Source organism: Musa acuminata, chromosome BXJ2-6 (assembly GCF_036884655.1).
Source record: "Musa acuminata AAA Group cultivar baxijiao chromosome BXJ2-6, Cavendish_Baxijiao_AAA, whole genome shotgun sequence".
Lineage (NCBI taxonomy): Eukaryota > Viridiplantae > Streptophyta > Magnoliopsida > Zingiberales > Musaceae > Musa > Musa acuminata.
The window spans coordinates 32,627,024-32,771,202 of NC_088343.1; the positions used below are offsets into that span (position 1 = coordinate 32,627,024).

General features: G+C 37.0%; 8 protein-coding genes and 1 pseudogene across 15 annotated transcripts in view; 3 read left to right on the forward strand and 6 right to left on the reverse strand.

The window, feature by feature from the left end:
• Nucleotides 1-421: 421 nt before the first annotated feature.
• LOC103988728 (phospholipase A I) lies at nt 422-9,232 on the forward strand. 4 transcript variants are annotated; one of them, XM_009407347.3, is made up of 18 exons: nt 422-1,212; nt 1,855-2,002; nt 2,169-2,247; nt 2,343-2,496; nt 2,580-2,789; nt 2,877-3,122; nt 3,247-3,409; nt 3,517-3,777; nt 3,863-3,984; nt 4,061-4,222; nt 4,857-5,049; nt 5,156-5,292; nt 5,573-5,711; nt 5,811-6,017; nt 6,125-6,593; nt 6,681-6,897; nt 6,981-7,070; nt 8,549-9,232. In XM_009407347.3, exons 1-18 carry the CDS (start codon nt 643-645, stop codon nt 8,993-8,995), a joined length of 4,014 nt encoding a protein of 1,337 aa, XP_009405622.2. In that variant the 5' UTR covers nt 422-642; the 3' UTR covers nt 8,996-9,232. The 4 variants fall into 4 exon arrangements, with proteins under 4 accessions (XP_009405622.2, XP_064969630.1, XP_064969632.1 ...); XM_065113558.1 differs by having other exon boundaries at nt 6,125-6,897; XM_065113560.1 differs by lacking the exons at nt 6,981-7,070; nt 8,549-9,232 and having other exon boundaries at nt 6,710-6,882.
• Nucleotides 9,233-20,171: 10,939 nt separating this feature from the next.
• LOC135584877 (uncharacterized) lies at nt 20,172-22,966 on the reverse strand. Of its 3 annotated transcripts, none has more exons than XM_065113561.1 (2): nt 22,823-22,966; nt 20,172-21,265 (listed from the first exon to the last, which is right to left on the reverse strand). In XM_065113561.1, exon 2 carries the CDS (start codon nt 21,257-21,259, stop codon nt 20,768-20,770), a length of 492 nt encoding a protein of 163 aa, XP_064969633.1. In that variant the 5' UTR covers nt 21,260-21,265; nt 22,823-22,966; the 3' UTR covers nt 20,172-20,767. The 3 variants fall into 3 exon arrangements, with proteins under 3 accessions (XP_064969633.1, XP_064969634.1, XP_064969635.1); XM_065113562.1 differs by lacking the exon at nt 22,823-22,966 and adding an exon at nt 22,546-22,731; XM_065113563.1 differs by lacking the exon at nt 22,823-22,966 and adding an exon at nt 22,263-22,500.
• A 946-nt stretch (nt 22,967-23,912) lies between these two features.
• On the reverse strand, nt 23,913-26,785 carry LOC135584873 (uncharacterized). Its single transcript, XM_065110610.1, has 5 exons — nt 26,340-26,785; nt 26,170-26,219; nt 25,025-25,151; nt 24,715-24,819; nt 23,913-24,625 (listed from the first exon to the last, which is right to left on the reverse strand). The coding sequence occupies exons 1-5, from the start codon at nt 26,437-26,439 to the stop codon at nt 24,003-24,005; spliced, it is 1,005 nt and encodes a 334-aa protein (XP_064966682.1). The 5' UTR covers nt 26,440-26,785; the 3' UTR covers nt 23,913-24,002.
• A 1,097-nt stretch (nt 26,786-27,882) lies between these two features.
• On the reverse strand, nt 27,883-31,857 carry LOC135615281 (putative disease resistance protein RGA1). The gene has a single exon (XM_065113564.1). The coding sequence runs from the start codon at nt 31,674-31,676 to the stop codon at nt 28,005-28,007; it is 3,672 nt and encodes a 1,223-aa protein (XP_064969636.1). The 5' UTR covers nt 31,677-31,857; the 3' UTR covers nt 27,883-28,004.
• A 1,197-nt stretch (nt 31,858-33,054) lies between these two features.
• Nucleotides 33,055-36,859, forward strand: LOC135584861 (CDP-diacylglycerol--glycerol-3-phosphate 3-phosphatidyltransferase 1, chloroplastic-like). The gene is made up of 8 exons (XM_065113565.1): nt 33,055-33,609; nt 34,948-35,014; nt 35,114-35,188; nt 35,295-35,346; nt 35,724-35,809; nt 35,888-35,962; nt 36,081-36,175; nt 36,382-36,859. The coding sequence occupies exons 1-8, from the start codon at nt 33,125-33,127 to the stop codon at nt 36,446-36,448; spliced, it is 1,002 nt and encodes a 333-aa protein (XP_064969637.1). The 5' UTR covers nt 33,055-33,124; the 3' UTR covers nt 36,449-36,859.
• Nucleotides 36,860-41,865: 5,006 nt separating this feature from the next.
• Nucleotides 41,866-44,608, reverse strand: LOC103988769 (uncharacterized). The gene has a single exon (XM_065110611.1). It carries the CDS (start codon nt 44,541-44,543, stop codon nt 42,069-42,071), a length of 2,475 nt encoding a protein of 824 aa, XP_064966683.1. The 5' UTR covers nt 44,544-44,608; the 3' UTR covers nt 41,866-42,068.
• A 1,623-nt stretch (nt 44,609-46,231) lies between these two features.
• LOC108953065 (uncharacterized) lies at nt 46,232-64,529 on the reverse strand (annotated as a pseudogene).
• A 22,985-nt stretch (nt 64,530-87,514) lies between these two features.
• On the reverse strand, nt 87,515-100,218 carry LOC135615282 (protein FATTY ACID EXPORT 5-like). Its single transcript, XM_065113566.1, has 3 exons — nt 99,891-100,218; nt 89,313-89,400; nt 87,515-87,763 (listed from the first exon to the last, which is right to left on the reverse strand). Exons 1-3 carry the CDS (start codon nt 100,087-100,089, stop codon nt 87,691-87,693), a joined length of 360 nt encoding a protein of 119 aa, XP_064969638.1. The 5' UTR covers nt 100,090-100,218; the 3' UTR covers nt 87,515-87,690.
• A 32,796-nt stretch (nt 100,219-133,014) lies between these two features.
• LOC135584847 (uncharacterized) overlaps nt 133,015-144,179 on the forward strand; it is a 28,875-nt gene continuing 17,710 nt past the window's right edge. For 2 of the 3 annotated variants that reach the window (XR_010487951.1, XM_065113567.1), the window contains exons 1-3: nt 133,017-133,474; nt 133,977-134,113; nt 134,202-134,375. Coding sequence is in view for 2 of the 3 variants with exons in the window: in XM_065113567.1 (XP_064969639.1) it covers nt 133,117-133,474; nt 133,977-134,113; nt 134,202-134,375 (669 nt within the window). In the remaining variant the exon portion in view is untranslated. Of the gene's footprint in view, nt 133,475-133,976; nt 134,114-134,201; nt 134,376-144,179 lie in introns of all 3 variants that reach the window. The other variant, XM_065113568.1, reaches the window with a different exon arrangement.

Sequence of the window (144,179 nt, forward strand, 5' to 3'; positions counted from 1 at the left end):
GTTATTTCCATCAGAGCTGATGACTGCCAATACGTAATAGAACATATGAGTTATTTGCCATTCATTCCATGCTTTGTCATAAGAATTGTTCTCTGTTCTAGCTACTGGTGGTTCAAACCATTAGCAGCCTTCAATGGATGAGACCTCCACATGCTTTGTCAAATCTCAATGTTTTAGAGGCTGTGAGGATGTCAACATGTTGTGTTGTGGCCCAAGTCGCTTTAGGCCATCCAGATCCGACACGAACTAGGCCACACCACAGCAGCCCAGTTCGACTACTCCAATGTCGTGTCGCGCCTAGACTCGCGATCTGATTCGGGTCCGTGCTGGGCCTATCGCCGCCCCATCGCGCCGCAGCCCATACGACCTTCCCGTCTTCTTATTTTCTCTAATATACGTATCTAAGCGTCTACAATTCTGACATAACTACTGCGTGTCCCGTGGAGGACACAGCAACGCCAACAACAACACGCACCAAGAAACCGGAAGGAAGAAAGAAAACGTAAAGCCGCCTCCCTTCGCCGATCTGTCGACCTCTTTTCCATCTCCAGGCTGCTGCTTCTTCCCCGTCTACCATCTCCTACCACAAACCCTAATCCCAAATCCCCTCGAAACCCTCCAAGAATTCCATCACGGGAGGTCATGCAGTCCTGGGGGTTGGGGTGGAAGCGCCCCTCCGAGATCTTCCACCTCTCCCTTGACTACGGCGAGCCCGGTGCCAATGCCGACGACGACGACGACTTCCCCTCCTCCTCCTCCTCTCCTCCCCCTCCTCCCCTTCCACCCCCGCCGCCGCCGCCGCCGCCACCTCAGCCGCCATCGCCCCGGCGCCCTTCCTCCGGGGAGCTGGGGTTCCGGATTGACCTTGACTGGACCGCTGGCGACGACGAGGAGCAGATCGCTCTCCGCCTCCAGTCCCAGCTTATGGTCGCGCTTCCCCCGCCGCAGGACGCCGTGGTGCTGGATCTGCGTGGGGACGAGGAGCGCGGCTGCGTCGAGGTGGAGATGAAGGTACTCAAGCGGCGGGAGCCGTTGAGATCGGTGCGGATGTCCAAGGCGGCTGGGTCCGGACAGCAGACCGACGGGCTCGGGGTCTTGACGCGGTTGATCCGGTCCAATTTAGCACCGTCCGGGCCGGCGAATGGCGTCCAGGGGTTGGCCGATCACTGGAAGAATGTGACGGTGTTGAGCCTGTGCGGCTGTGGCTTGTCTGTGAGTACTATGCTGTCCCATGCTTAAAAATCTTGATCTTTTCTGGGATCGACTTACTTTGTTTCGGTAGATCTTTGTCTTTGTCATTAGATCTTGATGCCTTGCTATCTGTGTGTAAATTCGAACACGATCGTGATGATCATCATTGTGCTTCACAGTTTTAAACTTGAGAGTTCTCCCATACAATATTTCAAGAATTGTTAAAAAACTTTTAACATATGACCATCTGTCCTTGATCCCGTGGCATTATAATTGAAACTTACTCCGTGTTTGAGTTGACACTCCTGGAAAACCTTCATCTTAACATTTGTTTGGTCTCTGCAGTAGTCTACCATAAGTTGTGCATTTGGGAAACTGAGTTGATGACATGCTTATGGGGCCACTGTTACTGCTTGTGCAGTTGCCTTCTACTCTGGAGCAACAAATTTGTCTTTGTCTACCACATTAAAACTAAACTTATTCTGCAAGTATATATTTCCAGTCCGACAGCTAGAAGTTGCAATTTAACACGATTTATGTCAGGTCACTGTGTGCTTTTGTCATCACACAAACTATTGCAATAAACCTTTTAGCTTTATACTAAAATCCTTGTGTGGCTTTTGAACATACTTCCATTGATACAAACTGTCTAAATTTTAACAGGTTTTTCCAGTGGAACTAACAAAGCTACCACTTCTGGAGAAGCTATATCTTGACAACAATAAGTTATTACTTTTGCCACCAGAGCTTGGTGAATTGAGAAGCATGAAGGTGCTAAGAGTCGACAACAATATGCTTAGTTCTGTTCCTGGTAAGCCTGAATGCTAACATGGTATACATCAAATGTTAAAGATTTTACCTAGGCAATTTGCTTAAGTTGTTAACTACTTTATACTCTATTGTGTAAGACCTTCTGAAACTTTTCTCACATGGCTTGCTAATTAAGATGGATCAACTTTTTTTTTTTTTTTGAACAGTTGAGTTGCGGCAATGTGTTATGCTGGTTGAACTGTCATTGGAACATAATAAACTTGTCAGACCACTTCTGGATTTCAGGTCATTTAATTGGCATTTCTTTTAATGCCTTTTATGTTGTTTTATGCCACTCAATATACTATTAGTCTTAACATTTCTCTTCAGCTCTATGGCAGGGCTATGGCTGAACTTCGTGTTCTAAGACTGTTCGGTAATCCTCTCGAGTTTCTTCCAGAAATTTTACCATTGCACAATCTTCGACATTTGTCACTTGCTAATATTAGAATTGAGGCCACTGAAAATCTGAAATCAGTGAATGTGCACATAGAGGTAACAGAGTTTTACAATTTTCACTAATCTTCTGCCACTCCTATTTATTTGTTCATGGTTGTAATCCTCGTCAGTGATTACAGACAGAAAACAGCTCCTATTTTATTGCATCAAGGCACAAGCTCAGTGCCTTTTTCTCTCTTATTTTCCGGTTCTCTTCATGTCATCATCCACTGTTGGCATCTGCATTAGCCAAAATCATGCAAGATCATAGCAATCGTGTGGCTATTAGTAAAGAAGAGAATGCTATACGACAGCTGATAAGTATGATAAGCAGTGATGACCGTCATGTGGTATGTGGTTTCTAAGATATGTATACAAATATATAGCATATCCATGGAATTTGAATGAAAAGTTCAAGCACCTATGATGTATTTCAGGTTGAACAAGCATGCTTTGCTCTCTCATCATTGGCAGCAGATGTTTCTTTGGCAATGCAGTTGATTAAGTCTGACATTATGCAACCCATCGAATCACTTTTGAGGTCAGTGGATCAAGAAGAACTGATCTCTGTATTGCAAGTTCTGGTCACATTAGCATTTGCATCTGATAGCGTTGCTCAAAAGATGCTGACCAAGGATGTCCTCAAGTCTCTTAAATCACTTTGTGCAAATAAAAACACAGAGGTAAGTCTTTTCTGTTATATGATGTATTTGTCTCTTTTTGGGGTCAAATTTGAATTTAAGATGTTGTATTGTTTTTGTATGGCAAGATGTTAGAACTACATTACTATAATTTTTCTTTCAACAGGTGCAGTGTCTGTCAATACTGGCTGTTGGCAATTTAGCTTTCTGTTCAGAAAATCGTCGCACTCTATCTCATTCTGAAAGCCTGCGGGAACTTCTATTGCGCCTCACAGTTATGCCTGTGCCACGTGTAAACAAGGCTGCAGCACGTGCTTTGGCAATTCTTGGTATATCATATTTGCTGTGTTTATCTGATGTTTACTTATAGTGTGAGTATATGATCTGTATACACCTGAGAAAATTTTTACTATTTCTTTGCTTGTGCTAACTAAAGGTGAAAATGAGAACCTGCGTCGAGCAATAAGAGGAAAGCCTGTTGGGAAGCAAGGATTGCGTATACTGTCAATGGATGGTGGTGGTATGAAGGGTCTAGCAACAGTTCAGATGCTTAAACAAATTGAGCAAGGAACCGGAAAGCGTATTCATGAAATGTTTGACCTGATATGTGGTACATCAACGGGTGGTATGCTTGCAGTAGCTCTTGGAATTAAACAAATGACCTTGGATCAATGTGAAGATATATACAAAGAGCTTGGTGAATAGTCTGGACTGTGGAATGCACTATTTCCCTTATGTTGATTTAGTGTAACATTTAATTTTCTGTCACTGCTCACTTTCAGGAAAACTTGTCTTTGCTGAACCTACTCCTAAGGATAATGAAGCTGCAACATGGAGGGAGAAGCTTGATCAGCTCTTCAAAAGTTCATCACAAAGTTTTAGAGTGGTTGTACATGGGTCAAAAGTATGGACATCTTTAATGTTTTCCTTCCAACGTTTTTCTATGCTGCAGCATAGCTTACACCAAATTTTACATGCAGCATAGTGCAGATCAATTTGAAAGACTGTTGAAAGAGATGTGTGCTGATGAAGATGGTGATCTTTTGATAGAATCTGCAGTGAAGGGCATTCCCAAAGTTTTCGTAGTGTCTACTCTAGTTAGTGTGACGCCAGCTCAACCATTTTTATTCCGGAATTATCAGGTTTGTCCGTTTGTAGTGTATTATTTGCTAGTGCGAATGCATGGTACTGTATTTATTTGAAGGTAATTATTAATTTATACATAGAAATATGGATTTTATTACTTAGGAGTTAAGAGTAAGTACCTCTTTCTTCAATTCAAGATGACATTTAGAATTTCATGTTATTTTTCTTTCCTTCTGGGCTTGCAATATAGTTTATCTTGCTTAATTGTCAAACCTACTTATGTGAAAGTTGAATGCCAAATGGATCATCTTCTAACCATGAGTTGTAAAGGGAGTCATTATTCATTGACTATTGCTATAACATGAACCCGTTGGTGTTTACCAATAAATACATTTTGGTTATGACTAGTGCTTTTATATTATTTAATCTATCTGTGAACCATTCACTTGGTCTTTAACTTGCTAAAAAGACTTCTCATGTATTGCTTAATAATAAGACATGCTGACACAATGAATCTTGTATGATATGTTTGCTACTCAGTTTGTCTAGTAAGCAAGGGTCCCATCAGGATTTCCAAAAGTTGATTGACATGTGCATGGTAGTCAGTATTTACCAAACAAACCACAGAGAATGCTTATCTACTGTGAAATATACTCAATTTGCCAAATAACATATTTTTTCCTTCTGTAGTATCCAGCTGGTACCCCAGAGTCGCCATTAGGAATGGCTGAAAGTCCAGCAGTTACTGCAATTGGAACAGCTATCCCTAGTGCACAAATCGCTAGTCGGCGTGGTGCTTCTATTGGAAGCTGCAAGCATCGGATATGGGAAGCTATAAGAGCATCATCTGCTGCTCCATATTACCTCGATGATTTCTCAGATGGTAATCATTTCTTATTCCCTGGTATTTTATTTTTTATTCTCACATTAGTACTTATATTCATGAGCTTTTTCGATATGTGGCTGTTATTTTATTATTTGAAATTCAGATGTGAATCGTTGGCAAGATGGAGCCATTGTAGCAAATAATCCAACCATATTTGCCATAAGAGAAGCACAGCTTTTATGGCCTGATACACGCATTGACTGTCTAATTTCAATAGGATGTGGTTCAGTTCCAACAAAGGTAATTTATTTTTTCTTTGCTTCTTCCTTTTGAGTAGACATGTTCCCTCTGGCTCCAGTATTACACTCTGGATATAGAACCATGAAATGTAGTTCAATGCTGCAGTGTTATCAGCTGACCCACAACAGGAGCAAAATCAAATCTTGGTGAAATAATTTAGTATATATACTCATGAATTTCCATATTGACATGGATGGATTGCTGGTATAATTGCTGTATGGATGATTTATGCTTAACCGATTGTTGATGTTATTGAATTAAACTGATTTTAATTCTGCAGGTACGAAAAGGTGGCTGGCGTTATTTGGATACTGGACAAGTGTTGATAGAGAGCGCATGCTCTGTAGATCGGGTGGAGGAAGCATTGGACACTCTGCTACCTATGATTCCTGAAGTGCAGTATTTTCGATTCAACCCAGGTTAGCAGTTGACTGTGAAAAATGTTCAGAAATTTTCTAGCTTGCTAAGAAACCCTTGTGGGCTTATGATATAGCTGCTACTTCTTGTTGTGCTGACAGTTGATGAGCGATGTGATATGGAGCTTGATGAGACTGATCCTGCTATCTGGCTTAAGTTGGAAGCTGCAACAGAGGAGTACGTTCAGAAAAATTGTGAGCTCTTCAAGAATGTCTGTGAGCGGCTAGTTCCACGAAATGAACATGAAGAAAGACTATCTGAGAAGTTGAATAGTCAACAATTTTCTAAATCAAAATCATTCAATTCAGGTACTTGTCAATTGTTATATAACAACTGCTGAGATTGACTCCTGATTCAGTCTGATTTTTCCTTTTTGAGTTCCATTAATAACAAATATCTTCTTTTGCTCCTCAAGGGCTTGATGAAACAAGCCCTTCATTAGGATGGAGGAGGATGGTTCTACTTGTAGAATCTTCACATAGTCCTGATATTGGAAATACTGATCATCATGCCCGAACACTTGAGAAGTTTTGTGCTAGTAATGGAATCAGGCTCTCCCTAACAAACTGTACTTCCGGATTCTCCAAGCCTGCAACTAGATTTCCTACACCTTTCACGTCACCATTATTTACTGGAAGCTTTCCATCAAGTCCACTTCTATATAGTCCTGAATGTGGACCTCAGAGAATTAATCGGATTGATCTAGTTCCACCTCTTAGCTTGGATGGTCATCCAACAGGGAAACCATCACCCCCAACATCTCCATTGGTCTCAAGGCAGGCTTCTTTACATGTTCGATCATTACATGATAAATTGCAGGATTTGCCTCAAGTAGGCATTATACATTTGGCTCTTCAGAATGATTCGACAGGTTCAATATTAAGGTTAAAATCTTCCTCCTTGCTATATTATTTAACTACAGTTTTGACCTTTTTCATTATTATGTCCTCATTCTGTAAACTTTCTGTCAGTTGGCAGAATGATGTATTTGTGGTTGCAGAACCTGGCGAGCTTGCAGATAGATTTCTTCAGAGTGTTAAACTGAGCCTGTCTCCATTGATGCGTGGAAGACAGAGAAAGGAAGCTTATTCCTTAGCTAAAGTTTCATCTGTAGCTGATCTGGTTACAAAATGGCGATGCTTTCAAGTTGGAGGTATCCTCCACCGTTATATAGGACGCCAAACACAAGTATGCATTTTCTTTACTTGGTATTGATTTTACATCTGTTAGGAAACTTCATTGTATATTTACTATTATGGTGGTCATTGAAGGTAATGGAAGATAACCAAGAAATTGGTGCATTTATGTTTCGGAGAACGGTTCCTGCTGTTCACTTGACATCCGAAGATGTTCGTTGGATGGTAAGTTGTAGGCAGAGTTGCTCTGATATTCTTTGCATCTTCAAGAAAGACATGCAGCTATTGTGCTTGATCCCATGTTGAATGAATATTGGGTGCTTTTGGTATTGTGGTTGGATAGTGCCCAGACTACTATGTCTTTTATTTTGCATATTATGTTTCTAGATTTAGTCAGTGCCTGTCTTAATAAATGTCATCAGTGAGCAAAAAGCTAGAAGCATTTGACTTATGCTGATCAGACAGGAACCACCAGCACAGCAGAGAAGAATTAAAGCATATCCTTGACATCATGTCCAGCATACTTTTTTTAATCAGATCTTCATCATACGTTCTTGCCTTTTGTTGATTGACTTGGTGCCCTTTTGATGAGTTATGTTATCTTTCTACTATTTTCTTAATTATTCTTTCCAAGTTTGACCTTTAAAATTCAATCGGAAACTTGCTTTAGCATTCTGATAAATATATGTTTGATGCAATTACCGGTTAATTTTCTAGTCCTGTCACATTCAGGGGATATGAAACTGTGTCCTTGAGGTCATCCAACATGACGTATAATAAATTCTTCATTCTGGCATTTATTAGACCTTGTGTTCTAAAATTCGACATCACATAGAGATACAGAGGGATACATGCTCCTATATTTTGAACTAGTTCTGATTTTCGGTTGAACCTTTTACTTGTCTTAAAAACTACCAATGAATGTTTCTCTCGATATGCTCTGGATTTAAATTTTGTGGTTGAGAAGGGGGAGGGTGTTAGTGTATTGCGATCAAGCGGCTTTGCAGTATCCAGCTTGTCAAGGTCAACACTTGGCTTGATTTTACATTGCTGAAAACAATTCATCTCTCCATCTTTTCCTCAGAAAATTACCATTTTGTAATATCTAATATTTATCTTATCAAACCATATGCAATGTTCAACTCGTATGCTGTAATCTTTATCTTCATATGGTGAAAACCACCGTTTCTTTTTATTATTATTTCCATGGTATGAGCAATGAAGTTACCTCGACATGTTTTTTTATGTCAAAAACAACTTTTAAGATTGTCTTGACATTTATAAAGTTGAGACTGGTGACTCTGTTTGATTTTACACAAGACCTTGGAAATTTGAATTTGTAGGTGTACAAAATGTGTGAACATTGGAGAATGGCCATGGTAGTGTCAAAATCTATTTTTCAATTGCTGGCTATTTCATGTAATTAGATACAGATGGTGCTCGATGGTCGGAGAATTGTAAGCAAGTGTCCTCTCATGGAGAAATGGGTATTTTGGGGCTCACATTCTATTTAAGAAATACACTTAAGTTGGGTTTAGCGCAAGATAGCTTATCTTCAATCTTTCTTCAATTCCAATTTGTTGTTATTTTGCAACAAGCTATTTCCAGTTCTTGTAAAATTATTGTCCAATTTCTGTCTGTAAATGTATCTTCATTTCAGTTGAGATTCCGTACTGCTTTAATCTTTGAATTCACATTGCTAGGTTGGAGCATGGAGAGATAGAATTATAATATGCACTGGAAAGTATGGGCTGGCTCCAAGCCTGGTGAAGGCTTTCCTAGATTCAGGCGCCAAAGCTGTTGTCTCATCGTCACTCGAACCTCCTGACGTGCAGTCCATACAGTTCAATGTGCTGGGCGATTACAATGGTTTTGAGAATGGAAGGTTTGAGATTGGAGATGAAGAGGCCGAGGATGACTACGTACTGGAACCAGCAAGTCCAGCAAGTGACTGGGAAGATAGTGATGCAGAGAAAGGTGGTGAGCCTGTGGTCATCTGGAATGGTGACGATGAAGATCTATCTGAGTTTGTATGCCTTTTATATGACTTGTTGTTCCACGAGGTATCAAGAGTAGATGTTGCTCTACAACATGCACTCCGCTCCCATCCGAAGTTGAGATACAGTTGCCATTTACCAAATATACACTAGTAACAGCTAAAACAATCACATTACATGATAGGATCAATAATATGAGTTACATGATGAAGAAGCGAGAATTTTGTTCCTTTTTTTATTTTTTATTTTTCATAATAGAGTATGTTAGAGAAAGATAAGAAGTGTGATACATTTGTACTTGTAAGTATGCTCATGCAGCATATATGTAACCTTACACAGTTTCAGTTAATAAAAAGCTTAGGGAGCTCTGCCCCCTAAAGTTTAGCTGAATTTTCTCTCATTTCTACATGTTTTGTCTTTTTTTTTATGACGACTGATTGCGTGGAAAGCTTTTGAGTGATGAGATTTTTATTTTATATAATATTACCATTTCCCTGGTTGTTTCCCGTACAAGGTTCTCACCGGAAGAAGAGGTATGAAACTGCATCGGGCAGCAGCACTCTGCCTGCCAGGTAGAGCTCTCTCTCTCTAGGAATGCTTTACATTCCTTTAGCTACCTCATCGGAGGGGTCTGTGGTAAGTAATCCAACATGATTTAACTAAATTACCCAGTCAGAAAACCATTAACGGCATGAAAAATTAGTAGCTACGAACAGGGAGAATGGTGTGTAATAAAGAATGGGAGGGCAGCAGAGTGGGGAATCGGAGGAACTAAGAAATCTTGGAATACGACTTCTCATAGAAGATTGGGAGCAAGGGCGAGGAGGCGATCGAGACACCTTGAAAGAACAAATAATACTTTAATCAATAGCTGATGCAAGTGATAGAAATTATGATAGAAACATATATATATATATATATATATATATATATATATATATATATATATATATATATATATATATATATGGAACGTTTCCTTATTTCCTCAATCAATCATAAATTTGAGGATCAATCATGGATTGAAAAAGCATTACATGATTGATTCTTAAATCTATAATTGATTAAAATATAAGAAAATAAGAATGTTGTTCCATATGTGCAAGGCCGATGAATTATATATATATATATATATACTTTTAAATGGGTTAGAGATAGTTTAATGAAAATCCCTATGTATTTTCTGCATACAAGGCTAAATTGTTTCACTAATAAACAAAATAAAAGTAGTTGAGAGTTGTTTTTTTTTTTTTGGACACATCCATAACAAATACAAAAAAATGATTAAAAAAAAAAAACTGGTGGCATCACCGATCTTAGTTATATCAAATCTTGGGTCTCGCTTCAAAGCCGGATATGATAAGACCATCCTTCCGATTCAATTTATCAATCTCATTGAAGTTCAATTTTATTTCTCCATCCCCTTCATCATTATAGAACTCACCAACCACAATCTTCATCCAACCATCATCACACATATATCTCCTCTCCTCTCTCCTCTTTCTCCTCTACTCTCTCCTTTTTTTTTTTTTTTCCTTCAGTTGTCTTTTGCTTATCATTCTCGTAGCCACTATCATCGTCATCATGATCATATCGATAATATATGTTTTTGTTTTATGCGGGTCAAAATTGAGGATCGTCTTTTGAGGATGATCCCCAAGTCCATATGCATCGGGAGGGTTTAACTAAAAGACCAAATAAGTCATACATGTTATTTTATATAAAAAACCTCACTATTCATAGAGACATGGATTTCTAACGTGCTGTAAACTCTATTTTGGTCCTTCAACCACGGACCAAAATGCTTAAACGGGAGTTAAACGTAATATTGTCACGACTAACCAAAATGCTTAGGTCAGCTTAAATATTAGGTCGGCTCTGATACCAAATGTCACGACCCGAGTCTGATGAGCCAATTGGCCAATAACTCCACTTTGGCCCTTTAATCACGGACCAAAATGTTTAAGCGAGAGTTAGTGTAATATACTCATCAGACCCTTATAAGCTGATCATACACATTGCTCACTTTCGATGTGGGACTAATGGGATGTTACAAATACTATCTTCAACTATTTTATATTCGGACATCCATAACATAATTAGGTTCCAAGGCATCATATATATATATATATATATATATATATATATATATATATATATATATATATATATATATATATATCATATTGTTTAGAAAGTAAAATACTAATCTTTGGTACAATAGATAGGTTAGATAGTAAAAGATGCTTACACCTCTTTGGTACAATAGATAGGTTAGAGTTTTAAAAATTAATGTCAATAGGCTCATGATAGATGATCCCAATGGACTTGACGTTTCATTGTTCTCGAAAAAAGGAACATTATCTTTTTTTAGTAATACCTAAAATATCATAAATTATGTCGTTTGTAATAGGTATATGATGTCCTAGAAAATAAGTTGATGTTCTATCATTTTTATCTAAATATAAATTATTATAAAATATTATAACTAGGGTAGAGTAGATATGTTCACTAATTTAAAGAATAGGAAGGACATTTAAGTTAATAAACTATTGGATTATTTCTTATTCACCCAAATCTTCTAGGTCTATTTACTTTCGTTTGCGAATAATCCTAGATTCAAAATTTAAAAATCTTAAGACATATTCATAAGAATCAAATACGATGGTGTCATATGTTTTATATATTCTCCTATTCATTTATCCTTTAAGGATCTTCTAGGTGCCATGAAGACTACAATATGTATTACGAAAATAAAAATAAGAACAAACTATAAATTGAGAATAAGAGTGAAGAGGAAGGAGAAATCTTGAGGAGAGATTAGAGGGAGGTTTAGAGGAGGAGAGAACTTGAGGAGGAAGAGGGTGAAAGAGTGTTGTGGGGGAGGTTTAAAGGGAGGAAGAAAAGGGTTAGAAGAGGGAGAGGTTGGCTAGGGAAAAGAGAGGGTTTCTAGAAGAGTTTAGGATAATTCTACCGCTAACCCTAATCTTAAAAAGGATTCCATCAGGTTGCTGGTTGTAGTATCGCCAACCTAGGTAGTGCTACTATCATTGGACAGAGAGCATTGATGGCAGTACTATCATACCAATGATGCTACTATTGGGTATATTTATTTTTTTAGACTTTTATAAAATGATATCAAAATTCATTGATTCAAGTTTAACATATCTAATTCCTTTCGAATAAAATTAATTTTTTATTTAGTAGTTTAGTAAAAATATTTGCTAGTTGATGTTTTGTGTCAATAAAATCTAAAGATATATCATGATTGTTTATATGATCCTTAATGAAATGATGTCTAATGTTAATGTATATAGTTCGAGAATGTTGAATAGAATTTTTTGACAAGTATATTAATATTATCACACTTTATAGAAATATTTTTTAAGTAAAGTTCATAATATTCTAAAATATTTTTTATCCAAATTACATATACATAGCATGCAACTAACTACCGCAGATAGTGCAATAGAGTTTTGCTTTTTGGATGACTAAGAAACAAGTATATTACCTAAGAACTAACAAGTTCCAAAGATACTTTTTCTATCAACTTTACATCCTGCAAAGTGCATAAACAAACAAATTAAAATTTTTAGATTTAGAATACCATAATCTCAGATTAGGTATCCTTTTTAATTATTTAAAAATTATTTTAACTACTTTATAGTGAGATTATTCAAGATTAGACTAAAATCTTATATAAAGCCTAACACTAAATATTATATCAAGTCTAGTTATAGTAAGATATAGTAAACTATCTATTATGCCTCTATACATTTTTTTGTTAAAGTATTCTCCTTCATTATCCAAGTATAATTTAGTAGAGATACTCATTGGTGTGTTGATAGTATTAATATTGTCCATGTAAAATCGTTTTAATAGATCAAGAGTAAATTTGGTTTGACTAATAAAAATCCCATCATTTAGTTGCTTAATTTATAATTCTAGAAAAAATATCAATTTACCAATTAAAGTTATTTTAAATTCTTGATTCATACTCTTAGCAAAGATCATTTAGTTGCTTAATTTATAATTCTAGAAAAAATATCAATTCATCAATTAAATTAAAGTCATTTAGTTGCTAAAGATCATAGAGACGCAAGAAGATTTTTTAACTCTCCTATGGATGGTTGTTACACTCATCCCTAAACAGACATAATATAAAAAATATATTCTTTTCAAAGATCATAAATAATATAATGTTTCATTAGTACATAAGAAATAGGCTTATTTGGATCTAAGAGCAATATCTCTTAATATAAATTTTTAATTTTAAAAAATATTAAAAAATTGAGAGATTATCTTGGATAGTATTTATCAAATTATTCTTCAAATATAAGCTAAGATTTTCTTGTGTTTTTTTTAACAATGCATCAAGAGTGATCTAAATATATGAGGTTAATTTATAACTAATAATGTGTTTAAAAATATCATGAAAAATAGATTCCCTTAATATAAATTTAGCTTTTATATTTAATATCCTCCATTTCTTCGTCAGTTTTATATTTAATTACATCACACGGATTTTCCCTATGTGATAGGATTTTAAATAAATCTTTGAGATTTTATAGTTAGGTTGATTAAGAAATTCAATGCTAAACCCAAAAACTTGACTTTTGTAATTCATAATCGAAAAATATTATATTCTTCACGAAGAGATTTTAAAATATAAAATATTATCTTATGGCTACTATAGTGTAATAAGACGTAATAGTAATAAAGTAATACTAGCGTAAGATCAAACCAAATAAAAAAAAATTGAGACTAAAGTAAAAAAAAAAAATGTTTTATTAAATCTATCAAAAAGAAAAAGTAGATCTTGAATTAATATTTAACTTGGGAGTTTTAGATGGATATTTATTTATTTATAGGTGTAGAATAATAATTTAAGTCAAGAGATTCTTGTCTCAAAAATTTTCTATAGGAAACTTATTTAAAAAATAAAAAATAATTATTTAAAATTTTTCAAAAGGAAGGTAGGAGGATTGGTTCAACAGATGACGTCCCTCCAACAGCTTGAATTCGTGAGCTGTCTCAATCTATAGAGATTTTCAGCCTCTTTGGAAATTGTTTCTTCGATCAACAAGTTAATCATCATCGGTAATTGTCCCAAGATCGATTCACTGCCGAGAATGGCCTGCCTATATCGATTAAAGAACTGCGTCTATATGGAGATGCCCATCACCGAATGACCTGACTGGCCCAAGATTTCTCATATTCCCTGTATAGGAGGAAAATATATATACGAAGGGGTACTGCCTTCGGTATGTTCTCTTTCTTTTTGACCGTCTATTTGCCTTTGTGCATACATAGTAATACTGTCAGAGTACATCTTTATTCCTATAATATATTATCATAATATCGAAGTCATTTACTTATGCATCAATCTAGTATTTCACTTACATGTAAAACACATAGTCATTGACTTTAACTTCATACGATAATAAGTTGTCAAACATTAATTACATATTTCTCACGTACATACGTCCGATCAACTAGTAGACTCATTCAAGAAGATCGACGTCGCTTCTTCATTTCATTCTTAACCGTTTCCCCCATAAACATTATATTAACTATTTCCTCGTAGACATTAGTCGAAGATCACATATCCTGACTATGATTACAGTCAATATCTGTTGTTAGGCTTAAGCCACGCATGCCGTTATCGGTAACGAGCAGGTACATAGTCCAAAGTATAATAGCCTAACCCACGCATGCCGTTATCGGTAACGAGCAGGTACGTAGTCCAAAGTACTTGGCTGTTATCTCTAACTTGAGGCAGAACAGCCAAGCGGCAAATTGTTTAAGTTGTTCATGCTAATGAGATATAAAGAGAAATAACTTTTGTATATGAACAAATACTAGCAGGCCATAACATGTAATGAAATTAAATGGAAGCACAATCAAATATAACACCAAGATATATGTGGAAAACCCCTCTAATGTAAAGGGTAAAAATCATGAGGCAAACTAGAGATAATCCACTATAATAATAATGAATATACAAATCTCAATCTCTCGCCCAAAACCCTAGCAACATTCACAAGAGAATAATTGGGATACAAGGAATATGTTACTGTGCATAATATCTAAATCTTTTCTTTAGAATCTCGTGGCTACCAAAAAAACTGCCTCCTTGCTATCTTTTTTTGCATCTTTTTATAGCCACCACATCTCCCTTAATATAAATTAGGGTTAGGTTAAGAGGGGGGTGAGCTTGGGCTGAATATGGGCTATTAGCCCAACAACCTCCCCCTTCAGCCCATAAGGGAGGCTGTCTCATGACTCTTCAATGTGAAGCCATGCCGATCAGCTGTCAGTATATCTTCTATCTTTCTTTGGGTAAGGTCTTTGTCAACATGTCTGCTCCGTTATCATCTGTGTGAATTTTCTGAAGCTGCAACTGCTTCTCTTCAAATACATTTCAAATCCAGTGATATCTGACATCTATATGCTTTGACTTGGAATGAAACATTGGGTTCTTACACAAATGGATGACACTCTGGCTGTCACAATGCATCACATAATTTTCTTGTAAGAATTCTTTCATCCATAATATTTCTTTGTATACCTCTATAGCAGCAATATATTCTACTTATGTGGTGGAGAGAGCAATACACTTTTACAATCTGGATTGTCATGACATAGCTCCCCCTATAAAAGTAAATACATAACCTGAAGTGGACTTCCTTATATCTAAATCTCTTATCATATTTGTATCTGTGTAACCTGTCAACACAAGTGATCCACCTCCAAAGCTTAAACAAACTTTAGAGCTCCCTTTGAGATATCTAAAAATCCATTTCACTGCTGCCCAATGCTCTTTGCTTGGATTTGCAAGAAATCTGCTAGTAACATCAACTGCATATGCGATGTCCGGCCTCGTACATACTATTGCATACATTAAACTTCCGGCTACTGAAATATAAGGAACCTTTTGCATTTTCTCCTTCTCCTCATCAATTGATGGACTCTGTTCGGAGCACAACTTAAAGTGACCTGCAAGTGGAGAACCAACTGGTTTTGCATTACTCATACTGAATTTTTCTAATACCTTCTCGATGTATTTCTCTTGTGATAACTAAATCTTCTTATTTTTTCTATCACGGGAAATCTGCATACCCAATATCTGTTTTGTTGGCCTCATGTCCTTCATTGCAAAAGACTCATTCACTTCCTTCTTTAACCTGTCAATTATAGACATATCTTTCCCAAGAATAAGCATGTCATCAACGTAAAGTAAGAGAATAATAAAATTCTCATCAAACCATTTGATATATACACAATGATCTGAAGCTGTTCTTTTATATCCATTTTCTGTTATAAATGAATCAAACTTTCTGTACCACTGTCTTGGAGCTTGCTTTAGCCCATACAAGCTCTTATTCAACTTACAAATAAAATTCTCTTTACCTTTGACTTTGAAGCCTTCTGGTTACTCCATATAAATTTTTCATCCAAATCATCATGAAAGAAAGCTGTCTTCATATCTAACTGCTCAACCTTCAAGTTCTGGCTAGCAGCAATACCATGAACAACATAAATAGAAGATATTTTAACAACAGGAGAAAAAATCTTTTCAAAGTCAATACATTTCTTTTGACCAAAGTCTTTCACAATTAATCTAGCTTTGTGCTTTAGTTGAGAACAATATTCTTGAGTCTTCAACTTAAAAACTCACTTGTTCTTCAAGGCCTTCATTCCATTTGGTAGTAGTACCAAATCATAAGTGTGGTTCTTCTGAAGAGCATTCATTTTTTCTTGTATAGCAACTAATCACTTCTCTTTCTGTTCACTTTCAACTGTTTCCTGGTAACTCTCTGGTTCACCTGTATCAGTAAACATTATATACTCATCTGTAGAGTATCTTCTGGAAGGTTGACATTGTCTAGAAGATCTTCTCTACTGAGGTTCTGTAGGAAGTTGCTCTCCAACTTCTTCTTACTCAACATGTCCTATAGGTAGATCAACATTAGGCTCTACACCATCTTCCTGCACATCTCTCCCATCACCCTGATATACTGGAGAAGTAACTGGGTTATAATCTGCTAATCCTTCTACAGAAGCCTTGGCCGGTGTCTTCTTCTTCAAATCTTCAAAGGTTTGATCCTCAAAGAAGACTACATCTCTGCTTCTGAACATCTTTTGCTTTTCTGGATCCCAAAGCCTGTAATTAAACTGATCATGTGAGTAACCAAGAAAAATACATTCTTTAGTCTTACCATCCAGCTTGGACCTCTCATTGTCTGGAACATGTGCAAATGCACGACAACTAAACATTATCAAATGCTTGTAGGAAACATCTTTCCCTGACCATACAAGCTCTGCAACATTACCATCTAGGGCTGTACATGGTGATGAGTTGATCACATCAACTACAGTCCTCAAAGCCTCATCCCAAAACCTTTTGGGTAGCTTGGCTTGTAAAAGCATACATCTGATCTTTTCCATGATGGTGCGGTTCATCCTCTCTACAATAGCATTATGTTGAGGTGTACCAGGAACTGTCATCTCATGTTGGATGTCCTGCGACCTACGATAATCATTAAATAATCCTGTGTACTCACCACCATTATCTGATCTTATGTATTTTAATTATCTTTTTGTCTCCCTTTCAACCCTAGCATGAAACTCTTTGAAGACATTAATAACCTGATCTTTGGTCTTCAAAGCATAGGCCCAAACTTTCCTGAAAAAATCATCTATAAAAGTGATAAAATAAAATGCACCACTTATACCAGGAACATCAACAGATCCACTAGGAGTTTTTGTCCTCAAAGGACCACATACATAATATAAACATGGTCTAAGGTATGTATTTTTCTAGACATAACAGGACTAGCAAATGAAACTCTGTGTTGTTTACCAGCTAAACAATCAATACAAGGGTTCAGATGTGTACATCTGAGGCCTGGCAATACTTATCTCTTGGAAAGAGCTTACAGCCCCTTCTTGTTCATATGTCCTAGTTGCCTATGCCACAACTCCATGCTGAAATCTTTCTCTGTAGTATTTAACTGCTCACCATAAGCTTTAGGCTGCAACCTGTACAAAGTATAACATTTCTTTCCACTAACTATAACAATAGAACCCTTACGGAGATTTCATTGCCCTTTATAAAATCTACTATCATAGTTTTCATCATCTAATCTTTTTAACTGAAATTAAATTCAGCCTCAAGTCAACCACATGCCTCACTTTCTTAAGCACCAATTTGCAGCCAAGGTTGGTCTTTAAATGGATATCACCTATGCCAATGATGTTTACTGTGCCATAGTTGCCCATCTTGACAACACCAAAATTTTCAGACCTATATATAGCAAAATCCTTCCTTCGTGGTGTAGCATGATAAGAAGCACCTGTGTCAATCACCCACTCAAGATCCTGACACGCACAAGAAAAAATATCATCAAAATGAGATAAAATCAAATAATCACCACCCTATAGTTGTGATATTATCTTTTGACTCTATAGACTCCACTTCTTTTCCCTTTTTTCTTGCTCTTCTTATATTGCTTACATTGGTTCTTGTAATGTCCTTTCTCACCATAATTATAGCAAATAGTATCTTTTCTTAATCTTGACTTGCTCCTACCCATGCGTGAACTGCTTCTAGACTTTGTTCTCTAAGATAAGTGCTTATGAATCATTCTGATATGTTGCTGAATTCTTTCTTCTCAACTCCTCATTCAATAAACTACTTGTTACTTGACTCATTGTGACAATATCATCTGACACAGTATTACTGAGGGAAACCACTAGTGTCTCCCAACTTTCTAGTAATGAACTGAGAAGTAACAATGCCTGTAACTCATCATCAAGAGACATTTTCATAGAGGATTACTGGTTAGTAATAGTCTGCATTTCATTCAAATGCTTAGCAATAGAAGTACCCTCTCTATATTTTAGGTTCACAAGTTTTTTGATCAAAAAAGCTTTGTTACTAGCTGTTTTTCTTTCATACGTGGAAAACCCCTCTAATATGAAGAGTAAAAATCACGGGACAAACTAGAGATAATCCACTATAATAATGAATATACAAATCTCAATCTCTTACCCAAAACCCTAGCAACAATCACAAGACAATATCTGGGATATAAGGATCATGTGCATAATATCTAAATCCTCCCTAATTCTCCCCAAGTAATCACAGTAAGAATCTACTATAGATCTGATCTAATTTGAGATGAAAGCACTGCTAGATGATTGAGAACAGACTTTCTGTGTTATTCTTGTCTTTTTTTTTTTTTTTTTTTCTGTCTTGTTCTCCTTCTTTTCTTTGGAATCCCATGATTTTTATCCCTCACATTAGAATATCTTATTGCGTTGTTGCCTTTCTTTATATTTTTGCCCTTCACATTTTTACCCTTCACATTAGAATATTTTTGGAATCCCATGATTTTTACCCTTCACATTTTACCCTTCACAGTAAAAAAAATTATCTTGTTGCCTTTCTTTATATTTTTGTATAGCTTCTACGCCTCTCAAATATAAATTAGGATTAGATTAAGAAGAGAATGAGCCGTGGGAATTATATTCGAATCGATTTTACACCCGGTCTTTCTGTGTGGTTAAGCTGAATACATTGGGTTTTCTGTCGGGAATGGATCGTATCATAGACAACAGGGGGTGTGTCGGATGACACAAATCCATAGCAACAGCAGGATTCATCTCGGGAGTCGTCAAGTTGGTTGAGCTACCGAGGGTCGGATGATAGCCAGCTGGGAATCGGAGTGTGTGATCGTGGAAGAGTTGGGAGCAGATAAGTGGAGTGAGAAAGGAAAGGCTGGGGCTCTCCTGATGCTGATGACCAATCCTCCAAGGGATCATCCAATCACCACCCAGGGGTGGACCAGCTTATCACCATTCCTTTCTTGTCTGTCCTTTCCTATCAGATATACCAAGTTGAAATTATCATATCTATTCACTAAGCTTTTAATAAAGTTCTAAGTTCTGATTTAAACTGCATCCTCTACTCTTTAACTTTCTGCAAAAGAAAAAAAAAAAAGGACTAATCAACTGTCCACTTTCATATGTAATGCGCAACAAACAAACAAATGATGATTATTTTCAGAAAACCTACACAATAAATAAAGCTCTCCTCTAAGTTTATAAAATCATAAAAAAAGAAATAATATCTTCCAAAGTTTTTTCTACTATATGAAATTGATTTTCCTCATCCTCTCTTTACTAGTATCCTTTCTAGTAATAATTTTTTAATTTTATTTTCGTTCTGCACAGAATGGATCAATAAGACAGCAAAAGTATCAGAATGGATCTTAAGACAGCAAAACAGGTGGAATGCCGAATCTAATAACATGCAAAAGTATCAGCATCTAATAACAGTAGAAAGATCAATTAAGCAGGCAAAGATTAGCCGAATCGTGCATTGCAGTAGAGGACACCATCATCATCCTCCAATTTCGTCTTGTGTTTGCTAAACATGCATTTATGTCAAAGGCAACCACCAACCGCCCCTCCAACCACAAAGCACAACAAAAGACTACTTTCAACAAGCCAGGACAGCATTCAAAGCTACTTTACCATCATCCTCCCATTTTGCCTTGAAGCAACAATGGCTGATGAGCGAGCTCCGGTGGAGGTGGGTGCTCAAGGAACAATAGGATGGCTGGTCTCACGAGAGATGGAATATCTCCAGCGGCTAGATCTGGACTGCCATCAAGTCTCCAACCAGAAACAGCATAAAGTGAGCATAGACGTAGCCTCCACCAGTGGAGGATCTAAGCAAAAGCCAGGCCCAAGTAGAGCAGTTGGAAAGAAGAAAAAGAAGGTGGCAGCCACTGGAGGATTTCTTCCCAGTATCTGTTCTGCCATGGATGTTGCTGATACAAGCCGAATTGAGAGAACTGCAGGAAGCGGCTACAGGAGGAACCTGAGGACCGATAGGAAGAAACTGCCCGAGGGCTAGGAGATGGATTCGGAGAGCTTGGAGAAGCTGAGCTTCTTGAGCCGGCTGCTCATGGGATTGCCGCACTTTAGATCTACTACTTTCACCATGTAAGTGTGAACTTTTTTTTCCACCTTGTCAGTGTCCAAATTTCGGTTTGTAGGGCTGTCATCTGATCTTAGAATTGGAGCATGGCGGTGTCCCTTTTTTCGTGGGGTATGTTGGGATTTTTGAGCATCTTCATGGTTTGAACAATGTGTATGTCCAGTTCCACTACTGCTACTGCCGGTGCTGCCATACTCATTAGTTTGGTTTCTCCTTTGCAATGCTTTCCTAGGATTAGCACCACAGGGTACGGAGACAGGACCAGTTTGTTGTTTTCTTTGAGCAGATGAAGATGCTTGTTTCATGGATTCTATTTCTCGAGTCATCAAGGAGCCAATTGTGCCGGTTGTGCCGATCTTGACAGAGCCTCCATCATCATTGGTGGCATCTTCTTTCTGAGGCATCTGATGCTGATATAAAAAAGGAACTTTGTCAGGTTGGTAAGTTTGGTTTTCAGAGTTGCATAGTTTTTACAACTGCTTTTGGTGAGAAATTCTCATAAAGTTTAATGGAAAGTTAGTCTATTCACTGCACATTTAGTTTAACCATTGCTCATAAAAAGACCGACTTCGTTTGACTCATAAAAGGTAACATAAAAAAGCATCTTAATTATTACAAAAGAAGCAAAAAGGATACAGATATTGGAATTCCACCGGTAACACCGGCCATCATGACGATCATCATTCACAATCAAAAACTAGCCACAGTATCTAATATGAAAAGAATTGAGGATTAGAATGCTAATACAAATATTATGCACATCATGAACTCAGCTCCAGTGTTCTCTCAAAGAAACATGAATAATATCTGTAGATAGCAATAAGATGGAAGAAAGCCCCGAAGGCCATCATGCTAAACGGCATAATATAAGTCATCACCAGAAATACCCTGAACATCACATAATAAGCATCAGATACACGTATAATCTTTTCTCGTTACAAGATTAAAATCACTATATGATAATTTAGCAGAACATATACATCTCGATGCATTAGTAAGATACAATGTGGACTCAACTCTTGTTGAACATACATCCACAGATAATAACACCAGAGAGAGGTGAAGTGAATGCTATATTAATATACGGAAAAAAAAGGAAAGATACTTCAATAAAAGCCTGTCAGATGAAAGATTGAAACTGAATTTGAGACTTGCTCCATTGGCGTTTAAAGAGGGGAAGAAAAAAAAGAAAAAAAAGAAAAAAGAAAAGAGAGAACAAGATCTTGGACACTCAGATGATTGTTTCTTGTCGACCCTAATGAAGTGACAAACATTGTAGGGTGTACACAATCATGCAAAGAATCAAGTCAAAGAAAACTAAAGGACAAACTTGAAAGGAACCTAATTGTGTCCTCCCTGCCTGTTGCATAAACATATTACTGCAACTCTCTTCTAACAACAACTTACCTCACAAGCATTCTCGGAATCTCCATAAACAATACTAATATATCTTTTATGTGCTTATCATCTTCCTCCGCATGCAATCGAAACTCTCAAAAGTTGTTTTTAATCAGAGGATAGAAGTTCAAAACTGCTTTTAACCAAACCTAGCATAAGGGAAACTTTGATCGCAGTTTCTATTGCTACAAAACTCTCTGAGATCTCTCGTTCACAAATACTCCAAAGAAAAATTGGAAGGTAATACTTTTTATAACAACAAGAGGAGTAAAGAATAACATGTATCATTAACCTGAGGACACTAGCAGACTGAAACCAAACAGAGGAAACTAGCTACGATCTTATATTCCCTATTTCTCCGGACATATTTTCTTTGGACAAGAAGACTGTGGAAGTCGATGAGAAAAAAAAGGATAGAAGCAGAACATCGAAAGCACAGAAGACAATGAAAAACAAAGAAATGAGTAAAAATGAAATAACATTGGCGCATTACTGAATCCATCATAGACATCATAAAATCCTACAAGAACACCTTTAAGAATGATGAGAAAAGAAAAAGTTAGGCATACCAATGAGGATTGGTGGCTGGGTCTTCTCTCCTCTCTCACCACTCCTGGCTCCAGGTACTAAAAGGAGCTGAATAAATCAACCAAAAAGATAAAGAGGAAGACAAAGAGGGGTATAAATTCTCTTCTTTTGGTGGAGCGGACCAAAGGGCGCAAACTCGGAGTGACTTAAAGCTGTAAAGCGTCGCCATCAATGGATCTTAGACTTTCCCCATGACTCCCTGTCGGACTGCCATCCGTTGTTCTCGAGAAGCTATTTTGTTAAATTGTTTTCGTGGCAAAGGCTAGCACATTTCGATTCAGAAAAGGTTTAGTTGTCTTGTCTTGTTGTGAACTTTAATGTGTTACTTCCGCTCCGCAGGAACAACTGACGTCGAGTCTTCACTTTTAGTCGTTCTTTTCTTCTCTTTCTTTCGTCAACGGTCAACAACGCCTCGTTCCCGCCGCTTATGCGAGGAGATAAACCGGACCGGAATCGGTCCGATCTTATCCGCCGACGAACCGGCTAAGCCCTGAAATGTGATGATTGGACCGGACAAACGGTAGCATGCATATTTTTGCATAATTCAGAAGCCAAATTCCGTTTCATTTGAATCAATAAGATTATGATCTTACTGATTTCAAATTATGTTAATAGTCTCTCTCTCTCTCTTGGTAGAATTCTTAGAGAAATAATATAAGAGACAAATATAACATATCATCGGTTGTCAATTATTCCTGTTTCCAATGTTCTAATCTAATCAAAACATCAAACTAAATCAAAATTAAACCAGAATCCAAACAATTCAATATTGGTTCGATGGGAATGAGTTCACCAATGACCGATTTTAAAGATCCTAAATAGTCTTGGCTTCAAATACTCTTTTTAGTTCAATTAATCGATTTGAATCAAATCAAATCGATTTTAATTTAATAAACATTAATCCAATTTAATTCACTATCATAAGCCATTCAAATCAATCCAAATGCCTAATTCACTATCATAAGCCATTCAAATCAATTCGATTTCTGTTTTCAGACTGCCACTCCAACACTGCATGCAGGAACATCCACAACAAAGTTAAAGGGACAAAATTAGCATCATTCTTATTCCTTAAAGTTATTTGCGCATGATACGACTGAGCTAAGATGGCCTGCCTTCGACCCCTCAGAAAGGGTTGACTAAAACAGTAGATTCACGAAATCAAACAGTGGAGAATTCAAACAACATGGTGTGCTTGTACTTCTCTCCAGGTTGAACGACAATAGATGGAAAGTTTGGTTGGTTAATGGCATTTGGAAATCCCTGTGTCTCCAAGCATAGGCCTGCATGCTTCTCATATACTGCGCCACCTTTACCCACAACACCGGTTACGAAGTTGCCAGTGTAGAACTGCAGACCAGGCGCATCAGTCCACAAGTTGAGAACCCTTGAGCTGGAAGGATCTTTTACTTTAGCTGCATGCTTTAAGCCACATCTCTTTTCTCCACAGTCAAGCACATAGTTGTGATCGTACCCAACTGGAACTTCATGGATTCTGCTGTCTATCTTTCTTTCTGAAGTAAAATCAAATGGGGTACCAGTGACTGGCATGATTTCGCCTGTCGGGATTAAATTTTCGTCGACAGGAGTCACATGAGATGCCCATATCTGAATCGAGTGATCGAGAATATGTCCGGAGTTATGCCCAGCTAGATTCCAGTAAGTGTGTTGAGCCAAACTGACCGGAGTGGCTTTGTTCGTTGGCACAGCTTCCATTTCGAGCTTCAATGATGTGCCGGAAGGGAGTGAATACTTTGCGATGACAGATAGATCCCCGGGGTAACCTGTTTTCTCAATGTTGGAGATTCCACCACTCAGATGATTCTCGCATCATTTCCTTTTATTTTTCTTTTCGATTCAAGTATGGTCTTACCTTCCTCTCCATCCTTGCTATGGTACTTGAAGGTTATTGATGGGAACTCGTCATTGTTATATTCCGCAACCTCCCAAAGTACCTTGTCAAATCCTATCTTCCCACCTGAAGAAAATAATTGAACAGATCAGTTATTGCAACTATTCCTATCCAACTTTAAAAAGTACGGAATAAAGAACTGCATTAATTTAAACAGTTAAAGTGGAATCAGGAACATATCAGATTGTTTGTTGATTTATAGTTGTTTAGAAACCAAAACAATCGATAGAAGAAGTAGAATCAGAATTCTGCAATCGGATTTCAGTTTTACCGTGAAGGCTGTTTGGTGGATTGTTGATGTGCAATGAATAATCCAACCCATTAAGTGTAAATTTTCCTTCTCTGATCCTATTGGCGACCCGTCCAACTATACATCCAAAGTATCGTCCCGCACCTTTCTGATCAGGACCACAACAAAAAAGCAGAAACATATCAGATTATCGACTATATGCTTCAAAATGAGATCAAATAAACAAAATCATTTTATGAAGCACACTACAGAACAAGCATTGATAAGATAAAAGGTAAGCATGACATAATTGTACTATAAAGATATTAGATTTCAGATGCTTAGTTTAGATCCGAATTTAAGTTCAATGGACAATAGATTTATTAGATATGCGCTGTTGTCTCGAATGGATATCCAACATCCTTATATCAAGTTTCAGAAGCATTACATTTCACCCACACTATTCTATGATATTTGTAGAGCTAATCTGCCATTCATAATGAATATGCATAATTATCTTCTTTCAGGAACTAAATGGATATGGTTTCCCTGACATCACTTGGTTCTCTACATGTCATTTTCTATTCTACAAACAAATGAGAATAGCCCAGAGACTTCTGGAATTCAAACACAAGGCACCTGATTTCGCACGCTTGAAAATTGTCGTCAATTATGTGAGGGTTGAATTAGGGAAGAATGTGTCAAGATATGACAAACATTCATAACCAAGGATGGTTATTACGTGAAATTAGGCAACACTACAAAGTCAGGTTCTCCTCCAGCATTTGCAGCATTAGCTACAGAATGAAGGCAAAAAGGAATTTTGTTCATCATTTCTGATAATTAAATCTCAATTTTACACTAAAAGGAATCGGAAATTGGCTTCTGTTTCTCCTGATACCTTGTAAAAAGTATAACCACAAACCTAATGGTTACTTAAATGATGACGAGAAGAGATGACCAAGAAAGAAGTGTAAGGGAAACGAGGGACTTACATGTTGGACAAAGTTCCAACAAAGTCAAGTTCAACCATCACCTCCAAGGGACAGAACAGCTTACGTCACAAGAAAGGAGAAATGTTGACGAATCGTTCCGACACTAAAAGAAGGATCTTAATACTTTCTTTTCTTTCTTTTACGACAAAATCCAAAACTAAAAAAATGATCATGTTCATTGGAATAGCTTACTTGATACGGTTCCACGGTATCGAAACCAAGTACCACATCAGCAAGATTACCTAAAACCCATCAGAACAGAACAAAAGAGTCAACTTCAGGTTATAGCAATGGAAAAGGAGACGAGCCTTTAGGGTTTGAAGAAGAATAAGAGTCGGGGAATCGGGTCAGGAACTCAGCACCGTTGGCATCGGGAACGAGGAGGGACGTGATGGTGGCTCCGAAATTGGTTATTTTGACGGTGATGGTGCCATTGCTGAGTTCGTAGAGCTCCGCCGCCATTGCTCCGCCGCGATTGGGTTCTTCACTAATTCGATTCTTCGCACCCGGTGGATCTTCCTTTACCTGGATCGATATCTGAAGGAGAAGAAATTGAGAGGATGCGGAAAACGATCACGAAAAATCCGATTTTTAACTGGATTTCCGCGTCGAAATGGATAACGGCGACAGCGATGCAGACGAACAGAGAACGCTGCGTAAGGATTCATCCACCTATAATTTTAAAGAAAACCGAAAAGTTTCGGTATCTCAGCCATCCATCACTGCATCCCCTGCCGTGAACCGTCTCATACAAATGGGATCGATACTTACATCCGGAGAGGATCCCAAACCATTCTCCCAAGATATCCGCATCACCTCTACACCCGCCCTCGGATACCTACCTGTAATATCCTCGTAATTAAATCCTAAACCCCAAACCGAATCGGATTCGGTTCTTCCCTTAATTGGATTCGCCAACCCTGGATCGGATCGAGATTGGTAGAAGAAGGAATTAACGAAGAGGATGCAAGAAAATGATGACAAAAATCCCGATTTATAACTGGATTTTGGCGATAGCCATGCACGAGCATAGAACGTTGCACATGTATTTTATCCAACTGTTAATTTAAATGAAAACCGTGAAATTTTCTGTATCTCAGCCGTCCATTGCCGTATCCCAAACGGTCAACCGTCCGACAAAACTCGGAAGCGTCCAATACGGCCAGAGAGAATCCCAAACCGTTCTCCCAAGACGTCGGCATTAATTTTTACGCGTCTGCCGATACCAGATTCTCATACCTTCAGCCTCCTGGTACTTATCTATCCAATGGCAGGGCGGGTAGGTCAAGATGGGTAAGCCCCCGAAGGGCAACGAAACTCACATCAAAAGCGTGCCAAATAAATGAAATCTTACTCGATCCGCTCCCCTTTTGTGACTAGATACGCAAATAGCGTCCCACTCTAAGCTCCAAGGCGAGGAGAGTAGACAAGGAGGTATCGTACGATCTGGTAGATACGTATCTTCCTCATGGCTTCGTACAGGAAAACGGAAACTTGGGCCGAAGCCCACTCAATGAATCGGACCACATCTAATGCCTCGTATGCTGCCTTGCGAATCTTTCAGCGTCGACATGTGTTTCTGTTATCTTTTAATTCAACCATGACAAGTTAAATCTCAGGAGAGTAATCTACTAACGAGTTAATGTGTAATGAAGAGTCAATATAGTCCTGATTCCTGAACCTAAAAAAGAAAATGAATTCTGAACTGAGGCAACACTAGAAAGAAAAACTTCATTCAGGAAAGCAGCTGAAATGCAACGAAAATTTTAAGCAAGTCGGATTATATTGGCTTTGTTTAATTCTGGATTAATTATATAAGTCAAGAAAAAATTAATTAATTTTGTTTAATTTCATAATATGTTTTTGTGTAGATAACAAATGAGTTGCTTACATAACTCTCCGATGCAGAACGAGTAAGGAAGTCGAAAATGACAGGAGGAAGAACAAGAGAGGAACACAAATGGAGCCGCAGCTGTGTGGGGAAGCGGTGGTACAACAGACCGATGTACCTCACGTCCCTTCCCCGTTTAATAATCTCCATTAAATCGACCTGAGATCTTCATTTTCACCAAGTGCTTTTCCAGCTGCTCCGTCAGCATCGGATGACAGCAGTCGAACTGTAAATTCTTGAGGGACGTCGGCAGGCCCATCTCCGGCAGCGACTGTATCTGTGGACAATAATATACATGCAAATCTTGTAGGGAGGGAAGCGCGTGCAACTCTGTCGGCAGCGATCGTAGATTCTTGCAACTGAAGAATTCTAGTAATTTCAGATCCGTGAAGCTTCGCAACAACTCTTGCTCCTCCCCGTCGAACATCACGGCTTGAGGAGAGGACGATATTGTGAGGTTTCGGATGGACGGAAGTGTATTTCTTAAAGGCGATAGTTTGAGCAGGGCAGTGTCGTCGATTTCCAAGTCAACAAGTGACAAGCCCTCCCCCTGCTCGTCCCCTGCTTCATTTACTAAAAGCTTGGGACATCCCGAGATCCTCAACCCTTGGAGCGATTTGAGAACTCCTAACCCCTCGATGGATATCAACTCGATGCAATGCATAACGGTGAGGATCTCAAGTTGTTCCAGACGAAGCAGAGCTTCCACTGGAAGAGACACTACGCAAGGACAATCGCGTATCAACAATTGAGTGAGTGAGGTGAGGTTGTGCAGGCAGCCGGGGAGCGATTTGCCGAGATTCCCACAGTCAGTCAACTCTAGTTGCTTGATTGAGGGTGGGAGGAGGGGGTCAATTATGTCCTCATCTCTCCTCGTGCTCATCAGCTTGGGGCAGCCAAGTATCGACAAGTCCTCAAGGGAGGTGAGATCTTTAAGCCTCTTCACAGGCAGCCACAGGAGTTCTCCGCATTCCGATATCTTAATGGAATTGATATGTGGTAGGTGATATGATAGCAATTCTTCCTCCGCGTCACTCGGGTTTACCGACGTCCTTCCACTTCCATTGATTCCTTCCCGTGATCCCGAGAGCTGCGCCAACCCAACCTGCCTTAACTCGAGTTCTGTAAATGGAGGAGGAAGGAGAGGTAAAATTAGAAGCTTGGGGCACTTTCTGACTTCGAGTTTACGCAAGGAAGGGAACAACATTCTGCCCTCGATCCATGACCACTCTTCCAATGCCGGCATGTCTCTGAGCACGACCTCTTCCAACCTGAGAAAACACCGACCCTGCGGGCCAAATAATTCATGGCCTATCTTTTTTACCGATGGCATGCCCATGATGTGAAGAACCTTGAGATTAGTTAGTTGTCCAATACATGAAAGATCCTCCCACGTTCTACAGTTTTCTAGTATCACGCTTTCCAAGTTCGATAGCACTTGAGCCTTTAACCAACCAGGGGATCTGGCGCTGTGGTACCCTGTGATCCTCAAACATTTGAGAGCATGATGTGGTTGGAGACCTTCGAGTATCTCGCCCTCCTCGACCGGTGTCTCATTGTCGTCCGAACTGGAGCCGTCGTCGTCAGATGCCCATTCCAACTCCAACGCATCGATGTACTCCTTGTTGCTCAGTTTAGCCTTGGCGGCTTCTTCTCGACTCTCGACATTCTCAAGGTTTGTAATTCGAAGTGTTCCATGAAGCTGTGTCAAGCCCTTTAGCTCTGCAAGTCTGTGCCCGTGATCCTTGAGCACTCTGAATGCAGATAATTCTTGAAGAGAAGTAAGCTTCCCAACTTCGTATATCTCAGAAACTATCTCATAGCTTGCAGAAAGATGCCTCAAGTTGATCAGGTTGCTCATGCCTTTGGGCAGACGCTGTAATTGACAGTCCCACAGCAACAGTGCTTGCAGATTGTAGAGGCCAAAAAGTGCATCGGGCAACCTCTGAATGCCGGCGTTGTAAGACACGTCAAGGTACCGGAGGTGTATCAGGTCACCGATCGTCTCTGGCAACTCCGGCAAGCCACAGTTCTGCAATACCAGCACGTGGATGCTTCTCAGTCTCTTCAACATGTCACGGGGCAACAAGCAGCTCTCCACTCTAGGCCAACACAGAAACCTACTTCTGTTACAGTTGATCATGAGGGTCCGCAGTTTCTCATAACCGGAGAACTCCATCAGCTTCGTTCCGTCAGTTAATTCTGCTGATAGATGTCGAATCATACTACGGATCCTTTTGGACTTGCCATCACTTATCCTGTAACACTCTTCCACTGAAATATATTGGGCAAGATCGTGTACGAGGTCATGCATCACATAATAATCCCCGTCCGCTGATGCTTGAAAGAAAGAATGGTTGACTAACTCGCAAACGTAGCTTCTTCCTACTTCTTCCACCGTCTTATTTTCTTCCGGCGTGATGTACCCTTCTGCCATCCATATCTGGATCAACTGATCTTGGTAAAATTCGTGGGCTTTGGGGAACAGAGAACAAAAAGTGAAGCACTGCTTGAGATGCCCAGGAAGATATCGATAGCTCAGCCGTAGGACAGACAGAACGCCATTCTCATCTTGTGGCAGCTCCCATACTTCACTCTCCATAGTAGTTCTCCAGTATCCCTTGTTCGCATTCGATCGCAACAAGCTTCCTATTGTTTTTGCCGCCAGTGGTGAGCCCTTCAACTTGCCAGCGATCTTTCTTCCGATAGCCTCCAGCTCTGGATGCTCCTCGGGATTCAAAGAACCGAATGCACACTTTTTGAACAATTCCCAGTAATCGTCATCTTCTAAACCGTCGAGCAAGATTTCCTTCATCGTGCCAACAATGCTAGCGATCCTCAAATCTCGAGTGGTCACCATGACCATGCTGCCCTGCGCTCCAAACCTCAACGGCGTGCACAGTTTTTGCCACTCGTCCAGACCGTGAGTGTCAACGCTCCACACATCATCGAGGACAAGCAGAAACCTCTTGGACGCAATCTTCACCTTTAGGATCACTTGAAGAGTGTCCAAGTTCATTAGATCAGATTGTTTCTCGTTGGTGACAGATTCTATAATCTCTTTGGTGAGTCTCTTCACGTCAAAACTGTCGGATACACAGACCCAAATCTTCAACTCAAAGTGCTTCCTGACCGTGGCATCGTTGTACACGAACTGAGCCAGCGTAGTCTTCCCGATTCCTCCGATGCCGAGGAGAGGTAGAACACACAAGTTATTGATATCGGGCCCTGATTTCTCGACTGAGGTCGACAACAATTCTACTACTTTCTCCAGTTCTCTGTCTCGGCCATACACTCTGGTTTCGGTCAAGAAAGAGCTTGTTTCTCTACAAGGCAACTTCATGTTTGATCGTCTCCCTGGATCATGCAAATTTAAGAGTTCCATCGTGTTCTTCATGTTAGCAGTAATTTCACTTAAATTCCCCTGGATCTCCCTCAGTTTAGTCCCGGCGTCATAACCAGACATATTGAAGGCTACAGAAAAGAGGTCACTTGCCTGTTCTCCTCCGTGCTGGATCTTCTGCTTCAGGGCTTGGCATTCGAGCTCATCTAGTAAGTCTTCCGCATCATAAGCAGCATCCTTGAGCTGCTTCATCAGTTTCCGCAGGTTGGGGTTCTTCTCATACCTCATGTCTGCAGTGTCGACCATGACACTGGTCGTGTACAGAATTGTTTGCAGCTTCCTCAGGTCGTCCTGCAGGCCCCCGCGCTTGGCAAGTTGTTGAACGGCGCTATCGCTGGCCTTGTCGAGCAAGGCCTGGATGAAGCCTTGTGCGAACCATCCTCCGATCGTCAGTGCGGTCGACATCTAAAAGGAGAGCCGATCTTTCTTCCTCGGTGCCCAAAAGACCTGCTAATGCAAGAGAGGACTTTTCTTCTTTCACCGGCGACAGCGGCCACACGGTGCGCCAAAGCATTCTCTATTGGTAGCTGCTTCCAACTGAAGAAAACCAACGTTTTGTATTGGCAGAGACCTCTCTTTCGTCTGAACCAAACACGATCGGTCCCATTATTCAGTGGTCACCGAGTACCGGTAGCTTCAATTATCGATTGGCATAGGATTCTCTTTGACACGTCTTCTCCGATGATTAGATTTTTAGGAGAGATAAAATAAATGTTTTTAGAAAGGATACATAGGAAGATTACATTCACTAATGGATAGCTGTGAATGTATAATAAATGATATTATAAAAATTGAAAAAGTAAATTTTATAATAGCAATGCCATGATATTTATTTTCCTTTCTATTCTGCTAAGGAGGGAGGGGCTAAACAAATTCTAAAACAGCTAATAATTTCAATATCCATGAGAAAACAATTCAAAGGCCATATTAGATTATGTATAAAAGTAGACTTGAAATTAATAGGGGTATATGAGAATAACTAGAAATATATATATATATTTTTCTAAAACTTTAAGAAAAAGCCTCCAAATCTAATTGTATTTACCATAAATTCTAAGGATCAATGTGACCTATGGTGACTTAAATAAAAATAATATTACTAATATATGTTTAGCATATAAAAGCAATTTTAATTAAGTAGATTTCATCAATACCCAAACCATCAATAATTTTCGGTACTGAAACCACCTCCTGAGATAATAAATGGAGACTACAAAAAGTGAATTACTTTGTCACAGAAAAAACTATCTAATAATAGGATTAATGCTTTGTCGAAGAATAGTCGATCAATAACAGCTCAAGTTTTGATCTAATTAAAATTAATGATCTATGTATGTATGAGCAAGACTGGACACGCGGTTTGTGGGGCCCCAACAACGTCATTTCCTGTCGATTGGTCAGCCTTTGCACGCTCGACGGACAAGTCCGATTCTGTCCTTGTGCATGGACGCAATCCAAGACGGATCCGAGAAAAGGAATTAGTCCACGTGTGATCTTAACCCTCCCAACACTAAAAAAAAATAAAATTAGCACAACAAACATTATCATCCCATACTTACAGCGTCGGTAAACATCAAAGTGATGATCTTTGAATAGAGTAAGATTCGGGCTTCACTCATGCCGATAAAAATATTTTGGATTAAGTGTTACATAATATATGATACATAATTGATTGTTTACAGTCAAACTGTGCATAATAATTTGATTTGAATCCTCGAGTTAATTACTTACTGTACCCAATGGATCGTAACTGCCAGAATCCACGACCATATCCGACGCGCCACCTACCACCGTCACAAAAACCCCGGAAAGACCCTAACCCGCTCTTCTTTTCCTCTTCATTGCGCTTGCCCATGGCGGTTCTCAGAACCCTAATAAGATCTCTCCGCGCCCCTGCTCCTCCCCTTCCCCTGGCCGCCTTCTCCTGTTCTCCTCTGTCTCCAGCTCTCGCCGCCGCTCCGAACCCCTTCTCCTTCGTCCTCCGGCTCACTTCTGTGCCCCCTCCGCTCTTCTGGCCGCCCTCCCGATGGGTGCCCTTCTCGGGACCCCTCTTCCTCTCCTCGCCCCCGTGGATGCTGTCGCAGTCGGCGACTCCCTTGTACCTGCGAGGAAAAGACGCGATCTTCCCCAAGGATCTGCTCCAAGTTCGGAGCTTTCCGATTCCGTCGGGGCTAAGGTCGCTGGGAGAGGTCGGAAGGGGGTTTGGGGACGTCGTTAACTGGAGTGGGAAGGGGAGTGTTGGAAGAGAGGTGAGCGAGGTTGTCATTCATGACAAGTTACTGAATCTGCCAAATTTGATCTCGATCAGCAGGATGGTGTCCGGTCCGCTGATTGGATGGTACGTTTTTCGTCTGTAAAATTTGTTCATTATAGTTAGTAACACAGATGCAAAAGAAAATTTTGATGTCGTGCTCTTGTTTGCTGGAATTGTTTGATCTTGTGCCTGGAAAGAGGGTTGTGATTTAGATGGTCTTCTCGCAAGTGCGAAATCGAGCGAAATAACCTTTTTCATCAACTCTAAACGACACCTTTGTTTAGCACCCCGGTCTATTGCCCATTTTCTTCTTCTTCCAAGAAGGGTTATCAAGAAGACCTTGGTGACCTAGTAAACCTGGATTTTCAGGTTCAGTTCCTGAAACCAGAATCATCAAGTAATTGGGTCATGTATGAAATTTCAATCGAGTTTGCTTATGAGATTGAGGTTTGGATGTCATCAGAGCTGTGTACCATCCCCCAGTAATTGATTACATAAGTATGCAATACGTTGATTTTTATCTTGTGTGTTAAAAATATGATATCATAATTATTTATGTTTGACTGATATGCAGTATATTGAATAAATTGATAATGTGGCTGCTGTTCTTTGTCTTGAACGAAAGAGCATACCTTCTCGGTGAGAGGTGTTAGAGTTTCAATACTCATCCTATGCAGGCTGCCATTAAGATAGGTGTGAGGGTCTAATTCAAACTTTGCAGTACGGTGACAACTTAAAAATGATTTGACTTGGATATAGGATATAGCCATAGTGCCAAGGTCAGTGGATAACTGCAAAATGTGCACTTGCATGTGCGTTCTATAACCTTCTCTATGTGAAATTAATCTGCTCCAATTCATTTGAAGGTGCAGGATGCACGTGTATGGAAAACACTCTAATTCAGTTGGTCAATTGAATTGGTCATGTTAGTTAATTTGCTTTAATTTAAATTCTACATACAGTACTGGTGCTTCCGTTTGCATTTTCATTAAGAAAAGGAAGTTGCTTCTTTTATATCAAAAGATGGCCTGTATAGTGAAGTCGGAAATTGCAAAACAGCCCTGCTCAGTATTAAATTGGCTGCTCAGGGTTTTGGCTAATGAGTACACTAGCTAAGGATTGTTACTTTTAGCTAGAAAAATTTGTTCGATCTCATGATTGTTGTTATTTATACTTTTGCATTATTCTACCTTCTATTTATCTTACGTTGGACATCCATGTTTTTGTATTAACTTTCCACGTTGTATGCTTCCTGACTCCCACTGTATTTATGTATGTATATTAGATCAATTTACCGATTCACATTCATGCCTTTACCAATGCCACTTTGAACATGATATGAATCTTGATACTATGCAATACATCAACAAATCAATGCTTGATCATATTGCCTTCACAATTTTAACAAAGTACTTGATGTAGGATGATTTTACACGATATGTATCTTCCGGCTTTTGGTGCATTGGTTGTCTCTGGAGCGACTGATTGGGTGGGTCATAAACTCCATGTTTACTATTGCCAACTTATTGTACACTCAACTTCCAGTTCGTAGTCATTACTCTTATTTTGTCTCTTTTTTTCCTTTTAGTTGGATGGGTTCCTTGCAAGAAAGATGGGTATTAATTCAGTGTTTGGGTCCTATCTTGATCCACTTGCTGACAAGGTTAAACTTTCTTGGATGAGGATTGTGACTTATGAAGTTCCTTGTCTGATACCCAGTGATCCTTTGGTTAATGTGCTTATCTTTACTCTTAATTATGCCAGTGCAGGTTCTGATTAGCTGTGTTGCCTTAGCTATGGTTGAGAAGGAGCTCTTAAATCGTGAGCAATCATCAAAACCTTACTACTGGATCTTCTTGCAACTTACTGAGGAACATTATGTTTAAATTTTCCCTTTTTTTGTTCCATTGCTCATTCAGTGAAATTGTTCAAATTATGTTTATTTATTTAATAGACAAAGCAATCAATTTAGCAAAACTTATACCTCTTTATCTAACAATTATATATACATATACCTCACAGCTGATGTTACCAGTGAAGAGCCAAGATTAATTGGCAATTAGAGAGGTTTTCCTTTTAAAGCATGTTTTTCCTTTTTATTTTTGATTTTAGATCGGGACACTAGTTTTAGTTTCCAAGAACCGTATTTGGAAAAAGCAACATGGGAAACCACCTGACTTTCTTTGTGGCTTCTGAAGCTGTGCTTGTTGGCTTGGTGGTTCTAAGAGATGTTGCTCTCGTCAGTGGTGCAGTTTATAAAAGAGCTTCTAGCCTGGGTTGGGAGGTAACATCTGCACAGGCTATAATAGAGGTTTCATTCTGATTAACTTACTAATGAATTCTTTGACAATTTCTGTTTTAGTGGAAGAGTTGGTCTGAATTTATCAATCTTGATGCGGCTCATAGGGAGAAGGTAGAACCTCTCCTCATAAGTAAGGTACGAATTTTATTCATCTAATCCAGCTTTTGTTACATGATGCTTTTTTGATGGAATATGTTCACATTGTTCTTGGGTAAGGAAATCTGTCTCAATTCTTTTAGAGTGGAAAATGCAGGTGAACACAGTGCTCCAGTTGCTTTTAGTTGCTGCTGCTCTTCTGCAACCTGACTTTGGCTCGGCAGAAACTCAGGAATATATAACCTTCTTGAGGTATTGCACACCATTTGTCATTCTTGTATGCGTATAATTCTTAGCTCATACACTCCAATAAGTCAACCTGCAACAATATTTATACCTATGATACCGAATATAATCTTTCTGGCTGCTCCGTCGGATGCATTCACCATGTTAATTATTATTGTTCATCTTTTCCATCAAGAAAGAATAACCAAATGTGCTTGTGTGTTTATTTGCAGCTGGTTGGTGGCTTCAACAACAGCTGCATCAGCTGTAGCCTATGGAGCTCAACATCTTTGTAGATGATCAACTTTCTGCCCCAGAAGAATCGTGGTCAACAAGGTTTCATGATTGCATTTGGACCTGCAGCGACAGTGGAATGAAATTTCATGATTGCATTTGGACCTGCAGCGACGGTGCAATGAAAACTCCAGGAGTATGTACATGTGAGGCATGGGTTCAAATCATCGTGCACTATGAGTTCTCGTCCCAATCATCGCCTTCGACCTGTCCTGCATGTGCATTTCTGAAGGTGCAATATGATAACTCACCTGTCTGGGCTGATGCATAATGTTTTCCTTTTAGCTAATGCACAATGTTAAGGGAAGGTGATGGAATAAAAAATTCAATCTTGTTGTAACTTGCTCCCTCTGTGCTTCAGATTGTAAAACAAAAATTTCTTGCATAAAGAGAGAGATTACCTTGTTCTCAATTCAACCTATCATTTCACATTTGATTTCTAGTGGTCTTTTTTTTTTTGTGGTCGTAGATCCATCATTTTGTAAGCTTCGCTAGATGATCATCATGGTGCTTCAATTTTTAGCCATTTTCCAGATCACTAGAAGAATGAACTTTTGGCAAAAAGCCTGTATTGGCCTAGAAACTTTCAGTCGTTGGATCAAACGAGGGTGGAATTGGCCAACAAAGGGAACATAATTTGATTCCCTTAGAAATCAACAAAATCAGACGCTGTAATCATGCTGTGAATGTTGGGCCTTTCGATTTTGGACGTGGAACTGGAGAGGTTTCCAAGAACATTTCCCTCTTGCAATCCCTCATACACAGTCCAGGATGGCGGCTTGAACGAGTCTTATCATAACACAACATATCTCGAGTGATCCCAACGCACAAGAAGATATCAATAAAAGTCGCAAGCATATGCACCTTCTAGGAAAAAGAGGGAATGTCGTCTACGTCAGTTTGTCTGTGTTAGATGAGAGCTGACAAACCAAGAACACGACACAAAACTAAAGAATGTTAATAGAAAATAATTAAAAAGAGTCATGATGATCTCATAGTAGTGCTTATGATGAACAGCTTTTCTTCTCATGGAAGATTCTGCCATTAGGACTTGATTAAGCTGATTGAACATGCCAACCATTCTACAATTAACCAGGACATAGGGGTTTGGGTGATGGAACTCAGAAAATGAGCAGGTGTGGCAATAATAACCTGACTACAGATATGCATACCATATGAACTAAGATTTTAGAAAAACCAATTTGCTGCTTCTACCACACACCTTAAAATTTAGAGCAGAATCAAGATTTTTGTACTAGCAAGTAAATCATCAAAGCAATTTGATTAGTCTAGTTATCGGTTGCTTAGATGACTGAGTTATCTGGTTGGTGAGTTAGGAATGAGTCAGTCTTTGGATGATCAATCAAATACACAGAATCCTATGGCACATTCAAATGCCAAAGTTAACTGCAGTTATGTGCCCAACTCTTCCCATTCAATTCCAAATGGCACACTAGAAATCATATCAAACTATGTGTTTGTGTTCAGGTACCAGCTAGTCTAAATGAAATTATAATTTATGACTACAAGTTGTCATTTTAGCAATAATTGCGGGACCATACCTGCCATTATTTCCAAACAGATACGGCTGGCACCACTCTCCCCTTATCTGCTTTTGATGATTCTGCAGAGGTCTTAATTTGCTTCTTTGCAGCAAATTAGTTGTCCTTGATGATGTTTGGAATGAGGTAAGAAGTGATTGGGAGACCCTCAGGAAACCATTTTACTTTGGAAGAGAGGGTAGCAGAGTTTTAGTAACCACAAGGATTCCAAAGGTAGCAAATATGATGGGGACCAAGGCCAAAAACATGGTATTCCTAAAGGGTTTAAATGATGCAAAGTACTGGAAATTCTTCAAAAGATGTGCATTTGGTGAAGCTAACCCTAATGATCATCCCAAATTGGAGTTGATTGGCAAGCAAATAGCAAAAAAGCTTGTTGGCTCACCATTAGCAGCCAAGACAATTGGAGGTGTACTGAAGTCCAAGCTAAAGGAAGAACACTGGAGGAACATAATGGAAAGCAAAATGTGGCAAGTGGAACAACAGAAGGATGACATTTTCCCAGCTCTAAAATTAAGTTACGAGCACTTGCCTACTTCAGCCTTGAAGCAGTGTTTTGTCTAATTTTCTTTGTTTCCCAAGAACTACCACTTTGACAAAGACAGATTAGTCAGAATGTGGATGGCACAAGGTTTTCTTCAATCCAATGAAGCAGGGAAGAGAATGGAAGAGATAGGTCGGGACTACTTTGATGAATTACTATATAGGTCCTTCTTTCAGGACACCGAATTGATCAAACAGTCTAAAATATATGTGGTTCATGACCTGCTGCATCACCTTGCAGAATCTTTGTCTGCTCATGAACACTTTAGAGTTGAAGATGATGAACCAGCAGAAATCCCAGATCGGTGCGGCACATGTATATTAGTTCAAGTAATCTGGCTAACATCCATGAGAATCTACACAAGCTGAAAAATTTGAGTAGCCTCGTAGTCAGTGGTAGTTTACTGGATAACCTCTCCAGGGACAATCTCATAAATTTCATAGAAGTAGCATTGAAACAATTGAAATGCCTCCGGGTTATTGTTCTGGATGAACTAGTGCTGGATGAATTACCTGAGAGTATTGGTCACTTGAAGCATCTCAGGTATCTGGAAGTCCCAGGCAGTCAATTATTAGGCCTGCCGAAGTCAGTCTGCAGGCTTTACCATCTACAAGGGTTGAGTCTCCAGTTTTGTGTGCTATTGCATCAAGGCAGCCCGTTACCTACAGGAATGCACAAATTAATAAGCATGCGTTATCTAGACATAAATCAGGAGAAAGTTTCTACTATCAGAGAAATTGGTAGATTGAGATCTCTGCAAGTGCTGAAAGAGTTTCATGTAAGGAAGAAGAAAGGATATGAGCTAGGACAGTTGAGAGACATGAGGCAACTTCGAGGACAATTAAGCATTATGAATCTTGATATGGTTGGAAGTGCAACAGAGTGCATACAGGCCAGGTTAGATAACAAAGAGCACCTTAATGCATTGCTTTTGTTCTGGAGACAATTGGAGAAAAGAGACAATAACCCTGACAAGCATGAAGAGGTACTTGAAGCTCTTCAGCCACATCCCAACCTCACTGAGCTGAGAATCACAGGCTATATGGGGATCAAATCTCCAAGTTGGCTGAACCATACCTTGTTATCCAATCTTGAACATTTGGAACTAGAGGATTGCCAGGGTTGGGAAGCCTTGCCACCACTTGGATTACTACCTTTCCTCAGAATTCTGCATCTAAAATCTCTAAAAGCTGTAAAGCATATTGGCCCTGGATTCTATGGTGACAATGTTACAACATTCCCCTCACTGGAGGAGCTTCTGTTCAGTGACATGATTGAATGGAGGCAGTGGTCAGGAATAGAGACAAGCCATCAATTATTCCCTCACCTCTCTAGGCTACAGATCAATCGTTGCCACAAGTTAAGAGGATCACTTGTTATGCCCACTTTGCTTGAAAAACTTCATGTTGTGCTCTCAGATGATCCTACCTGGGAATCACATGAAAAGCCACAAGTTATTCTATCTGATGATATCTGGGACTCATGTGAGACCAAAGATATTTCATCAATTCTGAAACTTAGCATAGATAACATCTCACTGCTCACTGATTGCCTTCCAGCCGAGAGTCTTTCCTCAGTGTATAGACTGGATGTTATTTACTGCAGCTCCCTTGTATCCTTTACTGATGAACAAGAGAAGTGGTTCCAGAAGCTAACCTCACTCAAAGAACTAAGAATCACTGACTGCGACAATCTAACTGAACTGCCAAGTGATCTGATAAACCTTGCATCTCTGGAGACATTGCAGATTCAGAATGCCCAAAACTTGACCAGCCGTCCTGGAAAGGCCTGCCAAGCTAGCTGAAGCAATTATATGTAACAGGATTCCATGAAAAGCTGACAGAGCAGTGCAAGAAAAGATCTGATCCTTTCTGGGACAGCATCTCTGACATTTTTAACATTACTGTTTATCAAGAACACATACTATTGGGTGCTGCATGTGCTAAATTTAGCTCTTGCAAGTTGCAAATGTAGTAGTAAACTGCATAAGCAAAATATCATTGTGGTGTCACTACAGCTTTAGTCTTTCTAAAGTACGTCCATACCCATTTAGAGCATGTCTCTTATGTAAGTAGCCGAATTACGAATAATTATATATCTTCTTGACGAAAAAAGATGGAATTAGAAAAGGACAAAATCTAGACTCAGGTCGAGTTACATGGTTTCTGGACATAATCGAGGATACAATACTAGATACATTGAAGAATGATAAGGTCAAGTTGATGGTACTATCAGTTGCTAATAATTATAGCAGGCTAATCAACTTGTACACTAGATCAACCAGTAAATTACTTAATGCATTGATAGTATTTTCTGTTCATTTGCTCCATCCATTGTGCACTACATTGTCTCGTTAGAGACATCCCATAAAACAATTTGCACAACTTTGCATATTTATTCTGTACAGAAAATGTTCTAATCAGCCAGGTCACCTGAGGTCCTTTCTCCTTGAATGATGATCCAACAGAGCACCAGCCTAAGGTGCAAGCTGATTGGCTCAATTCTTACTATGACGCTCTGCACCTTTGCAGAACGAATAGAACAATAGTGATCTTTCTTCTTAAGAAAAGCACTGCAGTCTCCAGAGTTCGTTACCATTATTATTTTTATTTCCTTGTCTACATGGGTGATGCCATGTGGGGACAAAAATTGAAGATATAGAAAGCCACAATTAAGTGAACAATAAGGATATGAATGTTATTGATGCACCTTTATAAGGATTGCTATGTCGATCAGCATAAACTGGAACGTACCATGCTAGAAAAGTAGTGACACATGACAATGTCGGAGCATGCTATATGATGAGTAGTTGAGTACTATATATACATGTGGCTAGGTTAATTTTATAACTTGATCTAGCAGACATAAAGGCATGCCAACAGGCACGACACAATATAATGCCATGCAAGATAGGTGTTGACTTGCCCAATGTTATAAAACAACAAATACAAGTCTCAAAAGATAATGCATTCACTAGGAGTACGAGATAAGAGTCCTGCTTATATTATATTTAAGCAAACTCGGGCCTGCAGATTAAGATTCATAATGAGACCAATTTCATGTATTTTCTGCATGAGGTAGTTTTCAGATGCTGCGTTGCCACTGGCACATGTCTGTAGGAAACTTATTCATCCATCAAAAATTATAATTCTTTCCAATATTTGCATATAGCATTACCATGCAGGGAATTTAGCATTTAGGACATTGCAAAACTACAACAGCCTGCAAGATGCAGAAGCCTTTTTTATAAGTTGGTTGTTTCTACAAGCACAATATGTTATAACAAGCCTTCTGTGCAACTTTAGAAGGATTACAAGATTTGCACTTAAGAAGCATCCTATCTCTAACTTTAATCATCAAATATTCAGCATATAAAGATTGTTTACTATCAAACAACATTTCATGCAGTTGAAGAAACTAAAAGCATTTGATTAGCTAAATGTTAGTCAGCAAAACAAGTATAGCATCTCATTTTCAGTACACTAACTACTGAAGAAAGCACAAACTAGGTGTTATTATGCTAGGTATGAACCTCAGCCAGTGATTCCAAGGCCATTACTCTTGCCTCTATTGCAGCAATTTCTTTCTTGAGTTCTTTTATCTCCATTTCATGCACTGATTCTTCAGCTTTTGGTGAAAATTTCTTTCCTCTTCTCTGTTTCAGTTTCTCTTCCTGTTCCAGAGGAAGAGTGTTTTCAGGTACCATTTTCAGTATCTGGTCAAAAAAGGATTCTCCAGAATCTCTGTAATCATTTCTTATAATTTCCTTATCATTCTTGTCTGCAGAATTTTGCTTCTTTAACATTTTAATTTGCATTTCTCCAACGTTTTCATTATCAACTTTATCAACAAATGTCTTATCTTCCTCATCCTCCGCATTTTCATTGTTCAAGTTTTTAACCTGTTGCTCTCCAGCATTTTTTCCCTCGACCTCTTTTTCCTGGGAATTTTCTTCCTTGAGGTTTATTTTTGGCACATCTTCTGTCTCAGTAACCTCAGTCAACAACACTTCATCCTCCTTGCCCTCAGTGTTTTCATGCTTTAACATCTTGAATTTCACATGAATCTTTGATTGTTTGCCTTTTGTTGAATTTTCCTCTTGTTTGGTAACTTCTGTAAGTTCTATTGAGAATTCTGATTGTGCAGGTTGAAGAGCTTCTCTGCTGTTTTTAATTAGCATCTGCTTACATGCATATTCTCCAGCAGTCCGTCTCTTGAGTTGCTTCTCCTCATCCAATCGATCAGTGGAAGATGCTTCTTTAGCTTGCTTCCTCTTGCTTTGCCATTGGGTACTTGAATTCTGTTTTATATCCTTTGGAAACTTTTGAGATAGCTTTGGCATTTTATTTGACTTTTGTTCTCGAATAGGCCGCATTTGCTTCTCTGAAGATGTTAATGAATGTTTCTGAGTTTTTATGCATTTGTTTTCCCTGCTTTCCTGATTATCATTACAAGCAAACCAGTGAGAAAGTGTGGTGTCACTATCATAACACTCTTGCACGGTCCTTTTCTTGCCGAAAGTCAAAACCTGGACTGACTTCATCTTCTTAACACCCCTTACTTTACCTGCAATTACTTTCGCACTCTTCAAAGAACTATTTGGTTGTTCCACACTACTAATCGTGCCAGTAGCACGAGGTCGAATCTTCTGCTTCCACGAAACTGAATACTGGAGAGTGACATCTGATTCAAACAGCTGGGGAGGGATATAGAACACAATATTTTTCCTGGATATGTCATAGGTCTCCCATGCTGCTTCCCAGGTCAAATTAGTCCGGACAACGGAACCAGGTATGTCCTGATCCAGCCCGAATTGCATTGCCACCCTTTGTGGAGAATACTGCTCAATGCAATCTAGCCCGACTAGCTCGCTTCTCCTCAAGAACTGGGCAAAGGATTTCAGCTCCACACCTGGGGTTTCAACGCTATGAATCCACAGCCCCTTGTCCTTGTAGAAACATGGTTTGTGCCAATTCCTCAAACCAACAGTGTAAGGACGCCACTGGAACTCATTAGGCGATTCAAGAACTGAACGCAATAATGCCAGCTTGAGTTTCTTTCCGACGTTATGCCATCTTGCTGCTCTCGGTTCACAGTCGTTGACTTCATTTAGCCCTGCAGGCCTCAAGGCCACAAAGTGCTCCCAAATCCACAGCTGAAGTAGATTGAAAGGAGCCCATATGACCAAAGATGACACCTTTTGCCTACCTCTGTCGGCTAAATAATCCTTCACCTTCCCCAAGTCTCGATAGAGGCTTGCAAGCACCGCAGGCGCAAGGGCGATCCTCGCGCCTCGTGCCAGTCTAATGGCCACAGGAAGCACGCTCTGCGTCACAGTCTTGAAAGCGTGAGCGGGGAAGACGAACCTTGACAGCCATAACGCAAGAAACGCAATGTGCTCTAACTCGTCACCTTCGCACTCCATGTAACGCATCATCCACTGATTATGATTAGGCCTTTTGCTTGGGGACCGACTGAAACTTTTGCGCTCAGCCGTCATTTGCACCTCGATCTCTTTGAGCTCCCCGTGCAAAGGGCCCCTTATGGGCTCGCCGGCCACCGGAAAGCCCCCAAGAATCATCACATCCTCCAATGTAACAGTGACCTCCGCCCAGGGGAAGATGAACGTGCTGGTATCCCCGCACCAAGACGCTGAGATCGCCAAAATTGAAGACGAGTCTCTCCTGATCCTGTAGGTAGATGCGTGTATCGCATCAAAGATCCCAACTTTCTTCCATAACCCGCCATAAATGGGCCGCAGCTTGTCAACCCACTGATTCCACTTAGGCGACACGGACGCCCACCCATTGAAGACCACCATGGAATCATCGAGATCAACAAAGGAGGGCCTTTTACGCCTCGGAGGGAAAAATGGAACACCGAGGGGCCTCAAGAACCAACCTTTTCTGTAGACGGGTTTGCGGGGGCCGGTGAAGGCCACCATTTCCACCTCCCTTTCCTCCACCAAGTGCTCCTCTTCGCCTTCCCCGTCCATTGCAGCTTGACTTCGGTGAAATGGCTCAAGGCGAGGAGAAACGAGAGGAGAGGCAGAAGAAGAAAAATGACTGATGGTTACGGGAGATGAAAGGGAGAACGGAGGAAGGAGTCGTGTGCCGCGACGGGGCGGCCATGGGAAAGGAAGGAGCTGGAGACAGCTGCTTTATTGGAGTTGGGATCCTTTCCAAGTAGTAACAAGGAGACGTGTGTTTCACCGAGCCGTGCAATTCGGTACTAATTCATCTCGACCATCAGCAATACAAGTCGGCGCGTATCTTCTTGCAGCGCCTGTAGGACATCCGGCGTCGTCAGGAATCTCTCTCTCTCTCTCTAAGTCGGCGAGTGCCGATTCATGCAATCCTCGTGCGTGTCGATGAGGCTCCCCTGTGCAGCTAGGACAGGAGTAGCAGTCGTCATTCTCTTTTTAATGCGATAATGCCTGCGGAAATGAATTCCCTGTTTCGAAAGATACAGGGGATCTCCAACTGTTCTCCCATGCATTGAGCTCACACACGGCACATCGTCTCTGTGCAGAACCTTTCGTTGGGTCCAGCCCATACGTGGGCTTGGACAAATTGGGCCGTTTGAGCCCAAATCGAAGAAATTAAAATGAGAGAGAGATAAGGTTGTGAGGGGTGCAGCGTAAGAACACAGCAAGCGTACACGTTGTCAGTTTTGATCCAAATTTTATACGAAAAATTCTTATATGATGAAGATATGTTATTCTTGACTCCTCTAATTATTCTAGAGAAAACCTATTATAAACATATTATCATTATTATTAATAGTGAAAATTTGAAATAGACTACGATCCCGTAAATTTTCCCAATACCTTCAAAGGTCCCGTGAGTTTTCCCAACACCTTAAAATGCCCGACACCACGATTTAAGTTAGGATGCAAAGGACTCCGATTCGCGGGATGAGGCCATAGTTTCAAGACACGGTTAGTTCGTGCTGCTAACATGCATCATCAATACATAGAATACATTGAGCAAAGCAGGTAAACCCCTCATACATGGATTATGATAAGGTCAACTTTCTTATCTGATAAATAGGCATACAAGATCAGAAAGAAAAAATAACTGACCTTGTTATTGATCAGTTATTTTATATTTCTTAATAGATCTATACATTTCATTTTATTTCTCGTGAAGCTTATTAACTAGCAGATCTAAAACAACGGCCAAGACGCAATACGTAGCTTCTGCCAAAACACAGCTACATGATCTTAGTCCAAGTCCTCAGTCGAGCATCATAAATTTTACCAGCACATACACATTGGTTATGGCTTCCTCTTATCTAAACCCTAAACAGCAGTTCCCATCAAGAGGAGCCTTTATCTAACCTAATTAATCTGCTATCTGATCCCACACACACTACACATTATGAAGAAAGAATGGGAAAAAAGGGATAAGCATCACAATTCAGCAATACTTGGTCCTGACATAGTTTGGTGGAAGGGTTGGGCATTTCTCATTCATGATGTGCAGGTATGGCTGCATGGAGTTGTAACCTGGTAATTCCATGCGGTACCTGCCCTTAATTTGACAGAAAGGGAGTTTCACAAACATCATCTTTGTTGCACCATTCCGGCAGGCGGCTTATGTTGCTCTCGAAGAAGTTGAGGGTGTAGGCATCTTTCATCTGCTTAGCATCAAGAATTACATCCAACTCGAATGCACAGAATGACAATTCAGATGTATCACTAACAGTTATCTAAGTCTTAGAAGCATAAATTAGGTGCAGTTTGTTAACACAACAAGAAAAGACAAAGATGTTGTGCCGATCGATGGAGGAAGTCTTGACGATGACAAATACACAACAGACTTACGGTAAACTGGTGACTTGTATGGAGCTGGCAATTGGATGGAACAGCCCTGCCGCCTTATATATTTCAAGAATGAAGGCAACACATGAGGTTGATTTTCCATCAGTGTAGACCCAATCATCTAGATCAGGAATTGTCAACAACTTGTCAAAAGATGTTCCTCTCTTTTCTGCTTCAACAATAATGTCAGGCAGATCAAGACCCTGCAACAGAGCTTTTAATTAGTGCATTCTTGAAAGTAAACTTCAAGTCCAGGTTACATTCTGCAGGACTGAACTAATAGATATAACAGGTCAAATACGAGAAATGGTGATTAAGAGGGAAAAAAAATCATAGCTCACTAGATATATCTGTCAAACATAAAAAGCTGCATTCATGTATGCAAGATTCAGAGAGAATGCACAAGATAAACCTAGGTTCCAAGCAGTGATTTAAAAAGCGTCAGGCGCCAAGGTCCAAAAACGTCCGAGGCGCTAGGTGCTCGCCCGAGCGAAGCGAGACGCTAAAATATTAAAATATATAATATAATTAATAAATATAATTATTTAATAGTATTAAAATCAAAATAATATATCATTAATCTAATAAATACAAATATATTACTGTTACTAGTATACAGTATACTGTTAACAGTATACTTTCGAAAGAGGAGAAGGAATAGGAGTGCAAGGGAAGACCGAGGGTGCAGCGACAGCAGTAAAAGTGAGCAGCGACAGCGAGAGCGACGAGCGGCAACGGGAGCGGGAGCGGGAGCGGCTAGCAACGACAGCAGCAGCGGTAGCGGGAGCGGTGACAACGACAATGGCGAGAGGCGACAGCGGCAGCGAGCGACGGCAGCGGGAGCGGCGACAGCGGCAGCGAGCAACAACAGCGGTAGCGTGAACACGAGCAGGGTTAGGGTTGGGCAGCGATAGCTGATATCGATGCTTTTGTTAGTTCGATTGAACTAACTAAAGCATCGGAGACCAAACCAGACCTAAAACGCTAGTTCGGTCGCCTGGTTTAACCCAGGCGCTCGCTCGAAGCGCCCGGCACCTAGGCTCGGGTGAGCGCCCAGGCGACGCCTATTTGAAGCGCGCCGCCTGGAAGTGAAGCGAGGCGCTCGGGCCTCGCCTCGCCTCCCCCGAGCGCCTAGGCGAGCTGACACGGGAGTGTCTAATTTGCTACAATCTGTTCATATGGACCACGTTGATAATATGATATTTTTTTCAACCAATAATATTGCCACATAATCTTCGACTCAACCTACTCAGATAAGACAGCTCATCAGCATATTCCCTGTACAAAGGAATATATTACTGGAGTTGGTTGGCAGTTGTAAAGTTATATCATGGTGCTTTTATTCATGGCTAAGGAATATATTAATAGAGTTGGTTGGTAACTGTAAAGCACTTAATTTCGAAATTCCCTATGCATGAAGGGTTGTTTAATGCACTAGTATTTATTTTGGGGTTTAGGGCTTAGAAAGGACTTTAGAAAATGAGGATATTGGCAGAAGCTCTCTTGGAGTGCTCTTTTGAACTATGTATCTCTTGGATGCGTCCTTGAGTGGTGAGTCTTTTGCTTTCAGTTCTGTATCCTTATTTATTATCATTAGGGTAGTGATCTTCTGTATCCCTTTTGATTTTAAACTTGGTGGTGAGCTATTTTTCGTTTTACCGAAGTTTCTTCAAGAGTTCGTTCCTTGCCTTCCGTGACATTTTCTATATGAATAACTGTTCTATCGGTGTTCTTTCGAAATCCATTCTTTATTTTTACCCTCCCCGGTATCAGTTTGGTCAGAGCTAAAGGCTAGAGATCATGGCAAGGCGGAATGAAAAAGATGTAGTTGGTGAAGGTAACGACCATGAAGATGATGCTGAGTCGTTGAGGCTGCAGCTACAAAAATTGCTGCGTAGCCGACAAGAAAAAAATGAAATAATCGACGAACTTCAAAGTAGACACAACCAGCATGAAAATGACGCTCGAGAGTTTACTTCTGATGATGATACACCTCCTCTTCCAAGGGAGTCGAGAAGATGTCAGAGAAGAAATGGAGTCCAAGACGAGTGGTAGAATAAATATAATCCCAGATTAGATATTCCATAATTTGAAGGTAAAATAAATGTTGATGACTTTATTGATTGGCTTAATACAGTAGAAAGAATTTTTGATTTTCATAAACCATCAGAACAAAAGAAGGTCAAACTTGTGGCACTCAAACTCAGGCGGAATACATCTTTTTGGTGGGAAAATATGAAGAAACAAAGAGAACGTGAGGGGAAGAGTAAGATCGTTACATGGGAGAAAATGAAAAGGGAACTGAAGAGAAAATATTTACCTCATAATTATAGGCAAGAGATCTTTCTCAAACTACAGGATTTCAAGCAAAAAGATCTTAGTGTGGAGGAGTACACTGCAGAATTCGATAATTTGATGTTAAAAGGAGAGCTTGTGGAACCGGAAGAGCAAACAATTGCAAAATACTTAGGAGGTCTGAAGTATGAGATTACTAAAGTTGTTAAGCTACAGCCATATTGGTCTTTAAATGATGTGAGCAAGCTGACATTAAAAGTTGAAAAACAACAAAAGTTTGAAAAGAGTTTTCGGTATGGCTCAAAAGAAGGATATACAAAAGGAGGAAGTTTCAAGCATACTGTCCAAAGCAAGGTGATATCGAAGGTGCAAGAAAAGGGTGAAGAATCTGCTGGCAACAAAAAAACACCTAATTCTTCTACCCCAAGTGGTCGAAAATGCTTCAAATGTCATGGTTTTGAGCATATTGCTTCAAATTGTCCAAATAGGAGAATTATAACTTTGGTTGAAGATCATAGTGATGGAGAAGATGAAGCTGAGGACGAACCAAAATACGATAATGATGAGGAAGAGATTACTTATACTGATCATGGTTTGTCTATTGTATTGCAACATAATTTACAAGTGTCATATGTGGCCGACGATAAAAGTTGGGTGAGAAAAAATGTGTTTCACACTAAATGCAAATCTCTTGGCAAAGTGTGCTTGGTGATCATCAACAGCGGCAGCTTTGAGAATGTGGTATCTTTGGAGATGGTGCAGAAGCTAAAGTTGGATACCATCCCTCATCCACATCCATATCAGTTATCTTGGCTGCAAAAAGGAAATGACATCAATGTAACTAAAAGATGTTTAGTTTCATTTTCTATTGGCAAGTATTATAAAAATTAAGTATGGTGTGATGTTGCTCCTATGGATGCTTGCCATTTGCTATTGGGAAGACCTTGGCATTATGATAGAACAGTATGACGGCTACAAACATACTTATTCTTTTAAGGTGAATGAAAAAAAGATTATTTTAGCTCCATTACAAGCATCCGAAATCAGTGCACCAAAGAAGAAAGTTAGCGCTTTTATGTCCTATGGTGAATGCAAAGATGAATTAGATAAGGGAGGTCATGTTATAGCTCTAGTAGTAGTAGAGGAAAATGAACAACACAAGGAGACACCAGCAATCATGAAACAAATCCTAGAAGAGTTTGAAGATGTTATACCAGAAGAGATTCCACATGGCCTTCCACCCTTAAGAGATATCCAGCATCACATTGATCTTATTCCGGGGGTTGTTCTACCTAATAAGGCAGCATATAGAATGAGTCCCAAGGAGCATGAAGAACTTCAAAGGCAAATTGATAAATTGGTGAAAAAATGGTTAATTCGGGATAGCATGAGTCCTTGTGCGGTTCCAGCCTTGTTGGTGCCAAAGAAGGATGGTTCTTGAAGAATGTGCGTGGACAATCGCACCATCAACAAAATCACAGTGGACTATCGCTTTCCTATTCCAAGGTTAGATGATTTACTTGATCAATTGTGTGGTGCTTATATTTTCTCAAAAATTAATTTGAGGAGTGACTATCACTAAATAAGAATGAGGCCCGGAGATGAGTGGAAAACATCATTTAAAACTTGAGAAGGCTTATATGAATGATTGGTTATGCCATTTGGGCTATCTAATGCTCCTAGCACCTTCATGAGATTTATGAATCACATACTTAAGCCATGCATTGGAATATTTGTTGTAGTTTATTTTGACGCTATATTGGTGTACACCAAGAGCGAAGAGGAGCATATGAATCATCTGAAAGAGATCTTTCTTATTTTGAGGCATAAAAAACTTTATGCTAATCTAAAGAAGTGTGATTTCTTTACTTCTAGTGTGGTGTTTCTAGGGTATGTTGTTTCAAAAGATGGAATCATGATGGATCAAAGTAAGGTAAAGGCTATTCTCAGTTGGTCAACACCTGCTTCATTGCATGATGTGAGGAGTTCCATGGCTTAACTTCGTTTTACAGAAGATTTATCAAGGGTTTCAGCTCTATTGTCGTTCCAATCACCAAATGTCTGAAATGTAATAAATTTAAATGGACTAGTGAAGCTAACGATGCTTTTGAGCTTTTAAAAGAAAGGAGACCGAAGCTCCTATCTTAGTACTACCAAATTTTGATAATGTGTTTGAAGTTGAATGTGATGTATCTAATGTGGGAATTGGTGTTGTTTTGGGCCAAGACGGAAAGCCCATTGCATTTTTTAGTGAAAAGCTGAATGATACGAGAAAGAAATACTCTACTTATGATAAGGAGTTTTATACGATTTATCGAGCTTTGTCTCATTGGAGTCAATATCTTCTTGCCAAGCCATTTGTTCTAAATTCTGATCATGAGGCATTAAAGTTCATTAATCACCAGCACAAGCTAAACAAGAGGCATGCAGCTTGGGTGGTGTTTTTACAATCTTACAACTTTACAATCAAGCACAAATATGGTGTTAAAAAAATAGTTGCTGACGCATTAAGCAGAAAGCATTCTTTATTATCAGCAATTGAAGTCAAAGTGGTTAGATTTGAAACATTCAAAGATTTATATGAGAATGATGTGGATTTCGGCTCGATATGGCAGAATTGTAAATCAGGTTCCTTTTAACAATTTTTTATCTTTGATGGTTTTCTCTTTCGAGCTAATACTTTGTGTGTTCCATCTTGTTCTTTGAGACAAGTAATTCTAGCTGAAGCTCATGGTGGTGTTTTGGGAGGACATTTCGGTAGGGACAAGACTTTAGCTCTTGTTCAATCAAATTTCTACTGGCCTAAAATGTTCAGAGTTGTGGATAGACATGTGAAGCAATGTCAATTGTATCATTTGGCAAAAACAAAAAGTCAAAATTCTGGTTTGTACACTCCATTGTCAGTGCCAAATGCTCCATGGGAGGATGTGAGTCTTAATTTCGTTTTGGGACTGCCAAGAACTCACAGGAACAAGAATTCTATCATGGTTGTTGTTGACATATTTTTAAAAATGTCTCACTTTGTTCCATGCAATAAATCGAATGATGCATCTCATATTGCTGATTTATATTTTAAGGAGATTGTTAAATTGCATGGTATGCCAAGAACTATGGTGTCTGATCGAGATTCAAAATTTGTTAGTCATTTTTGGAGAACTCTTTGGAGGAAGCTAGGTACTTCTTTGAATTTCAACAGCTCGCATCATCCACAAACCGATGGGCAAACTGAGGTAACAAACAGAAGCTTGGGAAATTTGCTTAGAAGCTATGTTGGCAAGAATATTAAGTAGTGGGATGTCATTCTTCCACAAATTGAGTTTGCCTACAATCGTTCTGTGCATCATAGTATTGGTAAGAGTCCATTTGAGGTAGTTTATGGTGTTAATTCCGCTGGTCCTTTGGACTTAATCTCTCATTCTACAACAAAACAATTTAGTGGAGATGCTGATGAAAGAGCTAAGCAGATAAAGAAGCTGCATGAGGGTGTGAAAGCAACCATTGAGAAACAAAATGAGAGGTATATGCAAGCTGCTAACAAACACAGAAAACATGTGGAGTTTAATGCAGGTGATTTGGTCTGGATTCATCTAAGGAATGAGAGGTTTCTGCTGGGCAAATTTGGAAAAATGAAACCAAAGGCTGATGGTCCATTCAAGGTGCTTAAGAGAATTGGCAAAAATGCTTATGAGATTGAGCTACCTAAAGATTACGAAGTATCCCTATCATTTAATGTGGCTGATTTAAGTCCTTTTTATAATCATGATAACGAAACAAACAAGGACTTGGGGACAAATCTTTTTCAACCAGGGGAGATTAATACGGGAGTGTCTAATTTGCTCCCATCTATTCATATGGACCATGCTGATAATATGATATTTTTTCGACCAATAATATTGCCACATAATCTTTTACTCAACCTACTCAGATAAGACAGCTCATCAGCATATTCCCTGCACAAAGGAATATATTACTGGAGTTGGTTGGCAGTTGTAAAGTTGTATCACGGTGCTTTTCTTCATGGCTAAGGAATACATTAATGGAGTTGGTTGGCAGTTGTAAATCACTTAATTTCGAAATTCCCTATGCATGAAGGGTTATTCAATGCATTAGTATTTATTTTGGGGTTTAAGGCTTAGAAAGGACTTTAGAAACTGAGGATATTGGCAGAAACTCTCTTGGAGTGCTCTTTTGAACTCGGTATCTCTTGGATACGTCCTTGAGTGGTGAGTCTTTTGCTTTCAGTTCTGTATCCTTGTTTATTATCATTAGGGTGGTGATCTTCTGTATCCCTTTTGATTTTAAACTTTATGGTGAGCTATTTTTCGTTTTACCTAAGTTTCTTCAAGAGTTCGTTCTTTGCCTTCTGTGACATTTTTTATATGAATAACTGTTCTATCGGTGTTCTTTCGAAATCCATTCTGTATTTTTACCCTCCCCGGTATCAGTTTGGTATCAGAGCTAAAGGCTAGAGATAATGGCAAGACGGAATGGAAAAGATGTAGTTGGTAAAGGTAGCGACCATGAAGATGATGCTGAGTCGTTGAGGCTGCAGCTACGAAAATTGCTACGTAGCCTACAAGAAAAAAATGAAATAATCGACGAACTTCAACGTAGACACAACCAGCATGAAAATGACGCTCGAGAGTTTACTTCTGATGATGATACACCTCCTCTTCCAAGGGAGTCGAGAAGATGTCAGAGAAGAAATGGAGTCCAAGACGAGTGGCAGAATAAATATAACCCCAGATTAGATATTCCATAATTTGAAGTTAAAATAAATGTTGATGACTTTATCGATTGGCTTAATACAGTAGAAAGAATTTTCGATTTTCATGAACCACCAGAACAAAAGAAGATCAAACTTGTGGCACTCAAACTCAGGCGGAATGCATCTTTTTGGTGGGAAAATCTGAAGAAACAAAGAGAACGTGAGGGGAAGAGTAAGATCGTTACATGGGAAAAAATGAAAAGGGAATTGAAGAGAAAATATTTACCTCATAATTATAGGCAAGAGATCTTTCTCAAAATACAGGATTTCAAGCAAAAAGATCTTAGTGTGGAGTACACTGCAGAATTCGATAATTTGATGTTAAAAGGAGAGCTTGTGGAACCGGAAGAGCAAACAATTGCAAGATACTTAGGAGGTCTGAAGTATGAGACTGCTAAAGTTGTTAAGCTACAGCCATAATGGTCTTTAAATGATGTGAGCAAGCTGGCATTAAAAGTTGAAAAACAACAGAAGTTTGAAAAGAGTTTTCGGTACGACTCAAAAGAAGGATATACAAAAGGAGGAAGTTCCAAGCCTACTGTCCAAAGCAAGGTGATATCGAAGGTGCAAGAAAAGGGTGAAGAATCTGCTGGCAACAAAAAAACACCTAATTCTTCTACCCCAAGTGGTCGAAAATGCTTCAAATGTCATGGTTTTGAACATATTGCTTCAAATTGTCCAAATAGGAGAATTATAATTTTGGTTGAAGATCATAGTGATAGAGAAGATGAAGCTGAGGACGAACCAAAATACGATGATGATGAGGAAGAGATTACTTATACTGATCATGGTTTGTCTATTATATTGTAACATAATTTACAAGTGTCATATGTGGCCGACGATAAAATTTGGGTGAGAAAAAATGTGTTTCACACTAATTGCAAATCTCTTGGCAAAGTGTGCTTGGTGATCATCAACAGCGGCAGCTTTGAGAATGTGGTATCTTTGGAGATAGTGCAGAAGCTAAAGTTGGATACCATCCCTCATCCACATCCATATCAGTTATCTTGGATGCAAAAAGGAAATGACATCAATGTAACTAAAAGATGTTTAGTTTCATTTTCTATTGGCAAGTATTATAAAGATGAAGTATGGTGTGATTTTGCTCCTATGGATGCTTGCCATTTGTTGTTGGGAAGACCTTGGCATTATGATAGAAGGGTGTTGTATGACGGCTACAAACATACTTATTCTTTTAAGGTGAATGAAAAAAAGATTATTTTAGCTCAATTACAAGCATCCGAAATCAATGCACCAAAGAAGAAAGTTAGCGCTTTTATGTCCTATGGTGAATGCAAAGATGAATTAGATAAGGGAGGTCATGTTATAGCTCTAGTATTAGTAGAGGAAAATGAACAACACAAGGAGACACCAGTAATCATTAAACAAATCCTGGAAGAGTTTGAAGATGTTATACCAGAAGAGATTCCACATGGCCTTCCACCCTTAAGAGATATCCAGCATCACATTGATCTTATTTCGGGGGTTGTTCTACCTAATAAGGCAGCATATAGAATGAGTCCCAAGGAGCATGAAGAACTTCAAAGGCAAATTGATAAATTGGTGAAAAAAGGGTTAATTCGGGATAGCATGAGTCCTTGTGCGGTTCCAGCCTTGTTGGTGCCAAAGAAGGATGGTTCTTGAAGAATGTGCGTGGACAGTTGCACCATCAACAAAATCACAGTGAACTATCGCTTTCCTATTCCAAGGTTAGATGATTTAATTGATCAATTGTGTGGTACTTATATTTTCTCAAAAATTAATTTGAGGAGTGACTATCACTAAATAAGAATGAGGCCCGGAGATGAGTGGAAAACATCATTTAAAACTAGAGAAGGCTTATATGAATGATTGGTTATGCCATTTGGGCTATCTAATGCTCCTAGCACCTTCATGAGACTTATGAATCACATACTTAAGCCATGCATTGGAATATTTGTTGTAGTTTATTTTGACGCTATATTGGTGTACACCAAGATCGAAGAGGAGCATATGAATCATCTGAAAGAGATCTTTCTTATTTTGAAGCTTAAAAAACTTTATGCTAATTTAAAGAAGTGTGATTTCTTTACTTCTAGTGTGGTGTTTCTGGGGTATGTTGTTTCAAAAGATGGAATCATGATGGATCAAAGTAAGGTAGAGGCTATTCTCAGTTGGCCAACACCTGCTTCATTGCATGATGTGAGGAGTTTCCATGGCTTAAGTTCGTTTTATAGAAGATTTATTAAGGGTTTCAGCTCTATTGTCGCTCCAATCACCGAATGTCTGAAATGTAATAAATTCAAATGGACTAGTGAAGCTAACGATGCTTTTGAGCTTTTGAAAAGAAAGGTGACCGAAGCTCCTATCTTAGTACTACCAAATTTTGATAATGTGTTTGAAGTTGAATGTGATGTATCTAATGTGGGAATTGGTGCTGTTTTGAGCCAAGACGGAAAGCCCATTGCATTTTTTAGTGAAAAGCTGAATGATACGAGAAAGAAATACTCTACTTATGATAAGGAGTTTTATGCGATTTATCGAGCTTTGTCTCATTGGAGTCAATATCTTCTTACCAAGCCATTTGTTCTAAATTCTGATCATGAGGCATTAAAGTTCATTAATCACCAGCACAAGCTAAACAAGAGGCATGCAGCTTGGGTGGAGTTTTTAAAATCTTACAACTTTACAATCATGCACAAATATGGCGTTCAAAATATAGTTGCTGACGCATTGAGCAGAAAGCATTCTTTATTATCAGCAATGGAAGTCAAAGTGGTTAGATTTGAAACATTCAAAGATCTATATGAGAATGATGTGGATTTCGGCTCGATATGACAGAATTGTAAATCAGGTTCCTTTTAACAATTTTTTATCTTTGATGGTTTTCTTTTTCGAGCTAATGCTTTGTGTGTTCCATCTTGTTCTTTGAGACAAGTAATTCTAGCTGAAGCTTATGGTGGTGTTTAGGGAGGACATTTCGGTAGGGACAAGACTCTAGCTCTTGTTTAATCAAATTTCTACTGGCCTAAAATGTTCAGAGTTGTCGATAGACATATGAAGCAATGTCGATTGTATCATTTCGCAAAAACAAAAAGTCAAAATTCTGGTTTGTACACTCCATTGCCAGTGCCAAATGCTCCATGAGAGGATGTGAGTCTTAATTTCGTTTTGGGACTGCCAAGAACTCAAAAAAACAAGGATTCTATCATGGTTGTTGTTGACATATTTTCAAAAATATCTCACTTTGTTCCATGCAATAAATCGAATGATGCATCTCATATTGCTGATTTATATTTTAAGGAGATTGTTAAATTGCATGGTATGCCAAGAACTATGGTGTCTGATCGAGATTCAAAATTTGTTAGTCATTTTTGGAGAACTCTTTGGAGGAAGCTGGGTACTTCCTTGAATTTTAACAGCTCGCATCATCCACAAACCGATGGGCAAACTGAGGTAACAAACAAAAGCTTGGGAAATTTGTTTAGAAGCTATGTTGGCAAGAATATTAAGTAGTGGGATATCATTCTTCCACAAATTGAGTTTGCCTACCATCGTTCTATGCATTATAGTATTGGTAAGAGTCCTTTTGAGGTAGTTTATGGTGTTAATTCCGCTGGTCCTTTGGACTTAATCCCTCATTCTACAACAAAGCAATTTAGTGGAGATGCTGATTAAAGAGCTAAGCAGATAAAGAAGCTGCATGAGGGTGTGAAAGCAATCATTGAGAAACAAAATGAGAGGTATATGCAAGCGGCTAACAAACACAAAAAACATGTGGAGTTTAATATAGGTGATTTGGTCTGGATTCATCTAAGGAAGGAGAGGTTTCTGCCGAGCAAATTTGGAAAAATGAAACCAAAGGCTGATGGTCCATTCAAGGTGCTTAAGAGAATTAGCAAAAATGCTTATGAGATTGAGCTACCTAAAGATTACGAAGTATCCCTATCATTTAATGTGGCTGATTTAAGTCCTTTTTATAATCATGATGACGTAACAAACAAGGACTTGGGGACAAATCTTTTTCAACCAGGGGAGATTGATACGGGAGTGTCTAATTTACTCCAATCTATTCATATGAACCATGCTGATAATATGATATTTTTTTCAACCAATAATATTGCCACATAATCTTCAACTCAGCCTACTCAGATAAGACAGCTCATCAGCATATTCCCTGCACAAAGGAATATATTACTGGAGTTGGTTAGCAGCTATAAAGCTGTATCATGGTACTTTTCTTCATGACTAAGGAATACATTAATGGAGTTGGTTGGCAGTTGTAAAGCACTTAATTTCGAAATTCTCTATGTATGAAGGGTTGTTTCATGCACTAGTATTTATTTTGGGGTTTGGGGCTTAGAAAAGACTTTAGAAACTGAGGATATTGGCAGAAGCTCTCTTGGAGTGCTTTTTTGAACTCTGTATCTCTTGGATGCGTCCTTGAGTGGTGAGTCTTTCGCTTTTAGTTCTATATCCTTGTTTATTATCATTAGGGTGGTGATCTTCTGTATCTCTTTTGATTTTAAACTTGGTGGTGAGCTATTTTTCGTTTTACCGAAGTTTCTTCAAGAGTTCGTTCCTTGCCTTCTATGACATTTTCTATCTGAACAACTGTTCTATTGGTGTTCTTTCGAAATCCATTCTGCATTTTTACCCTCCCCGGTATCACGAGCGCCCGAGCGTCTATTGAAATCACTGGTTCCAAGTCATTTGTTCAAAGCTTCATTCCACAAATTAGCAGCATAGGCTGGTTGGAGCCTAGTCCACACGTCATTGCAGAAGCCACCTATAGCATCAAATCAGCATTTAGCAAACTGTTTACAAGGACCACCTTCAAACAGACATAATTTATTTAGATTGTAAAAAAACAGCCCTACAGAAGAACATCAGAAAACTTGCTTTTGTCTCCACTGTAGGTGACTTTTCTGATAAAACATTTTAAATAAAATACATATCTACTTCGACTAACATAAATAAATATTTCAGAACATGATACAAAGTATATCTAATTATTGTCATCATACAAAAGCAAATAGAAATAGTTAAAAATCAAATAAACAATTATTTTCATAAATCAAGACACAAAATAAGTTAGGAAATCTAATAGCACCAAGATTGGAAAAGCATCTCAAAGGGGTAATCTTTTTCTTTTCACTCATATGTTCAATTCATTTTGGCTGAATCCTGGATCCGTCAATTTGAAGTACCCAATTAGCAAATGCTGATCACAGATCTCCAAGAAACCAATGTTCATCCCTTCCATTGACAACAAATGGTGGCTGACAAGACTGCATCTCTATTTGGTTCATAAATTGATCTATATGATGTTTGGATTGGTGATACTGAATTTGAAGCATTTTAAAGTTAGAGGCAGACTTGCCTAAAAGATTATAAGGAATGATGATCGCAAGCGTTAAAGATAGAATTTAAATTTTATGTAATCATCACAACCATCCAACAATCTGTATAACTGAGGAAGTCTAAAACAAAGGAGAATGATAAACTCTGCTACAGAGAACAAAACATCCCATATTCCACAGGTAACCAATAAGCCAACGGAAGATGGCACTATCCTATAAATCAAACAATTTCTTGAATATAAAAAACAATAAACTGTCTCAACTATTTGCGGCCAGCTACATGTATCTTTTCCGACCATTGAGATTTGATTGCAAGTAAATTTGAATTATAAAAATAACATATGATGACTAAATCCAGTTACAATCAAAGACTCAAGAATATTTCCATTCAGTAACTGCACTTAAAGATCAGTTGACTGCAACCTCTTACAGAATTTAAAGAACTATGACAAGCTTCAAAAAACATGCTAATCTTGGCATCTACAGATGAGTTTCCAATGACAAATGTATCGTGTGACAATGAGTACAAGACACGATAATTATTTGAACATCCTAACAGTGTTATAATCGATAAAAGTAAGCACATAAGCAAATAAAAAATTTAGAACATAAGGCTTCAAAAGATGGAATTAGCAATATCATACCACGTGCATCCAGTGGTGGCAGATAATTCCCACTTACAATATCTATCCAACTGAAGATCATTTTATGATAAACATAAGGCTTATGCAACATGCATTTTGCATACTCCCATGCTGCAGTATTATTGAATTTAGCTCGCATATCTGGATGGAGAGGAAGCAATGCAATATGAGGATTTGATTCATCTTTCTTGAATTCAGATTCGCACCATTCATCCCATGGTGGAATAACTATTATGTCATTTTCCTGTAAAAAGTAATTAAGTACAACGATTGATAGGTATGTCATCATCTTTTTCTTCCTACAGCTGGATCCGTCAAAGTAATTAAGTACAATGATCGATAGGTATTGCACAAAAACTACTATTCTACGACTGATGCATTGCACAGAACCCATAAATGTCACGTCAGATTTTTTAAGTCAATAAATATGCCAAAAGTAATGATAAAATCTTGAAACTGTAAGAATTTCAATCTAAATGGCTCAACAAATTTTCTGTCCCTTCTGTGGTCTTAATGAAAGGGATTATTAGAATATACTCTTATGACTTTTTATGACAGCCACTAAATTATCTTCTCAACTGAATTCTATATTTTCATTTTGCTTTAATTAGATTTGCTGATATCAAGAAATCAACAAGGGGTTTGTATCCAGCTTGTCATCTTAGTTAATGATTAGCCAATGTGAAAATCCAACTGAATATTTAGTCTAGAAATAGAACAAGCACTAGACACGTGTATAGATATGAAAATATATAGAGTAATTCCGGCATGCATAGACATCTAAAACAATATTGGTTTGTCACTGGCTGAGTGCTACCAAGCGGTTGATGCAAGGTAAGTCACTTAAGATAAACCATAAGCCATGTACCTCTATATCAAGTACAAGACAAAACTTTGCATATTGGTGTTGTTGATGAACTATCACATTACATATCAAAAGAAATAATTAGTTTCATTCTAATAATTCTCCCTATGTTAATCTTAATTGTACAAAGTCTCAATTAGCTATCAATTTTCTCAGAGCGAATTTATGAAGGAAAGAAGGTCTTGGAATTGCTTGTTGTACATTCATAATGGGTACCAGCCCAATATCCGCAGGATACTTGTTAAATACATCCAAATATTTCCATGAAGCATCCAACTCTTCCTTACTTGTCCACATGATTTGAGGTTTCAGATTGTCCAGACCAAATAACCATAAAGGTATAGGTATTCTTTCTCATAATTTAACTAACAAATGCTGAAATCATCTTAAAGAAAGTGAACTCTTTTCATTGTTGTTCTAAAAAGCATAACTCAAACAATGTATTTTAAAACAAGTAAGCTTAAATGGTAAACTTTTTATTATTTATCAGGAAGGTCATGATGGTGGCTCTGAATGCATTTATGCACAGTAAAATGTCCTTCTAACAGTTCCACTATCACAGAATTTTTCTCAAACAAGACAGCATAGAACAAATAGGGTAGTTGCACTTTCACATAATAAGTTTCCAGAACATATTAAGAAAATCATGATGTTATCAAACTAAACACATGCCTATACCATTTCATTAAAATAGAGAATGATTGACATGGAGATCATGGTCAAACTTGGTGCGTCCCATCTATGCACTCCATGATATGGCTCAGTTTACTCAGGAACAATTAACTAAAAGTTCAAAAAGACAATGGGAAATTTGTCTTGTAAAGATATCTAACTAAAAGTAAGATTCCTTACTTATAATCTTTTTGTAACATATATATATATATATATATATATATATATATATATATATATATATATATATATATATATATATATATATATATATATATATATATATATTTGAAACATTCAAACAGATAAAGCATGGAACAATTTTGCAATAATAAAGCAACAAATCGATCTAACCTTCCCATTTCCAGGACCTGATTCTCCAATATAAAGTTTGCCTTCTGAATCTTTAAGGCAAACTACAGAATGATCAGCATAAGTACCAGTGACCAACTTTTCTAAAGTTCCGAAGCCACCCCAACGCCCACGAATTTTTGATATAACCAGGAAGTCTCCTGAGTGAATATCATTAACATTGATACTTGAAATCCATGGTTGCGGACGCCCCTCAAATGTAGCCCCCATGTGCTTTTTGAGGAAAGCAAGATTTGAACTTTCAACCCATCCATCATTTGTAAACAAGGGAAAAACATCCCATAGAGCCTGAAGAGTTCCACCCGGATTCCAAAAGGAAAATTGACATTCCATTATGTTTCACCTGATTTCAGAAACAATAACAAAAACAAACTTAAGTAGAATAAGAGAATATTGTCTTTTATAATATGCATATGTGTGTGTGTTGTGTCACATATACATGCATTTGTGTGCACATATATGTCTAATGTAAAAGATAAGTAAACAACTTACATATTCATATTCATCTTCTCTCTCCCACTGAGGAAAATCAAGGGTATGTTCACTAGACAAAAAGTAGTAATCCCAAGTCACACGATATGGAGTTACAAAGATGTAAAGATCCATGCATGTCTACCTATGGGCATTGCTGGCCTGGATAAAAAAGAAAAGAGAACTGAGTAAAATACTCCCAGATAAAAAAGCAATGACACCTAGATCCTTCCTCAAAAAATTCCTTTTAGGATATCCAAGAGGAGGATCAGTGGACAGGGTAGAGGATTCCTTTGATATACAACATATGTCCATGTCAATGATTGTGCTGGTGGCCTATGTTCCTGGAGGAGAAGTCTGATTTTAAAATGGTGCACCATTCCGTATGCCCAGATACCAACTCTTGCTCTTCTTCAGTTTGAGAAATCCTGCGATGACAAACATTGCAGCTACTTGCCCATGACTGATGAGGCCGACCATGATTAAATCTGTAGATTTAGTTTTCCAAAGCATTTCAACTGTCGGTGCTACTATAATTTCCTCTCTCAGCCATGATCTCATTTTTATCCCAATCGACCAATGATAAACATCCAGCTATGTTGCTCTACAAAAGTTTACAATAAGAACGGTTTACTGAATTATAGTGAACCTCCTAAATAAGACTCCAATGATGAACACTTGATATAAATCGATCATCAATTTGCCAGTTTGACTACACAAATAAACTTGAAGCAAATTTAGAAACGAGATACACATACAATCTCCATATAAGACTAACATTTATTAAAGTATCAAAAAGAACAGAATAGGTTGCATCTTGCTAGAAGTCCTAAAAAGGTGTCAACTTTAGTCATGTCCTGATGATGAAGCAGGAGTAACAACCTTTGTGGAGAGCCATCCTATCTATTTCTGTAGTTAATGTAACAGTAAATCCAAATTAAGTGGCAACAAAGAAAAACCCAATAAAAGCTGCCTAAAGTTAAGACTTCAAATGAGGTCCTGAGTGAAAGATTTTGTTCTACAGCACACCGTAAAAGAAGAAATGCATTCAATACTCATATCGGGCATTTTCCAAAGCCTCATTCTGGAAAGTAAAGTATGTTACCGATTGTTCAAAGCTCACTGCAATTCAAGCATTAAACTACATAAGTTTGTTAATTTCACACCACCAAAAAGAGAAAGAAGACACATCTGTGCAGCAAAACCAAATGATACAACTTACAACATAAAGCCAAATGTATCCCACAGGAAAGATTTATGTAAGTCAAATGAAAATATCATGTACAAAATTGTTAACAAGAATCTCCATCTCTACATAAACCAAACAATCAAACTTTCAGCGCAACATCCAAGGTTACAATGCAAGAAGCATTCCTACAGGTCAAATGGAGAGACTCTAGAAAGGTTACTAATATACACCTTTGTCCCAATTGACTTTCGCAGGTTCTGGACGAGTGGAGTCTAAACATTAAAAGCAACAAGATTAATCCCACCTAACACCAAAAAATCATAATCTCAACTAAACACCCTAAACATCCAAAAAATAAACATTCTATAAGCCAAAAGGAAGATCCATAGGGTATCCCGCTTCTGAGGTACTTAAAAGAACACCTAGTATCCCAAAGTAGTGATATCTTTTATAAAATACTTAGAAAATTCCTACGCAAGCCCAACGAACCCACTTTCGAATAAGCACGGCAATACAAACCTAAGTAATTTTGCCTAATAGACCATCCAAGAAACCTAAACCAGAACCAGAAAAATAGCCTTTTTTTCAATGTCGCTGGGAGAACACTGCAAAGAGAAATTCCACATAATAATAGAAATTTACTCACACCAAAACATCCAAATGAAAGATCAAGAGATTTCCTTTTCAATTTTCAAGCAACAATGGCCTCCCTACCCAAAATTATTCTTTTCACCAAATTGGATACCGATGATTGCTGTATCAAAAACTGAGCTTCTACTGTTGTAGTCATTCACCCGAATTCACTAGCTTTAGTCGATAAAAATCAGGGAAATTCGCAGTACATTTCAAGAATGACATACTGATAACTCCAAGAACATAATTTCCACCAAAACAGCCTTAAAACACCCACCAAAATAAGAATCTTTGTCCAATTAATAACTGGTTTCTTTGCTACCCAACTTAGGTTGTGGAATTCTGCAATGCGAACTCGAAATAGCTCTTCTTAAGAAACACTAACTCGATTTAATGATCTAGTTTACTCGTACAACGGATGAAATTTACTATAGACTACCTAGAACCTAATCCCGAACTTACGTAAACTCTACTTAGAATCCAACGAGCAAGGGAAAAAAAATCCCAACAAGTAGGGTTTTGGAGAGCGAGGACTTCGCTCTCTAGACCTTGATATGGAGGATGCCGCCGCCGAATCGGGACTGGCTCTTGTTGTGAAACTCCATCCATGCGGTGTTCTTGTAAAAGCATGCGCCTTTCCAGTTGAGATCGCTCACGGGGGATGAGGCTGGGCCAACGAAGGTGGGGAGGAGGTCTTCAGCACTGCGGAGCGATCGTAAAAGGGGCCATGCTGCTCTCCGCGGGAGGAGGGGAAGCAAGTCTATCGGGCGGAAGGGGGCCTTTCAAGAGGGCTCATTGCCCCACTTTCGAAGAACAGATGCGGAGGCGATTAGGAGAAGGAAGAGCAGCGGGAAAGAGACCAGCTTGAAAGAAATCTCTCGCTTCATTGCTTTGGTGAAGAGAGAGGAGAATGGAAGAGGAGATTCGAAGGCACCGGAGAGAAGGGAGGTAGTATGTATACGTAGCTTATTGAGTGTAAGATGAACCCCGGATAATTTTAGTTATCATGGATCAAAGCAAGGTTCGCAATCTCGATCCAGATCAACATATTAAAACGGTATGTATCGAGGTGCATCGAGTGACACGTCTAAAATAAGTATAAAATTCTTCAAAAATATCTTTAAAAAATTAAGATAAGATTTTTAAGTTAGAAATAAATATATATTTACTATAGTTTTAATAAAATTAATATAAATTAGATAAGAATAATATCATATATCATTTTCGGGCTTTGAGAAGTAGCCTTATGCAAAATTTATAATTGTGATTTATTTTCGATCATGCTTTTGTCAATATTGAATTATATAAAAAAATTGAATTATTAGATTATTTTATATGTAACTTAAACTTTAATATTTAAATAAATTAAATAATCACGTGTAGTTATACCTGATTCTACTACTAGTCATAGATGTCCTGCAAGCTAATCATATAAGTGATGACATATGTGACACGTTACATAATTTTTTTACTTATTATTATTATTATTGGTATTATCTCACTTTATATTGCTTGCTTGATATATTGTGATATTCTTATATTTATGCAATGAGAATTGAATCATGATGAAATTATGATAATGATAATAATTCGCCTATAAAAATAGACAAATATATTCCTGATCATACGTTACTCGAGAGAGGCATCAAGATAGTTGGACATATTAGTGTACTGTATACTCGTCCATGTGATGGAGGCGATTGGTCTCATAGTCGCTTGTGTAGGGATACTACGGGTATAGTACAAGTGTTCATTAGATAATGAGTTCACTAATTGATTCACTCACGGAATGCTAGATCGTTAATGATACCTCATTATCGGACAACAATTATGTAATCCTAATTGTGTGTCTAGTCCTTAGACTTGAGACACAAAGGATGCCCTATATGAGTACTCCACTCTTTGATACAAAATTTATAGGTCTGAAAGTTCCAAATATAGTACAGTCGATCATCAAAAGTGGTAGCCAACCTTATAAGAGCAATTGAGTGTCGATAGAGGATCATCTGCTCTTAGTGTCATGAGAGGAATATCCCATGTATTCTCGCTCAAGCAAATCCCTGGCTGGGTCATTCAGATTGAGAGAAAAAAGAGTTCTCCGAGAGAATCCGATTAGAGCGATACCCGATATACGGTTTCTGGGATAGTAGATAGATGAGAGACTATAGATACATGGTAATTGAGGGCAAATATATCCAATGGATTATATCTCCTTGTATCGTTTGTGAACTGTGATATAGTGGCCTAATATGTCCATAGTCGATGAGTCGAGTGAATTATTATAGAGATAATAATTCATTGAGTCAAAAGGAATTATAATAGGTATAACTCACACCAGCTCGATATTAAGCCTAGAGGGTCACACATATGGTAGGTGTTGTGACGAGTAGAGATTTAGATATGAGATATTCGTCGAGTTTTATCTTATTGGATATCTAATAAACCCATATATTATTAAATCTTTTAAGTGAGACTCAATAAAAGTAAATAATGATTATTGGATAGAGATCCATTAATCTAATAGACTTGAGTAGTTGGATAGAGATCTAGTACCCAATAGAGCAGGATCCATTAGAGTTAAGTTGATGAGACCTATATAAATATGAGGGAATCAAAATGGTATATGCTAGACTCCTTTTAGCTGCCACCTCCTATTCTCCTCTCTCCCTCTCCTCCTCGGCTGACAGCCCTATTTGGGGTGTGTGGACAACAAGAAGGGCTAACCCATTCTTGATCCTAGTGCAGTCTTATGGTGCGCAAAGGAGAGGAGAGAACATGGTGCGAAAGGAGAAGCATCATCGCACCATCTGTAGTGTGGATCATTGCTAGAGAGGAGGATATCTAACCTCCTTCATCCATACATCTAGATCTATATTTTTGAAGATATACGATCTTCCTTAGGTAAATCATCTTACACGTATTATTCGATTTTTTGGTTTTATAATTTTTCACACTAATCTTCGCATGACGATCCAATATTGAATCTTTAGGAACCTGTTTTATTTTCTACTTTTCCATCATGTATGTGATGCTGCCCTAGGTTTCTTAATAGTGGCATTAGAGTTAGGTTCATCATGCAACAATGATTGGCTTTAAACTACGTGTGTTATGATAAATCATGTAGAATTTTTTTGTGTGGTTACTGTGATTTTTTTGTAGTTTTCAATTATGGACAACACTTCTTCTCACTGTTAAAAAGTGCTTTAGATCGATGTTTTGTTACCAAAATTATTATTGCAAAACATAGGAAAAAGGGCAGCAATTGTTGCTACCTTACGGCTTGGCTGAAGGTTGCTTGCAACCTTAGCTGAGAGCTCAACATGCTGCTCTCGGCCTGGCCAAAGGCTGCCTGGGTAAGAGTAGCAAGCTCTCAGCCATGGCTAAGCACCCCATGTGGCCAAGGAGTACTAGCCGCATGGGGAACCCTAGCGACTAGGGTTTCTTAGTTGCCTAGGTGATCCTACGGCCAGGGATTCCTAATCACATGAGGCAAGTTAGTATCCAGGATTACTAGCCACCCATGTATATCCTTGCAACCAAGGAATCCTAATTATAAGGGAGACCAAACCTTAGCCACACAAGGCAGTCTTGTGGCCAGGGACTCTTGGCCACAGGGGTAAACCTAGCAGCTAGGGTTTCCTGGCTTCGTGGGGCACTCTAGTGTAGGGTTCCCCAAAAGTCTATATATAATTAATTAAAATAATTTAATTAATTATTATTATCTAGTAGTCATATATGATGTGTATATGTGATGTATGATGTAGATGGATGATCATAGATCGTGTGATGATATGTATGTATGATTATTATTATTATTGGGGCTTGTGAGCCTCATTCTCTTTCTTATTTTTATGATTATTGTTATTGGGCCTACATGCCTATAATTATATTGTAATTACATGATGAGAGAATGGAGATGCTAACGAGACCCACGAGGTCAAGATGGATTATCATAGTGTATGGAGATACATCGAGGTGCCGATAGGACCAATAAGGATGAGATGGATGATCACAGGGCATGGAGTAACTTATGTCCATGGATCTATACAATGGGAATCGGATCATGATGAGATCATAATAATGAGACCGATTCACCTTTAAACATAAACTCTAAATAATCCTGGTCATAGGTTAAACGAAAGGGATATCGAGATAATCGGACAACTTGGTATGCTGTATACCCATCCATATGATAGAGGTAACTGGTCTCATAGCTACTCGTGTGGGGACACTAAGGATACAGTGCAGGTGCACATTGGAGAATGAGTTCACCGATTGATCCGCTCACGTAATACTAGATGTTTGATGATGTCTTATTGTCAAACAGCGATTCCATAGTCCTAGTAGTATATCTGATCCTTAGACTTGAGACACCAAGGATGTCCTGCATGAGTACTCCACTCTTTAATACCAGACTTATAGGTTTGAAAGTTCCAAATCTAGTACAATCGGTTATTGGGAGTGGCAACCAACCTTACGAGGACTATTAAGTATCGATAGAGGATCATTCACTCTCGGTATCATGAGAAGAATATCCTGTGTGTTATTGCTCAAATAAATTATTGGCCAAGGTCATTCAGATTGAGAGAGAAAGAGTTCTTCGTGAGAATATAATTAGAGCGAGACTCTAAGAGAAACTGTATGGGTCTGACAGCACCATATATGGTATATGATCTCTGAGATATTAGATGGATGAGGGACTATATGTACATGGTAATTAAGGATAAATAGGTCCAAAGGATTGGATTCTCCTATATCGTTTGAGGACTGCGGCGTAGTGGCCTACTACGTCTATAGTCGATGAGTCGAGTGAATTATTATGGAGATCATAATTCATTGAGCCAAAAGGAGTTCTAACATGTATGACTCACGACCAACTCGATATTGGGTCTAGAGGGTCACACAAAGATGGTAGGTGTTACGACGAGTAGAGGTTCGGATATAAGATATCTGTTGGAGTCCCTATCTTATTGGATATCCAATAAGCTCCTGAATTATTGGATCCCATGGATGAGATCCAATAAGAGCGAATAAGAGATTATTAGGTAAAGACCCACTAATATAAGAGGCTTTGATAATTGGATGGAGATCCAATACTCAATAAGGTAGGATCCATTAGGGTTAATTGGGGACCTCTATAAATAGAAGAGCACTAAAGACCTATAGACTAAGTATATGAAAGATTGTGTTTTACCTAGGGATATCGTATATCCCTGAATCTCTACAGATTTATAGGAGAAGATGAAGGAAGTCAAGCGCCCTCCTCTCCAATGGTGATCCACACAACAAGGCTGCAACGATGCTCCTCAAATCTCCAAGCCTGCTATCCGAGGAGGAGAAGGGGAGAGGAGAATAAGAGATAGCAACCAAGCAAAGTTTTATCTTATGAGCATTTGGTTTCCTCGTATTTATAGAGGCCACCTATCAACTTAACCCTAATGGATCATACCCTATTGAGTATTGGATCTCCATCCAACTACCTAAGCCTCTTAGATTAGTGGATCTCTATCCAATAATCTCTTATTTGCTCTTATTGGATCTCATCCATAGGATCCAATAATTCAGAGGCTTATTGGTTATCCAATAAGATAGGGGCTCCGACGGATATCTTATATCTAAACAATTACTCATCGCAATGCCTACCATATATGTGTGACCCTCTAGGCTCAATATCGAGCTGATTATGAGTCATACCTGTTAGAACTCCTTCTAGTTCAGTGAATTATTATCTCCATAATAATTCACTCGATTCATCGATTGTAAATGTACTAGGCCACTATATCGTAATCCCTAGACGATACAAGGGAATCTAATCCATTGGACATGTTTATCCTCAATTACTGTATACCTATAGTCCATCATCCATCTAATATCCTAGAGACCGTATACCGGGCATGGTGTTGTCAAACCCATACGGTTTCTACTCGAGTCTCGCTCTAATAAGATTCTCTTGGAGAACACTTTCTCTCTCAATCCAAATGACCATAGCTAGATATTTATCTGAGTAATAACATATAGAATACTCCTCTCATGATACTGAGAGCGGATGATCCTCTATCGATACTCAATAACCTTCATAAGGTTGACTGTCATTCCCGATGACCAGCTGTGCTAGATCTAGAACTTTTAAACCTATAAGTCCGGTATCAAAGAGTAGAGTACTCATACAAAACATCCTTGTTATCTCAAGTCTAAGGACTAGGTACACTATTGGGATAATGGAATCACTATTTGACAATGAGGTATCATTAACTATCCAGCATTCCATGAGTAGATCAATTAGTAAACTCATTCTCCAATGAACACATGCATTGTATCCCTAGTGTCCCTACACGAGTAGCTATGAGACATCTATCATATGTACGGGTATACAATACACCAGTATGTCCAGTTATCTCGATATCCCTCTCGAGTAATCTATGACCGGGATTATTTAAGATCTGTGTTTAAACGCGAATCGAACTCATTATTGTGATTCATCGTGATCCAATTCCCATTGCAAAGATCCATGGACACCACAATATGGAACAAGCAATATAAAGTGATAAAATACTAAATAATAATAATAATAAGTAAAAAGACTGTGTGTCAAGTCACATGTGCCATCATTCATATGATTAGCTTGCAGGGCACCTATGACTAGCAATCTCCAACTTGATCTAAAGTCAATCACCTATGTGTCTGAACCCCATCAAACCCCTATGATGGTCAAAGATAATTTGAGATAATGACTTTGTTAGTGGATTTACGATGTTATCTTCGGATGGAATTATTTCCACTACTACATCTCCTCAGGTCATTATCTCTCTGATCAAATAGAACCTACTTAGAATGTGCTTAGATTTCTGATGACACTAAGGTTCCTTTGCTTGAGCAATCGCCCCATTATTGTCACAATATAAGAGAATCAACTCCTCGTTACCTGGTATGACTCTCAGATCTATGATAAACTTCTTCATCTAGACTCCTTTGATGCATCTACTATAGCAATGTACTCTACCTATATGGTTGAGTCAATAGTAGTATCTTGCTTACAACTCTTCCAACATACTGCTCCTCTATTTAAGGTGAACTTATACCCCGAATTAAACTTACTATCACTAACATCGGATTGGAAACTCGAGTCAGTATAGCCTTCAACCCTAAGGCTACTACCTCTATACACTAATAAAAGATCCATAATCCTTCTTAAGTACTAAGGATACACTTTATTACTTTCCAGTGCTCCAAGCTTGGATCTACTTGATACCTGCTCATGACACTCGGAGCATACACTATATCAGGCCTGATACATAGCATGATATACATGATAGACCCTATTGCTGAGGCATAGGGTATTCTATCCATGTTTGCCATTTCTTCAAAAGTCTTTAGGGACATACTCCTAGAAAGCGATATCCCATATCTCATTGGTATGAGATCTCTATTGAAAATTTTCATATCAAACCTTTTGATAATGATGTCTATGTACCTGGACTGGGACACGCCAAGCATCCTCTTGGATCTATCTCTATAGATCTGTATCCCTAAGATATAGGATGCTTCCCATAAGTCTTTCATGGAAAAGTATCTAAATAACGAAGCTTTTACTGTGGATAGCATTCCTACGTCATTTCTAATGATTAGGATGTCATCCACATATAACATCAAAAAGATGATAGCGCTCCCATTTACCTTCCTGTACACATAAGGCTCATCTTCGTTTTTACAAAGTCATAAGATCCGATCGCCTCATCAAACCTTATGTTTCAACTTTGGGAAGCTTGTTTTAGTCCATAAATGGACCTAAGCAACCTACACATCCTATTTGGGCAGTCCTTGAATACGAATCCCTTAGGTTGTATCATATACATCTCATCCTTAAGGTTGCCATTGAGGAACATAGTTTTCACCTCCATCTGCCAGATCTCATAATCATAGTGTGCTGCAATAGCCAATAGAATTCGGATGTATTTTAACAAGGCTACGAGTGAGAATATTTTGTCATAGTCAACACATTGCCTTTGGCAATACCCCTTAGCCACCAGTATTGCTTTATATATCTCTACCTTTCCATCTACTCTAATATTCTTCTTAAAGATCTACTTACAACTGATGGGTATAATACCCTTGGGTGCATCAATTAGGTTCCAAACCTTGTTGGAGTACATGTAATTTTGGGCCTTCCACTTGGCCCAACACAGCCCAAACTTAGGCCCAATTGACCCCTAATTGAGTTGACCCAATTCCAACCTAATTATGAGCTAACTATGAATTTTAAGGCATACACTAAGTTAAATAAGTTCAGTAAGTCTAGGTTTCTTCCGGTGAGCTTCCGGTGAACTTTCGATGATCTCCCGGTAATATTCTAACGGACTCCCGGCAAGCTCCTAGACTTCATGATGATCTTCTTGGAGAGTTCCGACGAGCTTCTTTGGCAAGCTCCTGGACTTCTCGGTTAATTCCGATAGAACATCCAATGAATGCCCGGACTTCCGACAAACTCTCGAACTCCTAACGAAATCTCATTCTTGACTCCGGGACTTCATTTTGCTTGATGCCTTGATCGCTATTGTAGTTAATTCTGCACACTTAAAACCTACTTCAATCTAGATAATTATTACAAGGCTTAAATCAAATGTTGTCTGGCATGTCATTGGTTCATCGATGATTCGTCTGATTCTTCGGCGCATCGTCCTCTCTTGCGACCTATTACCCAATCGGTCAATTGACCTCCGTAACTCAAATTTTCTTAGCGTAATTTTTGCTTTTCTTGGCCCGATGCTCGAACCCATGGCCGGAAGCCTTCTGCCGATACGTCGACCGATCCTTTGGCTCGATGTCCAATCTTCTAACATATTCCATTCCGGCCCAACATGATTCTTCTTGCCTTAATTATCTCTATCTGATTAAAGCTTCCTCCGTCACTCAAAACACAGATCAAATAAGCACTATCAATTGGTTTTATCATCAAAATCCAAGATTCAACAATCTCCCCCTTTTTTATGATGACAACTAATTGATGATAGAGTTAGCCTTAACTCCCCCTATAAATATGTCATATTGATAGAACCTTGAATTCAAGTTGAATTTAAATCGAAGCAATATTTCATCATGAATATGTGCAACATAAAATCATACATAATCGAATTTTCAATATATCATTCCATAAATGATCATCAACAGAACTTCTCCCCCTTTGTCATCAACAGAAAAGGATAAGTGCATCTAGCAAGTTTTAGAGATATACAAGTTTTGTAACATACAAGCTAGCAAAATTTTTTATCACTTTACAACATGCCTAATCACCAAATCATTATTAATTTTTAATATGTGCAAGATTGTAAATTTTATAAGTTTGTACTTTTGCTTCTTAAGATAGGCAAGCTAGCATTTTTTTGTGATGTTCAAGATAGCAATTTCTTTCTTCTCTTTTAAGAAGTGTAATTTTTACTTCCTTTGCAATGTTCAAGCTAGCAATTCTAACAAGTTTTATATCATGCAAGCTAGCAAATTTTTACATCATTTCAGAAAATATAAGCTAGCAATATTTGAGATGTTCAAGAAAGCAACTTTTGCTTCTTGAATTATGCAGGTTAGTAATCTTTGCTTCTCTTTTGAGATGAGCAAGTTAGCATGTTTTTGCATCTTCTTGAATTATGCAAGCTAGCAAATCTTTCTCTTTTGAGATGTGCACAATAGCAATTCTTTCTCCTCCTTTGTCATTGGCAAAAAGAATGAAAGAATACAATGTTGTAATTCTTTTTTCCTTTACAACAATTTTGAAATTATGACAAAGGTAAAGTATCAATATTATTTGTGCATCATTATAGTTTCAAATTAAAACATGCATAATTTTGAAACCTTACATTTTCATCCTTACTTTATGCATGATACAAATAAATCAATCATCACTATGGGCATATCATACATGATACTAAAGCATTCATGATACCAAACATTAAATCAACATTTTTAAGCATTTATCACTTCATGATTGTTGGTATCAAACATTCATCATTTATTTTCTCCCCCTTTGTTATCAACAAAAAGGAGAGTCATTCAACAATGCAAGTGTTTGAAAGCATGTCAAGTAAGTTTTACACCAATTTATCCAAACTAGCAAAAATGAGAAGTTAAGCAAAAACTTTGCATGAAAAATGAGAAGCTAGCATTTTTGCTTAAGAACTTTTTGGTTCTTCTTAGCAAGTTTCTTTCTTCCTTTGTCATGAAAAGATAATAAGAAGAGAAAGAAGAGTAAGGGAGAAATTCATTCTAAAAAAACTTCAAGAACCAAATTCATGAAAAGATTTAAACCAAGTCAAATCCATAATAAATGAGTTTTATTGAATCAAGCTTCTATTTTAGCAAAGAGAAAGGATTCATTAAAAGGATCAAGATGCCCATGCAAAATCAAATCCCTATTTTTGCAAATGATCATCACATACTAAAAATCCATGAATAAAAAATTCTTCTTTTGTAAGAAGAGTGAGGAAAAATTCATGGGAAATGATCATTAAATGAAGGATAAAAAATTCATGAATAAAACTTCATAAATCAAATCCCTTTTCTTGTAAATAGAAGGAATAAGGATTCAAAATAATTAATTAAGTCATTAATCTAGAGATCCATGAATCAAAGCTCTTCTTTTGTAAATAAAAAGATGATCTCGATTTAAAAAGAAAATTCAAGTTATGAAGAACCGAGAAATATAAAAAAGTAATTCATACATTTAGCATGCCTAATTCTCTTCTAATGAAATCAAACCGTTCCTCGTTAAATTTCAAATCATCAAATCATCAAAATCACTTTTCAAGAGATTCATTAAAAGTAATATAAATAGATTCATTAATCTCTTTTTGAAAATCGATAATAGGCATGCTCAAATTTTTATGGCAAATAAGAACATGCATCATCGTTTAAGACCCAAAAATAAATTTTATCATCATGACCAAAAATATAATACATTATACATATGACTTCTTTAAACAAGAGATATGATTTATCATTTTAATTCCAATGACAATACATTTTCCTTTTTATGTGTTTTATTTTATGTGATTGATTTCATATAAATATGCTCAAGTTTTTCATATGAAAATCATCCATCTTGTTTAAAATCATAAAAGCAACTTTCATTACGATAAAGATCAATAAGCCATAAAGCACAAAAATCATCATGTATAACTTTAAAATCTCATGCATAGTATAAAATCATCAAGCGTGATATCAAAACTTTAATATTTTCATTACATCTTACATTATTATGTCATTAAAACATCAAGCATGATTTCATATTTAATTTTAAAATTTTGTTCCTTTATCATAAAACATACAATTGACATGATAATTTTTAAAATTACTAGCATGATCCCAAAATTTTTATTTTTATTTTTATTATATCATGTAATTTTCAAAAAAATTATATATAATTTTTCTAAACTAATTTAAAAATAACTCATGAAATGCATTATGTAATTTCGAAATAATTGAAAGTCGTTAAGGCATAGTTTACCGCCTCGCCTTTGTTGATTTGTTCTTCATCTTCGGATGAACTTGATTCGTCCTAAGCCACCTTGAGTGTTTTCTTCTTCTTTTATAGCTTCTTCTTTTTAGGTTCATTTTTATTCTTTAATTCTTATTTTAAGAATTTTTTAAGCTTTATTATGAGGAGTTCAAGATCATCATCACTTGATTCATCACTCAAGTGGCATTCTATTGTTCGAAGTGCCAAATCCTTCCTCTTCTTTGGAAGGTAGTTCTCGAGCTCTTCATGAGCCATGCAAGTCATCTCATAAGTCATTAGTAACCTGATAAGTTCTTCGAGAGAGAAGTCATTTAAATCTTTGACCTCTTGAATGACCGTTACTTAAGGTCCTAACTCTTTGGAAGGGATCTCAAGATTTTATTAACAAGTTCAAAGTTCGAAAAACATTTGCCAAGAGCTTTTAAGCCATTGACGACATCTGTAAAATGAGTGTACATATTAATAATAATTTCGTTTGGCTTTATTCGAAATAGTTCAAAATCATGCATTAAAAAATTGACTTTAGACTCTTTAATTCTATTTGTGCCTTCATGAGTGATTTCGAGTGTGTGCTAAATATCAAAAGCTGTTTCACGAATAGACACTCTATTGAATTTATTTTTGTCTAAGGTACAAAATAGAGCATTCATAGCTCTAGTATTTAAAGAAAAAATTTTCTTCTCCAAATCATTTCATTCATCATTAGAGTAGAAGACTTTCAAAAATTGCTTTCGATAATATTCTATAAATTCAAATCCATTGAAAGTAAGAAAACTCTCATTCGAGTTTTTTAATAAATGTAGTCCGTCCCATTGAACATGGGAGGACGAACGATAGAAAAACCCTCTTGAAAGGCGAAAAGAGCCATTTCTCTCGGATGTTGAACCAAATGAGAAAAGATGTGGCTTTGATACCAACTGTTAGAAATGAGTCGGCATTGGGGGGGGGGGGTGAATTAGTATAACGGATAAAATTACTAGTTTGAAAAATTCTTCGTTACATAAAACTAATTTTGGAAAGATAACTTCAAATCTCGTTCGTAAGTGTAGTGAAAGCAGTAAGCAGGTAAGACAGTTTGCAGTAAAGATAAATTGCAAGGATGGAAATGTAAACCGAGTTTTATAGTGGTTCGGTCATCGTGACCTACATTCACTCCGTCGTTCCCCTTCTATCAAGGCCACCAACATCCACTAACGATCTTCCTTCAATAGGTGAAGATCAACTACCCTTACAACTCGATTCTCCTTTTGATAGGTTCAGGAAAGAACCTTTCCAACCCCCCTTCACTCCTTTTTTAAACAAGCCTAACACTTAAAGAGTTTGAGAGGAGTTCACACAAGATTATAACAACGTTTTCTTTTCTTTTTGCTTTTAGTTGTGTATAAGTTAACTAGGGATGAGAGTGGTATTTACAGGCTTCAAGTGGATTCAAACTTGGAGATAACCCTTACAAGCCTCACACCTCTTGAATAATCATAACACTAGAAAGGGAGGACTCTTCTCACTTTTACAATAATTTTAATACCCTAACACTTCCATTTTTTCAACACTTTGATTGCACTTTTGGTGCCCTTTCATATAGAAAAGGGTGGGATATTTATAGGCCCCAATGACTTTAGAATTAGAGTCAAAAAGTGTCATATCCTCATATTTCGGGGTATTGGTGGTACCACCACCATTACTGAGCGGTACCACTGCTTGATACTCTGACACTAGGTGGTACCACCGCTCAGTCTAGCGGTACCATCGCTTGACAAAGGTCTCAAAAATTGAGCTCTAGTGGTACCACCGCTTGACAGTTAATAACTACCGGCAGTATCACCGCCCAAAGCACTTGGGAGATTGAGTCCCAAGCGGTGCCACCGTCGGTCGTGACTTCAAGTGCTAAATAGGCTATTCAACTGGCACAATTCAGCCCTGTTAAGGGCCCAATTGACCCCTAATTGAGTTAGTGGGATTACCTCCCAATCCTAACTTAACTTAAAGGTCTAACTACGATAATTAATACATTTAAATAAGCAATCTCTATCTGATATGTCGATTATTCTCTCGACGATCTTCCGACGAAGCTCGACGAGCTCCTGACGAACTCTCAACGAGCTTTCGATAAACTTCCAACACATCGTCCGAATCTTCGATGTATCATCCGATCTTTAACTCCGACCCAACATTTGCTTTATGCTTTACTATTATTCGTAGTTAATTCTGGACACTTATCTCAATATATAGATTAGATCAAACAATTCACCAATTGATTTCATCATCAAAATCCGAGATTCAACAAAAATATCAATAAATAATAATAAGTAAAAAGAGTGTGTGTCATGTCACACGTGCTATTACTCACGTGATTGACTTGAAAGGCACCAATTACTAGCACATATGAGATATAAAAAGGGAAGAAATTTGATGTTAAGGTTGTTAAGATTTGGAGGTGCCTTGCCCACGTTAGGAGACACAACCTCGACAAGTTGGAATATAGGATAAAACAGTGCAAGTTCGTGTGATACCTCAAGAAAACTTATGGATATTATTTCTATTACCCCGAGGACTAAAATATCTTTATTACCAAGAGGACAGTGTTCCTTGAGAAGAAACATATTCTTGGTGGAGATAGTAGGAGCGTAATAGAGTTGAGCGAGGTTGGGAAACCTAGCTTAAGCAACATTCCATAGTCTAAGTCTGTTCAGGTACCTAGCACGCAAGTTCTAACTTTGCATAAGTCCGGTAGAGTGCCCCACCCTTTTGAGAGATATGTAAGACATATCAGAGGAGAGGACATTAAAGATGCTGATCATCAAACCTATGAGGAGATTATTACGAGCATAGACTCTAAGAAGTGACAAAAAGTCATAAATTCCGAGATGGATTCTATGTACTCCAACATAGTTTGGAACCTCGTTGATACACCAAAGGGTACCGTACCCATTGGTTGCAAGTGGATCTTCAAAAAAAAGATCGAATAGATGAAAATGTAGAGACCTATAAGGCAAGACTAATAGCTATGGGGTGTCATTAAAGGGAAAGAGTTGACTATGACGAAACATTCTCACCTGTAAGTATGTTAAAATTCATCCGAATTCTGTTAGCTATTATAGCACACTATAACTATAAGATATAGTAGATGAACGTGAAAATCACGTTCTTCAATAGCAACCTTGAGGAGGTGGTGTATATGATACAACATAAGGGATTCATGTCCAAGGAGAGTCCAGATAAGGTATGCAGATTGCTTAGGTTTATCTATAAACTAAAGCAAGCTTCCCAAAGTTGGAACATAAGATTTGATGATGCGATCAGATCTTATGACTTCGTTAAGAATGAAGATGAGCCTTGTGTGTACTATCACTTTTTTGATATTATATATGGCTGACATCCTGATCATTGGGAATGATATAGGAATGGTCTCCATAGTTAAGGCTTGGCTATCTAAATAATTTTCCATGAATGACTTAAGGGAAGCATCCTATATCTTGAGGATTCGGATATATAGAGATAGTTCCAAGAGGATGTTTGGCTTATCCTAGTCTAGGTACATAGACACCATTATCAAAAATTTTGGTATGAAAAATTTTAAGAGATGTCTCATACCGATGAGATAAGGAATATCACTTTCTAAGAGCATGTCCCGAAAGACTCTTGAAGAAAGGGCAAACATGGATATGATACCCTATGCCTCAACGATAGGATCTATTATGTATGCTATGATATATACTATGTCTAATATAGTACATGCTCTATATGTTACAAGCATATATCAAGATATCTAGGTTTAGAATACTAGAAGGCAGTAATATGTATGCTTAAGTACTTGAGAAGGACTAAGGATCTTTTATTGATATATAGAGGATGTAGCCTCAAAGTTGAGGACTACACGAACTCGATTTTCCAATCTGATGTCGATGATAATAAGTCTAACTCAAAATATGTGTTCACCCTGAATGAAGTAGTAGTATGCTAGAAGAGTTCTAAGTAAGATATTACTATTGACTCGACCATAAAGGTGAAATACATTACTATGGTAGAAGCAGCAAATGAGGGAATTAGAATAAAGAAGTTCATCATAAATTTGGGAGACGTGCCGAGTAGCGAGGAGCCGATTCCCTTTTGAGTATTCCACTCTTTGATACAAGACTTACAGGCCTAGAAGTTCCAAAGCTAGTATAGTCAGTCATCGGGAGTGATAACCAATCTTATGAGTGCAATTGAGTGTCAATAGAAGATCATCCGCTCTTGGTGTAATGAGAGAAATATCTCATGTGTTCTCACTCAGGAAAATCTCTAGCTATGGTCATTCAGATTAAAAGAAAAAGGGGTTCTCTAGGAGAATCTAATTAGAACGAGACTCAAGTAGATTCTATATAGGCCTGATAGCACCATACCCGATATACAGTTTCTGAGATATAGATACATAAGGAATTATAGATACACGATAACTAAGGGTAGATAGGTCTAATAGATTGGATCCCCTTGTATCATCTAGGGACTATGGTGTAATAGCCTAGTACATCTATAATCGATGAGTCAAGTGAATTATTATAGAGATAATAATTCATTGAGTCAGAAGGAGTTTTGATAGGTATGACTCATAACCAACTCAGTATTTGACCTAGAGAATCACACACATATGGTAGGTGTTGCGATGAGTAGAGGTTTGGATATGAGATATCCGTCGAGCCCCTATCTTATTGGATATCCAATAAGCCCCTATATTATTGGATCTTTTGGGTGAGACCCAATAAAAGCAAATAGTGATTATTGGATAGAGATCAATTTAATTCAAGAGGCTTAGATAGTTGGATAAAGATCCAGTATCTAATATGGCAGAATTTATTATGATTAAGTTATTAGAGACATCTATAAATAGGAGGAAACCAAATGGGCATAGACTAGACTTCTTTTGGCTGCCACCTCCTATTCTCCTCCCTCCCTCTTCTCCTCAGCTGACAACCCTATTTAGGGTATGTGGACAACAAGAAGAGCTAGCCCCTTCTTGATCTTAGTGTAGTCTAGTGGTGTGCAAAGGAGAGGAGAGATCACGTTGTGTAAGGAGGAGCATCGCCATGCAATTTGCCATGTGGATCACTGCTAGAGATGAGGATATCTGACCTCCTTCATCCACACATCTGGAGCTATGTTTTCAAGGATATACGATCTCCCCTAGGTAAACCATCTCACACGTATTATATGGTTTTTTTGTTTTACGATTTTGCGCACCAATCTTCGCACAACGATCCAATATTGAATCTTTGGGAACCTATTTTATTTTTTATTCTTTTGCTACACATGTGATGCTACCCAAGGTTTCTCAACATCTACCACCAAGATGAACAATGAGCCTTCACGGGTGGTGGATCAAGATCCTTGATCCTATGTATCTATATATCAATAAGATATATTTATTGGGACCCAATCTTGAAATTGATCCCATGACATAATATATTGATTCATCGTATGTCATTGTGCATCAATATGGTCATAGTCGTAGGTTGATTTGTTGCTTTGTATCATACTATTGCTTAGAGAAGAATGATCAACTATCACCATATTATTATTGATTGTAAGATTCTCCATAATATAACAGCTATAAATATGATTAGCTTTGTTTTATGTCTACATCATATAGGCTCTATCACATTTATTGAAAATCATCCACTAGCTGCCCCTTCCATACATAAACTTAACCAGTGTCTTGTCGAGCTCCATGATATAAATCTTAGGTGGCATATGTAAAATACTACTCTTCGATTCATGCACCACCATCAAATTGTGTAGACGAGACCAACGACGCCCCAACATTACCACCATCATTGGTCGAGGCACTCTTGTCCATGTCGCTGCCATGTCCCTAGACCGAGCAAGTTGCTGAATGTGATTGTGAATGTGTCTCATCACCCGACTCGATTTTTTTCAATGGTGCAATTGATGCTATTGCTTTTCTCTTTGCCTTTGCCTTCATATGCTAGCGAATGATTGTAACGGTTGGGTGTGTCTAGTTCATAGAGCAGTTTGACTCGATCTTGTTTGGCTCCTTCCACCACGTTGTCATCGAGGGAGATTTTTCTCATGCTAGGGACGTGTTTCATCTTCTTCTATTATCACGGTAATAAAACACAAAGGATGTTAGGGATCTCCTATTTCATCAAATAGAGGATCCTCTTGGTTCTCTGCCACTTCGACCCACTCTAACATTGGCTTTGAATCTTCGTTATAGAAATAAAGGTCGATGGGTTCAATCTCTAGTTCCTCTAGCTTATTATCCAACTCGGCACACTACAACCTTAGTTGCATATTATAGTTGACATATACCAGCTTCTCCAGCCATCTATATTATAATCTATTATGAACCTTCATGTGAATCAATGCGAACATTGACTACTTGCATTCGTAACCACTAGATGTCATCATTTGTGAAAGTATACGAACGACAACCTTCCTTAAATTTGGTGTATCTCTTCCAAATTGTACCCACCACTCGATTGCAAAGAGATATAAATAAGACTTTATTAGCATAATAAATAATTGATATCAAATATAATTGATAATCAATATGTATAACTTTTCCTCACTATGATCCATAGTGTAAAAACACGATACAACTACAATATCGAAGAATGAACCAATTATATTTTGGAATAATTGACCCTCCATAATATCTAGGAATATAATATTTTTTAGTGTTGATAGTAAATCATTTCTTGTTATAAGAGTATACCAAAATTAAATTATCAAGTTTAGATAATACGTTGTAAGACATAATTTTATTAGTAGGAATCTCTTATATAATAAAAATTATAAATTAAATTACACTAAATATGAATTTACTTGTATTATAGATATCATGGTCATATAAAGTGGTAAGGTATTATAGATATCTCGGTCCATATTATAGATATCTCTTACGTTGTAAGGTATGGAACCACTTTCAAGCATTAAAGTAGTTCCATACCTTTTATGATTTCAATCACGATATCTCAAAATCTAGAAGAAAGAATGGTATTTACTATCGCTCAATTTTGAATGCTTGAAATCAGACCATTCTTGTGTGGTGACCATTGCCTTGAGACCCTATCTCTTTTGCTGGAATAACTTTATGATAATGAAATTGGTAGCAAATCGAGTAAGTCCAAGTTAGAATATCTCACTATTTACATACTTTTGAATTAAGGAGTGGACCCAATGATGAATATATATAAACTTTATAATTAATTGTGCTCGAGCTACACACTTGCTGACTGATGGTAGCTTACCAATATCCTTCAGCATTAGATCCATACAATGAGCTACACATGGAGTCTAAAATAATTTTTTTTTCATCAATTATAAATTGGCCCTCTTAAAATTATGGTTATTATTTGGACAATGTATTATGGTTTGATCTCCTCTACTACAATGTCAATCAAGTTTTTAATATAGTTTGCATCTTGAATTTTGTAAGAAGTATTAACTGACTTATGAAACACCACCCATCTATTGCAATAAATAAAAAAATCGATGATACTCATTCCTTGTCCAATTATCACACATTAATATCACTCCATATTCATCCCATTGTCTCTTGAATGATTTGATCAAATCTTTCATTTCTACCACCTTCTCATATAAATATACATCGTAGATCTCTTTTGGTGTTAGAGGTTGGATCCTCTTGCCAAACTTTTGAATAAAGGAGACCATACTCTCATAATATGGACCTTGGGCTGTGTTTACTAAAATCTTATAGAAGTTAAATTATTTTAAAATTACCTTCCCAATATCTCGCTTCTTTTCTTTTGTATATATATCATCAATCCATATTTGTTTCACTATTTGTGGAGGATAGGTTTGCGGATCAATATCAATAATATCTGATGTGAACCTCCTACTATGACCTCTCATAAAATCATGGAGTCCACCATGCCTCATGCTACTATCTCGATTTAATTGAGGAGGGACAATTGGCTGCCTTATGCTGGCCAACCTTTGGATTCCTTGTAACATAGATCAACTGCCACCATCATGCTTCTATTGTGAGTCAGGTCATCGATGCCTCATTGCTTGTCATATATATAGTAATGCTCTAATGATGCACAAATTCCAATTATGAGATCCAAGTAGATTTTATTACCGTGACCCTTCGTCATAAATTAGTTCCTGCGTAGCCCTATAATATTCTTCCTTAGCTTTTGTTTTCTTTGTTATTGTATCTTCTTGTACTTGTTGTAACTTGTTTTGAAATGATTTTTGGACCTCTATCGGAACCTTTTTATATTTTACAACATCGAGATATCTGTTGGCCAAATACATCTTCAATCGAGTGATTCTTCCACCCTTGTCGATGTAGTCATAATAAATAATTGTCAATAATAACGATTGTCATCTATCTTTTGGGCATGAGCTTAAAGCATCATCATATATATATTCGTTTGATGTCATGTTCTTATCAAATTTAAATCAAATAAATCATAAACATGTCTAACACCCTAATAGATATTAATGATATTGAATTGACTTAATATCGATCAAATTTTGATTAAATTATTATTAAAACCATTAATCATAGTTTTAAAAATTTTTATTAAAACCTAATTAACTTTATTTTACCATCATAAACATGTTAAACACATAAAAGAAGCATTAAATACATAATTTTGATCTAATAAAGATCAAATTGTAATGAAATCATTATTAGATATACTAATTATACTATTAATATAATTAATTAACTATTAATTATTTTTTATTCAATACTATAAACATGTCAAACATTCTAATAAGTATTAAAAGACATTGAACTGGCCAATATCGATCAAATTTTAATTAAATCATCATTAAAACCACTAATCGTAGTACTAAAAAAATTTATTAAAACCTAATTAACTTTATTTTACCACCATAAATATATTAAACACATTAAAGAAGCATTAAATATATAATTTTGATCCAATATAAGTTAAATTATAATGAAATCATTATTATATATACTAATCATATTATTAACATAGTTAATTACTCACTAATTATTTATTTTTTAACACTATAAACATGTCAAACACCCTAATAGTTATTAAAAATATTAAATTAACTCAATATTGATCAAATTTTGATTAAATCATCATTAAGACCACCAATCATAATATTAATAAATTTTATTAAAACCTAATTAAACCTATTATTACCATCACAAACATATGATCCAATATGCATGAAATATAAATATTTAACCTATTAAATATCTAATTTTGAATAAATCAATATTAAACATACTAATTATAATATTAAAGATCTTAATTACTCCCTAATTAATATTATTCTACTATAAAAAAATATATCAAATAATATATTAGACATTAAGTGATAAATCATATACAATAAACTTAATCATTTCATAAATTAATAAAAATATAGAATGAGAATACATATAACTTAAGTAAAAAGTTCTTTCTCTTAGTACTCTAAAATTAACCTCCTAAATTTGATCCCATAAATCATTGTTTTATTGAGTTTAAAAGAGTGAAAATATGAGAATAAGAGAGATTGTGAGTGAAAATAAGTTTAAAAAAGTTTAAGAGATTGTGAGAGTAAAAACAATTGAAAAAGAGGGGAGGAAAGGGTTTAAAAACCCTTTACAATGCCTCCAATAGTCAAATTGATCATTTAAAAACTAATATAAGGTGATAATGATTGTTACTATCGGGTGCAAATCGGTAAAGGTCGAAATCGATTAGTACCGCCCGGTACAAGTTGGTAATGATCGAAATTTCAATCATTACCGTCCAATACGAGACTAAAATTTTGGTACCGCTTAGTAGTGGGCGATTCACATGCCGCGAGGCTCTCGAACTAGTATGTACCACCTATACCAGGTGGTACACTTCGAAATTATAATCCTTAGTGTCAATTAAGAATCTGAGTTTCACCGTATTGGTTACTGATCTATTCCCTAATGCTTTATAGCATAAAATATTTAAAAAAATATATTTTTATGATTAGGTTTGTTAGCAACCAAGATATGGGAAACATGTTTAAGTGAAAATTATAATTAATATTCTCATTTATATAATTAAAGTTATTTGTTTCTATCAACTTATTCACACTTATGTATGTACATATGAATAATAGGATTATCTTGGATAAATTACAATAATATTTTTGAACTATATTAAGAAAGATTAACATGATTGTAGTACATGAAGCATTGCAAGTCAGACTTAATATACTATTATTATATTTATTAGACTTATGTACTTATTTTTAAAATTATTATGCATATAAATGATTTTCAAAATTTTAAAATCTAATTGGATAAAATTATTTTAAATAAATTTTATTTTTTTATTTTGATTTTGAACCCTTTTGTATATTATCAATTAATAATGAGATAAGTGGAAAAAGATATTATGAACTTAATTAATTGGTTAAGATATATTAATATTCTAATTAAATTTTGATTAAGGTTATCGGTTAACAGAAAGTACACTTATGTTAAGATACCTTACAAGATGGGGACTCTTATATTTACCTTTTCTAGATTATTTATTCTCGTCTCAATATATAGGCATAATCTTTTAGGGATAATATCATGATCATCTATCAATTATAATGGTCTTGAAAATAGAAAGAGATGAGAAGAAGAATCTATCTTTTTTTTGTTTTATAGATTCATAACACATACAAAATCACGGTGTATTGCTTTGCGACAACCGAGACATACGCACCTTCTGTGTTGGATCTACAATACTTGGATCTACTGTACTTAATTTTAATCTAAATATTAAATTTTTAAATAATAATTTTATTTTTATAGTGACAATGAAAAAGTATTAACAAAACTGTCCCAAGTGCATGATTGGGATATTATTTTTGCCGAACTTCAAACATTTTAAGCTCATTTAAGTTTGACTTTAGAAAGGAGTAGATAAGTCTGATGCAATCGGATAACTTCGTGTCTCGTTACCACTGATGTTTTCAGATTCTACACCATTTTAATGGACCTGCCGCTTTCTTGAATCATTGTTGCTATTCATGCCAGAAGACAATTGCAATTAGGAGACTGGGACAGGGAACTTGGAATTATTGCCATGCTTTACTTGTAGAACAACATGGATAATATAAATTATGCAAGTCCGTTATCTTCTCAAAATTAGATGTGAAGTCAAATGATATACATATATACATATGTACATATATAAATATACACATATACATATGTATATATATAAATATACACATATACATATGTATATATATAAATATACACATATACACATATATATATATATACATATGTATATATGTACATATATACATATGTACATATCAAATATATACATGTACACTTCACCAGCATGGCAAGTGTGGGTAGGTGGTTCTGAATTGACATCTGAACATATTATTAGCCTCTTCATCCACAGGCCTGTTGTGTTCAAACTCATAACATTAGAAGTAACTACGAGATAAAAGAAAGACAAGGCTTACGGTGAACTGACAGTGTTGGGTTTCATGATTCAAGAAAAGACGAACAAAACTAGGAGGGAAAGCTACAATGATCATGAGCTGTCTTTTTTTAAGAGCTTAAAGTAAACCTTTTTAGTTAGGATTTTTCTGTAGCAATAGAATCTCATCTTGAGCTTTATTTTCCTATGAAATGGTGACAAAGACAATTATCTAAGTAACACATATTACTATCAAGATCAATCAATAACAATATCTCTACGACACTTCAAGTAAACCAATTCCAGAAAAACAAATAGAATGAAATGTGACCTTCCAACTTCTGTTGTCAGTGAACAAGGGACAGAGAGTAGTCCCTTGGTGAGACACTACTAAGTTAAGGCCAACTGCATGTGTCAACTTAGATTTTGACAAAACAAAAGCTGTGATGTTGAATCTCTCATTATTATGGACCATGAAAGATGAAGGTAAAAGGTCTTTCAGTCAGTCCGAGACAGGATGAGCCACCAACTTCAGGACCAGTAACCATGAAAGTTTGCCTGTGCCTACTCAAAAGCTTCCTAAAGGTAAATAACAAAACCAGTGGAATAAATGAGCTTCTGATATAGCAGCCTAGAGGTTTCAAAGTGTATACAGTTAGGTACTCTGCAATAGCATTACAGAGGTCTAGCGTCAATTATATCTGGCATTAGCCAATAAAGTGCAGCCACATGGGATGAATTTCCAATAAGCTTCTAGTTTAGAAGCAAGGCCAATTTACCACCAGTGGATGCTTCGATTGCAGGCATCAAGTCACTTAACAACCAATACATCCATGCTTTCTAAATAACTATTAGCAGCAACAAAGAATTGGAAGGTATACTTTCATCGGCAACCCACCTGATGAGTTCTTTAACTTAGTGATATCACACACTGATTAACAAACCCGATTTCAAACTGCAATGTCATGCATGAGTCATGTGAAAATTACTGAATTACAGCTTCAAGTAGCATACCACATACTGTTTGAGATATAACAATAAGTCTGTAAATGTTATAATTCTGTATTTTAAGCACCAAGGAGATGATACATGTTAACCTGTCAATCCACTGAGGTACATGCTGACTATAAAATTTATTAATCAATCTCAATCTGCCTTGGGTGGAATATGATTACCTCCAGTTGCGATCTTGTACAGATAGAATAGAAACATTAAAGCACTGCACAAGTAATTTAGAAATAGTCAGAACCACTCGCATGGTATCCTAAGTGCTATAATTTTACTTTGATGTGGTTGAAAATATAAAGATCATGCATCTTCTATCACTTGTTGTATAAGAAGAAAACTTCAGCAATTATTTTAGAGTGGAAAAACTGTTATAGAAAACATGCAATAAATCCTGTTATAGTGATGAATTGGACAGAAATAAGCTTGCTGCTACTAGAAGAGATAGAAAATTGTTATTGATTCCTTTTCTGAAATCAAGAAAAGAAAACAAAGCGATAGTCTTCAGACTCATACTGTTAAGTTCGCAAGGAAGTTTTGCTTTCAAATTTAACTTTCAAATATCCTAGAAAGCTTTAGCTAGTCAGATAAAATAATAAACAGTTGGCACGCTGAAAAAGACTATAAACTTGTTCAGACCAAAGCTTAAGAAACATTTACTCATGTGCTAATATATAAATTCTATTCCTATACTCCCACACATTAACTTATGGAGCGTTAGGTTAACCAGTTTTATCTTAGTAGATTATTGTAAGACAAATCAAATGATTAAGGAATATTAGCTGACAAAGTTTTGCAGCAAAGTCTGACATGATTACATCCATGATCACTATTCTTCAGGTCAATCCCACAAGGTGAAGCTTGTCCCTAGCTCAACTGTAATTTAGTTTCTATTTTGAGTGAGCATAAGATGATGAAGCCTAAGTCTACATCAGGCCTAAAACCTTCTCTCTCGTTTTAAGAAGGTTCAACTTCACCCTCGAGATTACCAGGACCTGTATTCAATAGTTGATTGCTTGGGAGAAGCCCAAAAGCATAGGACTGCAGAAAATATTTGCACAAAACTTAGATAATGCAGGACTTTATGTTAGTGAAAGAATTTAGATTATATTTTAGTGACATTTTTTCTGTTATCATTGTAAATATGATGATCTTACAAAGCTAAATAACTCAGGTATATTAGTTAAGAGGTTGTCTGATTTACAAGATTGAGCCATTTTATAAAATCTCACCAATCTTATGAACATGACTCATCCTCATACCAAATATACTTTGTAAATTGCCAATTTAAAATCTGATGCAAAAGGTATAACACAACTTAAAAATAATGATATGAGTAGCACTTGCCTTCTCTCCTCATCTTATATTATGTTACAAGTTGTATTTAAGAAAATGCATCAACTAAATGGGAGCATCTCATGCCTTAAAACATCCATTCCCCTTTCTGTCTTACATTCTCTATTAAGATAGATCCCTTTCTCATTTCCTAGGTGTAAGTTCAGAAAAAAGCAACTAAAAAAGTCATGAAAGAAAGGTTCAATTAAAGAGAAAAAAAAAAAGATACTACAAGATCAAAATAATTAATTCAGAGTATATGAAACACAAGAATGCACAAAGTGATGCCTGCTTAGAAGCATAATACACAAAGTACGAACCCTGCCCTCATATGTTGCCAAGTGTTGGAGTTCTAGTATATAAGACAAACATGGGAACTTACCGTAGTTCTCGACACAGTTTGAAGAGAAAAGGAAACTCAAACATACCTGAGAACGGCAACTACTCCAGCTGGCATTATCTTGGAGGTTTCGAGGTATCTTTTCCCCATAACAAATGTTAGGGCAAGGGCACAAACTGTCGAGAGGTAATAACAAATGAAGAGAGTATAAGCCAAAAACTTAAGACAAGAAAACCAACAAATGGAGCATAAGGTTGAACTTAAATTAATATTAAGCATGCCAATAACTATCAATTTGAGAAGCTTAAGTCAAAAGGACAAGCACAAAAAAACTATGGCAATTTAAACAGGAAAATACAAAAATTGAAACAAAACCATTTTGGTTTGAAGATGTCATTATTTTCAATTAAGCACATGACTCTCAACATTTGAAATTGTGCCTTTAAATTATATGATAGCTAACTTCTGAGAAGAAGAACCATCATAATTGAATAACCTTTTGATTAACCAGTATTACAAAATAAGACTCCAAAATCGAAAAGGAATCAACAGTTAACAAAATAGAGTAACAGTCCGTATAGGGGCATTGACCTGCTTCTAAAATTAGCCAATAAGCATACAACTAAGGTGAACATTGAAAATTGTAGAATATTACATTTAGTGTAGGTTTTAAATTGCCACAAACATATCTGGAGGAATCAAAAGTATACTTATTTTACAACTGGAAGCCAACCAATATTTAGTACCATACCCTACCATAAGGGGACCCTTTGAGTACAGGAATCATATTTTATAGAAAGACACATATACCTTTGGCTGTTCACAAGGATCCAACCCTTACAAAAGGAAGCAACCAACATCAGGAGCTCAAGATCGTGTAGAATTGTAGAAGAGAAAGGTTCGAAGCCCTTAAATAATTTCATCAAATTATCAAAGGCTCATCTACATCAGTGGCTTCGCTGGTGCTTATGAAATTCGACAAATGTATCAAAGGCTACAGTTCTAACCCTACCAACTGAAAAACAAGAATCCTCATTCCAATAACCTATGCCTGAAGCCCGCTCATATATTGTCGGCAATTTTAATGTCCTCTATGTTGGGTCCAGCCCATATGTGGGCTTGGACAATTGGGCCTATTGAGCCCAAATCACTAATTGAAGGTAGAAAACAAGAGGAAGGGTTCGGTGCAGCGTGAGTGGGTAATGAACGTGATATGAACGGCAGCAGCACACAGCAAGAGAGAGAAAAGAAGAGAGAGAAGGAGAGAGAAAGATTAGGTTTCTGAGTTTTCTGCTTGACGATCGATGGCCAAACGTTGTCAATTTTGACCCAAATTTTATACGGAGAATCCTTGCAGTAAGCTCTACAATCCTAACGGTGTTGATCTACATTTTACCCTCTTTGAGGTATTTTCCTGCTATACCCACTTTGTGAGACCTAGAATTCTCTTATGAGGAGATTCATTCTATGTGATGAAGATATGTTATTCTTGAGCCAAGATCTATGATCTTGATGTTATTGCGATCCTCTTGTTATTCTAGAGAAGACCTATTGTAAACCCGTTATCATTACTATTGATAGTGGAAATTTGAGGTGGACTATGATCCCGTGGTTTTTCCCACATTGGATTTTCCACGTTAAAAGATTTGGTCTCACTGTGTAATTGATTTTTTGCTCTATTGTTTATGCTGTGCTGGTTGATATTTTCATTTGGAAATCAAGTTGGTATTTTGATGAGGAACCCATTTTGATACACAAAGAGGGAAAAGAATATTCTGCTTTAACAGGTTTTTTTTCCCAACAAGTGGTATTAGAGTAACAGGTTGTTTGGTGCTAGTTTTTCTTGTGTGATTGAAATGGAGCAATCAGATGGTATGATTAAATTGAACTCATCAAATTATTCTACTTGGAGGCGTCTGATGGAAGATTTACTTTATTGCAAAGATTTGTATAAGCCTATCAACGTTAAAGATAAACCTTCTACTATGGACGATGAAGAATGAGAAGTTCAACATAGAAAAGTTATTGCCTATATTAGAAGATGGATGGATATAAACTTGAATGAGCATATTTCTGATGAAACCAGAGCTGATGTTGTTTGACAAAGGTTAGAAAATCTCTTTGTGAAGAAGACAGTAGGAAATAGAATTTCTCTCCTCAGAAGACTTGTAAATTTGAAGTATAAAGATGGTGGTAATATTGTTGAGCATATAAGCCTATTTCAGAATCTTGCAAACAAGCTGGTTGCTATGAAAATGAATATAGATGATGAGATGCAAGGATTACTACTTCTCAGCTCATTACCAGAAAGTTGGGAAACATATGTGGTGACAATTTGTAACTCTACGCCAGAGAGGACTCTAACTATAGATATGGTTAAAGACAGTTTGCTAAATGAAGATGCCAGAAGGAAAGAACAGGATGAATCTTCTTCTGGGGCATTTGTTACTGAAAAACAAGAAAGACGTGGAAGAAGTCATAGTAGAAATCCACATAGTTATAGAGGAAGATCCAAGTCTAGAAGAGATATCAAATGTTTTCATTGTAACAGACTAGGTCACATGAAGAAAGAGTGTAGGTTTTGGAAGCGAGAACATAATGAAATGAAGAAAAATGAGAAAGAGACCAATACGGTTGCTGCTGAAGGTAATATCACTATTGTTTGTGATGAAGGTTGTGTTAGTCTTGTAGCTCAGGACAGTAATTGGGTAGTTGACTCTAGTGCTTCATTTTATATCACTTCTCATGGTGATTTTTTTAGATCTTACATTGCTGGTGATTTTGGTAATGTCAGAATGGGAAACAGTGGTACATCTAAGATTGTGGGTATTAGAGATATTTGCTTAGAGACCAATATTGGGAGCAAATTGATACTCAAAGATGTAAGGCATGTTCTAGATATTCGTCTTAACTTGATATCTACAAGTAGACTTGATGATGAGGGCTTTGCACATTATTTTAGTGAAAGTAAATAGAAACTCACTAAAGGTTCTCTAATCGTGGCAAGAGGAAAGAAGCTTAACTCTTTTTATGTTATGGAAGCTAAGCTGCACAAAAAAGAGATTAATGCAATTCAAAAAGGTGAAAGTATAGATCTTTGGCATAAGAGGCTTGGACATATCAGCGAGAAGGGACTTCAAACTCTTGCTAGAAAGCAGTTCTTACCAGAGTTGCAAGGTACATCTCTTAAATCTTGTGATCATTGCTTAGTTGGAAAAACACATAGAGTTGCATTTCATACATATCCATCATCTAGAAGATCAGATGTTATTGATTTAGTTCATACTGATGTTTGTACTATGCAAACTAGAACTCTTGGAGGTGCTCTTTATTTTGTTACTTTTATTGATGACCATTCTAGAAAAGTGTGAACTTTTGCTTTAAAATCTAAAGACCAGGTACTCGATGTTTTCAAGGAGTTTCATGTCAGTGTTGAAAGAGAGACTGGCAGAAAACTAAAGTGTATTCGATCAGATAATGGTGGCGAGTACTGTAATATCCCCCATTTTAAAAAAAAATTTAGTAAAAGGTTTGTTTGTAAAAATAAGGATTATTTAATAATTAATTTATATTAAATGATATTATATTAAAAGTTTATGGCTAGGGACCTAAGAGTAAATATTAGAAGTTTGATATAATTTATGAAAGATTCAGATTTAAGTTTAAAAAAAAAAAATAGTGGACATGTGTCACTAGCTAACCTAAGTTTGGTGCCACTTATCTTTGCTCTAAAGATGACACCTAGCTCCTTTCATGCATGCATGACACCTTGCAACTTTTGCATTAGCCAAAACCCAAATAATTAGATGAAAGGTTAAAGAAAACAAATCTGAAGAGTTGCAGCCAACGTGAGTTTGAGAAGAGAAGGGAAGAAGAAGAAGAAGAAGAGCTTGAGGTTTTTCATCAATTTTCTCACATTTGGGATTCAAATAATTTTAAGGCAAGTGTTCTAACCCCATCCCACAATAACCTTAATCTCTGTTTCCATTTTTATTCTGCAAAATTTGAAAGATTTCAACTGAGAACCAGACCTTCTTTCGTTTTGATATAAAGATATGAATCTGTAATTTTTCGGTAATCTGACCTCTATGCAATGTTTCGGTCATAACATTTTGTAATAAACTCTGATTTAGACAAGACCTATTCCATTTGAAAGTAGACAAAACAATCTTTATTTTGATACTAAGATCGAATGATTTGGAGTTTAAATGCCTACTAAGACTTCTGTTTAAATTAACCTTACAGATTCTGCAAAACAGGGACTGAAATTTCTGACCTCTTGTTACTTAACTACTTATAACTTTCTGCTGTGAACTCAGATTCATACAAAGTATAATTTATTCGAAGCTAGACTCAAAATGCTTTCTGTATATACCTGATTTGAAATTTTTGGAGTACAATTGCTAACTGAAACATCTGCTTTCATCGACCCTATGGATTCAGTAAAACAGAGCTAATATTTTCAGACCTTTCGCTACGAAATTATCTATAACTCCCTGTTGTAAATTCCAATTCTTGTTAAACTTGATTTGCCTAAAACTAGATTGATAAAACTTTCTAATGACATCTATTTTGTACAAATTGGAGTATAATTGGTTATCCAAATAGTTCATACAATGTCCCTATCAAATTCTGCCAGAATCGAGCTTTGGTCGATTTCGGCTTTCCTTGTTTCTTCTCTTTGGAAATCGATTTCGGCAAACACTCTTCAGTTAAGCTTTACATTATTACCTTAAATTCCTGTATACTTTCGTCCTTTATTTATTTGTACATATGCAGCTATCATCTAAAGTTCATGTTTGCATCGTAATGATTCGGCACATGCATCCCATTGTTCCGCATTTGCTTTCGATATGTGCCTCTTCCAGTTTCATTTCTTTGGACATTGAATTTATCTAACTTTCTTATTTCAATTGAGCCATATATGATTTCTTGAAATCCTTGTATACTCTTGCTTTCGTTTCCTTTCAAATCTGAATACATTTGTGAAAGATTATGTTTGTATCGTATTAACTCGAAAGGCATATGTACATTTCGTTGTTCCGCATGTGCTTCCAATATATGCTAATTTCATTATTCATACTGTCCCTTTGTACTCTGGTGTTTGTGGGATAAATGTGAACCTTTGCCAGAAATGGTAAAGGGAGTTATGCTTAGAGCCCGCGATGCTCTGCCGGCCCCCTATGACTTCACTCAGACGTGGGTGGATGGAGCTCCCAGACGTGGGAGACTTATGTTTGTTGGTCATTCAGAAATGGATGGACCATATTATGTTATGATCTCACTTCACCTTCTATGTGTTTGATATGATATCCAAAGCTTTGGCTATGTTTCTATGCATGCTTTGGATAAGAATGAAATGAATGCATCGTCATGTGACATTTGAGCTTCTATTCATGTTTTGTTCTTTGATATATTTTCGAAATGTTATAAGTCTTTGTTATACCTTGAAAACTACCATATGTCATCGATATGCTCCTTATGCCAATGATATGCTCCAATTACCTTTCCTCGATTGTATAAATAAAACGTGCTTCGAATAATACAATATTGTAATTCTACATTCAAACAAAACATGCTACTGTTTCATCTTGTATCTCTGCTTTGTATTTAGATACCTCATTTGTTTGAAAACTGTCCTCTTTGCTATGGATATGTTAGTCATTTGCTGAGCTTTATATGCTCACCCCGTTGCTATATAAATTTTTCAGGATAGCTTATCGCTCACTAAAATGTGTAAATTGGGTTGAGGCAGTGGAAGACTAGAAGATTTTGGGGCAAATATTTTGTACTTGATAGGTTGATATTGTATAAGTTCTTTTTGGGTGTAATGAAATATCAATGACAAATCTAGATTGATGTATCTTGTAAATATTTGAAAAGTACCTCTTACGTCAGGATTTTGGAAATGTTAAGTCTAAACTGTGTACTGATATAAACATGTAGTACATGTTGGTTTTGTGATTGCATTAATTGCCGCACTTATGGATTTATGATATAGTTATGGTTTAGTTAAGTTGTTTTTGGATTTTAAGAATCATCTAGTGACATGATGTATGATTATAAACTGCACAGGTTTTATGAATTGTGGATTGTAGAGGTGAATGACTTGAATGTATTTCTTAGTGACCTCAAATGTGTGATTGGATCCTTGAATTGATGATGAATTATCATATTATTGATTTTAGACAGGGTCACACCTCCTGAATGAAAATTAAATTCGGGAGGGGCGTGATAAGTACAGGGGTCCTTTTGAGAATTATTACAGGTTCCATGGTATCAGGCTTGAGAAAACAGTTCCTAAAACTCCTCAACAGAACGGTGTGGCAGAAAGGATGAACAGAACCATTGAAGAAAGGATTAGGTGTATGCTTTCCCACCCCAAGTTACCAAAGTCATTTTGGGGGGAGGCTATAAGAACTACAGTTGATATGATAAATCTTTCTCCATCAGTTCCTCTGAAATGTGATGTTCTAGAGAGAGTATAGAGAGGAAAAGATATATCTTATAATCATTTAAGAGTATTTGGGTGTAAAGCATTTGTTCATATTCCCAAAGATGAGAGGTCCAAGCTTGATAATAAAGCAAAAACATGTATCTTTTTGGGATATGGTCATGAAGAGTTTGGGTACAGATTATGGGATCCAGTGAACAAGAAGATTATTAGAAGCAGAGATGTTGTGTTTCTTGAAGACCAATTGTTTGATGATGGCGATAATATTGAGAAGCCAGAAACCTCTGTTTATATTCCTTGGAGTTTGGGTCCAGTTCCTTCACTTGTAGTTCATGATGATCATGGGGAGATTAACAAGAAGATTGTGATAAGAATACCAGTGATGATACACCTACAGTTGATGATGCTGAACCAACTGAACAAGCACCTCCACCACTAGTTGAGATTCCATTGAAAAGATCCACTAAAGAGCGACAACCATCTACCAGATATCCTCCACATGAGTATGTTATGCTTACTGACGGGGGAGAGCCAGAAACTTACCAAGAAGCTATTCTACATGAGAATAAGAGTGAGTGGGTTAAAGCCATGCAAGAAGAGATGAGATCCTTGCTTGAGAACCACACCTATGACTTGGTAAAATTGCCTAAAGAGAAGAAAGCTCTCAAGAATAAGTGGGTTTACAAATTGAAGACTGAAAACAATAGCTCACAACAAAGATACAAGGCACGACTAGTTGTGAAAGGATTTAGTCAGAAGAAAGGTATTGACTTTGAAGAAATATTTTCTCCAGTTGTGAAAATGTCCTCTATCCGAGTTGTTCTTGGTTTGACTGCCCGCTTGAATTTAGAAGTTGAGCAACTTGATGTAAAAATAATATTTCTTCATGGTGACTTAGAAGAAGAAATTTACATGGAGCAACCAGAAGGTTTCAAAGTCAAAGGAAAAGAAAATATGGCGTATAAACTTAGGAAAAGCTTATATGGACTCAAACAGGCACCTAAACAGTGATATAAGAAGTTTGATTCCTTTATGATGAGCCAAGGGTATGATAGAACCACATCTAATCATTCTGTGTTTATGAAGAAATTTTCAGATTATGATTTTATTATTTTACTACTATATGTTGATGATATGCTGATTGTTGGTCATGATGTTGGAAAAATTAGAAAGCTTAAAAGAGAACTAAGTAAGTCTTTTACTATGAAAGACTTGGGATCGGTGAAACAAATACTTGGCATGAAGATTCTTCGTGATAGGAAGAAAAGGAAGATTTGGCTATCTTAGGAGATTTACATTGAAAAGGTTCTTGAAAGATTCAACATGAGTAAAGCCAAAGCAGTTTGTTCTTCACTTGCAGGTCATTTCAAGCTTAATTCGAAACAATATCCTACAAGTGAGAAAGAAAAAGAAGAAATGTCCAGAGTTCCTTACTCATCTGCAGTAGGTAGTTTGATGTATGCTATGGTTTGTACTAGGCCAGATATAGCTCATGCAGTTAGAGTTGTCAACCGATTTCTCTCTAATCCTGAAAAGGAACATTGGGCAGCAGTGAAATAGATATTAAGATATCTAAGAGGTACTTCTAGGTTATGTTTATGTTTTGGTAATGATGAACCTGTGTTAGAAGGGTACACAGATGCAGACATGGCAGGTAATACTGATTCCAGGAAGTCCACTTCGGGATTCTTGATGACATTTGCAAGGGGAGCAGTCTCTTGGCAATCAAAGTTACAGAATTGTGTTGCTCTATCAACCACAGAAGCATAATACATAGCAATTACTGAAGCCTGCAAGAAAGCTTTATGGATGAAAAAGTTTTTACAGGAATTGGGCTTGAAACAAGAAGGATATACTGTTTACTGTGATAGTCAGAGTGTCATTCACCTCTCCAAGAATTTAACATATCATTCTAGATCCAAGCATATTGATGTGAGATATCACTGGATTTGTGATGTGCTTGAGTTGAAAGAATTACAGTTAGAAAAGGTGCATACTAATGAGAATGGTTCAGATATGTTGACAAAATCTTTGCCTAAAGAGAAGCTTGAAGCATGTAGGTAAAGAGCGGGTTTGGTACAACCCATCATATGAGCTGGAGGGGGAGAATTGTTGGGTCCAACCCATATGTGAGCTTAGACAATTGGGCCTATTGAGCCCAAATCACTAATTGAAGGCAGAAAACAAGAGGAAGGGTTCGGTGCAGCGTGAGTGGGTAATAAACATGGTATGAACGACGGCAGCACACGGCAAGAGAGAGAAAAGAAGAGAGAGAAGGAGAGAGAAATATTAGGTTTCTGAGTTTTCTACTTGACGATCGGTGGCCAAACCAAGGTTCGCCATACCGATGCGTACCGCCCGGTACGGGCGGTACGTACCGGTCCGAGAGGCGACCGGTACGCGGACCGCCCTATACCGGGCGGTACACCGAATTCAGTATATATCGGGCGGTAACGGTCGAAATTTCGACCGTTACCGCCCGGTACCATTCGGTAACGGTCGATTTCGACCGTTACCGCCCGATACCACTCGGTAACGGTCGAAATCGACCGGTACCACTCGGTAACGGTCGAAATCGACCGTTACCACACTGTAGCAGTGCTACAGTGCTCCAACGGTCAAATTGACCGTTGGAGCCCTTTCTCCTCCTATTTAAACTAATCTTCTCTCCCCTATTTCATTATACTCTCTTAAACTCTCTCTCAAACATTTCTTTTCTCTCATAAACTCTATAAAACAACGATTTGTGAATTCAATCGAGGTAAATTTGGGAAGATTAAGAGGAAGAACTTTCTAATCAAGAGGTATGAGTCAAACTGCTAGAGGAACTACCGATACCCAACGGTCACACTCGTCCGCCCAACGTGCAAAGGCAAAGGGGAAGGCAATAGCATCAGTTGCATCGTTGGAAAGAATCGAGTCGGGCGACGAGACACCTTCACAATCACATTCTCTTTCTCGTTCGGTCCAGAGACATGACAGCAACACGGACAGCAGTGCCTCAACAGATGATGGCGGTGATACCGGGCAGTCGTTGGTCTCGTCTGCACAACTTGAGGGTGGTGAATGGACTGAGGAGCAATATTTTACACATGCCACTCAAGATTCAGATCATGGAACTCGACAAAGTATAACGAGCTGAAATACGAACCTCGAACAAGACTACCTCAAAGCCCGAAAAAGATATGTGATGCTATTTTTACCAAATTTACATTGATTTTGCTAAACTTATACTATTACTATATTTATTTGTAACTTGAAAACTCTATCCTAACTTTTTTTTTAATTTTCAGGTATTTTCGGAGGGATAAATCGGTGAAATCAGGTGTACCGAGCGGTACACCTCGGTATACCGCTCGGTACGCCGTACCGTACCGTACCGAGCCAGCGTCGAAACGCCGGTACGGTACGGTTCGGCGAACCTTGGGCCAAACATTGTCAGTTTTGACCCAAATTTTATACAGAGAATCCTTGCAGTAAGCTCTACAATCCTAACGGTGTTGATCTACATTTTACCCTCTTTGAGGTACTTTCCTGCTATACCCACTTTGTGAGACCTAGAATTCTCTTATGAGGAGATACATCCTATGTGATGAAGATATGTTATTCTTGAGCCTAAATCTGATCTTGATGTTATTGTGATCCTCTTGTTATTCTAGAGAAAACCTATTGTAAACCTGTTATCATTACTATTGATAGTGAAAATTTGAGTTGGACTACGGTCCCGTGATTTTTTCCACATTGAGTTTTCCACGTTAAAAGATTTGGTCTCACTGTGTGATTGATTTTTTGCTCTATTGGTTATGCTAGTTGATATTTTTATTTGGATATCAAGTTGGTATTTAGATGAGGAACCCATTTTGATACACAAGAAGGGAAAAGAATATTCCGCTTTAATGGACTTTTTTTTTTCCGCACTCTAACCATCTAAAAGAGAAGAAAATATAAAATTAAATGTTCCATGAACAAGAATCAATGAATAAAGACCTCATCAAATTCAAGATTGTTCTCCTCTAAGATCAGATTCAAACAACAGGCACGATAATCAATATAGCCATATCGCCTGTTCAGACAAAAAGAAAAAACTGACAAACATAAATAATCCAAGAAATTGCAACAAGATCTGATCATTATCAAAGAAAGGAGCAAAGAAACGAAGGATGCGAGGTTTAAAGAAATGACTCGGATCAGCTGATCCAGGAGGTTTCCTACCGGTTTCGAGGCCGAAGGCAAGGTAGGAGTTGCGGCGCTTCTCGAAGGCCTTGAGGCTAACGAACCCGGCGAGGAGGAGGACGAGGCCGGAGCCCGCGCCGCCCGCGAGCGACGCGGTGCTCCCCCGGCGGGCGTAGCCGACGATGCCGCCGACGAGGACGAGGAGTCCGTACGGGATCGTGAAGCAAAAGTCGTGCATCTCTCTTAGCAAGACCGGTCGATGGGGGAGAGAGAGAGAGAGAGCCGAAAAAGATTTGCTTGAGATGGATCGTTGGACGGTTTCTTGGTTATATGTACGCTTTCTGAACAAAACAGAGAAGAATTGGAGTTGATGTGTCGACGGGGATATTTTGACCAGTGAACAAATTAAAAAGTGTGGCGGCCACATGGCACGAAGATTGCAGGTGTAATGAAACCATGGCTGCTAATTTTGGACCAAAAATACGTGGTTTGATTTGTCATATAAATGTTTGATTTTACAAGTCAAATCGGTAGCAATTGGTTGTCAGGAAATGTCGAATTTTCTCATAATTTGACTTTATCTCATAAGAAATTTGATTGACAATCTCTTGGTGATTCTTCAAAATTTCGGTTTTTTGGTTTCGTGATCGACTTTCATACTTAATAATAGATGAATGACTGAAGACCAACAAATAGTCAAAAGCAAAAACTATTATTATATCTAATAAGTAAGAAAAATTAATCAGAATCTTGTCCTGATTCCATTTCAGACTTCAAATTTTTTCAAGACAATTTGATTATTTATGACCTATAACTGCATTTGCTTGAATTTCTTTATTTCCATTTGATATTCATCTCTCTAGTATTATTAATTCTTAGTGCGTGTATATATATATATATATATATATATATATATATATATATATATATATATATATATATATAAGAAAACCAGAGCTAACTTGCATTGCTTTTCTGAGTGTTCTAAAGTGTTATAAAGGTAAGAGTCATATTAAAATAATCTCAACACAAAATTCAGAAGATCATTTAAATTTTATCAGACCTCTAATTATATATTATGTCAATTATTTTTTAAAAATATTATTTAATTTTTATTTTAATTAAACTATGCATCAACCTTGTTGTTGGTTCAGGGTTCCACCTTGCTAAAGTTTATTTTCGATCTACACATTAAAGTTTAATTTGGAAAAAAAAAATCTAATCTTTCACTGCCACGATGATTGGCGCAAGGATCCTCTGACACAAACCTTTTACCTTATGTTGCTGCAAGCTCGTACTTGATTGTCTTTTCATCGGATTAATTATAGATGATTTCTTAGAGTTAAATTTTTTAATATTTCGATCTTTATATTTAAAATATATATATTAACATCACTATAATTATGAAAATAAAACTTTCAATTCTATTTACTCTAATGCTGTCGATTTTACCGATGAAAACTATAGTATGTGACAGCATGTACAAAAATAACACGAAAATGATAAAGAAAAAAAGATAATTTCAATAATCTAATTATATATATATATATATATATATTTTTTTTTTAATTAAAATTTTTTAGTCAACTATTTATCAAAACTATTATGAGTTAATAGTTCTAATTAAACACAATAGGCTTTTTATTTATCCCATGTCAATAGAAAGATATTGAATGAGTTAGTTTCTGGATATTAAAATTATCTTTTTTCATTATTTTTAGATTATTCTTATACGTTTAAGATAAATGATATTAAATATTTTACTTTTATAATTATAAAAATATTAATATAAATTTGAAGACCAAAATACTAAAACAAAAATCTAACAGATAATCTTTAATTAGTCGAACTCTAAGTTCACCATCCCTTAGCAAATCTCGGAAAAGAAAAACCACCTTAATTGGATGCATGTCCCATGGCTAGGGCTCGAGAACCTTGCTCTTGCCATCGTTGCCCACGTGAACTTTCAAACTGGGCTCTCTGTTCGTCCTCTTGAGAAAAAGCTACGAGCAAAGAAATGTTTAGACATTTCAGTAGCACTGACGGACGCTTGGGCGAGAGATGTTTCTGCCAACCGTGACAACAACATTGTGTTACTTACAGTGGTTGAAAAGCTATGAATTTAACGAACTTCAAAAATCCATAAGAAAAAGAACCAATCTACAACTCTTACCATAAACAGACTCTGCTTTGCCGTTCTTTTGTTCTGAAAACAAAGATCATCTTGATGATCATAGAGATTGTGCATTAGATATAGAAAAATCTGACGTAAATGTAATGATATACAAATGCTAGTTGAGTGCTTCTCAAAACTCGAAATTTATTAGGGTTTGGGGACTCAGATCGGTAGAGCAGCAATTTCTCTCCTTAACAAGCTGCAGAAAAAGGAATTGCAAGCCACCATCAATGTCGGCATGCTATCTGCTACCTCTTAAAAGATCCAATCTCTCTCCTTATATCCTAGCGTTGGAGAGTGAGAGGCCTTCAAGACGATCATTTCTTTTCAATCCTCTGTAAATTTTAAGCACGGTAGTCTAAAAGTCGGAGAGGATCTCCCCGAGGGCAACTATTTCTCTTTCCGTCTCAACCTTCCTCCTCATTTCACCAAATTAATATTTTTATATACATATTTTTAATTCAAATCAAATGAATAGTATAGATATTGGTAGAGGATTGGTTGACCTATTTTGAAGGGATCCTTTTATACAGGCAATACAATTTGTTTTTAATTTGGTATTTAGATCTTTGATTCAATGGAATGACAAGTTTTGTCTCGATATAGAGTTCCTTTAATTTTATGTCAAATTCCTTTCGACTCTACTATTTATTTTCTTTTTAAATAAAGATAGATTGTTGGATAGAAAAATAAGAGCTTTAAAAGCGAAAACATGTATATTTATATTTTAAATAAAGAGTGTATGATAGAAAATTTTTTCTTCTCTTTTTTTTTTGCCAAAGAAAACTGAAAAATTATAAATCAAAACTTAAGATACAATTTTCCCGATTTGCCGAACCAAAAAAATCTACTGGACTAAAATTTCCTCTATTAATTTTCTGTGAAAGGAAGCTTCGGTATAAAATGTTTGTTGACCTTTCCAATGCTTTGGTTTATAAACCAAAGCTTTTATATAAACCAAAGAATTTAAAAAAAAAACTCTGGTTTCCAAAGATAAGGACAATCAACGACTTTCCTGTTGGAAGGTTCTTGGCTCCAACCAAACGTTCATACCGATCCTGATTTTTTTTTTATTTGTGTTCTCAAGGATTTTATTATTATTATTTTCATTATTATTATTATTATTATTATTATTATTATTATTATTATTATTATTATTATCATATATTTCTTTTTTAGGGACAAAGAGTGTGGATTTGAGAGGTTAAAGTAATTTTCATTCCATTTTTTTACTTTTTCCGGTCAATTGATAATGATATGTCCGACCAATTGATAATTTCCATTCCATTTTTTTACTTTTTCCGATCAATTGATAAACAATTATGCTTTATCTGTTACCGGTCAATAATCTCCGTGTCTCCTTCTTGTGATGATTGAAGTAAATGCCCCCAAAGCAGTCTTCCTATTTATAATTCCTCTCGTCCACAAGAAATATGAAATCAGAGTAGTTATATTTAAAAAAACATTCATCTATTAATTTCCCATGAAAAAAGGAAGTGTAAAAAAATGTAAATGGAATCTCATCTACTGGACTAATCCTTTAAATGCAATGACTTTAATCCAAAATACAATAAAAACACAAATGCAAACCGAAATACAAAAGTAATAAAGAACAATTATAAATCAAGAACAATTATGCTTGGTCTTTGTGTGTTCCTTTCTTAGCCGACAATCTCTCTCAGACCCTTTATCCTCTAAGAAGGAGATATGCTTTTCTCTAATACGTCAATTGTACTAGTAATCTATTACGGACTTAGGTGATTTTATTTAAATTATATAATACTCGTTCATCCATAAAAGACTAATTTTCTTGAAATATTTTATGATCCCTTCAAAAGTTTTAAAACAATACTCTTATGTCTTTATTCTAACAACAAACTCTCATTCTAAGTGCTAACGTTTTACTCAGACCTACCTATGAGCAAGCCTACTTGATAAGAACAAATGAGGATTATAGAAAAAAACATATTATCAGCTTTACAAGTGTTTGTTGAATGCATGTTAAAATAGCAATGTAACTATATGTTAAAATAGAAATGTAACTATATTGCATTGTAAAAAAAAAATTAAAATTTGACTTATGCATATATAATATAAGAATTTAATAATTGATGGGTTAGAGAAAATGTTTACTCGGGATCTTATAAGTAAACATTTCAAAAAACACTTGATAGACAATATAAATTATAAATATATATTTCATAAGTTTTGAATGGTTACGTGACAAAAGGTTCAAGGTATTATAGCACGAAAAAAAAAGTCTTCGTATGTATCTAAATGGTACTATTGTAAAGCAAGATAGTGAACCAAACCCTAGATATCATTCTAAAGGTCTATCTAGTCATAATTGTCCGATGTAATTAAGGATCAAGTATTCGATGTAATGTGAATTAACATATACATTGATCATGATTATCGATAAGTACTACATAGTTAGTTATATTAGCAACAATTAAATTTCTTTTTTGTGTTAAATTTTTTAATACAAAGATGAATTTTAAGAATGAATTATGTAAAATAGTGAACTAATAAATCAAACATAATTCTTATCATATTTAAAACTAACACAAGTGAAAATGTTACTAATGAATTCTGGATTCATCTTAAATGTAATATCATATTTATAACTCGTTTGCACTTAAAAGATTCATCTTAAATGCTTCTAATATACTTATGATTTATTTTGTGACATCAAGTGCAATATCACATGTAGAAACTTTATTCAATCTTTTTTTATGAAGCATAAAGTAAGACATTAATAACATTTACACTTAATGAAAACACTTGTAAATGAACGTCCGTTTTAAGTGATTTCTAGGAAGAGTAGTTCAAGCGTGATTCTTTACAAATTGATTAAGCTCCTTATGAATCGCAAAAATCGATGAGTCAACTTAGCATCAATGCATTTTGATTTAATTTACTAAATTAACATAATATTTGTACAAATATTTACTAAAGGTGTACTGGTGTGTACACTTTTTCCGATGCACCCAATATCAAGTTCTTTTTTTATGTGCATATACATATTTTTTTAATATAATAAACTGTGATGTAGTTCAAGACTCATCATTCAAATTCAAATTCAGTGTTTTAAAATCAAGTTATCCAGATTTTTCTTAGATTAAATAGCATCATTAAAAATAACATGAAAGAATTTTTTAACAATTGAAGTCATTTTGTTGAAGCCTTTATATGCTTAAGAGGTAGTAGGACACTAAAAAATTATGCCTTCATCAAATTTTTGGTAAGGTCAAAATGTCTTTTAAAGTAAGATATTTACAAATGAAAAACTTAAAATATAAAATATTAATGTTTGAAAGTATCCATCTTACTGGAACAATTATACCATATAATAAAAGTGATATGCATCTTTCTTTTAGTAAACTTGGATGAAACTAATATCTATTTCTAACAGTACAAAAACTAATTTAAAGCAACTCTTTTGTATAATAAACCTTGTCATAGCCTCTGGCTTATCCATAATTGCTAAAAAAATAATTCTTTTAATTTTGTTTGTCATTTTTTCTTGAAGATAGCATCCAAATCAATTTTATTGATAGTATAGAAGTGAATTTTATGTTATTTAGTCTTGGTTGATCATGGAATAATAACAAAGCAAAGGGTGACACTGTCTAAGACTAGGTGAGAAAATTGCATGTTTAATTTGTTATTGTTGAATCTCATATTTTGATGATGAAATTAATTATAATTTATTTGATCTAATCTATAGGTTGAGAAAAGTGTGTAGGATTAACTACGATAGCAGTAAGACATAAAGCAAGTGTTGTGTCCGGAGTCAAGATCGAGATCTCTTTGGGAGTTCGAGAGTTCGTCGGAAATCCGGACGTTTGTCGGAAGTTCTGCCGGAACCAACCGAGAAGTCCAGGAGCTTGCTAAAGAAGCTCGTCGGAACTTGCTAAGAAGATCGTCGTAAAGTCCAGGAGCTTGCTAGGAGTCCGCTAGAACATTGCCGAGAGTTCATCAGATGTTTGCCAGAAATACACCGGAAGCTCGCCGGAAGAGCAATTGACGCACCGGAACAAAAAGCGTTGTAATTATGTCTTAATTATTGTAGTTAGAGTGTAAATTAAGTTAGGATTGTGAGGTAATCTCACTAACTTAATTAGGGTCAACTAGGCCCTTAATAGGGCCGAATTGATCAGCCAATTCAACCCCTGAATTCTTGGCCAATGATGGTATCGTTTGGAAAGTAGTGCCCCCCAGGATATCTGGGCAGTGGTACCACCCAGACTGGGTAGTGGTACTGCCGGTAGTAATGTTGCCGGTGGTGGTACCGCTGTTGTTTGGCGGTGGTACCGCCTAGTGTCAGATCAATGGCGCTAGTACCGCCCAGTAATGGCGGTGACACTTTTTGGCTCCAATTTTGAAGCCATTAGGGCTTATAAAAACCTCACGCTTTTCTGCATGAAAGGGCATAAAAGTATTGGCTTAATCTTGAATTCTTGAGCCATACAAGTGTTATAAAAGTTAGAATTCTCCTTCTTTATCTCTTAGCCTTGTAACCATCCAAGAAAGAGGAGTGAGACTTATAAGGGTTATCTCCTAAACTCGGGAAAAAGAGAAAGTACTCTAAAGAGGTGTTCAGTCTTCACCTATTGAAGGAAGGCCTTTAGTGGTTGCCGGTGACCTCGTCGGAGGAGGAATCCGAAAGTGGATGTAGGTCACATTGATCGAACCACTCTAAATTCTTATTTGCGTTTTATTTGTGCAATCTACATTACTGTAAACCTCCTTAATCTTCTTTTGTACTTTTACGAAAGATTTCAAGTTCAACTTCTCTCCGAAACAAATTGAATCGAAACCATTTTCGTCGGAATCGGTTGTAATCGAAACAAACATTTTTTTAAAATCATGAAAGTTTTCCGCTGCACTAATTCATCCCCCCTCTTAGTGCCGCTCTTGATCCTAATAATTGGTATCAGAGCAAGATTTACTCTCATTTGGTCTTAAACCTAAGAGAGATAACATTTGCCAACAACTTAAAGGGTCATTCAATTACATGTCCGCCCATGTTCAATGGGACAGATTACACATATTGGAAGACTAGAATGAGGATCTTCCTAATTTCAATGGATTTCGAATTATGAAATATTATAGAAAATGGATTTCAAAATTCTTCTCTTCCAATGAATGATTGGAATGAATTGGAGAAGAAGACTTTCACTTTAAATGCAAAGGCTATGAATGCCTTGTTTTATGCCTTAGAAAAAAATAAGTTTAATCGTGTGTCCATTTGTGAAACGATATTTGATATTTGGCACACACTCGAAGTGACTCATGAAGGCACTAGTAGAGTGAAGGAGTCAAAAATCAATCTTTTAGTGTATACTTATGAGTTGTTTCGAATGAAACCGAGTGAGACCATTGGAGACATGTATACCCGATTTACGGATGTCATCAATGGTCTAAAAGGACTTAGTAAAAGTTTTTCGGATTTTGAGCTTATTAATAAAATTCTAAGATCCCTTCCAAAGAGTTGGGACCCTAAAATCATGGTCATTCAAGAGCTTGTTAACTCGCTTTCAAGTTAAGTTTCCGAAAATAGTTTTACGTCGGAAACGATTTCATCGTATGAACTTCGTTTTAAATCGTCGAAAGTTTTCCGCTGCACTAATTCACCCCCCCCCCCCCCCCCATTTTAGTACTCTTGATCCTAACAATTAGTATCAGAGCCTCGTTATTTCTCACTTGGATTAACACCTAAGTGAAATGACTCTTTTCGGCAACCAAGAGGGTCACTCTCTCATTCGTCCTCCCTTCTTCAATGGGACTGACTACACTTATTGGAAAACTCGAATGAGAGTTTTCTTGCTTTAATTGAATCTTGATTTATGGCATATAGTCGAAAACGAATTTGAAATGTCTTATCTTCCAATGAACCATTGGAATGATTTGGAAAAGAAGACGTTTTCTCTAAATGCAAAGGCTATGAATGTATTGTTTTGTGCCTTAGATAAAAATGAATTCAATCGGGTTTCTTTATGCGAAATGGCTTTCGACATATGGCACACTCTTGAAATCACACACAAAGGCACTTCTAGAATTAAAGATTCGAAAATCAACTTTTTAATGTATGATTTTGAGCTTTTCGAATGAAGCCGAGCGAAACCATTGTTGACATGTACACCCGTTTTACGGATGTTGTCAATGGTTTAAAAGCTCTTGGCAAATGTTTCTCGAATTTTGAACTTGTTAGTAAAGTTTTACGATCACTTTCTAAAGCTTGGGAATCAAAAGTAACGGCAATACAAGAAACAAAAGATTTAAATATTTTTCCACTTGAAGAACTTATCAGTTCATTGATGACATATGAAATGGTGCATAGTGCACATGATGAACATGATGAACAAAATCACCTTCCAAAGAACACGAAGAATTTGGGATATAGAATATTTGTAGACCACTCGAGCATAAGTTCAAGTGATGGTGAACTTAAACTACAAATGAAACAAAAATTAAAAAGCAAAAAGAATGAAACTACTTGCTTTGAACGCAAAAAGAACAAAAATTGGGATGAATCGAGCTCCTCCAAAGACGAGGAGAAAATCAAGAAAGGCGAGGTGGCAAACTACGCCTTAACCGCTTTCAATGATACGGTAATTGAAACCCCCTTAATATATTTCGAAATTACATAATGCTTTCCATGATGCATTTTCTTTTTAGTTAGTTTAGAAATTTTTTTAAAATTGTATGTTTAAAAATAAAAATGTAAAAAATTATGATCATACTAGTAATTTTGAAAATAATCATGAAAACCATATGTTTATGATAAACAAAATAATTTTGATTGAAAATATGATATTATGCTTAATGCTAATGCATGTTTTGATTTAACATAAATGAAATAGGCATGCTTATATGAAATAGTGTAAGTGTCATGACGATTGTATACTTAATGATGCATAAAGGTGTATTGAAAATATTAAAATTTTGATACCATGATTTGATGATTTTATGCATGAGATTTTAAAGTTATACATGATGATTTCTGTGGTTTATTGATCTTGATGGTTTTTATTATGGAATTTATTTTTTGATCCTAAACGATTGATGATATATATTCTTTTTGGCACAAAAAGGACAAAGGCATGCTTGTATGAAACAACTAAATAGAGAAAAGTAATTTTCTTGAAAAATTTTTTTCTCTATCTTATTGACTTTGATGAATCTATTTTATCATCTTTTTATGAATCTCTTGAAAATGATTTTGATTTGATGATTTGAATTTGAATGGGCTTTATCTTGATTTTTTGAGACTTAAAACTTGAGATTTACTCTATAAAAATTGAGATCTTTTATCCTCAATGTTTCTTTTTGCCATCTACCATCCAAATGAATCATGATTGGTATCATTGCTATATTTCTTCTTGTCATGTACTAAAGAGAAAATTTTCCTAAATGAATCATGATTTTTCGAAACCATAATTTTTTTTATGATTCATAATGAATTGAGAAATTTTATATGCTTAAATTAATATCTTATTCTCACACAAGATTGAATGAATTTTATCTATATCATGATCTCCTAAGAATTTCTTTTATTTTTTATTTAAAAAGGAGATGTGTCAAAATAAATCATGTCTTTTGGTATTCAAGTGATTTTATCTTTCATGACATGATGCGATTGTATTTATGGATTGTATGTCTTGAAATGATTAAAATATTTTATACTATTTTGTTCTTCTCTACTTCTTTCTTGTTTACAATGATAAAATGGGAAAAAATTTTAATCATGCATGATAGGATATAATTGCTATAATGAGAATTTTACACTATTACATGCCTTAATAACAAGTTAGAAATTATATGTTTTGGATACAAAAATTTTCATGATGATGAACATGTTTTATCTTCATGATTGTGTTTGAAAATCTATAGCAAAACCATGTCCGAATGCATGAAAGTGTTAAATTTCATTTTCGGATTTTCTTGATCCTAACATGATTTAGTATTTCTCTTTCGGACTTAATGTAGCTTTCATAAGCATATGTCATATCGAGTTTGTTTCATATCATTGATTTTTGACATATGGAATCAATTAACAAATGCATCTCTCATATACTTATCGTGTGAAAAATATTTTTTTTGAGAAATGGATTTGATAAAATGATTCCTTCTTATGAATTCCTTCTTGAAAAAGGAAAATCTTTTTTAACATTTGCAAGGATTTGATTCACATACATATCTTGATCCTTGCAAAAATGGATTTAATCCTAGCAAAAATGAAAATAAATATTTATATCATGTTTGATGATTTTACATTTTAATAATATGCATGAAGAGTTGTAGTGATGATTGATTTATTTTTAATATCATGCATAAAAAAAAGAAAATGTAATTTGACGAAATTGGTACCCTCATGATGTGAAATAAATGATGATTTGGAATCATGCATGTAATGATGATTTTATATTTTATGATTTGGTATGATGTATGCAATGATGAAATATTCATGAATTTGAAATGATACATGTAATACTTATGATAACGATGTACATGATGTATTACATATGATGTGTATCATGAATGCTTTAACTGATGAATGTTTGGTATCATGATAACATATTGATAAATGCTTAAAAATTGTAATGTTTGAGTATCATGTATAATATGCTCATTAATGATGATTGATTTATTTTTCGGTATCGTGCATGAAAAATGAGGTTTTTGAAATTGTGTATGTTTTAATTTGAATATATAATGATGCACAAATAAGATTAATATTTACCTTTATCATAATATGAAAATTGATATAAGGGTCTTCCCTTCTTTTTGACAATGACAAAGGGGAGCAAGAATTTCTAGCATGGACATCATGAAAAGAGGCAAACTATGCTAAACTTGCACTTTGCAACGGAAGCAAAATTGCGAGCTCAAACATTGCAAAGGAAGCAAAAATTTGCTAGCTTGCATATTCTAAAATGTTATAACATTACTAGCTTGCAAGATCTAGAGCTTGCTATCTTGAACATCTTAAGAAACAAAAATTACAAAAGTGCTATCTTGCCTATCTCAAGAAGCAAAACATGCTAACTTGCACATCTAGCAAAGTTGACAAAATTTACATATTTCAAGAAGCAAGAGTTGCCTTCTTAAACATCTCTAATTTGCTAGCTTGCATGATGTAGAAGTTGCTATATCAAAAGAAGCAAAAGTGCTATCTTGTATGTTGTAAAACTTGCATATCTAAAACTTGGTAGCTTGAATGTTCTAAGCATAATGTAACACTTGCTAAATTATTTAGCTTCAAAACTGCATGATGATAAAACTTGATATTATGTTTTTCATGCAATGACTTAACATATATTCCAAACACAAGAATAGTTGGACTTCTTCTTTTTGTTGATGACAAAGGGGGAGAAGTATGATGTTATGCATAAGTTTATACATAAGTTCATGATGATGTGTTGCAAGTATTCATGATAAATATTGCAATGACTTGAATTCAGTTTAAATTAAAGGTTCTATCAATATGGCATATTGATAGGGGGAGTTTGTTTAAACTTTGGGAGTTAAGTTTAACTCCGTCATCAATTGGTTGTCATCATCAAAAAGGGGGAGATTGTTGAATCTAGTATTTTGATGATGAAACCAATTGATAATTGTGTTTATGTTTTGATCTGTGTTTTGAGTGACGTAGGATGCTTGATCAGGATGAGACAATTAAAGCAGGAAAAATCATGTTGGGCCGGAGGAACATGTCAGAAGATTGGACGTCGGGCTTGTTGAATCTCGGATTTTGATGATGAAATCAATTGATGGGTTAATTGATCTAATCCATATTATTGAGTTAAGTGTGCAGGATTAACTACGATAACCAGAAAACACAAAGCAAGAATACCGGAGTCAAGATCGATGGACGTTTAAGAGTCCGAAGAATCGTCGGAGATGCTGCCGGAACCAACCGAGAAGAAATCGGGAACCTATCGAAATTTTTGGAAGTTCGCCGAAGAGATTGTCGGAGGTTCATGGAGATCACCGAGAAGGCTCGGCTACTCGTTAAAGTCATCACAAGATCGGGAGCTTGATAGGAGTCCGTCGGAAGAAGCTCGTCGGAAAGCTCGTCGAAACAAGACTCGACGTTCGCGGTTGAAAGCTTGCTTAGGATGTGTTTTTATTATGTAGTTCACTTGTAATTAGGATTAGGATTAAGAGATAATCCTATATCCTGGTTAGGGGCCAACTGGGCCCAAAGTCAGATATGGTTTGGGCTTAAATTAAGCCAAACCAGTGAAATCGGAGTGCCAGGCGGTGGCACCGCCTGGCTGGGCAGTGGCACCGCCCAGCACCCAAGAGCTGGGCGGTGACACCTCCTTGGCTGGGCGGTTGCACCGTCCAGCACCCGAGCGTTGGGCGGTGGCACCGCCTGGCTGGGCGGTGGCACCTCCAGCACCGGGAACCCTAAGAGAATTCAAATTTTGGAGCCCAAAATTTGAATCCTCTTGAGGCCTATAAATACCCCTCAAATCTCAGCTGAGGTTACAACTTTTGAGAAGCATTTTGATTGAGAGAAAGGTCTTAGAAAGTCTTAGCAAGTCTTGTTTTCAATTTGCTAGAGAGTTCTCCTCCTCCTTTCTTATTGAAAATTTGTAAGAGGTTGAGCTGCTTGTAAAAGGTTGTAAGAGGGGTGTTTACCCTTCCATTTCAAGAGACTTGCTAGTGGAAGGTGGGAGCCTCATCGAAGAGGGGCCTCGCAAGTGGAGTAGGTCATTTGACCGAACCACTCTAAAAATCGGCGTAATCTCTGGTTTGCATTTTATTATTGTCATTTACATTACTGCAAATCTTCTTACTGCTTTAGTTCCTTATTACCCTTGCTGCGCAACTTTAAGAATACGCTTTCAAGTTAAACTTTTCAAGTTCCGTTCTTATCGTACGAAAGATTTTGATAAAATCGAAGTTTTAATCCGCTGCACTAATTCACCCCCCCCCCTCTTAGTGCCGCTCCGATCCTAACAAGTGGTATCAGAGCGAGGTTATCTCTCATATTTGGTTTAATACCCAAGAGAGATGGCTTACTCCGGCATGCAAGAGGGCCATTCTATTGCACGACCACCTTTGTTTAATGGGTCGGATTACACATATTGGAAGACTCGCATGAGGATCTTCCTCATTTCTATGGACTTTGAGCTTTGGTCTATTGTTGAGAATGGATTTCAAAAATCTTCTCTTCCGATGAGTGAATGGAATGAATCGGAGAAGAAGGTTTTTGCTTTAAATGCAAAGGCTATGAATGCCTTGTTTTGTGCATTAGACAAAAATGAATTTAATCGTGTTTCAATGTGTGATTCGGCTTTTGATATTTGGAGAACTCTTGAGGTCACTCATGAAGGCACTAGCCGAGTGAAAGAGTCCAAAATCAACATCCTTGTGCACTCTTACGAACTTTTCCGAATGAAACCAAGTGAGTCCATCGGAGACATGTACACCCGGTTTACGGATGTCATCAATGGACTCAAAGCTCTTGGTAAAGATTTTACTAACTTTGAACTAGTAACTAAAATCTTAAGATCCCTCCCTAAAAGTTGGGATCCAAAAGTTACGGCCATTCAAGAGGCCGAAGACCTTAAAGCATTCCCTCTTGAAGAACTCATTGGGTCTCTAATGACCTACGAAATGACATGTCAAGCTCATGACGAGCTCGAGAACCCCCTTCCAAAGAACAGGAAGGATATGGCACTCAAATCACAAGAAGACCACTTGAAAGGAACATCAAGTGATGAGGACAGTGACAATGACATTGCACTTTTGACTCAAAAATTTTAAAAATATTTAAGAAAGAACAAACTTAAAAATAATGTAAAAAATAAATTTGAACAAAAGAAGGACCAAGTGATTTGCTATGAATGCAAAAAACCGGGACACTACAAGAATGATTATCCTCAAGCCAAAAAAAGGACATCAAAGAAGAAAGCGCTCAAGGCAACATGGGATGATTCAAGCGCGTCCGAAGAAGAGGAGTCCAACACCGAGCAAGTTGCTCATTACGCGCTAATAGCTTTAGGAGAAGAGGTATGTGATTTATTTAATGAAGATTTATCTTTTGAAGAACTCTCTATCGCTTTTCATGAATTATTTGATGAATGTAGAACTGTTAGCAAGAAGTTAAGTATCTTAAAGAAAGAGCATGCTTTGCTACAAGATAAGTTTGATAGTCTTCAAACTCCTCCATGCTCTATATGTGAGCATTTAGAAGCAATAAAAAATGAAAATTTGCTTCTTAAGGAAACCTTAAACAAGTTTAAGGTTGGTAGCAAAGGATTAGATATGATCCTTGCACACAAGGGTCACATCGCAAATAGAAATGGAATTGGATTTGTAAAAGGATTACATCAAAATCCTACCACTTTCATAAAAGGACCTACATTACATGTTTCCTCTTATATGAAATGCAACTTTTGTTGCAAATCCAGATATATTGCCTACAAATGCCCATTTAGGAAAATTAGTTCACAAAAATTAATATGGGTTCCTAAAGGAACTATAAAGAATTCAATAATAAATAACAAAGTTAGTGGGTCAATTTTTGAGGCACCCAAAATCAAATGGGTACCTAAAAATCATCCTCTTTTGTAGACAAACCCACAAGCTAGGAGCAAGAGATGATATCTCGATAGTGGATGCTCAAGACATATGACTAGAGATCCATCTCATTTCTCTATGCTCACTAGCAAAGAAGAAGGGTACGTTACCTTCGGAGACAACAACAAGGGCAAAATCATTGGCAAGGGAACTATTGGTAACAAATTTAATTTTTCGATTGATGATGTCTTACTAGTTGATGGATTGAAACATAATCTCTTGAGTATTAGTCAACTATGCGATAAAGGTTACATCGTTAGATTTGAATCAAATATGTGCATTATTGAAAAACCAAATCATAACATGACTATGATTGCTTTAAAACAAAATAATGTCTATACCATCAATCTTGATGAACTAAGTAATGAAATGTGTTTCTCCGCCGTAAATGATTATGCTTGGCTTTGGCATAGGAGATTAGGCCATGCAAGCATGAAAACAATATCTAAGATCTCATCTCAAGAATTAGTACGAGGAATTCCAAATATAAAGTTTATTAAGGACAAAGTATGCGATGCATGTCAACTAGGCAAACAAATAAAAACAAGCTTCAAACAAAAAAATCAAATTAGCACCACTAGACCATTACAATTGATCCATTTGGACTTATTTGGACCAATTGATACAACAAGTCTAGGTGGAAGCAAATATGCTTTTGTGATTGTGGATGACTACTCTAGATACACTTGGACCTATTTCTTAGCTCACAAAAGTGATTGCTTCAAGTGTTTCTCTAAATTTTGTAAACTCACTCAAAACGAAAAAGGCTTCATGATTTCATCAATTCGGAGTGATCACGGTGGTGAATTCCAAAACCGTGACTTTCAAAATTTTTGCGAAAGTAATGGGTACAATCACAACTTCTCAACTCCAAGAAATCCTCAACAAAATGGAGTAGTTGAAAGGAAAAATAGAAACCTACAAGAAATGACAAGAACTATGTTGAATGAACTGTTGGGAAATCATGGGGGGCGACATCATATGCGCAGCGGAAGAACAAGAAAACAAAAATCCCCGATTCCCAAAAAGATGTTCGTCGTCGTGCAAAGATTGGTGCGCAAAATCCGCAAAACACAAAACTGCGTATATAGATTGTGTTACCTAGGGAGATCGTATATCCCTGTTTCCTTGCAGATCCTTAGGAGAGGGTGAAGGAGGTCAAGCGTCCTCCTCTCTAGCGGTGATTCACACAGCAGGGTTGCGACGACGCTCCTCAAAACTCCAGGCCTACTCTGAGGTGGAGAGGGAGAGGAGAATAGGAAGGGCAAGCAAAGACTCTAGCCTATGAGGCTGTGAATCCCTCCTATTTATAGAGATCCCGTGTCAAAACCCTAATGGGTCCTTTCCCTAGTGGGTATTGGATCTGCATCCAATAAGACAAGGGCTCCGTCGGATATCTCATATCCGAACCTCTACTCATCGCAATGCCTACCATATGTGTGTGACCCTCTAGGCCCAATATCGAGCTGGCCGTGAGTCATACCTGTCAGAACTCCTTCTAACTAAGTGAATTATTATCTCTGTAATAATTCACTCGACTCATCGACTACGGAAGTACTAGGCCACTACGCCGTAGTCCCCAGACGATACAGGGGAATCCAATCCATTGGACCTGTCTGTCCTCAGTTACCATGTACCTATAGTCCCTCATCCATCTAATATCCCAGAGACCGTATATCGAGCATGGTGCTGTCAGACCCATACGGTTTCTACTTGAGTCTCGCTCTAATCGGATTCTCCCGGAGAACTCTTTCTCTCTCAACCCGAATGACCCTGGCCAGGGATTTGTCTGAGCAAGAACACATGGGATATTCCTCTCATGATACCGAGAGTGGATGATCCTCTATCGACACTCAATAGCCCTCGTAAGGTCGACTACCACTCCCAATGACCAGCTGTACTAGATCTGGGAACAGCCAAACCTATAAGTCTGGTATCAAAGAGTGGAGCACTCATACAGGACATCCTTGGTGTCTCAAGTCTAAGAACCAGATACACCACTAGGACTACGGAATCGTTGTCTGACAATAAGGCATCATCAACCATCCAGCATTCCGTAAGCGGATCAATCAGTGAACTCATTCTCCAATGAGCACCTGTACTGTATCCCTAGTGTCCCTACACGAGCAGCTATGAGACCAGCTGCATCCATCATATGGACGGGTATACAGCACACCAGTCTATCCGGTTATCACGATGTCCCTCTCGAGTAACCTATGACCGGGATTATTTAGGATATGTGTTTAAAGGTGAATCGATCTCATTATCGTGATCTCATCACGATCCGATTCCCATTGCACAAATCCAAGGACATCACTATACATATGCATTTATGCAATAGTTATAAAGTGATATACACCAAAAATATAATAAGCAAAAAGATTCTGTATCAAGTCACACGTGCCATCACTCACGTGATTGGCTTGCTGGGCACTTATGACTAGCATGAACATAGTTTACCTAAGTACTTTTGGGCCGAAGCCGTAAATACGGCTTGCTACATCATGAATAGAGTCCTAATAAGACCATCCTTATCCAAAACTCCCTATGAATTATGGAATAACAAAAAACCAAACATCTCCTATTTTAAAGTTTTTGGTTGTAAATGCTTTATTTTAAATGAAAGGGATGCCTTAGGAAAATTTGATGCTAAATCCGATGAAGGCATCTTTCTTGGTTACTCTTCCGTTTCTAAAGCTTTTCGGGTTTTTAATAAAAGAACTTTAGTAATTGAAGAGTCTATTCATGTAGTTTTTAATGAAGTTTCAAATTTAAAGAAAAATGATTTTGATGATGATCTTGGTTTTGATAATTTGAATTTGAATGAACCCCCTCCTCAAAATAGCAACTTGGATGCACCTTCTTCCGAAATTTCCTTACCTAAGGAATGGAAGTATATAGATGCTCATCCAAAGGAGCTAATTATAGGGGATATATCTAAAGGGGTTCAAACTCGTTCATCTTTCAAGAATTTTTGTGCTAATGCCGCCTTCCTTTCTCAAATCGAACCTAAATGCATTGACGAGGCCATAAAAGATCATTTTTGGGTTATTGCAATGCAAGAGGAATTGAATCAATTTGAGAGGAATAAGGTATGGGAGCTTGTTCCTAGACCTAGTGACCATTTAGTCATTGGTACTAAATGGATCTTTAGAAACAAGCAAGACGAAAATGGTATCGTGGTTAGAAACAAGGCTAGATTAGTGGTCAAAGGTTTCAACCAAGAAGAAGGTATCGATTACGAAGAAACCTTCGCTCCCGTGGCTCGATTAGAAGCCATAAGGATGCTCCTTGCCTATGCTAGTAGTAATAATTTTAAACTATTTCAAATGGATGTCAAAAGTGCTTTCTTGAATGGTTTTATTTCCGAAGAAGTATATGTTGAACAACCTCCTGGATTTGAAAATTCTCTTCTTCCTAATCATGTATTCAAATTGACTAAAGCTCTCTATGGCTTAAAACAAGCTCCTAGAGCTTGGTATGAAAGGCTTAGTTCCTTTCTTATTTTAAATAATTTTACCAAAGGCAAGGTTGATACTACATTGTTTATTAAACATTTTGAAAATAATTTTCTTATTGTGCAAATTTATGTTGACGATATTATTTTTGGCTCTTCGGATGAATCACTATGTGAATCATTTACCAAATGTATGAGTCATGAATTTGAAATGAGTTTAATGGGTGAATTAACTATCTTTTTAGGATTACAAATCAAACAACTTAGTGATGGTATATTTCTTAACCAATCCAAATATACATTAGAATTGTTAAAACGATTTAACATGGATAATTCAAAAGTAATAAACACCCCTATGAGTACTGTGACTAAGTTAGATATGGATGAAAATAGTAAAAATTTCGATCAAAAAACATATAGGGGAATGATAGGTAGTCTACTCTACCTCACCGCAACTAGACCAGATATTATGTTTAGTGTAGGACTTTGCGCTAGATTTCAATCTAATCCTAAATTATCTCATCTAAAGAGTGTTAAAAGAATATTTAGGTATCTTAAAGGAACTCCAAATTTAGGATTGTGGTATCCAAAATCTGAAAAATTCGATCTAATAGCTTATGCAAATGCCGATTTTGGTGGATGTAGGATAGATAGAAAAAGTACATCCGGAACATGCCAATTTTTAGGACATGTACTTGTTTCTTGGACTTCCAAGAAACAAAATTCAGTTGCACTATCTACGGCGGAAGCCGAATACATTGCTGCAAGTGCATGTTGTGCACAAGTCATTTGGATGAAAAATACATTAGAAAACTATGGAATTCACTTTAAAAACATTCCCATAAAATGTGATAATACTAGTACCATATGTCTTACTAAAAATCCAATTCAGCACTCTAGAACTAAGCACATCGACGTTAGGCATCATTTCATACGCGATCATGTCCTTAACAATGATGTTGTTCTAGAATTCATTGACACAAAGCATCAATTAGCAGATATATTTACAAAAGCTTTGAATGAAGACCAATTTGAATTTATTAGAAGGGAATTAGGTATGTTAAATTGTCCCTAAGAATAAACTTGTTTGAATGGATTTTCCATAAAGTTTTTCATTCTCTCTCCATTCCTCGGTGACTTGTTAAATTATCTTATCCTATCTTGAGTCAAACACCGCTTCCATCTGATCAAGATTAATGATTTTATGATATTTTGAATCTCGAAATTGATTTTGATGGCTTGATTATGAGTTTCAAGTTGACGAATTGAATTTGAATGGATTTGTATTCGAATTATGATCTTGACTTATTGGAGTTACTACTTAAAATTTTTTTCTTATCCCAATCTCTTCTTTGTACATCTACAATTTTTGTTATTTATAAAAAGAAGAGATATGATAATATGGATGAATGCTGAATTTTCCTTTAAGATGAACTCTGCGTAAATATTTTAGCATACTTAATTTTGAATGATAAAATCTTTGTATGATCAATGATAATATAGATGAGTGATGTATGATCAATGATAAAATCTTTGTATGATAAATTATATGCTTCAAGTCTCATTCCCTTTTTGTTGATGACAAAGGGGGAGAAAAGTGATGACTTGTATCATTTTAATAGCATGACTTATATGAATTGCAAAAGCTTGTGTGATATGAATGTCTTATATGCCTTGCAAAATCCTTGAGAATATCACAAGATTGATTGATCATATTGAAAGTATGCCTTACATCGATATCATGAAATTCATGTTGAAAATCTTTATCTTCTATCGTAGTAAAAATTGTCTCTTATCATGATTTTTATCGAAGTTTCGCATTTACTATTGCTTAATGAGAATAACGATAAGCTCTACGGTTAGAACTTATCAGTTTATGCTTGAATTCAATGGATGAAATTCAAGTGTTTTCATCTTCTCATAATATGGCATATAGATAGGGGGAGTTATGTTTAACTCCGTCATCAATTTGATTGTCATCATCAAAAAGGGGGAGATTGTTGAATCTCGGATTTTGATGATGAAATCAATTGATGGGTTAATTGATCTAATCCATATTATTGAGTTAAGTGTACAGGATTAACTATGATAACCAGAAAACACAAAGCAAGAATACCGGAGTCAAGATCGATGGACGTTTAAGAGTCCGAAGAATCGTCGGAGATGCTATCGGAACCAACCGAGAAGAAATCGGGAACCTATCGGAATTTTTGGAAGTTCGCCGAAGAGATCGTCGGAGGTTCACGGAGATCGCCGAGAAGGCTCGGCTACTCGTTAAAGTCATCACAAGATCGGGAGCTTGATGGGAGTCCGTCGGAAGAAGCTCGTCGGAAAGCTCACCGAAACAAGACTTGACGTTCGTGGTTGAAAGCTTGCTTAGGATGTGTTTTTGTTATGTAGTTCACTTGTAATTAGGATTAGGATTAAGAGATAATCCTATATCCTGGTTAGGGGCCAACTGGGCCCAAAGTCAGATATGGTTTGGGCTTAAATTAAGCCAAACCAGTGAAATCGGAGTGCTAGGCGGTGGCACCACCTGGCTGGGCGGTGGCACCGCCCAGCACCCGAGAGCTGGGCGGTGACACCTCCTTGGCTGGGCGGTTGCACCGTCCAGCACCCGAGCGTTGGGCGGTGGCACCGCCTGGCTGGGCGGTGGCACCTCCAGCACCGGGAACCCTAAGAGAATTCAAATTTTGGAGCCCAAAATTTGAATCCTCTTGAGGCCTATAAATACCCCTCAAATCTCAACTGAGGTTACAACTTTTGAGAAGCATTTTGATTGAGAGAAAAGTCTTAGAAAGTCTTAGCAAGTAAAAGGTTGAGCTGCTTCTTTCTTATTGAAAATTTGTAAGAGGTTGAGCTGCTTGTAAAAGGTTGTAAGAGGGGTGTTTACCCTTCCATTTCAAGAGACTTGCTAGTGGAAGGTGGGAGCCTCATCGAAGAGGGGCCTCGCAAGTGGAGTAGGTCATTTGACCGAACCACTCTAAAAATCGGCGTAATCTCTGGTTTGCATTTTATTATTGTCATTTACATTACTGCAAATCTTCTTACTGCTTTAGTTCCTTATTACCCTTGCTGCACAACTTTAAGAATACGCTTTTAAGTTAAACTTTTCAAGTTCCGTTCTTATCGTACGAAAGATTTTGATAAAATCGAAGTTTTAATCCGCTGCACTAATTCACCCCCCCCTCTTAGTGCCGCTCCGATCCTAACAGGGCTGGTGGATCGGTCGACGTATCGATAGAAGGCTTCGAGCAGTGGATTCGGGCATCGGGCTAAGAAGAGCGGGTACTGCGCCAAGGATATCGGAGTTGCGAAGTCAACTGGCCGATTGGACAATAGGCCACAGGAGAGGACGATGTGCCGAAGAATCGGACGACGCGTCGAGGGACCAATGACATGCCGGACAACTTGATTATGTTGAATCTCGTATTTTGATGATGAAACCAATTGATAATTATGTTTATGTTTAACTGCATTTTGAGTGATGCAGGTCTACTCGATCAGGATTAGACAATTAAGGCAGGAGGAATTGACGTTGCGCCGGAGGAGATCACGTTAGGATATTGGATGGCAGAAGGCTTCGGACGTCGGGCATCGGGCCAAGAGTGGATTTGTTTATGTTTAACTGCATTTTGAGTGATGCAGGTCTACTCGATTAGGATTAGACAATTAAGGCAGGAGGAATTGACGTTGCGCCGGAGGAGATCATGTTAGGATATTGGATGGCAGAAGGCTTCAGACGTCGGGCATCGGGCCAAGAGTGGAATTGCGCCAAGGATATCGACGTTGCGAAGGTCAACCGCTGATTGGGCAATAAGCCGCAAGAGAGGATGATGCGCCGAAGAATCGGACGAAGCGCCAACCAATGACGTGCCGGGCAACAGAATGTCAATTCGCGTTGTAATAATTATCTAGATCGGAGTTGAGTTTTGATTTGTGTGTGCAGGATTAACTACGATAACGATGAAGACATAAAGTGAAACAAAGTGCTGGAGTCAAGCGCGAAGGATTCGTTGGGAGTTTGAGAGTTCAACGGAAGTCCGAAGGTTCATCGGGAATGCTGCCGGAACTAGCCGAGAATGAGTAGGGAGCTTGCCGAAGGGTTTTTCGGAAGCTCGCCGGAAGGTTCGTTGGAAGTTCGCGGAGCTCACCGAGAAAGATCGGAGCTTACCGAAGAAGCTCGTTGGAACTCGCCAAGATCAAATCGTGAAGTCTAGGAGCTTGCCGGGAGTCCGCAGAATGGTTTCCGAGAGTTTATCGGAAGACCGTCGGAAGTTCGCCGGAAGCTCGCCGGAAGAAGTCTTGACTTACGGACTTTGTAATAGCTTAGAAAATGTCTTTAAATTCGTAGTTAGCGCGTTAATTAGGGTTAGGATTAGGTGTTAATCCTATAACCCAAGTAGGGGCCAATTGGGCCCGAGTTCGGACTGATTTGGGCCAAGTTTGGAGCCCAACCAGTGAGCTGAATTGGCCTAGGCGGTGGCACCGCCTAGGCTGGGCGGTGACACCTCCTGGGCTGGGCGGTGGCACCGCCAGCATCGGGAACATAAGAGAATTCAAATTTTTGGAGCCCAAATTTGAATCCTCTTGAGGCCTATAAATACCCCTCAAGTCTCAGCTGAGAATACAACTTTTTGAGCAGCAAGTGATTGAGAGAAAAGTCTTAGAAGAGTCTTTGCCTTTCTTGTTTTCAATTTGCTAGAGAGTTCTCCTCCTTCTTTCTTACTAAAAATTTGTAAGAGGTTGAACTGCTTGTAAAAGGTTGTAAGAGGGGTATTTGCCCTTCCATTTCAAGAGATTTGCTATGGAAGGTGGGAGCCTCATCAAAGAGGGGCCTCGCAAGTGGATGTAGGTCATTTGACCGAACCACTGTAAAATCTGTGTTATCTGGTTTGCATCCTTCTCTTGCCATTTACATACTGCAAACTTCTCTACTTAGTTACTACGCTTCCATACGTTTCTAAGTTATCAAGCTTCTAAAATCGGTTTCCATTGATATTGCGTTTCATCATACGAAAGATTTATCAAAACCGAAGTTTTAATCCGCTGCACTAATTCACCCCCCCCTCTTAGTGCTGCTCTGATCCTAACAGATTAATGTTTATATTAATTATCTAGATTGAAGTTTATTTTACATAGGTAGGATTAACTACGATGGAAGTAAGACATGCAGTAAGAGTTGCGTTGGAGTCAAGACCATGATCACGTTGGGGGTTCGAGAGTTCGACGGAAGTCCGGACGGTCGTCGGAGGTTCTGCGGGAACAAATCCAAGAAGTCCAGGAGCTTGCCAAAGAAGCTCGTCGAAACTCACTAAGTCGATCGTCGCAAGTCCAGGAGTTGGCCGGAAGTCTACCGGAGCATCGCCGAGGGTTTGTCGGATGTTCGCCGGAAGTTCGCCGGAAGAAGCGATTAACGCATTAGAGCAAGTTGCAGTAAATGTCTTAAGAAATATCGTAGTTAGCATAAAGATTAAGCTAGTAATAGGAGGTGATCCCATTAACTTAATCTGGGGGGTAATTGGGCCCTTGACAGACCCAAATTGGGTTGAATGGATCAGCCCATTCGGACCCAGATTTCTTGGCTGGCGGTGGCACCGCCTAGGAGCTCAATCTCCTAGGAAAGCTGGGCAGTGCAACCGCCCAGGTCAAGCGGTGGCATTGCCTGGGCTCAGTCTCCGAGTGAGACTGGGCGATGGTACCGCCCCTGTCAGGCGGTGGTACCGCCAGAGCTCGATCTCCGAGCTATGTTAGGCGATCGTACCACCCAATCTGGCGGTAGTACTACCAGGACCCCGAAAATCTGGGAGATGACATTTTTTAGCTCCAAATTTAAACCAGTTTGGGGCCTATATAAACCCCACCCTTTCTTGCATAAAAGGGACCAAAAATCCAATCTTACTCTGTGATTTTTAGAGCTCAAAAGTGTTGTATAAGCTAAAAGTTCTCCTCCCTTTTTTCTTCCAAGTTTTGATCATTCAAGAGAGGAGTGAAAATTCTGTAAGGGTTGTCTCCTAAGCCCGTCAAAAGGAGTGAAATTGTAAAAGGGTGGTTGGCCTTCGCCTATTGAAGGAAGGCCTCTAGTGGACGTTGGTGATCTCATTGGAGGAGGAAGCCAAAAGTGGATGTAGATCAAGATTGACCGAACCACTCTAAAATTACGGTGCTCTCTGGTTTGCATTTATTCTTGATGCTTACCTTACTGCAAACCTCCATATGTGCTTTACTTCCTCATTACTTTTGCTGCACTCATTTACGAACTCTCTTTCAAGTTAAGTTTCCGAAAACGATTTTATGTCGGAAATGATTTCATCATACGAACTTTGTTTTAAATCGTCGAAAGTTTTCCACTGCACTAGTTCACACCCACCCCCCCCCCTTAGTCTCTTGATCGTAATAACAAGTTCATTTGATGCAAATTTATCATTTGATGAACTTTTAAATACTTTTTATGATTTGTTTGATGAATGCAAGTCAATTAGTAAAAAATATAAATTGTTAAAAAAGGAGCATGATTCTCTTGTTAGTAATTATGATAGATTAAAAGTTGAGCACAATGATAGTTTAGTTTCATATACGATAAACTAGAATTACTTCAAAAGGAAAACTTGCTACTTAAGAAAACCTTAGAAAAGTTTGAGGTTGGTAGCAAATCCTTGAACATGATCCTTGCTAACAAGGGTCACGTTCATAGAAAATGCATAATCGAATTTGTGAGTAGCTCTCACCAAAATCCAACCACCTTTGTTAAAGGCCCTACTTTGCATGTTTCACTTTGAAAGAAATGTAACTTCTGTTGTAAATTTGGGCATGTAGCTTATCATTGTCTATTTAAGAAATGTAGTCAACACAAATTGATTTGGGTTCTTAAAAGAACCTCAAATGATTCAATGCAACATGATAAGCTATATAGATCAATTTTTGAGGCACCCAAGGTCAAATATGTACCTAAAAATTATCATTTTTTGTAGAAACGTTTACCATCACAAGTTAGGAGCAAGAGATAATATCTTGATAGTAGATGCTCAAGGCATATGACCAGAGATCCATCTCAATTCTCTAAACTCACTAGCATAGACGAAGGACATGTCACCTTCAGAGACAACAACAAGGGTAAAATCATTGGCAAAGGAGTCATAGGTAACAAATCCACCTTTTCTATTGAAGATGTATTGTTAGTTGATGGCTTAAAGCATAACCTTTTGAGAATTAGTCAATTGTGTGATGAAGGATATATCATTAAATTTGAATCTAATACTTGCATTATTGAAAAATCATATAAAAACATATCTATGATTGCACTAAAATAAAATAACATATACACTATTGACATTAATAATCTTTGCAATGAAATATGTTTTTCGATTTTGAATGACGATGCTTGGCTTTAGCATAGGAGATTAAGTCATGCTAGCATGAAACTAATCACTCAAATTTCATCTAAAGAACTTGTAAGAGGAATTTCTCATATCAAGTTCATCAAAGATAATGTGTGTGATGCATGTCAACTAGGAAAACAAATAAAAGGTAGCTTCAAACCTAAGAACCAAATAAGCACCTCTAAACCTTTGTAATTGATCCATATGGACTTATTTAAACCAATTGCTATATCAAGCCTAAGAGGTAGCAAATACGTATTTGTTATTATGGATGATTATAGTAGATACACATGGACTTATTTTTTGGCACACAAAAGTGAATGCTTTAGGTATTTCTCTAAATTTTATAAACTTGTTCAAAATGAAAAAGGATTTTATGATTTCATCAATTCGAAGTGATCACGGTGGTGAATTTCAAAACCGTGATTTCCAAGAATTTTATGAATCTAATGGATACAACCATAACTTCTCTACTCCAAGAAATCCTTAACAAAATGGAGTAGTAAAAAGAAAGAATAGAAACTTATAAGAAATGAAAAGAACCATGTTAAATAAACATAGCCTACCCAAATATTTTTGGGCCGAAGCCGTGAATATGACATGCTATGTTATGAATAGGGTTCTAGTTAGACCACTACTTTCTAAAACTCCTTATGAGTTGTGAAACAACAAAAAATCTAACATTTCATACTTTAAAGTTTTTGGATATAAATGTTTTATTTTGAATAAAAAAGATGCCTTAGGTAAATTTGATGCAAAATCGGATGAAGAAATTTTTCTTGGCTATTCTTCTTTTTCTAAAGTATTTCATATATTTAACAAAAGAACTTTAATTATAGAAGAGTCTATTCATGTTGTTTTCAATGAAGTTTTCGAAGTCAAGAAAAATGATTTTGATGATGATGTTAATTTTGATGCTTTGAATTTAAATGAAACCCCTTCTCCATCTAGCAACTTGGGTGCATCTTCTTCCGAAACATCCTTATATAAGGAATGAAAGTATATAGATGCTCATCCTAAGGAGCTAATTATAGGAGACACATCAAAAGGGGTTCAAACTCATTCTTCTCTCAAGAATTTTTGTGCCAACACCACTTTTCTCTTCTAAATTGAACCAAAATGCATTGACAAGGCCTTGAAAGATGATTTATAAGTTATCTCAATGCAAGAAGAGTTGAATCAATTTGAGAGAAATGAGGTGTGTAAGCTTGTTCGTAGGCCAAATGACCATTTAGTTATTGGTATTAAATGGGTCTTTAGAAACAAGCAAAATGAATTTAGTATCGTGGTTAGAAACAATGTTAGATTAGTGGCTAAGGGTTTCAACCAATAAGGGATTGATTATGAAGAGACCTTCGCTCCTGTGGTACGATTAGAAGCCATAAGGATGCTCTTTGCCTATGCTAGTAGTAATAATTTTAAGTTATTTCAAATGAATGTTAAAAGTACTTTTCTTAATGGCTTTATTTCCGAAGAAGTTTATGTTGAACAACCTCCTGGATTTGAGAATGATAATCTCCCTAATCATGTATTTAAATTGACTAAAGCTCTTTATGGTTTAAAACAAGCCCCAAGAGCTTGGTATATGAGACTTAGTTAATTTCTTATCTATAATAATTTTTCTAAAGATAAGGTCAATACTATATTGTTTATCAAAAATTTTGAAAATAATTTTTTTATTATTTAAATTTATGTTGATGATATTATTTTTGGTTCTACGAATGAATCTTTATGTGAATCATTTGCTAAAAGTATGATTCTTGAATTTGAAATGAGTTTGATGGGGGAATTAACTTTCTTTTTGGGCTTACAAATCAAATAACTAAGTAATGGTATATTTCTTAGTCAAATAAAATATACTTTAGAGTTGCTAAAAAGGTTTAATATGGATAACTTAAAGGCTATCAATACTCTTATGAGCACCTCCACTAAGTTAGACATTGATAAAAGTGGAGAAAGCTTGATCAAAAAGCTTATAGGGATATGATAGAAAGTTTACTTTACCTCACCGCAACTAGACCGGATATCATATTTAGTGTAGGACTTTGTGCTAGGTTTCAATCTAATCCTAAGATATATTATCTCAAAGTAGTTAAAAGAATACTTAGATATCTTAAAGGAACCACAAATCTAGGATTATGATATCCAAAATATGAGAACTTTGAGCTAATTGCTTATGTTGATGCAGATTTTGCTGAATGTAGATTAGATAGAAAAAGCACATCCGGAACATGTCAATTTTTAGGACATGCACTTATTTCTTAGTCTTCCAAGAAACAAAACTCGGTTGCATTATCTGCAACTAAATCTAAGTATATTGCAGCCAATGTATGTTGTGCATAAGTTGTGTGGATGAAAAACACTTTAGAAGATTACAAGATTCATCTTAAAAACATTCCCATAAAATGTGATAACATAAGTGCAATATGTTTAACAAAAAATCTTATTCAACACTCTAGAACAAAACATATTGATATTAAGCATCACTTTATACGAGATCATGTTAATAATTATGATGTAATCTTAGAGTTTATTAATACAAAACATCAATTAGCTGATATCTTTACAAAACCTTTAAGTGAAGAACAATATGATTTTATCAGAAGAGAGTTAGGAATGTTAATTTGTCCAAATGTATGAATTTGATGTATATCTTTTTTGGACTATCTTTATGAATTTCTTGAATGGAGCTTTCATGAGATTATGCCATATCAAGTTTACTTCATACCCTTGCTCCATCACTTTTGATATACTCATTCACTTCATGGATTTCATTGACAAATGCATCTCTCGGATTTATCTCTTATAAATTTTTATTGAGAAATGGATTTGATGTGATGATCCCCTCGTTATGAAGGCTTATTCATGAAATTTCTTTTATCCTTCATATGATGATTCATTCACATGAATTCTTTCTTAATAAAGGAAGAATTTTTATTAGTTTTTTTATATGAGATGAACACTTGCAAGAATGAGGATATGATTTCACATGAATATTTTGATCCTTGTGAAAATGGAGCATGATTTAATGAAACTCTTTTATCATTTTTGATTTGATTCAAATCATTTCACAAAGTTAGTTCTCCATGGATTTTCCTCCTAACTTTTCTTCTTCATGCAAAGTTTTTATGAAAAATAAAAAGGGAGAAGTTGAAGGAAGCTATCTCTTTAATGTTTATAACTTTAATGTTGAGAATTTATAATTGATACCATGTCATGAATGCTTGAAATATGATTGGTATACAAATTAAAATGTGACATAAATTTTTACCACACTTGCATTGTTGAATTGTTCTCATTTTTATTGATAACAAATGGATAGAAATAATACCAAAATATGGTAAATTGATGACAAATGTATGCAATATATTTTATCATATATATTTGAAATGTTTGCTTAATAAAATTTGATAAGATATCTAGAGCTTTACTTGCTATTTTACAATTGATATCTTGCCATAGAATGATGAATTGCTATCTTTGTCATCTTTCATATTTAAAATATCATACTTAAAAATGGATGTCATGCCTTGACATCATTTTGAGAATATTAGATCATGATAGGAATCATGATGTGTGTATTGATAAGTTTAAATGAACTTAACTTATCAATTTGTTTCTTGAATTCAAAGGCCTTGAATTTAAGAATGTCTTTTCTCAAGTATGGCATATAGATAGGGGGAGTTAAGGTTAACTCCGTCATCAATTGATTGTCATAATAAAAAATGGGGCGATTGTTGAATCTCGGATTTTGATGATAAAGTCAATTGTAAGTTGTTTGATCTAATCTATATGTTGAGAAAAGTGTACAAAATTAACTACGATGGCAATAAGACATAAAGTAGGTGTTGTGCTGGAGTCAAAATCGAGATCTCATTGGGAGTTCGAGAGTTCAACGGAAGTCCGGACGTTCATCGGAAGTTCTGCGGAAACCAATTGAGAAGTCCAAGAGCTTACCATAGAAGCTCGTCAGAACTCGCCAAGAAGATCGTCGTAAAGTCCAAGAGCTTATCGGGAGTCCACCGGAACATTATCGAGAGTTCATCGGATGTTCGTCAGAAGTACGCTAGAAGCTTATTGGAAGAGCAATTGATGCACCGGAACAAGAAGCACTATAAATTGTGTCTTAATTATCATAGTTATAGTGTAAATTAAGTTAGAATTAGGAGGTAATTTCACTAACTTAATTTTGGGCCAATTGGGCCCTTAATAGAGCTGAATTAGGCCGAATTGAGCACCCAATTCAGCCCCTAAAAATATGGTCGGCGATGGCACCACCTGGAAAGTAGTGCCCTTGGATTCCTTGGCGATGGTACCGCCCAGAATGGGCAGTGGTACCACCCAGGGTCATATCAGCGGTGGTACTATCACCCAGTAATGACGATGGTACCGCCAGTACCCCGGATTTCGAGGATGTGACACTTTTTGGCTCCAATTTTGAATCCATTGGGGCCTATAAAAATCCCACCCTTTTTTGCAAGAAAGGGCATGAAACTATTGGCTTAATCTTAAAGTCTTGAGTCTTAAAGTGATGTAAAAGTTAGAATTCTTCTCCTTCATCTTTTAACCTTGTAACCATCTAAGAAAGAAGAATGAGACTTATAAGGGTTGTCTCCTAAACCTGGGAAAAGGAGAAAGTGCTATAAAAAGGTGTTCGGTCTTCACCTATTAAAGGAAGGCCTTTAGTGGATGCTGGAGACCTCGTCGAAGGAGGAATCCGAAAGTGAATGTAGGTCACGTTCACCGAACCACTTTAAATTTGGTTTGCATTCCATTTTGAGCAATTTTCTTTAACTACAAATCATTTCATAGCAAAGTGCTTCTTCTCCTCATCTTGTTTGCACTACACTTATGCTCTCTTACGTTTTAACATTATTATCTTTCTGAATTGATTTCCTTCGAACATACGAAATATTTTATATGAGAATCGAAAAGTTTTCTTCTGTATTAATTCACCCCCCTCTCTTAGTGCCGCTCTTGATCCTAATAATATAGTGATTTGAGGAGCATTTTCATCACATATACTATGTGGATCACTACCAGAGAGGAGGACAGTTGACCTCCTTTATCCTCTCCTATAGATCTAAAAGTTTTCAGGGATATACAATCTCCCTAGGTAACACATCATTCACATACACGTAGTTTTTCGATTTTCGATTTTTCACGCTCCAATCTTTGTACGATGACAAGAACCTTTTTAGGAAAAATTTAATATTTTTATTTTTTGTGCTTCCACTGCATATGATGCTCTACCCAAGATTTTCCGATACGAGATGTTACTAGTACTCTTTCAGGAGTTGAAATGAATTGACTCATTTGCTTTAGAGATGACCTACATGAAGACCGAAGTCAGATGAGTTTCTCGACCTGATCCTTCTGACACTTAAATTAGTCATAAGGTGGATATGATAAAATTAGTAAAAAATAACTAACCTTAATTCTCATGTGGAAGATGAATATTTTGATAGGTAAAAAGATGAAGTATTCGATGGATGGACAACCTCTAATAATTCTTTTTTGGATTGAGATCCACGTGGGCAAACCATTCGGCAAGTCTTGTCATCTAATTATTAACCAGGTTACCATATGTGTTACCACCCGTCAGGTCGCTACTAGTCAAAAATATTTTCCCTAATGTTTAATATATTCTTGCATAGTTTATTGGTCTCATGTTTGAGTCTAAGTTAAAGTATCTTATATACCTTATTTAATATAATGAATGACAATTATTTTTAAAAAACTTATAATATTTCACTCTAGCTACTTCTATAAAAATAAATATATAAGCTTAAAAATTAAACTTTTAACGAATAGTTGATTATAATATATGCCAAATTCAAATATAAAGATCTACAACTTTATAGGGTTATATATGTTGCTATTAATATAAATTAACATTTTAGTTAACAATTAACTTATAATAACCTGAAAATTAGCTACAACTATATTATGTATATTTATATGTGATACTCAAAATTCATAGTATTGATTTGACCATATTTAGCCTCACTTCATTGCTATAGTGTTATCATGAGAAAGGGAAATGAAGCCACGTTGGACTGGGATGATTTTATAAGGTTTCTATTGACAATATGAGAGCTCAAAGGGTTTAAGATCTAAAAGAGGACACAATGGTCAACTATCCCCTTTATAAGAGCCGAACACTACCCAAACCTTCACGACACAACTTATCGTTTTCTCATCGATTCAAGCTAAAAAAAGCGCAATGTGGCATAAGGTGATTGGATGCAAAAGATTAAGCATTAGAAAAGTGACATTAAACTTCAGATTATTAGAATTAGAATTGGATCAGATGAGGAATAGAAAAGTGATATTAAATTTTAAAATTTGAATCGAATTGTACCCAAAGCAAATTGTATCTATCAAAGATTATTAGAACAGTAAACGACTAGAAAATGATAAAATCCATGATGCAACGAAGTTTGACTCGAAAACATCCTTACTCCACAAAACAATCGAATTAGGTCATTATGTATCTCACTTTCATGATGTGATTGAATAAGGTCTAAGTATATCCCTTTTCCAATGACACAATTGAATTAAACCGTGAAACAACTCTTTTTATGATGTAGTCAAATTGGACCTTGAAGTTATTGAATTTAGTCACAAAGCGATGGAGAGTATGATCATAAAGCATCTCAACTTTATAATACGATCAAGCTTATCATGAAACACAACTGAATTACAATGAAAACATTGTGTCCCAATATCCTTTGTTTGTAATGCAATAAAGAGTAAATGATATATAAAAATGACATATAGACCTTGTATGTTACTAAGTTGGGCATCTAGTTAGTCTTATGCATGAACATTAGTGGGACGCACATTCAGTATAGGAGGCTAACATTAATATTTGACATGCCTTAAATATTTATTTTGTGATAGTGTACGAGACTCACTTTTTGTGATAATGTACAAGACTCACTTAACAAAGGTTGAAAACTAAAAATTTTGTCTAATATATTTTATATCTAAAACATTGGTCTGGTGATATACAAACACTAACAAAATCTTATTTAATATATGTTTATATTTTAAACATTAGTCTAGCGGTGATATAATATATGATTAATTATCATTTAATACATTAATATTTTTTATACTTAAAAAAACTTTGATTATTTGACTCCACATCTAAATCATTGATCGGATGAAACTATCGAAAAAATACATGTGGTTACGTATTTTACCTATAAAAGCCTTCTAGATAGGTTTTTTTGGCACATAAACTTGAGTATCAAAAAGACCTTTGTCAGTTGTGCTTCCAATTTAAGTTTTGTAGATAATTACATTGACTTCTATTCGCTTCTCGTATCAATCTCGAATCAAATTTGACTCTGCGATATCCTTTGTCAAGTTGTATAAATATAAAGATCACTAATTCTGCAAGTGTGATATATATATATATATATATATATATATATATATGATTATTTTATTTTATTTAAGATGTTTGGCATGAGATAAGAGTAATAAATGTGGGATAAGGAGTCGCGCACCGCTCATGGGCTCCGACACAGGTAGAGTGACGAAAGTAGGCCTATACACGCAAACGGATTGGGCTACGTGAATCCAAAATCCGGTGGGCGGGGCGACGCGTTGGCTCCGCGAGCGGCGGTGACGAACTTGATGATCTCATCGCCAACCCTGCTTTTAGATTCGATGCGCGCGGCGGCGTCGGCTCGAACGACCCTCCCCCTCCTCCTCTCCGCGTCGCCACGAAAAGCGATCCCGTCCTTGGCACCTCCGCCGGCCCGCGCTCTGTCCCTCGCCCCCGGCCTCGGCCTTCCCTCCCCCTGCCGCCTCCCGCTACCTCGGATCTCTTCGATGGCCGTGGCCTCCGTCGCTGCCCCTGAGCGGCACGATGCCGGGGATTGGTACTCCGTCCCAGATCTTAGCCTCCGTGACCACCGCTTCACCGTCCCCCTCGATTACTCCGCCGCTGCCGGCTCTAGCATCACCGTCTTCGCTCGCGAGGTCGTCGCTGGTAATGTTTCCGTGCCAGATTATCTACGAGCCGCTCGTCTTGATCTTTAATTCTCTGTCTAGTTAGGTTTTAATAAATGGTCGTATGCCAATCTACTACATCTCGTGTTCTATTGTTATTTTAATTTCTAGAGGATATACAAATGTTACTCTGCCTGAGCGATAGCTAGCCGTCCTAAACATGAAATAGGGGATTGGCTCGAGTGCAGGAATGGTTTGCTTTGGAAATGTAAAGTCCAAGAAATGTAGAACAGCTAATTATTCGATGCAGTTAATGGTTCGAAGTAAATCTGGCTGATTAATCGTTCCTCGATTTTGGAGGGTTTAGTTTCTGATTTGGCTTTAGGGTAAGAGGCAGGCCAATCTTAGGTGCTGTTGTGAGGTCTCCACACATAGGCCATTTAGTAAACACCGGTCTCTTTCCTGAAATATGCTATTTAAGTCTGAAGTCTGAAAAATTATGTTTATTCATCTCCAGTTTGAAATATGCATTTATGTTGCAGTTGGGAAAGAAGAAGAACAACTGCCATACTTATTGTACCTACAAGGTGGACCTGGATTTGAGAGTCCTCGGCCTACTGAGGCTAGTGGATGGTTGAAGAGAGCATGTGAAGAGTATAGAGTTGTTTTGCTTGATCAGGCATGATCTTGAGTCCCAAAGAATTTCATTCTTCTGTAGATTCTTTGTTTCACTTTATAGTTCTCATCTTGTATGTTTGTTGTCTCAGCGAGGAACTGGTTTATCAACCCCTTTGACAGTCTCATCTCTTTCACAAATCATGTCTGCAACAAAATTGGTTGAGTACTTGCAACATTTTCGGGCAGATAGTATCATAAAAGATGCTGAATTTCTACGTAGCTGTCTTGTACCAGATTCTGGAACCTGGACGGTGCTAGGGCAAGTATATATTCTCCCATTAATCCTTTACTTTTTAATTTATTATTGTGAACATAATTGACATTGTATTAGTTTTTAGGAGAATGGGATGATCAGTCAGGTTGATGTTATTATACCACTTCTTAAGATGCAACATGTACTGAAGTATTTATCTTTCATAAATTTTAATCTGGTTGCTTAATTATTTGCATAATCCTAATTGAAGTGATTGAAGAAATTTTTTTTTCTAGAAATGCTACGGCACATGCCAGTTAGTAACACCACTAACTGATAGTGATAGAGTTGGGTTTTGAGTCAAGCTAAAATTTAGCAGGTTAGCTTTGGATTTGTAATTAAGATTTGATTGAATCATTTTGGGTCTAGGCGTAGATCTATTTTGACTCAGTTTTTATTTGTTTAGGATCACATTGTAATTGTTTTTTGGAGTCCTACATATATTTGCTTAAGAATCATATGATTAGGAACATCAGCTAGCTTATTAAAATAATTGAGCAGTTGAGATTTTAAAATATCTTCTATATAATTTTATATGTCCTATTTGGACATGACATTTGGATGATTAACATTGTGTTAGGATCCCTTTATTTTCTAAGCTTTTGAATAGTGTTTATTGAATTTGTTTAGTTCAGTAAGAACCGGATAGGAGTTTATTTAATAATTATTTATTATTAAGAGTCCAAGTCCTAGTGGATTCTGGGTGGAACTCTATAAATAGGGATGTATCTGTTTTTTTTCATCAATCAATGAAATATTATCTAGTCTTTTGACAAGTCCAAGGAGGTCGATCCCCTCAAAGTGATCAAGGAGGCCGATCCTCTCGAAGCAATCATCCCTTTTCTCCCTCTTCTTCTACAATAAAACCCTAGGGGTCTTATCATTTGGTATCAGAGCAGTGATCCTCGGCATTCTCGCTGCAATTTCTCACAACACTTCATCGCAGTTATCATCATATCAAAAAAAAAAAAAAAGAGTAAGAGAAGCGAGAAAGGGCTGCCGCAACCACATCCTTCTTGAGCGAGGCTTCGCCCTTGCTTCCCCTGCTTCCGGCTAGCGACCACCACCGCCGCTGCTTCCCGGCCAGCACCCCCCCTCATTGCGCCGCAGCAGCCCTCCAACCGTGCACCCTATCCCACTTGAGCGAGAAAAGGCCGCCATTGCTATTCCCAGCTAGTGGACCACCCACATTTGGTGACCCTTTACTACTCTTCGCCCTCGCCGACCCTTTGCTGCTCCAGTCACACCGCCACTGTTGCCTCTCAACCCCGGCAACAACCTTCCCTTCTCATAGCGGCAGAAACAAAGCATTGTTCCCAACTGCGCCACCATCGCTTCCCCTTCTCCACCGGCATCCACAACAGCCACCGGTTGCCACCGCAGTAGGAAAGGAAGAAAAGAGGTGAAGCAAGGCAATCGCAACTACCGCAGTCACTGCGGCCGTCGGTCCCTCTACTGCCGCAGCCGCTGGTTGCCACCACCACCGTCAGTGCTTCCCAACCAGTGACCACCGTCGCCCGCCTCCTAGCCATGACTCTCGTTGCCTCCCCTTGGGTCGCAGTCGCAACCACTAGATCCACCATCCTCTACATCTTCTACCACTCAACCATTCCCCCTCATTCCATCATAGCCACCCTCCAACCGCAGCCACCCAACCCTCAACAGCTGCACGTAGCCTCCCAGCCCTCAGCAGCACGCCTCCTAGCCGAGAGCAGCATGAGGGCAGCTACGCCCCATCCTGCTTGAGCGAGAAAGGGCTGCCGCCGCTGTTCCCGACCAACAGACCACTCCTCACGTCGACGTCGCCTCCTCGCAGCGACTGCAGCGCTCTTACCCCAACGTTGCCCCAGGCCAAACTTCACAGCAGTCGCACCGAATAGTGCAGTACTGATGCCCTTGACTCGACACCAAAAACATGAATTAGAGATTACAAATATATAGTCTTACGCAATTGCTACCGATAACTCGGTGAAAGCCCAATTAGAAGCCTTGGAAACCAGAATTAAGAACCGGCTACAAGAAACTCTTAACGATTTTAAAAAATGTCTATTGGAGGGTTTCAACAAGTTTCAACAAGATGAAAGTTCAAGTCTTACATTGAACCGATCTGGAGACACAGGAAAAATGAACCAAGAACAGGACACAAGCTACCCCCGCATGAAGGTGGAGTTTCCAAGATGGGAAGATGAAGATCCGACTAGTTGGATCTTTAGGGCAGAAAATTTTTCCGTTTTCACAGAATTCCAAAAGAATCCAAGGTAGAAATAGCTTCAATCCAACTAGATGGAGATGCAATCCAATAGTATGATTGATACGAAACCTACCACAGGGTTCCCTCATGGGAGCAATTCAAGAGAGGACTTCTTGTTCGCTTTGGACCATTTGAATACGAGATTGTTGATGGGTAGCTCGCTAAAATTCGTCAAACTTCCACAGTATTAGAATATCATAGTAGATTTGAACAATTGTCAAATCAAGCCATAGATTGATTCAAACGACAACTGGTAGGTACATTTATCAAAGGACTTAATCCAGATATCCGGTGTGAAGACAAAGCTCGCCAACCCTGTACTATAACAACCGCAATATCATTTGCATGTTTACATGAGAAAAAAATTAGCAGGGAAAATCGTCGAAACAAAAGTGACAACAAACAGATGATCAGCAAGCCACCCGCCCATCTATTCCTAGCCGGAACCCTAACACCCGAAGACTAACCCGAGAAGAACTCAAGGAAAGATCAGCGAAGGGTTTGTGTTGGCATTGTGATGAAAAGTGGAGTAGGGAGCATCGATATAAATAATGGCAACTTCTGATGATTGAACTAATTGGGGAGGAACTAGAAGCTAACAATGTGGACTCCGATCATGAAGGTATAGATTCTGATGAAGATGTTGGACCTATCATACATACAATTCATGCATTAGCCGGCTACTTTAACCCACAAACTATGAAAGTTGGAGGAATTTTGAAACATCAGCATGTTACAGTTTTGATTGATATTGGTAACACAAACAATTTTATGGATAGTAAGGTTGCTGACAGATTGGCCTACCACATTGAAGGCTGTGACAAATTCGAAGTAAAGGTCGCTGATGGACGGATTTTAACTTGTGATAGCAAATATTTGAAGATAAAATTGATTATACATGGCTAAGAGTTGCTTGTGGACTTCTTTTTGCTACCCTTGGAAGACTTCGAAGTGGTGCTTGGAATTAAATGACTATCAACCCTGGGTGATGTTTTTTGGAATTTTTTTAAACTAATCATGAAGTTTTTTATTAATGGAAAGCAGGTGATCTTAAAAGGAAGACGTGGAAGTAAGGTCACAACTGCCACTAGTCATCGGATGGAGAGGGTTCTCCAGAAGACTGCAATGACTACTATACTAAAAAAGGCCAGCCTATTGCTTACACTATCAAGAAGTGCAGATCGTACTTACTTGATCAACGGGTTGTGATGCGTCGCAGACCATGTGACTGAAGTGCTGAAAAAGAAGCTCCCTAAGTTTGATGCTACTCAACCTTGAGGACAAGGTTGATTTAAAGGAGGAGGAAATATTAGGATCATTTTATTTTCTAAGCTTTTGAATAATGTTTATTGAATTTGTTTAGTTCAGTAAGAGTCGGATAGGGGTTTATTTAATATTTATTTATTATTAAGAGTCCAAGTCCTGGTGGACTTGAGTGGAACTTTATAAAGAGGGATATATCTGTTTCTTTTCAACAATCAATGAAATATTATCTAGTCTTTTGATAAACCCTAGGAGGTCGATCCCCTCGAAGTGATCAAGGAGGCTAATCCCCTTGAAGCGATCATCCCTTTTCTCCATTTTCTTCTATGATAAAACCCTAGGGGTCTTATCACATTGTTTATAAATGGAAGGTTAGGAAGTTTATATTGGACTGGGAAAAAAGGAGACAGCTTGGTGAGTTTAAGAAAGAAATTTATGTACTTTCTTGAAGTCCTAGAATCCTGGAAGCATAAAATATAGCATTGGTGCTGGTTAAGACAGCTTCTCTTGATTTCCTTCTGCTCCATGCAAATTATCTGAATATGGTTAGTGTTCTGCAGCATTTTAAATCTTGCATTGTGGCATCTGGTCTCAATCTTCCCACCAATTTTCTTTTGACAACCTTTTGCATTCTATGTTGTTGCATTATGGAAGATTACTACCACTTTTAAATGCATCAATGCCAGAATCTGAGGTGTGATGGTGTAATCACCATTGCAATGTATGTGTTCTTACTCTTACAGGAGATGAGGGGTCTATTTGCATTAGATAGACAGATGTGCATTACATGAATATAAATCCTTGCGTTTAAACCATCATAATCAATATCGATGTAATATCTAAAAGGAAGACTGATACATGCAATCATGATTATTTATCAGTAGTAATCTACATTCATGTGGTAAGTACAGACAACTTTCTTTGTGATCACTCACTGCAACATCTTGGTGATAAGATATCATGAAAGTTAATTTTGCTGAATTTCAAAACCATGGGGAGAAAGACAAAATTGAATGCATTCCAAGGTTAGGATAGCAACGTTATATGAATGGATGTGCTTGGCATCTTCATACTACGCATCGAATCTGCAGATCAACTCTACCAAATTTGTGATTGTCACATTTTATTCTTATTTAGGATATGATTTCCTTTTTCAACAGTAGAGTTTTCTTTCTTTGTTTCTTTCATTTGCAATGACAATCTTCATAATCTTAAGTTTCTACACTAGTTTCTTTGGATAGAGAAACAAATCAAAACTACTATACTTGTTCTTGATAACATGGAAGTCAAATGTGGAATATGCACTCCTTGCTTGTTCTACATCAATAGTTCTAACTATACAAGAATTCTCTTGAGACTTATTAAATTTGAGTGGTTGTTCAAGAACTCCTATGAATAGCCTTTTTAAACATAGGAGGCGTCAAGGCCCCAAAATGCCTGAGGTGTTAGGCACTCACCTAGGCGTTCACCTCAGCAAAGCGAGGCTCTCTTGAATATTAAAAATTAAAAAATATATATTACGATTGATAAATATAATCACAAAAATAAAAAATGACATGTCAAATTGAAATCATATAAAGTCCTAAATTACATTGTCCATCTGTTAATAATAAAAATGTCAAAATAGTGAAATTTAACATCAAATTCAATGATCATCATAATCAACTACTCAAACTTATCATCATCTTCCTCTCCCGCTACAACTATAGAATGTTGTTTGCCCTAATACGATAATTAAATCAGAGTAATTTTCATCTATAGGGATAATAGAAATGGCTATCAGGATGTTGTTTTGCACGAGGGTTTAACTTGGTGCCCGAGTGCTCGAGTGAGGCAAGGCAAGGCTCGAACACCTAAGACCTCTTGACCAAGCGGCACACTTTAGTAAAGTGCTTCTTGGGCACCTCGGGCGAGCGCCCAATTCAAATGAAGCAACCGAACCAGACTATTAAGTATGGTTTGGTTGAACAATAGCTAGTTGATTTAATTGAACCAACTAAGCTACATATTATTACTATATTTGCAAAACCCATAATTGTTGCCTCTATTGTCGATGCTTCCTTGCTTGCTGGCTCCATCATCAATGCACAAGACCGACGCTTCTTTATCGTCGACGAATGGGTTCGACGGCCTAGCTTTCGTGCATAGTTCCCTCCATCGATGCTGCTTCTGTGTGCAGCTCCTTCCACTGTCGAGGAAGAGGACCGCAGCTTCCTCTGCCACCGATGGACATATATGAAAATTCCTCTACTCACGACATCGCCATCCGCAGCTTTCGCTGTCATTGTTGTTGTCGTCCGTAGCTTCCACCGTCATTGCTCCTATCATTCGAAGTTTCCTCTGCCGTTACTATCGTTCTTTGCTTCCTCCACTGCCATTATCATCGTCCGAAAGTTCCTCCATCGTCGTTGCCCTTTTATTCCCCACTTTCCATTGTTGGTAACTCTTTTCTCCCCCTCTAATTACTATTAACAGTAGATTGTTAACTATTGTTATCATATAATAGTCCTTATTTAGATTTTAACACTATAAATCTTTATTTATTTAAAATTGTTATTAGGTTTTCAAGCAAGGATTGAAATATTGTACCGTACCGAAGTTTCGACATTCTCTCGGTATGGTACGGAACTGTATACCGGGTGATATACCGCTCGGTATATCGTTCGGTGTGTGTGTGTGTGTGTATATATATATATCGCGCCTGGTAGCGAGCGTTCCACGTATCGATTTACTGTCGAACCGGTACATACTGCTCGTACCGGGCGGTATCATTCGAAACTGTATACTTTGGTTTCATGATTAATGGCAAGTGTACAAAGCAATTCAGAAGATTCATAAAAAATTCAAGAAAGGAACCTGCTTGGATATGCAATTATCTAAAGGATCCTAAAGATTCTAATGCAGTTACTTGCATCTTTTGTGATAAGATTGCTAGATGTGGTATTTTTTGTGCAAAGCAACATCAAGTAGATAATTTCAAGAATACATCAACATGCAAGAAGTGTCCACCTAACGTAAGAGAAGAGTTGCTGGCTTATATGACTAAAAAAAATGCAAAGGAATAAATCCTATGAGATTTTACTCGAGGATAATATTGAATATATTAGAGATGATGAAGATAAAGACTATTCAGAAAGTATCAATTGAAGTGGGAAAATAATATATGATAGAAAAATAAAAGAAGCCATGGTTGTTAAGAAGGGTATATGTAACTAGGATTACAAAAATAATAAGGGAAGCAAGAGCAAAATTAAGACAAACAAATATAAGTGATGCTTATGAAAGAAAATAAGGGGAAGAATAATTTAGCATATTGCTCACTTTTATCAGGTTGGCTTTCCCTTTAGTACTTGTTATTGAGATAGTTTTAAAGAGATGATTGAAGCTATTGGAAGATATGGTGGAGGATTAAAATCTCAAAGTTATTATAAATTACGCGTTCCATTATTAAAAAAAAAGTTGGATTATACAAATGACTTATTAAAGGGCCACAAAGAATCATGGGTAAAGTATGATTGCTCTATCATGTCAGATGCTTGAACCGATAGGAGACATAGGAGTATAGTTAATTTTATGATCAAATGTTCTTTAGGAATCATGTTTGTGAAGTTAATAGATGTATCATCTATTATGAAATCTAGAGAAAAGATAAATGAGTTGCTTAATAAGTTTGTGGAAGAAATTAGTGTACAAAATGTTATCCAAGTTATAACCGAGAATGGAAGCGACTATATGTTAACTGACAAGATTTATCTTTTGAATTTTTTAATCTTTTAATTATTTTATATCTTTAATTTGAATGGAAGAACTATATGACTCTTAAGTCTTATCAATTTTATTATCCTTTGTCTTTGGTAAATTACTTAAAGAAAAAAGACCATTTATATTGGACTCCATGTACGACATTTTGCAATTGTTTAATGTTGGAGGATATTAGAAAGATTCCTGACATAAAAAAGACTTTAGAAAAGGCAATATTTGTCGTTGAATTTCTTTATAATCATATTGGGGCTTTGAATATTATGAGGGAATTCACAAGCAACGAGGAATTAGTGAGATGTAGTGTCACCCAATTTACTTCTTCTTTCTTGACATTACAGAGCTTGTCAAAAATATAACCTAAGAAACATATTTACCTTGGATAAATGTGCGATAAACAATTGGCCAAAAGAAACAAAAAGTAAGAGGGTCAATAATGTCATTTTAATGTCGTCCTTTTAGAATCCTTTTGTTCAAAGTCCTTCGGTTATACATTAAAGGTAATTGGCCCTTTTGTTCAAGTCCTTCGGTTGGCAAATAATAAAAAGAAGCATCCAATAGGATATTTTTATGAGACTATAGATTAAGCAAATGAGACGATTCAAAAATTTTTTGATGGAAATGAAGAAAAGTATAAGAAAATATTTGCAATAATTGATGAAAGATGAAATTGTCAACTTCATCGTCCATTACATGTAGTAGGATATTATCTGAACCCAGGATTCTTTTATAAGAACACCTCTATTGATTTTGATGCAGAAGTTATAAATGGGTTATATAAGTGCGTTGCAAGATTGATTCTAATCCTTGAGGTGCAAGAGAAGATAATACATAAATTATCTTTATATAAGAATACTGATGGTCTTTTTGGAATTCCAATAGCAATTTGATTTAGGATAACTACATCCCCAAGTATTTATAAATTTATATTAATTAATTTCTTGTATAGTATATTATTGTTAACAATAAAGTAAAATTTTCAATTGAATGGGGAGTCTATTTGGAAATTGTACCTCGAACTTGTAGTAATTGACTATCAAAATTCTTAGTTTGACTTATAGTGCAATGGGTTGTGAGTAAAATTGGAGTGTTTTTGAGCATGTAAAGATCACAGAATATTTTTGTTTCAATTAATCTATTCTTTTTTAGATAGATGTATAATATATTTTTATTATATGACATGATAGAGTTACACAAAGAGAAGAAATCAGTTAGAGCATCGACGATTACATGATCTGGTTTATATAAAGTATAATCAAGCATTGAAGGCTCATCATGATTTGTGAAATAACATTGATTTAATCTCATTACAAGACATTGATTATTCAAATGAGTGGTTGGTGGAGGAAATGGGTTCGAACTTACAAGATGCCTAAGATGAGTTTGTATTTGAAGATGACAGCTTGACATGGGGAGATGTGACAAGAGCCATAGGTATTAGAGAATTACAGATATATATATAAGATAGATGACGAAGGCAAAAATGAGTTCAAAAGCCTCAAGTTTATCTCTTGGCATTATCGGAGAGAAGGTAACATATTTTGATGAAGATGGATGAGAGGAAGAGAGATGATGATATGTTTGAGAGTGACGATGTTGATTATGATGATGATTAAATTTGATGTAAAATATTATTGTTTTGAGTCTTCTGACATTTTTGTTATTAAAAGCAAGATTATGAATATCGTACCATACTGGTGTATCGATCAGCTGTCAGCATGGTACGGTACGTATCGAGCTGTACCGAATGTATTGACACATGATCTGCTAAGGTGTACCCATGTACTGCCTATACTGATCCTCTATCGGATCGATATGTACTGTCGTACATATCGGACCGATATGTACCGCCTGTACTGTCCATACCAAGCGGTACAGTACGGTATTACAAACTATATTTAAAAGATGGATAATGTGACTTGGTACTTTAGATCTTTTAAATTCAATGTCGTATTTTTATTTATATAATCATATTTATCAGTTGTAGCATATTTTTTTATATTTTAATATTTCAGAGCGTCTCGTTTTAATCGAGCGAGCGTTGGAGCATTTGGGGATCTTGGTGCCTTTTGGCACCTAGCGCTTTTTAAATCATTGGTTTTGTAGGAAAAAAGAAAAGATATCAATTGATGTTCCTACTTAAAGTATATTTTTATGTTCTTAGCAATGTTTTCAAAAGGGGTGAAATTTGAGGTGGATGCTAATTACTAAGCAGTGTTCTTTAATCATTGTTATGTTCTAAGTAGTGTTGTCATATCAATGTGATATATGTGGCTAAACAGAAATATGCTAAATAGATATCTACTCGTGGAGACCTATGCTAAACAGTGTTTTCAATATAGTGCTAAACAATTCTGGAGAGTGGACTGAGAACAGAAGTAACCAGTGGTTGTGGAGGAAGGTGAGAGTGGTGGACTAAGCTGCAGCGGCAAATGAATGAAGTTGCTATGGCGGATGATCGGCAGATGAAGGCAGCGACAGCGGATGAGGTTGTCGATGGTGGCGGACAAGGTTTTCAACGGCGACAGATGAGGTTGTTGA

Bases quoted from the DNA above. Each gene is read 5' to 3' on its own strand.
- LOC103988769 (XM_065110611.1), bottom strand. From the start codon at position 44,543: ATGGACGGGGAAGGCGAAGAGGAGCACTTGGTGGAGGAAAGGGAGGTG.
- LOC135584861 (XM_065113565.1), top strand. From the start codon at position 33,125: ATGGCGGTTCTCAGAACCCTAATAAGATCTCTCCGCGCCCCTGCTCCT. The intron at 33,610-34,947 runs GTACGTTTTTCG...TACTTGATGTAG, and splicing joins TCCGGTCCGCTGATTGGATG to GATGATTTTACACGATATGT. The intron at 35,963-36,080 runs GTACGAATTTTA...TGGAAAATGCAG, and splicing joins AACCTCTCCTCATAAGTAAG to GTGAACACAGTGCTCCAGTT.
- LOC135615281 (XM_065113564.1), bottom strand. From the start codon at position 31,676: ATGTCGACCGCACTGACGATCGGAGGATGGTTCGCACAAGGCTTCATC.
- LOC135584877 (XM_065113561.1), bottom strand. From the start codon at position 21,259: ATGCCTCAGAAAGAAGATGCCACCAATGATGATGGAGGCTCTGTCAAG.
- LOC135584873 (XM_065110610.1), bottom strand. From the start codon at position 26,439: ATGGCGGCGGAGCTCTACGAACTCAGCAATGGCACCATCACCGTCAAA. The intron at 25,152-26,169 runs GTAAGCTATTCC...GGTCCTGATCAG, and splicing joins ATACCGTGGAACCGTATCAA to AAAGGTGCGGGACGATACTT. The intron at 24,820-25,024 runs GTAAAACTGAAA...TATTTTCTTCAG, and splicing joins TCCACCAAACAGCCTTCACG to GTGGGAAGATAGGATTTGAC.
- LOC103988728 (XM_065113558.1), top strand. From the start codon at position 643: ATGCAGTCCTGGGGGTTGGGGTGGAAGCGCCCCTCCGAGATCTTCCAC. The intron at 2,003-2,168 runs GTAAGCCTGAAT...TTTTTTGAACAG, and splicing joins TATGCTTAGTTCTGTTCCTG to TTGAGTTGCGGCAATGTGTT. The intron at 3,410-3,516 runs GTATATCATATT...TGCTAACTAAAG, and splicing joins ACGTGCTTTGGCAATTCTTG to GTGAAAATGAGAACCTGCGT.
- LOC135615282 (XM_065113566.1), bottom strand. From the start codon at position 100,089: ATGCACGACTTTTGCTTCACGATCCCGTACGGACTCCTCGTCCTCGTC. The intron at 89,401-99,890 runs GTAGGAAACCTC...ACCTCTCGACAG, and splicing joins TGCCTTCGGCCTCGAAACCG to TTTGTGCCCTTGCCCTAACA. The intron at 87,764-89,312 runs GTATGTTTGAGT...TTACTTGTGCAG, and splicing joins GGAGTAGTTGCCGTTCTCAG to TGCTTTAATGTTTCTATTCT.